This window comes from Acinonyx jubatus, chromosome A1 (genome assembly GCF_027475565.1).
Source record: "Acinonyx jubatus isolate Ajub_Pintada_27869175 chromosome A1, VMU_Ajub_asm_v1.0, whole genome shotgun sequence".
Lineage (NCBI taxonomy): Eukaryota > Metazoa > Chordata > Mammalia > Carnivora > Felidae > Acinonyx > Acinonyx jubatus.
In genome coordinates this window covers 118,069,147-118,213,325 of record NC_069380.1, presented here as the reverse complement: position 1 = coordinate 118,213,325, position 144,179 = coordinate 118,069,147, and positions in this window count along the sequence as shown.

The following is a 144,179-nucleotide window of genomic DNA, read 5'->3' as shown; positions in this document are numbered from 1 at the left end:
CATTCAGTCGGCCATGATTCAATCACACCCATTCCTGAACCAGTGACTTGCAAGGGGAGTGGAAAAGGTGTTACTGGCTTAGACTAATCTCTAAGCCTCTCTTCACCCAGTCTCTCCTAAAGCGCATGGTCACTTATGACTTGAACCAAGTTGGAATTTGCTCATAAGAAAGAAGGCCCGAAATAGCAGTTGGGCAGATGGCATTGTCTGCCATAAAAGTCAGATAAGTCTTAGTGACCAAGTGCATGTTAGGGCTGCCGAGTGAGAGATGACTCCCAGGCTCTGGCCCAGGCTTCTCAAATAATTCAAATAGTTAGCTATATAACCATTGTTCAGTAGGCTTAGAATCAGAAAAGGGACTGTATTACAGTGCATTCATACAATCCTAAGGGGTAAAGAAAGACATTAAAATGTGAGTTTATCTTAACTGCTCCATGGAACTGGGTCTGTTTCAAATGAAAGCTAAATATTCTCTAAATTGTTGCCCCAAATTGAACCATTTGGGAACAATATGTGCATATCCAGTGGTTTGATCTCATTTGTCAATAAGGTAAACATAACTTTGAATGCCAGAATTAATGCAAAATAAAATATCCTGCTTGGAAAGAAATTCTTCTTAAGGCAGAACAAATTTGAGTTTTCTCCTATATAAGGTCCCTCAATAAATGTTCCACATGTTATTCCCCCCTTATATTCTCACTAAAAATTCTTAAGCTTGAAAGTTTATTTACCATGACCATGGATCCAGAATTCTATTTCCAAAGCAGTCAATCTTTGTATTCTCATCAGAGCCACTGAAAAAATGAGCTGCAATAAGGGCATATTAGGTCTTTCCCTATAGTGGGAGGTCTGTCTATTTCTAGCAATACGTTGCTATGTTACAAATGCACTGTCTTCATACTATAGGCAGGAAGATAGTGGTTTGAAATTAGCCCATACAAAGCCAATAATGGGAAATAATAAATCTGAGAGTTCTAAAAGCATCAGTCTTTGTTCACATTTTTCTTCTCTTCCTTTTCCGATAAATATGATTTTTTTCTTTATCTTTCTTTTCATTCTCTTTTTTTTCAGAGAAAAAAATACTCAGTGTTCTTAAATAATTTGACATAAAGAGAACCTCAATTATAGGTTAAATTTCAGTTCATAAGCCTTCCTATCCTGTGAATTTTCTATCACATTTCACTTAAATAAAAATAAAAATTATGTCCAGCAACATGTTGATTTCAGTTTCTAGTGCAAGTAGTACAAGGGACATTCTGAATATTGATTCATGTTGGAGACAAACTCCAATTAGAGTAAACAGCATGGAGACATTTGACACTAATTTACAACAAGGGTGTTAAACCTTAGAGGAAATGCTGAGCCCCATAGAGTAAGATTTTACAGTGACAACCTAGAGAATAAGAGATGTGTTCAATATAATCCTAAAGTAGAGGGAAAGAAACTGGACTCTGCTCTATGTCTGACATAGAAAAAGTTTACAATTTTGTAACTTTCAAATTATATACCATTATAATCTACTTTGTAGAATATCAGGTAATCTTCCCAAAATATATTCATTGGGACATTTATATTTATGGCATAAAGATGCTTCCATCCCTCAACAGACATTTTCTAACTACCTGCTACGCAAATTTTTATCCCAACAGCATATAGCCCCATATCTATCTATGGCAACAGCCTCTTGTTGGTCTTCCTGATCACTTTGTGTCTCCCAACCCAGATCCATTCTATATGTTGCTATTATAGGGCAATACTGATCACATCACTCAGATGCTTTGTACCTTAGCAATGCCTGTCACCTGGCTGATAAAGTTCATACTCCTCAGCCTTGTGTTCATGGTCCTGTGATATATGGTCCCAGTCTAACTCTCTGCCCTATAGGCTGTGTGATTCAACTTTTATCAATCGTATCAATGCTGTCACTTGAAGAAGGGGTTAATTAGCCTACCCAAGTGTCTGCTTCTTTGAGGGTAACCTATAAATATGGGACCATTTTTCTTCTTTGACTACATTTATAGTCTTCCTGCCTCTGTGCATGTTCTTCCTTTTGTAAGGAGGAAATTCCCATCTCACTCTGCCTCAAATCTAAGTTTAAAGACTTAAGGAATCTCAGCTCTCAGATGTAACAATTCCTATGTCTTATTTCCCCAACAATAACATATAGAGTTTCCTTATTCGTGAGTTCCTTCCTCATGTTCATCTCTATGTGACATATATGGCTGGTACTTTGAGCAGAAAAGAACATTGAGAAATCACTGTGTCTTGAAGGTGAAAATGGTTCCATGTTACTCTTCTGTTCATTTGGTAACTGACAAACTATAGAATTCCAAAATATCTGCATGTACATATGCAGTTCACTGACCTTGCTGACCATTTTAGAGGAGAAGTATGATGTAGAGGTTCAGAGCTTGTTCTATGGAATGATGTAGACCTGAGTTAAACCTGACTCTACTACTTAGTACTTACACGATCTTGAACAAGTTTTTATGCATTATCAATCTCTATTTTCTCATAGAAGACTGGGAATTGAAATTATATGGTTGTGGGGTGCCTGGGTGGCTCAGTTGGTTGAGCATCCAACTCTTGATTTTGGCTCAAGTCATGATCCCAGGGTCATGGGATTGAACCCCCCATCAGTCTCCATGCTGAGTGTGGAGCCTGCTTAAGACTCTGTGTGTGTGTGTGTGTGTGTGTGTGTGTGTGTGTGTGTGTGTATGTGTCCCTCTGCCCTTCTCCCCTGCTTATGCATTCACTCTCTCTCTCTAAAGTGAAAAAAAGAAAGTATGTGCTTGTTACAAGATGGCAATGTGATTGAGGAACACATGTCAGAAAAAACACTTAAAGGATGTAAACTCTTATTTATGGAAAGAGAAATAGAAAATTATGGACATATTACATGATGAGATAAGGCAGTAGGCTTCCAATTGGATATATTGATTACTCAGGTCTTCAACACTTCATGAGGTCATAAAAATTGCCAAAAACTCTACCCTCCCACAGTGAGAAGATTCTGGAAAATATGAAGCTTGCTTTTATCATTTTCATAAGAATTATGAGAGAGTCTTCTTGACTTTTCTGTCCTGCATAGTACTTACGTATCGTTAGTACTAAGCAAGGTCAAGCTATTCCAAAGTGTTTATTGTAATATCAGGTGGGTCATTTTTCCCTTGGATATTCCTGAATTCTATTCCTGTTCTAATACTGCCTGTTTTATGTGGTAGTTGAAAGGATTAAACAAAACAATGCATGTAAAGCACTTACAAGTATGTCAGACACAGACTAAGTGTTGATTACATCCTAGCCAGGATTATTTTAGCTTTTGCACATTACTTTTATTTTTCCTTCAGTGGCAGAATCAAGCAGAATAATTTAGAATAGGTTATCTGAACCTTTTATCAAGTGGTGCTGCTTTGTATTTCTCCCATGTCTTACCGTGACCAATGGGGACAATAGGAAGTAGAATGGGAGAAATAATATTTTCCGTATTAGGAAGGGTATATTAATCAAGAGGAATGTGGAATCGGTGTCAGCCTCACTAACCTCTGGAATGAACATTCTTTTAATTAAAACGGATCCGGAAAGGGATGATGAAAGCAATAAAGGGAGAGGCAGTTGTGATATTGTGATGTATAGTAAGAAATGTGTATTTATTTTCATCCCCATTTCTGGCACAGGGCTCCTAAAGCTTGGGATTTCCTGTGATGACCACCACAAAAGTGTCTTTGTTATATTAATATTATGAATTTGGGGCCACACCTAAGAATGGGGGCTGGTTGCCAAGAGAAACTGCCATATGATTATCAGGTTACAACTTTAATTCCCACTTCCCTGAACTCTGGGAAGGAGAAAAGAGGTGGAGGTTGAACCAATCACCAATGGCCAGTGATTTAAGCAATCACACCTATGTAATGAAGCCTCCCTTGGGCTTTCTGCCAAAGGAAAAGGACTGGGTTCAAAGAGCTTCTGGGTTGATGAGCATGTGGAGATTTGGGGACAGTGGCATGTCAAAGACAGCATGGAAGCTCCATGCCCTTTCCCCACACCTTGTCCTATATATCTCTTCCTTGCGGCTGTTTCTGAGTTACACTCTTTTATAATACACTGCTAATATAGTGATTTAAAATGTTTCTCTAAGTTCTGTGAGCTGTTCTAGAAAATTAATCAGGCCCAAGGAGGGAGTTGTGGGAACATCTGATTTATAGCCAGTCAGTTAGAAGTACAGGTAATAACTTGGACCTATGACTGGTGTCTGAAGGAAGAGGGGGATAGTTTTGTGGGATTTAGCTTTTAACCCATGGGGTCTGTTGCTATTCTTGAGGTGGACAGTGTCAAAATTGAATTGCATGATACTCAGCTAGTGTCTGGGAATTGCTTGGTGATGTGACAGCACTGCCTCTCCCTATGCCCCACCCTGATACAGACACATACACATTGAAATAGATATCACAGTCCTTCACCAGTCATTTGAAATCTGTAGCTAATCTGTCTGGCCCTTGAAGAACTACTCATCTTTACCAGTTTAGCAGCTTCTCATCAAGCAGCATGTAGTATCAGGCATCTTCTGTGTGTTCAGTATTTTTCCTGTATTCTTTGAAGGAATCAGAAGGAAAGTAGATCATATGCTGCTTCCTTCTCTTCAGTCTGATCTCTTACTATTGGAACACTCAAAATTCAGCTTTTAGTCTTGTTTTCTTTCTTCTGTATCTATACACACCACTTTGTTGAGCTCATCCGATGTCATGACTTTAAATGCCAAATATATGCCAATGACTTTCAGACTTACCTCTCTATCTCAGCTTCTCCCCTGAGCCTTGTATTTATATGTCCAGCTATCTACTACATATGCTCATTATGAGATCTAAAAGGTTTCTCAAATATGGCAGGGAGTTTAGTCATAACTAAATTCCTCATCTCTCCCCATCCCAGCTAGCCTCGTCAGTCACAACAAAAACCTATCCCACTGACACCCTCTTAGTTAACAAGAACTACATTCTTCTGGTTACTGGGACCAAAAACCTGGGAGTTGTCACTCTTTCTTTGAGACTCCCAAAATAATTTGTTATAAATCCTATTGGGTTTACTTTAAAAATGTGTTCACAAGCTGATCACTTTACATTATGTCCACGGCTACTACTAAGATCTGAGCAGTTATCAACTGGATTACTGGGTTACTGCAGTGGCTCCTTAACTGGTCTTCCTGTTTGCAGCCTTGTTTCCACCTCCATAGTTTATTCTCAGTTCACGAGAGTGATGCTCTAAGAACGTAAGTCAGACCATGTCACCCCTCTGCCTCAAATCATGATGGCTTCCTATTCAGATGAAAAGCAGAATCTTTATAATGGCCTCTGGGACCCTACATAATCTGGCCCATTGCCTCTCTAATTCATCTATAACATTTCTGCTCCTTGCTCATGCTGAGGTACTCCACTGGTCCCTGCCCCCAACCCCCTGCTGCTTTTAATACGCATACAGTCCTAGTACAGGTCTTTACCTTGACCCGGAGTGCTCTGCGCCTAGATGTCCACCAGATGGCTACTCTATTGTCTCCTTTAAATTATCGTTCTGATGTTACCTTCTTGCTGAGACTCATACTGATCACTGATAACCTTAAAACCATGGTTTTAGACTAACATGGTTAGTCTAATCACAAACTTTATTTAAAGAGACAACTAACCTTCAGGTATTTTTTTTATGTTTACTTATTTTAGAAAGAGAGACAGAGCAGGAGCGAGGGAGAAGCAGAGAAAGAGAGAGACACAGAATCTGAAGCAGGCTTCAAGCTCTGAGCTGTCAGCCCAGAGCCCGATGTGGAGCTCAAACCCACAAACCGGGAGATCATGACCTGAGCTGGAGTCGGACATTCAACTGACTGAGCCACCCAGGTGCCCCATACATCAACACTTTTTAGAGAATCTTCTTGTTCTGTTCTCTCTCTCTCAATTACTCTCACAAGCATGATGGCTATTCCAGTCTTCCTCTCCACCTCATTGTGTCCTCCTCTCTGGAAAACAATAATATATATTATATATATTACATATTTTCCCCACTCTCATGTATACTCTCTCAACTGTTTCTGTCTCCTCGATCTCTGCTCTTTAATATATGAAGCTGTTTAACCTCTCTGGATTCCACAGTTTTGTATTTTTTTCTGCCAATTTTTTGACATCTTACCTCCAAAGGAAACCCCTAGTTCTAACCTAGTGAATGGGAATCTTCACTCTTGGAGAAGGAATATCACAAACATTCATAATTTATGAACCTTCCTTTTATACCTGTTGTGTGAATGTCAAATGATACAGTCTGAGGAATTTTTGTGGGTTATATGAGAACTGAGATGGACTTTGAAAGCTGGGAAGAAGCTCTATGGGCCAAAGGTAAGGGATTCAGGCAAAGAAAAAATGTAAACCTAAATGTGAAGGGATGGGGTAGACAAGGACAACATGATAAATGTGAAGGACAGGGAATCAGGTTGAGATATGATTGATATGGACGAGATAGAACTAAATTATCTGAATCTTAAAATTGCTGGAGAAGAGGTCCTAATAGGGAAGGCTGAAGGCATTTGAGTCATGCTTTACTTGTGTAAGAATATTGTCGGTCGAGTTGCTACTAAGGCAGTGGTAAGGGTGGTGCACTGATCATTTACAGAGTGTTTTTTTATAACCCCCAAACCTGTCGCTTCCCTGGTCTTCTTGATTTCAGCAAATGGCAACTTCTTCATTCTAGCTGCTAATGTCCAAAGCCTTGAAGTCATTCTTAACTCTTTCTCTTGTAATCCTTATTCAATTCATCAGAAAGTGCTGTCTTCTTTACCTTCAAAATATGTAAGAATTCACTCATTTCTTATATATTCTCAACTTGTACCTGATCCAAGCTGTCATCATCTTTCCCCTGAGATTATTGACATGAACTTCTGGATGGTTTCCTGGCCCATTCTTGCTCTTATTCAGTTCATTCTCATCATTAATAGATGCACTTTATATTTAAATGTAAGTCTGCTCATTTATTTCTCTGCTCGTACCCTTCTAGTGGCTCCCCATCATGTTCACATAAAAGCCCAAAATGCCATCCATGATCTGGCTCTCTGACTGAATTTTCTTTCACCCTCCCCTTACTCTACTCCAGCCATACTAACCTCCTTATCATTCCTTGAATATACTGAGTATGCTTCCTTCTCAGGGCCTTTGCATCTGCTGTTTCCTAGGCCTGAAAGGTTCTTCCTCTTGTTTAACACATGGCTCAATCTCTCACTTCCTATAGGCCTCCTCCAATCTAATGCTGCCTCCTTAGAGAGCTCTTTCCTGACTTTCCCATGTAAAACAGCCTAACAATGCCCTATCTGCCAAATGTCTCCCATCCCTATTACCCTGCTTTATTTTCCTCCATGGCACCTCCCACCATCTGAGACATTACATGTTAACTTCTCTGCTAGATTTTCTTTTTGTCTCTCCTGATTCACTCTCTACTCTTTGGACTCACTCTGTGTCTTGGGAGGCTCACCAGTATGGACTGTGTCACATGGGCATTCTGGCCCCTGGCCTTCTAGATTCTAGTTAGGTTTAGCCTGTGGTGGCCACTGGCAAGAGATGGGACTATGGGAGGAGGGCAAGTTTGGAGTGTTAACTCCCTGTCTCCCTTCCTGCCATGCTGCTGTTGTAGTGTTTCTTTTTCTTTTTCCTTGGCCACAGGAATACTGGACAGTGTTTTCCCATAGCTGCAGGTATCTCTCACTGGGTTCCTGTCTATGACTGCTCCCCTCCTCTAACCTTTGAGGCTTACGGAGGTAGCAGCTCTTTGCTATTGCTAGAGCCCCAGGGTACTTCACCATACCTTGTTGGTTTCCCATAATCCTGTAACACCTTTCTAATAAGTCTCTTTATTAAACTGTCTCCAATCAATTACCCTGCTGGACTGAGCCATCTGTTTCCTGTGAAGACCTCAATTAGTTTACTTGTTTATTCGTTGCGTCTTCTGCACACACGCACACACACACACACACACACACACAAATGTATAGTTAATTAAGAGTGGGGATTTTGTGACTAGCACACTACCTGAGACATAGTAGGCAATTCAAAATTTGTTGATGGATAGATAATGAATAAATAAATTTATTTTTTATTCTTATGAGAAATTATTGAGATAGGAATTATTGTCTCCATTTTTTAGAAGGAAGTTGAGTTTCAAAGAGGAGTAATTTGCCCAAGATCATGCAGCTAGTATAAGAAAACACTTATTGGCTGGGGCACCTGGGTGGCTCAGTTGGTTAAATGTCCAGCTCTCGATTTTGGCTTAGGTCATGATGTCATGGTTCATGAGATTGAGCCCTGTGTCAGACTCCAAGCTGGGCGTGGAGTCTGTTTAAGATTCTCCCTCTCCCTCTTCCTCCACTCCTCCCACCACACACAGCTGGTGCTCTTGCTCTCTCTTAAAAAAAAAGACCACCAATTGGAATCACTATGCCATATTTGCATTGCTAACTTGCATTATTTTTTCATTAAATCACATAATACCTTTCACGCTGTTATTACATGAAAGGTTGTTAATTTTATTGTCCTTATTCCGTGATACTGGATTATGTCACATAGTTTGTGAATTCTTTAGCTGCCATGGCAGTTAAGGAATAACCACAGAGAAAAGCCTTAGCTTTCAGCAAACAGTAGAAGGCTTAATGATCCATCAACCAGTAAAGAGAAGATATTTTAAATCTAGCACATATATTAAATCCAAACCACATGTAAATGGTCTTGGCTGATAAGGCTGTTTCTCAAGCATATTGCTAGAACTGCTTCAGCAAAGTTGCATTAAGTTTCCAGTCAGATGAGAGAATGGAATCTGGGCCAGAGGAATAGCTGATTCAGAGCCAGTTAACAGGAAGTGCTTTCAACCCCAGATAAGTTTGCTGATTTAAGATGGAGAGGGACCCAGGTCCCACAATGGAAAGTAAGGGTTCTAGTCTTTATTTTGTGTCAGTCTAGCAGACTCCAAAAGCCATGATCTGTGCTCCTCTGAAAATTGAACATTACACCTTCCTATGCCTCTAAAATCTACCAAAAAATACTCTTTTCTGCTCTTTTATCCTCCTTTATAACAGCCAGGCCTTTGAAGGTTTTGGGGTAGAATGAAAAAGGTTCTAGTAGGTTAAGTTCTTTTGAGGGAAATACATGGAGAAAATCACAACAAACAAAAACCAGGAAACTACTATGCATATAATTTCCATATGAAAATAAGCAAAAGATCCTTGTTTTAAAGGAATGTATCTTTTAGGTTCAGGTTGCTTTTGTAGGACTTGAGCATTCCAACCCCCTTAAAAAGTCTTCTCTCAGTTGTCCCATGGCAAGTGAAAGAGTCATAATCCCAGCATCCTCCCCAACATAAAAAAAAAAGCATGGGCACCTACGTGGCTCAGTAAGTTAAGCCTCCAACTTTAGTTCAGGTCATGATCTCACCGTTTGTGCGTTCGAGCCTCATATTGGGCTTGCTGTCAGCGCAAAGCCCACTTCAGATCCTCTCTCTCTCTCTCTCTCTCTCTCTCTCTCTCTCTCTCTGTCTTTCCCCCCGACTCCTCAAAAATAAATAAATAAATAAATAAATAAACATCAAAAAAAAAGGAGACTAGAGAGAAGCTACTGCCAGATGACCAACAAATGCCAATTGGGCATCTGTCATGCCTCAGGTGATACATGGGGTGCAGATGATTCAGCAGTGACCTAGACATGCATGGACCTTACCCTCATAGTACTTATCTCCTACCAGGGAAAACAGACATGCAATAATTAAGTTTCATCTGAGTATGCAAAGAGCTATGATGGAGAAGTAAAAAGTATTGTTAGGGCTTATTAGGAAGCTCATTTGAAAAGCAAAGTCAGGAAATACCTTGAAAGGGTTGAGCCTGGGAGATTGAGTAGATGTGGAAGGCTCTGGACCATGCATATTGTATTATGATTGTAAACCCAGAACTAGCACACGACCTGGAAGATGCTCAGTTTTGTTTATCATTGCTGTGTAACAATCCACCCCAAATATGGATTTACTACTGTTTATTAATTTTCATGATTCTACGTGTTGGTGGGACTCCACTGAGGATTTTTCTACTCCACACACCATCATCTTCAGTTGCCATCATCCAGAGGCTCAGATGGGCAGGAATGTCCACAGTGGCTCCCTCTGATCTCTGGTACCTGGGCAGGGCTGGCTGGAAGACTTGGACTCAGCAGCGATGCCTGAGACAGCTGGGCCTCTCTGTCCATGCCATTCCAGGGGCTCTTCTATTCCACATGGCCTCTCTGTGTGGTGTCTGCAGCAGAATGACTGGACTTCTTAAATGACAGCTAAGATATCTCAAAAGTGCAAAAATAGAAGCTGCCATGCCTTTGTAAGGCCTAGGTGGGACCCTGGAGTAGAGCCACTGTTGCTGTATACTATTGGTTAAAGCAACTCCAGTGCCAGCCCAGACTCAGTGAGGGAGAGGACCAAACAGGGGTATGACTGTCAGCGGTGTGGTTCCTTGGTGGGGTCCATCTTCAGAGACTACCTACCTCTCTAGGTGCTCAATCATTTTATTTTTAGTAATGGTGGGAGGAGAAGTGAGTAGGAATCAGTCACTGTGGGGGGAGAGGCATAAACAGCACCTTCGATGATTGGAAGGCAGGTACACATAAGTCATGTTGAAGGACCAGGGAGGCATTCACTTCAGAGGGAACACAGAGAGAGGAGAGATATGAATGAGACTGGGGAATGAGCTGGGAACAGGTTGAGCCTGGAACCTGACTCCCCCAAGCTTTTGAGTTATGTAAGCCAATCATTTTCCTTTCTCCTACGGTCAGTTCGAGCTGGTTTTCTATCTTTGAATCAAGAGGTCTGACTAATGGTAGGGAGGCATGCTGCCCAGGAGAGGAAGGCCCTGAAGGTGACCTCACCATTGAATGCAAAACCATTTGGAAACAACCTGTTCTGTACAAATGCTGAGCATTATGATTATCCCTGATGCGCAGCCTGCTCACTCACCTTGAGTAGGACAGAATCTGTCCCTGACATCAAAAAGAGAAAGGTCTGTGGGTGGATGTTCCTAATGGCTTCAGAAAGCCCTTTCCACATGCATAATTAACAATGACAGCCAACCACTGCTCAGTATTCCTGCAGAAACTGGTCAAACATTTTAAAGGCTCTTCTCAGACCTCCACAATGTAAATTTGCTTGTGTTGCTTTCCACTAGTCAGATTTCCAGCTTTCTGAATCCTCAGCCTACATTGCCTTGAGGATTCCTATATTACCAGTTTGCTGAGCAAATTCAATAAGATAATTCATGTAAAATGCTCAGCACAGTACCTAGTCACAATCTAATAAAGCTCTAGTTAGCATAAGGTTTTTTTTTTTTTTAATATTGTTTTCTTATCTTATTTCTGGAATCCCAGGTGCTTTGATAAATGTGGTTTAAAAAAAAATCTCTGCCTTTAGGCCCCCAAAAGATTTAAAAAAAGAAGGGAAGAGCTAAGTCAAATGGAAAAAAGAGCTTCTCCTAGGGTCCCCTTCCTGGGCCAGCCTGAAACTCAGAGATAGCCATCATCTTAGACATGAGGTTCTAGAGGACCTCAAAATAGGGGTATGTGCATGCTATCCCTCCCCACACTCTGTATTAAATCAAGGCTTATGTAGGGCTTTGGGAGCCATGGCAAAGGTCCTTAAGTAGGGCTGCAAGGCCCACCTAGGTAGCCTGATTCCCCTTCATTTCAGGTTACATGTTCCTTACATGTGCCTTGTTGCCTCCTGCCTTATGGCTTTTGCACATGCCATCCTTCTTGCATGGAGTATCTTACTTCTACCACAATCAGATCTCAGCTCAGCCTTCACTTCTTTAGTGAAACATTCCCCAATCCCATTCTAGGCCCATTTGCATTCCTTCATGGTTTCCTGTCACTTGAATCCTTGCCTTTAAGCTTTGCATTACCATTTGTTAATGTGTGTCTTTTAGTGTGATTCTTGGATAAATATGGAATCCCTCATTTGACTCTAAGTTTCAGGAGAGCATGATTCAAGGGATTCAGTTGCTTTCTTTTCCTTTGTCTTAAGCACCCAGTACAGCACCTGGCACATAGTATGTGCTCAGCAAATTCTGGTTGAGTTGAAAAGAGAGACCGATGGATGCTATCCATTGGAATTAGGGACTAAACTCATCAGTTTATTCAATCAAGCCAGGCCATCCCAGAGAAATCACTGAGTTCCCAGGGAGGTAGGTAATAATTAATTCTGGGACACCAGGGGGAAATGGCCCATTGTTTCTTGTGTAAACCTGAAACCAATTGTTGTCCTTTGGGAATTGATTTATTTTAAGTGTTTCTCTCCTTGAAAGATGGCCTCTCCTAGAGGAGCAGTTCTCATCTGCAGGAGAGATACATGCTGAGGCTAAGACTTTTTACTTTTTGCCACAGTTTGCAAAAACCAGGTCCACTGTACATTCCATACAACCTACGGCCCTTTCTAAAGCTTTTCTCTGAAAAAAAAATAGAGAAAGAGGCAATATATAAAGATTAATAGACACTAGTTTAAATATACCAGCATCTCAAAGGGTCACTCATTTGTAGTTGTTTGTACTTAACTGCCTACTTCAAGGTAGAGGCAATAAAGTGTAGTGGTTTAAGGAATGCACTTCAGGGCAGGTAAGGTTGAGTCAAACCGAGGAGCTGATTTTTACTATCTGTGTAAGGTTAGGCAGATGAACTTACAGTTTCTTCATTCAAAATGGAGATACTGACTTCATAGTGTTGTCGGGAGATCAAGTGAGGTGCTGGCTGTGAAGCACTGGGTGCCAGACATACAGTAATGGCTCAGTTAGTGAAAGTTACATCATTGGTCTCACAGGTGGTTCTCTTTTTTCATACCATTGCTGAAGAATGGTGAAGGGCTTGTGAAGGAAGTCAGAGTCAACTAATTCTCTTCTGAGCTGATAGAGACATTTCCTCTCAATCCAGGAAGCCCTTCTATGGATAGGCTGGAGCCAATTAACCAAGGTATTTGTACTCACCATATCCCGAGTCTTCTAATACAATCATAATTATACCTCTTGTTTTTCATACTTAGTGAAAAACTTATGTTCTATTAATGTCTGGTGATTCAAATCATGCTCTTTTGCAGCCAAGACTTTGAATTTTTTTCTTTTTTATTGAAAGCAGCATGTTATTACGGAAGGCTCCTATGTTGGAGTCATAAAACCCTGAGGCCAAATTCTAAGTCTACCACTGGGTATCTGTATGACCCAAGGCACATTGCTTTTCTTCTCTGATCATCAGTGCCCTACAGGGGATAAATAGAGTGAAGTGAAATGATGTAGATACAGTGCTTGCCTTACACTACAAAGGTGGTTGAACTGGAGGTGTTAGTGGGGGTATTAGAGGGGGTATCTCCCTCTCTGGGTACATTTTTCTCATAATAATGCTACCCTGGGCAGAATGATCTGCATGAAGTGTTAGGCCAAAACTTGTCTTATTCTCCCTTTTCCAATGATTTGATAGATGTGTATAACTAGAAAAACTCTGTAATTTCTTTGAGCTTTTGTTACTCCGTGTATAAAAGGAATTATTATGTTAATAAATATCTCATTGAGACTAATTTTTCTCTCATTTCTTGCTTCAGGATGGACCAGAAGGGGGAAAAGGTGATGGTTTTTTTATAAAGTCATACAGAGATCAAAGCCGTTCTCTCTTACCTAACGCCCAGGTATGAGGTTCTGTAAAATTTCTTTGCCTGCATATGGCCCAATCTCCAAAGGCGCCTTCTATCTATCATCCATTGATCAATCAAAGAATTCACTGCCACGTGCCCACTTAGAACTATGTGCCATACACCCTGGTAGAAACAAGGACAGAAAGAGGAAAGACATCGGCTAGTAGGGAACTACAAAGGAAACAGATGATTGCAGCATAGGATTATAACATACAGTGGTAGGGGTTGGGATGATTTCACAAGGGAGGGGAAGGAAGCTATGGGATTAAGTGGATAAAGGTACAGGAGATTGGATCTTGAGCTCAGACTCAAAAGATAAAAAGAAGAGGAAGGGAATGTGTGAAGCTGAGGCAAGACAGACCACAATAACTATATGGCTCAGTAGTAGTTTTGCAAAGTTCAAATGCAAGGTAGCCAAGGTGCAATCACCCTTTCTGAGGAATATTCCTAGTATTCAGCAATTGCCACTTTTTAAAACATTGCAGGAGGAATCAGATCTATAGAACAAGGGAAAAAGTAGATTTTGTTTTTATATCGCTAGTTTACTTATTCAGAGCAAACCAAGCTAGGTTATTTAGCAAAACCAAGTGGAAAATTTTAATGATTGGGTTATTTTATTGATTGAGATACAAATTCAGTTACATATTTGGAACAAAACATGTCTGACCTCCAAAATGCATGAAACTGTTTTCTTGGAAGTGTCCCTCAATTGGATATTTTTCTTAAACTTTAGGCATTAGGCTAGAAATATTGTGTGATCAGTAATTATTTGCTATTTGGTTCCTTTCAGTAGGCAGAAGTACAAAAGATATAAAACTCTAGACTTCTATAGTTTTTCCAAAAAAATGTAAAAATAAAGCCCAACTTATTCCCTGTATCCACAACTTCGTTTCAAGATTCAAGGGACAAAATGTTCTGATGACATTCCTGACAGAGTTCTGTGTGGGCCACATATTAAAATGCTTCATTAAACCATCAAAAGTAAGTGACCTTTTAGCAGGAAATAATATCTGGTACAGGAGGCAGACATTTTGCAATCCCTAAGTCTCAAATTAGTAAAAGAACATAATTCTGACACTCACTAATACAAGTTTATATGAATTTTATTCTAATTCCACCATGATGATGTGATAAATACATCTTGCAAGAGATGCTTAATTCTGTTTCTCAAAAAGTGATCTGTGGTCCTAACTCAACAAATTTAACAATTATTTAGTCCTTTATAGGTACTAATATAAGAGCATGAGATACATTAATGAATCACACTCCTGCCCTAATGGGGCCTACATTCTAGTGGGGAGTGTTAAACAATAAAGAGTAGACACAATGAATAAGCAAACAATAGTGTTTATTAGAAATGGATCTGTAAAAGGAGATTAACAGTGTCAGGGGCATGGAGTGAAGACCAGTTTTCAGACCCATTCACTGGGATGGGCTTTATTGAGAAGGTTGTGTTTAGACACAGGAAATGACAGAGATACGGGTGTCTGCAGGAAGAGCATTCTGCCAAAAGGGGACAGTCCTAAGGCAGGAGGAGTGTGCCTGATACAGAGAGCAAGGTGAGAGCAGAAGGAGATGATGTCAGGGAGGTAATGGCAGGAAGGGTGGATTGTTTAGGACTTGTAGATTTGTGGATTAATAGGGAGCTAATGTGGATTCTGAGCAAAGAGTTGAGAGATCTGATGTGTTTTAGTGTATGGTTCTGATTTCTGAGTTGAGAATAGAATATGAAGGGCAAGATGAAATCAGGAGACCAGTGAAGATGCTGTTGCAGTGAGGTAGTAATCCAGTTGACGATCAAGCCAGGGCAATAGATACATGATGAAAGATGATTGGACTCGTAGGATAGTTTGGAAATCCTATCAGTACCGACTGATACTCCATGGATTGTGATGGATTAAACATGGGATATGAAGCATGAAGAATGACTTCCACAGTTTTGTCCTGAAAGAGGGGAACTGAGATACCCTCAGTAAGATGGGAAGTCTGTGAGTAGAGAAGATTTTGGAGGGAGGGAAAGAGTACATTAGTAGTTTAGTTTGGGACAGGTCAAGCTTGAGATGTGTGTTAATTTACAGTTGGAGATGTAGAGAAGGCCATTAGATATGTGAGTCTAGAATTCAGGAGGGAAGTTTTGCAGAGTTTAAATTTAGGGATCTTTGGCATAAAGATGATACTTATAGCCATGAGATTGGAAGGCATTACAATGAGAAAGAGTATAGAGAGGAAAGAGGACAAAGGACTTTTACCATAACTTTATGTGTATTGGTCTTCTATTGCTGCAGTAACAAAATTACCACAAACTGAATGGCTTGAAACAACATACATTTATTATCTTACGGTTCTATAGGTCAGAAGTCTTAAATGAGTCTCACTGAGCTAATCAATGTGTTAGCAGTCTTGTGTTCCTTTTGGAGGCTTTAGGGGACAATTTGTTTTCTTGTCTTTTCCAGCTCCTGGTGGCTGTCTGCATTCCTTGGATTGTGGGCCCCTTCCAACTTCAAAGCCAGCAATGGCTGGTAGAGTCTTTGTTCTATTCTGTCACTTTTACCCTGACTTTTCTGCTTCCCCTTTCACATTTAAGGACCCTGTGATTACATCAGACCCGTCTAGACAGTATCCAAAATAATCTCCTCATCTCAAAATCCTTAATTTACACATCTGCTAAGTCCTTTTGCCTTGTAAATTCATATATTCACAAATCTCAAAGACTAATATATGGACCTCTTTTTTATTGGTGAGGAAGCATTATTCTACCTACAATATTAGAGAAGCCTATTAATCATGCAGAATCCTGGGCTCCACCTCAGATGCACTGATTCAGGATCTCTAGGGAATGGTGTCCAGGAATCTGTTTTATATCAAACTCCCTAGGGGATTCTTGCGTATTCATTGGCTTGGTGGTGAAAATAGATGATGATGGAAAGGCCTAAGTGAGAATCTGGTCCCACTCCTCACCGACACTGTAGTTCTGGTGGATTAGGGTGACCCTATGTGTCATCAGCCACCTCTCAAGCACATCATGTCTGGTCATCTTTGTTACATGGCAGTATGGGCAGTTCTCAGCCAAGGCAAGGCTACAGTTTAGAACGTTAGTAGTTACAGGATCAGGCTGGACTATAGCAGCATACTAGCTGATTCTTTTCCCAGTTAACCCAAAAGCAGAAGTTGTAGAGAGCTGCTCTGTTGGAGTTAACTCACAATGGAACCAGTTCTGGCTAGCTTGAAGAGAAGGGACATTCCATTGTAGAAACTTGCTTTAGGAGCAAAGAAATTAGTACGTGGGTGAATATTTCTCCTTACAAACATTAGAGAAATTTCCAAGTCATGTATCATAATTCAAAAAACTAAACTAAAAATAAAATTAAAAAAAAAAACATTGATATCCAGCATAGGTGTGAATGATGAATAACCTTGAGGCAGGAATACTTAAATCTCCAAATTTCTAGATTTTTCTCTCAAATTGACTTCCTGAACTTTTTGTAAGTTTCCAGGCTTTCAAATGAGAACTTTTCCTTATAAGAATTCAAACATTAAAATGTGTTCTCAAAATTTTTACTATACATGAAGTATAAGAATGCATTTTCATATAAAATTTTGATTCAGAAACACAGAGAACAAAATATGATTAATCTCCTCTATCCTGGTAGGTAACTAATTACTGTCAGAAGTTTAGAACACATCTTTCCTTATTCCTCTACACACATTTACCTGCATATGTATGTGTGTGCACACATTTATCTTATAGAGATGAGATCATACTGTTTTTTCCCCTGTAGTTATGTCTTAGAGACCTATTCATATCAGTATAAATGCTTTTACCTTATTCTTTTAAACTATGGCATCATAGTTCCCTAGTTTGGATAAACCATATTGATGAACATTTAGGATATTTCCTCCTGCATATTAAGTAAGTGACCTTAGGCATGTTACCTAACCTCTCTGGGCCTTAAAAATAGGAACAATAATTTTACATACCTTATGGGTTTGAGTATGGTTTAAGTAGGTAGAACCTATAAATAACTTAGAGCAATGACTGGTGTATAGTAAGCCTTTGAATAACGTTGACTGTTACTAATGTTACAAACAATGCCTAAGCAAACATTTCTATACATATTTTTGGTACAAATGTGATTGGTTTTGCAGACAGTTGCCTAGAATTGAAAGAGTTGGTCATAGTGGATGTGCATTTGAAGTTATCCTTGCTTTTCGGGGCTCCTGGGTGGTTCAGTCAGTTAAACGTCCGACTCTTAGGCTGAGGTCGTGATCTCACAGTTGGTGAGATGGAGCCTTGCATCAGGCTCTGTGCTGACAGTGTGGAGCCTGCTTGAGATTCTCTCTCTCCCTCTCCCTCTGCCCCTCCCCGCTCATGATCTCTTTTCTCTCACTCAAAGTAAATAAATTAAAAATAAATTAACAAAATTCTTTGCTTTTCAAAAATCCTTCCCCAGTTGATACTCCTGCCAGCATTATGTGAGGGTACTCAATTCCCAGTATCTTTATCAAAAAGGACATTAGTCATTAGGGGTTACTCAAAATTTTTGGACACCTTTACTATGTTTTGAAATTTCTACATATTTGAATCCCTTCATTACAAGGTAGAATTCAAAAACTACATTTCCCAGTTTTTCTTCAGCTAGGAAACTTCCAGTTCGAGTCAATCACATGATACTTTCTCAGAAAAGAATTACAAAATACAATGTTGTAAGGTAGCTAGGTACAGGGCATCGTGTTTTGCTGGTTCAGGAGGCAAATGTATAATGCCTCCTCTCCTTTTATCATTCCTTTAATATTTATTGTTTTTACCAGGGTATTCTGCATAAGTAGTTTAAAGCTAAGATGCTAATTATTAATCTGAGATTACAGAAATATTTTAATTTTCATCTTTATCGCAGTAATTTATATGGAAATTCTTCTTTTATCTGTGCTATTCTGACTGTCAGGTTTCAGGAGGGTATTTTTCAGATAATCGTTTATAAGGAACTCTAATGCTTTTCTCTGTTTGTGATACAAAATACAATGTTGTAATGAATACATTGGCATGGCATCATGTCATACCCATTGTTGAAGAACATGATTTGGTAAACCTTTTGGTTACCTGGCTAAAATCTCTCTACCAATATTATGGGTATTTACCATAATAAACATGCGAAACATTGAAGTATGTTAGCATGAAAAGAAGGAAACAGTGTTTAATGTTCAATGGGGCAGAAATCTGTCATTTTCAATGGTAAAATCAATCCATAACTTTCCATAAAACAAGAAGCAATGCTATGACATACAATGGGATGCTATTTTTCCCAGTTATAGGTGCAAATATTTTCAGAAAACCAAATAAAATCAATAGTTGCTACTTATAATTATTATTTTAAATTTGATTTTTAAAAGACAAGAAAAAATAAGTAAGTTAGTGTCTTAGCTTAAGTTACTATAACAAAATGCCATAGGCCGGGTGACTTAAAAACAACAGAAATTTATTTTCTCACAATTCTGGCTGCTGGGAAATTCTAGATCAAGGTGCTAACAGATTTTTTCCTGGTAAGGGCCCTCTTCTTGGCTTGCAGATGACTATCTTCTCACTGTGTCTTTAATTGTCAGAGAGAAATTGAGAGAGAAAGAGAGGGGGCCCTCTGGTCTCTTCCTCTTCTTATAAGAAAGCTAATTCCATGAGAGCTCTATGCTCTTGAGTTTATCTAAACCTAGTTACCTCCCAAAAGCCCTACCTCAAATACCATCACAGTGGGAGTTAGAGCTTCAACATATGAGTTTGAGTAGGGACACAAACATTCAGTCCCCAGGAGCTAGATTCTAAGATGCATCACCAGCTGACCAAAATAATTTAAGTCCCTTAATTTCACTCTGTATTAAATTAGAACCCATTGGGGCACCTGTGTGGCTCTGTTGAACATCCGGCTTCGGCTCAGGTCATGATCTCACGGTTTGTGGGTTCGAGCCCTGTGTCGGGCTCTGTGCTGACAGCTCAGAGCCTGGAGCCTGTTTCAGATTCTGTGTCTCCCTCTCTCTCTGCTCCTCCCCCACTCGTGCTCTGTCTCTCTCTCAAAAATAAATAAACATTAAAAATTTTTTTTTAAATAAACAAAAAATATATAAAAATAAATGAATTAGAGCCCATTGGTAAATGCACCTTAGTAAAAAATGTCTAATTCTTTATTCAACTTTCATATTTCCAAATGAAGTAAATGATCTATTTACATGCATCATTAAACCATCTGGTTCCATGAGAGGACCCAACACAGAATCAGCTAATTGTCATCCATGTTTATTCATCATTCTTAACTCATTTTCTAAAATAATGAAAATCTAGGACCTTTAGCAAACAGTCTTCACCATCAGCTGAAAGCTTCATCTCTTTATGTGAAAGAACATGACAAAAGAGCCCAACAAAATATATACCTAAGAAAATTAATTACTAGTTAGCTCCATTGTACCATTCGTGTTTTACTGAGATTGAAGAAGCAGGGCAGAGTTTGGATTTTAAAGAACATTGTGGAATTGAAAACAGTGGTCAGTATAGCAGAGATTCAGTTTGTTGCTTAAGCAATGAAGTTCAGTTTGTCAAGGGCATCCATGTAATTCTTTCTTCTGGGTTATTTCCCTCCCCACCTTAAAATCCAGGATCACCCTCAGCATTTGCATACCCCAAGATTTTCGAGCTCACATTTAAGCAACTAATATGCCAATGGGGAGGAAAACATACTAAAACCCCAAAACAATAAGTAATTTAAACCATATAAATTTTATTTGAATTAAAATTCTATGCAGAAAAAAACCAAAGCCCAATGCATTACAAAAACGTTATTACTTACCTTTTAGCAAAGACCAAGGTGAAAAATTATATGCTGTTTTTCTTAATCTAATGAACATAAGCCACACAGTATTCAAAGCTGCCTCTTACTCAATGTTTACCTTAACCATCACTTTTCCTAACCACCCCAGGCTGATTTGATTCTCCCTTCTAGACACAGCACCCGCCACTTCTTTGTGTAATTATTTCTAATTATGTGCTTTGTGATTTTATGGCGCATGCCAAGAGGAGCAGTGACTTCTCTTGTTTTCTCAACAGATAAATGGTTCTCAATAAATCTTTGCTAAATGAAAGAAAGGGCCAGACCTGGGCATTCTTCCTAGAGAACCAGTTTTACTCAAAGATTTGGGGTGTTTTTAAATTAAAACAAGAACAGTTGTATCATGCTATGGAGTGCAAAATTCATGTGGGTTTTCAAAATAAAATTGAAAACTTCTCCCAGTAAGTGGTCACTTTCCTCGGTCATTAATGCTACTTCAGAGGAAAATTACTGATGTATTGTGGTGGGTTTGAGTGTGAGGCTCCAGTGATCAGGTAATTGAAGCCACCCAAGCTCAGACATTTCGTTATGAAAGGAGAAGGGACTTCTTCCTTTTCATGGAGAAAACAAGAAGAGTCAGAGTAATGAAGTGCAAAGTGTGCCTTAGAAAGTTATTTTAATGCCTCAGATTTTCCAGCTGCAAAATGAAAGCATTAGACTGGATGTTCTCCAATAACCTCTGAATCTCTAAAATTCTGTTGTTCATACTCTTTTTTTTTTTTTTTGCCTACCATTATTCTTACTCCCACAAAGAGGATAAAAGTAGGGGGCAGGGGAAGTCATGATATTTATTTTTCCTTTCTTCAGCTTCTAAGTGTTGCATTTGTCTTTTGAATGACATGCTTAAACACTGTGTAGTTGGGTGTCTTTCCCTCTTTATGAACTTGTAATCCCATTCATATGTCTAAAGGTGAAAGAAAAGTAGATCAATATCAAACCACAGAAGTACATTTTTATGGATCAGCCACGCAGATATTATCAGCTGAGATGTTATATATTTCATCATCACAACCAGATGTAATGGAAAATATTGACTTCAAACGCTAGGTGTAAAGAGGGAGAGTCTATTTTGTAACATCCCTTTTGCTATCTCACCCGTTCACTCTTTCTTTCTTTCTTTCTTTCTTTCTTTCTTTCTTTCTTTCTTTCTTTCTTCCTTCCTTCCTTCCTTCTTCCCTCCCTCCCTCCCTCCCTCCCTCTCTCTCTCTCTTTCTCTCTCTCTTTCTTTCTTTCTTTCTTTCTTTCTTTCTTTCTTTTCTTCCTTCCTTCCTTCCTTCCTTTCTTTTTCTTTCTTTCTTTCTTTCTTTCTTTCTTTCTTTCTTTCTTTCTCTCTCTCTCTCTCTCTCTTTCTTTCTTTCTTTCTTTCTTTCTTTCTTTCTTTCTTTCTTTCTTTCTTTCATTCTTCTTGAGCCTGACATTGTATCTTTATATCAGAAAGTTTTGCAAGACTATGTGTGTAGTAATGACTATAACATTAATACAGTCTCTCAGGGATGGTTAGGTTAAACAGCTGCTATGCCTCTGTACCAAGCAAAGATTGTCTGAATACAAATAAGAGAGAACAAGTCATTGTCAGTGCGGTGCCAAATACTGATAAAAAAAAATAAGCGGCGGATGTTGCAAGCAAAGGAAACTAACATAAAACAACAATTATACTTTCCAAGCCTGTGCATATTGCCTAGTGATTGCTTGATTCAGTAAAGCTCTATGAAAAGAAATACTTGTTTTATTCTGTCATAACCAAATGCATTTAATATATATTGGCTACAAATGGCTTCAAGGTATCAGCATTGCATATGTTGTGTTTGTTGTTAATAATAATAAAAATGCCTGCCCGGTGCTACTATGATATACGCTGTACACAACCTAAAGGCTGGCAAAAATAAGAAATTAAAATCAGGACTCTGAAATTCAAAAATCAGACAACTTGAAGTGTTAGTAAGTCTGTTAGAAACAGGAACCCTGGTACACTGCTGGTGGGAGTGTAAAATGGCACAATCATTTTGGAGAGCAATTTGGCAATTATCTAGCAGAGTTGAAAATGCAAACGCCTACAAGCCAGCAATCTCACAACCAGGTATGTACCCTGGAAAAGCACAGGTACATGTACACAAGAAGCCATGTTCATAATAGAAAAAATAGGGCAGGGGGAAGCAGTAAACATCATTGATAAGGGAGTAAGAAACTCTGATGTCATTAAAAAATGGGATATGATATGGCAGTTAACATAAAAGATTTTTATGTATTAAGCTGGATGGATGCCACACTTAGCAAAAAAAAAAAAAAAAGGCAAATAACAGAATGTGCCATATATAATAGACCAGTTTTGTAAAATTTAAAATCAGAAACAGTAATATAATATTTGGTTTCTGGCTACCTAGTAATCTATACAAACACGGATTAGAAGGATGCCCACCAAATTCCAAAGAGAAGCCGTCTCTCAGGAGAGAGGGAAGGAGAGGGGGATATGGGCGAGGGGAGGGGTATAAAATCCTCCAGCTTTTTCTGTAACGTTTTATTCTCTCTTTATGAAAAACAATTTTAGGAGTACATATGGCTGAATGTTAATATTAGTTAATTCTTGGATTTTTTTATACCATGTACTTTTCTATATTATTTGCTTTTCCAGTATATGTATATATATAAAAAAAAAACTTTAGTCACTTTAGGTCTCTCAGTGCAGCTGGAATACTGTATTTCTTGAATTTAAGGAACCTCGATTCTATATTTAAATTGTTTAATCCACTGTATTTTACTCATTTACGGTGTTTATACTGGATGAGTAAACTAGGGGCTTTGGAAAGCTTTCCATGGAATTTCAGTTTAATTAGGTCCATTTATATCCTTGGTAAACGTAGGCAAAGTAAAGTTTCAAACATCTGTTTATACAAGGTACACAAAACAGAAAGCATTTTCTTTGCTTTGTCCATATTATCCTGTGCCAACATGAATATTAGCATCAGTTTACAGGATTTTTCCCACTGAGAGATTCAGGGTTAATGTTGCTGTGTACATGTCGCGTGAATCCCATTTTGGAACAATTTATATATCCACACAAAGTGCGGAAATGAGAGCCTTTTAGTCCAGAGGGTCTCATTTAAGCATAAACAATGGGAAAACCACATTTCATGCCGTGGAGCTTTAGCCCCCCTCTCTTGTTTTCTGCATGTACACATCATCTTGTCTGAGCCCTGGAGTTGATGTGGACAGTTACCTAAGACTCTATAAGCAGCTGGAAGGGGTCATGGGAAGGGAGGAAGGAGGAAATGAGCTTTAGCCTCACACGGAGTTGGGTTCAAATTCTGCCTTTGTCATTTACTCACTGTGGGACTCAGCCAACTCCTGAAGTCTAGCTGTACATCAGAGTTAGAAAAGCGATACCTCACAGACCACAATCCCGTGCATGCAGTTCGGCACGGTGTTGAGACATGGAACACACGGGAGTGCTTACCATTATATTTATCGCTATTGTAGCCATCACCACCACAGTCTAACAGGACTAAATCCCTTTTTCCATTTAGCAGGTGCAAAACCATTTCTACCTTGAATAGGATTCAAGAAGTCTGTGCTCCTTGGATGTACCTGCTGCTGCTCTATCAGCAGATAGAGCTAGAGCCTTTGCGGAGTGAGTCTTACCAGGGTTGGTTTTTACCTTCATATTTTTTTATTTGTTTAGTTTACTTTCCTTTTTCCCTTTACTTTTTGTTACTCTTTTAAAAAGGCCTTTTGTTTGTTGTTTTGGTGGGTGGGAGGACGGTCAGTTTTAGGCAGAAACACATCCTTATGGCCGTTCGATCTCTCTTTCATTTCTCTGTGCCCACTCCTAGTTGTATCCTCCTGGCTCGCACTTTTTCTTCCTACTGATTATTTCTGATATTTCAATACACAGGATCATTTTTGTCATTCACACTCAAGCTTGAAGAGCAATCTGATAGATTTGTGTCTCCTGAGATATTTGCTGATAATAACTTAAATCCATTATCTTTTCCAGAATAAGGGCAATAGTTGTAATATTTTAATAATGAGAGTTTTCCACAATTTGTTTCATCAGTGGAAGCCCTCAAAAAGTCTTTATAAATTGCTCATCCTGGAATTTCATTATTGAGACAGAATGGCAAAATAGCTACTTTTATGCAAAAAGCCTTAATTGCCCACCATTCCAATACCCTGCAGATGCCCAATTGACTGTTGACTTAAGGTTGTCCTTGATTGATTCCAGCTTCAACTCAGGATGACATATAAGTCACCATCTGTCCTTCTCAAGCCCACAGCAAACCTCACTAACTGACTACAGGCCCTGGTTGTGACCACCAGTCTTTCCTGACATAGCCTTCCAGGTAGCAACAAACAGTCTTAGTTGATGAGGAAATCGGTCTTCTTTAGTTTTATCTAGTAGCCCCAAACATTCAGGGCTATAGAAGGGACTTAAATATGAAATGAAATAATATAGTCACACACAAGTAATAATGACAGGAGAGTGAGAAGGATTGGCTTTGTTTTAAAAAATAACAGAAGGGTCTCCTGGGTGGCTCAGTCGGTTGGGCGTCTGACTTCGGCTCAGGTCATGATCTCAGGTCCCTGGGTTCAAGCCCCGTGTCGGGCTCTGTGCTGACAGCTCAGAGCCTGGAGCCTGCTTCGGATTCTGTGTCTCCCTCTCTCTCTCTGCCCCTCCCCCATACATGCTCTCTCGCGCTCTCTCTCGCTCTCTCAAAAATAAGTAAGCAATAGAAAAAATTTTTTAAAAATAATGGAAAATTATGAAACCACTTGCTCTCCCCAATGAGCTCCTCTAATTCCAAAGAAGGAATCCAAGATGATGAAGGTTGGAGTATAAGTATCTATACCAAGGAATCTTGGGAGAACAGTGGGTCCTATCAGACACAGGAAAGTCTGTAGGAGAAAACAGCTGTTCTGGGGGACAGAAAGAGTTTGAGTTCAGACTTGCTGAGTCTGAAGGATGTCAAAATGGAGAACATCTTGTGAATATTTGGCTTTACAGGCCCGGCCTTTGAAAGCCTGGGGATAAAGATTTCAAAACCATTGTCCTTGGGCCTATGGTGGAAAGGAACGTTGGCCCATTTCAACTTTATTTATTATCTGAAAGGTATTGTGAAGGCTGCCAGAGATTGAAGAAAGGCAGATCGGATTCTCCACTGAGTTACTGGGATTATGAAGAAATATGAGAGAGGCAGCTACAGAATTTCTGTATGGGGAAGGGGAGGCAGTGGGAATCCAGTGATGAGATGGGGTAATGAGCTTGTGTATATATAAGTTTGCAACAGATTGAAAAATATAGGTATTTCTTTTTAGAATGGGAGAGGGAAATGATGATTATGAGGGGACTCCTAAGGAGCTGGCACTATTCTGATTAGGTAGACAGGAAGTCCTTTTAGACAGTTCAGACCACTCGGGCTCTGCTAGAACTCTACACCATTTCTGTGCATGAACATAAATTCCACAAGTCACTGCAAGAAATGATCAGAGAGAGCATATAATTGGATATTAGATAATGTGTAAAGCATTTAATGAAGGCATTTCAGCCAGTTTAAAATTTGCTTGCATGTTCAGTTATGTTGACACTACTCCTAGCAGAGGAATAAAAATTGTGCTTATTTTAAAGGTAAGGTGACATACCTTGACCAATGTTCCTTGGAAACTCCAACGTTTACCAAGGACATTTAGCAAGCTGGCAAGGAAAACACATGTAGATCTGTGAGATTCATTCCAAATCTGGTTAGAATTGTCGGTAAATCTAAACCAGATGATTCCAGCACAATGCAAGTCATTGACCCTGTCAGGCTTTATGGGACTTGAATGTTGAGGAGGTGTTCCTTCTGTGGTGACTCATACTCAGTACAGACTATGTCAGCTGGACTTTCCTCTTTAATGTTTTAGATACTAGCTACAATTATACCAATGACAATAGTGATTTCACTTAACTCCATCTGTGGTAAAATATATTTTACCTTGTGACCCAGAGCATGTCCATGTATGTCCATGCCCACACATAAATTGTAACCAAAGTTTTATGAAACTATTCTTGATTTCACCATATGTGCTGCACTTTCATATTTTCTACACTATTACCTTTTTTTTCCTTCTTTTTTTTTTTTTAATGCTTATTTGTTTTGGGAGGAGGGGAGAGGGCAAGCACAAGCGAAGGAGGAGCAGAGAGAGAAGAGAGAGAGAATCCCAAGCAGGCTCCACACAGTCAGTGCAGAGCTCAAATTGGGGCTCCAGCTCACAAACCATGAGATCATGACCTGAGTAGAAATCAAGAGTTGGAAGCATAACCGACTGAGCCACCCAGGCGCCCTGTTTCTTTTCCTTAAATTTGTCATGATTCTCTAACTTGTGTGGCCCCCAAATAAATCATGACTCAAAGTTTGTAAATTGTTGAGATGTACAGTGATAGTCTCTTATTTTATTGTCTGCTTCGATCTCTTTTTTGTTAATGTCTTATGTACTCTTGAGAGCCAAAGCATAAGACTCTTAAAAACTGAGAACAAACTGAGGGTTGATGGGGGGTGGGAGGGAGGGGAGGGTGGGTGATGGGTATTGAGGAGGGCACCTTTTGGGATGAGCACTGGGTGTTGTATGGAAACCAATTTGACGATAAATTTCATATATTGAAAACAAAAACTAATAGCCAATTCTGATTCTTAGTCTCAGCATATGAAAAGTTATCTTATCCCCCCAACTATAATGATTTGTTGTCCTAAGTGGATATCAGCTTGACAATAGTGGTCTTATATTTATGTGCATCTTTTCTTTGTGTTTAAGATGCTATCCTTACCACAATGAAATCAGGGCAAAAGAAGAGAAAACAGAATTTATTTATAGGTGACTTAGTGATCACTAAAACATAACATAATAAACTATATTGGTAAAAGAGCTCTGATCCTATAGCCTCATCACCTGCCCTGATTTCATGTTCGTGACCCAGACCCGGCAAATGAAGACAATCTAACTATATGGTTAGTGATTAGTTCAGAAATAGCCCCTTTGCCCAGTCAAGTTAATTAGATCCTTTCTTTTCCCAGTCAAGTTAATTAGATCCATTCTGGGGACTGTGAGGAAGAAGTTCTTTTTCCATCTAGGATGGACTAAATATGAGACAGAACCCTGGACCCTGGCTGCCATGTTTGCCACCAAGAGGGAAAAACCTGCCGGAGAATGGAACCAAAACAAAAGCAAACAGAGCCAAGGGCTGGAAAGCCTGAGAATCAGTCCTAAGCAGATCATTTGAGCCTCTATTTCTGGTTGTATCTGAAGTGTGGCAGGTCTCAATGACTGCCACTTATAATCAAGTGTCCTGATTAAGAAGAGTGAGAGAAGTGAAATTGGTGTCTATATTTGAGTGGCAGCATTATAGGTGATTTTTATAGTTTGTTGTTGTTTTTTAAATAATGTGGATGTGTTAGTTTTACAGAGGGTCAGAATAAAAAGATAGCAGTCCTCCAAATCCTCTTTGGAAAGTTGGACAATTGAGTCAGTCTTGTTTGGGGATAATATTCAAGCTTCAGATTCTGTATTTATAAAATGCTAAAAGGATCTAATTTTATAGTTTGGTCATGCAGATTTTTCCTCCTTGGTTCCATTACCCTCACTGTTTCCATGAACTACAAATACTGGAGCTTCTGTTATCTCTTCAGCATGCTCTTTCCAGAAGGCACTCTCCTGAATGTTGTGGAGAAATGTAAATAAAAGCACTAAGTGGAATTACTAATGTCTCCAGGACACAGAAAATTAGGGGTAAATTTCTTAATTCAGACTAATTCCTGGGAATACAGAGGAAGAGCGCTCAGCAGTAACCAGGTTTTCCCCCAGTAGGGTTGCATGGGGTAGAGGAGAGGGTGCAGGGGTAGGGCAGGGACCAGTTGTTGTAGAGTCATTTTCATGTGTTTAAATCGCATATATTTTAAACTTTTTATTTTGAGATAATCATAGATTCACATGCACTTGCAAGAAATAGTATGGAGTGATCAAACGCCTATACCCTTGTGGAGTCTTACCCGGTAGTAACATCTTGGATAATTACATCTTGGATAAATATCACTACCTGGAAATTGACATCCTCCAACCTTATTTTGATTTCTCCAGTTTTACATGCACTTGTGTGTGTGTGTGTGTGTGTGTGTGTGTGTGTGTGTGTCTGTGTCTGTGTGTATTTAGTCCTATGTAGATTTATTATGTGTACATTGTTGTAGATTTATATTTACCACCACATCAAGATACAGAACAATTGTATCATGAGGATCCTTTTTATAAACACATCCATTTACCATGCATCCCCCAACCGATGGCAAGCACTAATCTGTTCTCTGTCTCCACAATTTTGTCATTTGAAACATATTTTATTTTTTTATTTTTATTTTTTAATATGAAATTTGTCAAATTGGTTTCCATATAATACCCAGTGCTCATTCCAACAGGTGCCCTCCTCAATGCCCATCACCCACTCACAACTCCCTCCCACTCCCCCCCCCCATCAACCCACAATTTATTCTCAGTTTTTAAAAGTCTCTTATGGTTTGGCTCTCTCCCTAACTTTTTTTTTCCTTCCCCTCCCCCATGGTTTTCTGTTAAGTTTCTCAGGATCCACATAAGAGGGAAAACACATGGTATCTGTCTTTCTCTGTATGACTTATTTCACATAGCATAACACTCTCCAGTTCCACCCATGTTGCAACAAAAGGCCATATTTCATTCTTTCTTATTGCCAAGTAGTATTCCATTGTGTATATAAACCACATCTTCTTTATCCATTCATCGATTTATGGACATTTAGGCTCTTTCCATAATTTGGCTATTGTTGAAAGCGCTGCTATAAACATTGGGGTACAAGTGCCACTATGCATCAACACTCCTGTATGCGTTGGGTAGATTCCTAGCAGTGCTCTTGCTGGGTCATAGGGTAGATCTATTTTTTATTTTTTGAGGAACCTCCACACTGCTTTCCAGAGCAGCTGCACCAGTTTGCATTCCCACCAACAGTGCAAGAGGGTTCCCGTTTCTCCAGATCCTCGCCAGCATCTATAGTCTCCTGATTTGTTCATTTTAGCCACTCTGACTAGCTTGAGGTGATATCTCAGTGTGGTTTTGATTTGTATTTCCCTGATGAGGAGTGACGTTGAGCATCTTTTCATGATTTAGTATGTGTTTTTCTTATTCTGGAAGTATCTAGAATACTTGAATGTGAAGGTTAGGAGGAATATAGCAGGGCTATAAGTTCTGCTCTCTTTCACTCTGTCTTTACTTAGAGAGATCTTTTCACAGCCATCTGTTCAGCCTTCCTGTTAATGGAGAGATGGTAGCGGTCACAGTGTGTGGTAAGTGATAAGGTGGCTCTGCAGTGTTCTAACGTCATGACCTCCAAACCTCGGCTGCCTCCTGTGTAAAACAGCGTTAATATTTACAGTTAACTCACAGAGTTTTTGAGGTTAAAATGAAATAATGCATGTCCAGGGCTTCATGCATTTAAGTAAAGAGAGAACCCAGTACCACACACACCACCTTAGACAGTTATATCACAATTATACAACCAGAATTTTTAGAGCCATTGCTCCTAGAGAGTTGGAATCCTTCTCTCCCTGACTTTAGTCACTGGCCTTAATTTTATTTTCCAAAGTCTCGCAGAATAAGTTGTATCCCTGTTCTACCTTCTACTGCATTTAGCTCACGTAAGCCAAATCCTGTGTCAACCTCTTCTCCAGGTCCCACTTTCTTTAAAGTGGTCGCCGTGTGATTCCTTGAGGACAGAACCTGGTCTTGTTCACCACGATGTCTTTATCTCCTCACAGAGTGCCTTGTTCAGTCTGTGCTCAAACATGTTTTAATGGAAGACGTTTTAGCGTTCCTTTATCTTCATGGCTGTCCCATTCTGAGCACTCTCCATTCAGCCAATTTTGTTAATAATGGTGCAAAAATGGCGCTTATTAACCTCCCTAAATAAAAGCCAAGGTTACGCAGTGCATCATGTCTGAGCTCCAGCAAACAAGTGGCAATGTATTATGCTATTTTGAACATGGGAAAAAGAAATAGACTTAAGTACAAACTTCTAGAGCTAAAGTTATTCAATACTAGTGGAAATTCTATATTTCTGAGTAGGTTTCTAACCATGCTTATTAAAGCACATCTAGGTTTTTTGCTGATGGGCTTGTCAGGTAAGCCACTAGATCTTTACATACAAGCAGTCACTATAGCATCAGTCATTTCTTCCATGGTTAGGATTAAATCCAAAGAAACAATGCTCCATCTTGCTTTCTTCTCCTTTTTGAGAAAAGGAATTGTTGTCAAACCAACTGCGAGACTATCTGATGTTCTACTTCTAAATAAGTAAGACTCCACCATGAGCTTGGGAATTGATTCCATTTCTTCCCCATCTCCATCACCATTATCCTAATTCAGGTCACCATCATCTCCCTTAAAAAACCGGCAGCAACCTCCTAGCTGGTCTCCAGGTCTCTGTTCATGCCCTACTCTCATACCTTTCTCCATGTTGCAGCTGGCATGATCTTGCAGATGCAAAAACCCCAAAGGATATTTCTTCCTGTGACTACAGCCTGAGCTGTCACATCCTCATCACCTCTTATTTACTGTGTTCTATCCCTTTCAAATGCCTTCTAATACATTAATGTATTTGTGTTCTATTTCATTCTCTGACTTAAAAAAATTTTTTTTGAGAAAGACAGTGGGGGAGAGGCAGGGAGAGAGGAAGAGAGAATGTCAAGCAGTCTCCACATTCAGGGTGGAGCCCGATGTGGGGTTTGATCTCACGACCATGGGATCATGATGTGAGCCAAAATCAAGAGTCGGATGCTCAACTGGCTGAGCCACCTGGGTGCTCCTCATTCCTTGATTTTTGAGGAGGTATCCTCTGCCTGAAATAATTTTCATCCAACTGTAACTTTTCCCTGAGATTAGATGTTACTGGTCCAGAAGATCTTTCCTCACCCCAAGTCCAGCCCAGGTACTTCTTCTCAGGACACTTGGACTTCCCCCATTACAACAATCATCATTCTGCATGATAATTTCTGTCTTCTCACTGTAAACTGGGGGTGGGTGTAAATTAACAAGGGATTATATTTGCATATATGCTACATAGCATAGCATGGGTTTATACGAAGGCTTCATCTTTGGAAACTGAAGGAATTAATTGTTAAAATATTATGATTCCTTATATATGGTGCATGAGGTATAAATTCTATAGTTTGGTGTAATTCTATAATGTTATAAAAAAATATTCCCGTTATAAGTATTTTTCATACTCATGCATTATGCTTCAGGTTTTAGTTTTCAAAGTAGTTTAAGAGTCCTTTCTGTTATACAGACATTTTGATTAGGATGTAAACAGTTTCTGCACACCTTGTGGGCTTTCCTTAAGTGGAATATGAACTATGCATTATGTGTGCTCTGACCAGTCCAATAACGGGTTTACAGACTTTCTGCAGTAGGCAGCTGGGTATTTGAACACATTCCTCCTGTATCATGAAGATCCACGGACATCTGAGTTTGTGATTAGCAAGAGGAATTGGGCCTTCAAACATACATCACTCCCAAATGGAACGGAAACATTAAATGTTTCATTTATTTTGTAGTAAACAATGTTTTTTTCTAACAAGGAACAGTTGCCATCCAACTCATTCTAAGGTTCTATTTACATTTCCTTGAACAGAAATCTTTTTTTTATGATTACTCTCCTTTGATGGCGTACGATTACAACAATTTTTGTACGATTACAAAAAATTAAAATTTTTTTAAAGTGTCATTTCAGTTTATGTTGTAGCAAAATTTTACATTGTATGTAGCAAAGTTTCACATCCTCTTAGAGATGAGTTGAAATGTCTCATCTCTTTATTGGGGATCTTATTTTGTCCTCGATAAAGAAACTCCTGTAACATGAAGAACTTCACTGAAAAGAAGTTTCAGCAATTTCTCATTTTTTGTTATCTCTGGCAGTGTATGGGGCAAACAATAAAAACTTCAGACACACACACACACACACACACACACACACACACACAAACACGGGTGTTTACTACAATATTGCTTGAAATGGCAAAGAACTGAAAACCAGAATGTCCATTAAGAAACAGTTGAATATATTATAGCACATCTGTACTATGGAAAATCAGTAACCATTAAAAAATCAAGTTAGTCTCATTTCTACAAATCATGATTTATTTGAGTGAGAAAATAAGGCTTTTAGAATAATGTGTATAATACAATTCCTTCTGAGAGCAATATGGCAAGTTGGGGCAAATCTTTTTTCTGGAAAGAGAGAGAGAGAGAGAGAGATTTGTACATAGTTTTGAGAACAATGATACAAGACTGGAAAATCCTAAATGTTAACACTGGTTATTCAGAAAGATGGGATTGGAAAAAGCATATTTCTTTACTTGTCTTTGCAGTATTTCATTTCTTACTAATAACATCAATTTGTTTGAAATAAAAGAAATCTAATGAAAATTTATGTTTTCTTAAGTGTTTAATTATTTATTTTGAGAGAAAGAGACAGATTGATAACAGGGGAAGGGCAGAAGGAGAGGGAGAGAGAAAATCCCAAATAGGTTCCCTGCTGTCAGCACAGCGCCCCAGGGGGCGCTCGATCTTAAAGAAACCTTAGATCATGATCTGAGATGAATGTTGAAGAACAACCAAGATTCTGTCAAGATTTGCAGGCTGCTGAGAATGCCAGCCATTCATTTAATTAACATGTGCTGAGCACATACTAGGTATAAAAGGCTATGAGGGCGCTGAGGATGGGACTGTGACCAAACACGTAGACACTGCTCAAGTCTGTAAATGATAGCTCAGAGGTAGGGTTCACATGAGGTGGGGCACAGGCACTGGTCCAGAGCATCATGGAGCAAGGAAGCACTCAAGAACAATTTCATTATGGACTCAAGGAATAAAGCAGGAAGAGAAATCACTATATTGTGTTAAATTGCCAAGTCTTTTCCTGTTTTTTTACTAGGATTTTTCATCTGAAGATTTATTGTCAATTCCCTTTCTAAACAGATGAAATGCTAAGGACTGAAAACAAACCAAGGGTAGGTGGGGGAGGGGCGGGGAGAGGGGAAAGTGGGTGATGGGCAGGGAGGAGGGCACTTGTTGGGATGAGCACTGGGTGTTGTATGGAAACCATTTTGATAATAAATTATATTAAAAATAAATAAACAAGCAAACAGATAAAATGCTTACCATAAATCAGATTGTAGCGATGCCACTTGAAGAAAAAGTTGGCGTATCTACATAGCAGTAAGTTTGAGAAACATACTGGTGAAAAGTGTATCTAGAGACTGCAATAATACATTGTAAAAACATAAAATTAGGCCATTTGGTGTCCTGGCAACATTCCAGTCTAACCTGGGTAGTGAGTACATGGTATCTCCTTTCATTATTATTTCTTAAATCACACATACACATTCCAGATAGTCTCTGTAACATCATATATATGAAAAGCAAAACAACAAGAAACAACTTTTTCTGTTTGAGAAAAACTTAATGTTTCCATAATGTACCAAATTTAATTTGTATATCAATCCTTCTTGATGACATCTAGCCATAGATGCTCATTTTTTTCTCTCCCTCCCCCCCCACTAAATTATACTGTTTCCACAACAATCATTTAGGCAAACAAAGCACGACTTTTAATAAATTTCATGGAAATTTTAAAGAAAGAACAAACATTTAACATTACATTGAACTGACATCATGAATCTTTTAATACTTAAATGCTGAGAATAATTTGCTTTCGCTTAGGCAATGATGAGATAAATGATCAATATTCTAACAATGTCAAAGAGTTTTGAATATTCAGCATATGAGCAAGTCCTAACTACTTCTGTTTTCTTTTGGAGTGGGGAAGGGATGTCAGAGAAACCCACATGGAAGAAGTGACTGAATTTCCCCTGAGAGGTGTTAAATGCTGGCCCTACAAAATATACAACATACCAAATGTTGACAAAGCCAAGTTCACTACTTGGTATGCTGAGGAGAACACCCCTCACCAAAACTGTAACAGGATCTCAGAGAGAAAGACTAAGTTGAGATACTGATTAAGATTTGAGGTCTGATTTAAGGTAGGCCTTTCCACACAGGGGGTCTAGCTAGGATTGGGTAAACACCATGACAAAATAATTTGGGATTCATAGAAAAAGCAAAGTGAGGATTTTGAGGCAACAGCTTCAGAGTCTTGGGATATAAACTGTTAGATGAGACTTCCTATTCAATAATTCATGAGTCTTTCAATTCCTGGAATGAATGACAAGGTTGGTTGCAACTCTGTTTTTCCTGGGCAAGAGTTTTCTGGAGTAGTAAAACTACATTGATGAAGATGCGGAGTAACGAAGTCATGTTAATGATTGCGGATCGTAAGCTGTGTGGAAGATTTCCACTCTCAGTGAGTAGAAAGTCAGAGACAACAGGAAGGATCCACCCGTCCTTGTTCCCACATGACTGGAGACTTGGCATCATTGAGCCCACTGCCTTAGTAGACTCAGTCACTAATGCTAAGAGAAGGTTGAGACTGCTCTGTCATTGGGTGTTTTGTAATCGGACCCTTTCTCTGGTCCCTGTTTCATTATTTCCAGGGCTATGCTAAATCCTGCTCTAAGTGCTTTTGCTCTCTGACTACAGGCAGGTGGGAAATGGTCATAGGTAAAGGCAAGTACTCCAGAATCAGGTGCTGTAGGTTCAAATGCCACATCTACCACTTAGTGGCTGTGTGATCTCATGCCAGATGCTTAACTTCTCAATGCTCCAGTGTTCTTATTTCAATAAGAGAAATAAGAACAAAATTGATCTTGTTGAGGGAGCTAAAAAAGCACATTAACTCAAGATAATTGCTGGTATTTTTGTGGTTGTTGTCGTTACTCTTCTTATTTTCACTCTATGGTGTCAGAGGGTAGACCACGTCAAATATTTTAGACGAAGAGAGAGTTTTAACCTACACATTAATTAACCCAGTATGTGTTCCTCTACATTTAAATCAAATAGAAAAACAGTCAAGCATATAACTGAGAACTCCTGATGTTTAATGTTATTAAGGTAAACATAGTGGAATAAAATATTAAAGTCACTAGTTCAGATTTTTTAAATGATATGAAACTAGCAAACAATTTTGAGAAAGATTTTTTAGTCTTTGTAACTTTCTCACAGGCGTTTCATTGCTGTGGGTTGAAAATGTGGTGAACGGATCTGGTTTTTCCTTTTTTTTGTCATGAAAATAAGGTTGATTCTGCCTGATTTTAACCAACCAGATTTGGGACAGTAGAATTTGGCCAGTTAGCCAAATTCCTTCCTCATTTTGCACCCACAACTCTGAGGTCCAGCTGGTGATTGCAACTTGGTTGACTTGTGGAATCTCTGAACCCTTCTTACTGCTCTAGAAGGGGCTGAGAGAGCAGCATGGGGCACTGTGCTATTGGCTAGGCATTACAGTGAAGCACCATGGCCGGGCTTGCTTTCTGAACTGCACAGGGTGGCAGTGGAAAATCATAAAGAGGATAAAATTTAAAAAGGAACCATATTTTGGGAAGAGTTGGCTCTCTTCAGTAGCTAAATTTCAAAGGATGCTTCTATCCATGTGGCATAGACATTCTAACCCCATATGTTTGTGGCTAGGTGTACAGGCTGGATTTCTGTTGTGAATTTGTCAAAGAACCAGTGTCACCATTAAGAATGGAAAACAGCTGATGGTTCTCTGAAAGAATTAACAAAATTGATAAACCCCTAGCCAGACTGATCACAAAGAAAAAGGAAAGAACCCAAATAAATAAAATCATGAATGAAAGAGGAGAGATTACAACCAACACCGCAAAAATACAAGCAATAATAAGAGAATATTATGAGCAATTATATGCCAACAAATTGGGCAATGTGGAAGAAATGGACAAATTCCTAGAAGCATATAAACTACCAAAACTGAAACAGGAAGAAATAGAAAATTTGAACAGACCCATAACCAGTAAAGAAATTGAGTCAGTAATAAAAAATCTCCCAACAAATGAGTCCAGGACTTGATGGACCTCCAGGGAAATTCTACCAAACGTTTAAAGAAGAGGTAGCACCTACTCTTTTGAAGCTGTTCCAAAGATTATAGATGGAAGGAAAACTTCCAAACTCATTCTAAAAGGCCAACGTTACCTTGATTCCAAAACCAGACAAAGACTCCACTACAAAGGAGAACTACAGACCAATTTCCCTGATGAACATGGATGCAAAAATTCCCAGAAAGATACTAGCAAATTGGATCCAACAATCCATTAAAAGAAGTATTCACCAATAATCAAGGGGGATTTATTTCTGGGATGCAAGGCTAGTTCAATATCTGCAAATGAATCAGTGTGATGCTTCACATTAATAAAAGAAAGGATAAGAGCACATGATCCTCTCAGTAGATGCAGAGACAGCATTTGACAACATACAGCATCCTTTCTTGATTAAAACCCTGAAGAAAGTAGGAATAGAAGGGTCAAACCTCAAGATCATAAAAGCCATATATGAAAGACCCACCGCTAATATGATTCTCAAAGGGGAAAACCTGAGAGCTTTCCCCCTACGGTCAGGAACACAACAGGAATGTCCACTCTCATCACTGTTATTCAACATAGTATTGGAAGTCCTAGCCTCACAAACAGACAACGCAAAGAAATAAAAGTCATCCAAATTGGCAAGGAAGAAGTTAAACTTTCATTCTTTGCAGACAACATGATATTCTATGTGGAAAACCTGAAAGTGTCCACCAAAAAACTGCTAGAGCTCATCCATGAATTCAGCAAAGTTGCAGGATATAAAATCAATGTACAGAAATCGGTTGCATTTCTATACGCCAATAATGAAACAGCAGAAACAGAAATAAAGGAATTGATCCCATTTCCAACTGCACCAAAACCCATAAAATACCTAGGAATAACCTAACCAAAGAGGTGAACAATCTATGCACTGAAAACTATAGAAAGCTTATTAAAGAATTGAAAGAAGACACAAAAAAATAGAAAAACATCCCATGCTAATGGATTGGAAGAACAAATGTTGTTAAAATGTCGATACTACCCAAAGCAAGCTACATATTCAATGCAATCCGTATCAAAATAATACCACCATTCTTCACAGAGCTAGAACAAACAATCCTAAAATGTGTATGGAATCAGAAAAGACACCGAATAGCCAAAGCAGTCCTGAAAAAGAAAACCAAAGCTAGAGGCATCACAATTCCAGACTTCAAGCTGTATTACAAAGCTGTAATCATCAAGACACTATGGTACTGGCACAAAAACAGACATTCAGATCAATGGAACAGAATAGAGAACCCAGAAATCGACGCACAAATGTATGACCAACTAATCTTTGACAAAATGGAAAAAGACTGTCTCTTCAGCACATGGTGTTAGGAAAACTGGACAGTGACATGCAAAAGAATGAACCTGGACCACTTTCTTACACCATATGCAAAAATAAAATGGTTGAAAGACATAAACATAAGACAGGAAGCCATCAAAATCCTAGAGGAGAAAGCAGGCAAAAACCTCTTTAACCTCAGCCACAGCAACTTCTTACTTGACGAGTCTCCAGACGCCAGGGAAAGAAAAGCACAAATGAACTTTTAGGACTTCATCAAGATAAAAAGCTTCTGCACGGTGAAGGCAAAAATCAGCAAAACTAAAAGGCAACTGACGGAATGGGAGAAGATATTTACAAATGACATATCAGATAAAGGGTTAGTATCTAAAATCTGTAAAGAACTTATTAAACTCAACACCCAAACTCATGCAGCCACTCTGGAAAATGGTGTGGAGGTTCCTCAGAAAATTAAAAATTGAACTACCCCATGACCTAGCAATTGTACTACTAGGTATTTATCCAAAGGATACAGGAGTGTTGTTTTGAAGGGGCACAATGTTTGTAGCAGTGCTATCAACAATAGCCAAATTATAGAAAGAGCCCCAATGTCTATAGACTGATGAATGGATAAAGAAGATGTGAGATATATATATGTATATATATATATATATCTATATATGTATATATAGATATCTATATGTATATATATACATACACACATATTATGTACATATATACATATATACACATATATATGTGTATACATAAAAATGCAATGAAATGTTACTTGGTGTTCAAAAAGAATGAAATCTTGCCATTTGCAACAACGTGGATGGAACTAGGGAGTATTATGCTCAGAAAAATAAGTTAGAGAAAGAAAAATATCATATGATTTCACTTTTATGTGGAATTTAAGATACAAAAGAGATGAACATAAGGGAAGGGAAGCAAACATAATATAAAAACAGAGAGGGAGACAGAGCATAAAAGACTTAAATACAGAGAAAAACTGAAGGTTGCTGATGGGGTGTTGGGTGGGGGGGGATGGGCTAAATGGGTGATAGGTGTTCAGGAGGACACTTGCTGGGATGAACCCTGTAAGTGATGAATCACTAAGTTCTATTCCTGAAATCTTTATTACCCTATATGTTAACTAACTTGGATTTAAATTTAAAAAACAAATAAAATGAAATGAATCTGGAAAAAAAAAAAAAGAAAACCAGCTGAAACATGAGCCAAGCGTCCAAGTCATGGATCCTTATGTAGGTGATCAGGCTTTATTCTCATAGGTATATTAAAGATAAGTTGAAACAAATGTACGGATTTGTTTTCTTATAAGCCATCAAGATAATTGATGTAAAACTTGTCAAGTAAGTCAATTATGCTTTTATAGAATATTGGCAATTATTTCTATCCAAAGCAGAAATTACCTCTATATGATAATCCAGCATTTAGTTGAACATTTACTTTTAACAAGCTCCACATTTTATAAGCAGCTTTCACTCTTCTGGGCCATTGTTGGAAAATTCTACTTACATTAAGATAGAATTTATGGCTAAATGACTGCCACCCTTACTTATATCTCTGCTTCTTTGAGCTGCAGAAAAGATATGTAATTCCTCTCTAACTTGATTTCCCCTTCAAAACCCATTCCAAAGATAATTACTGAATATGTATTTTATGCCAGGATGCAAGGAGCTGAGAGGGTAAAATAGAAGTGGTCTCTGACCTCACACGGTTTTGAAGACACTACCTTATTTTCATCAAGCCTCTTATTTTGCATGCTTATCATTACTGATCCCTTTTAATTTCCCCCATATGACATATTTCTTATCCCCAGGTCAAACACGTAAGGCAAGAAACCGAAAACTATATATATTTTTCCAGATGTGATTAAACTAATGCAGAGCACAGTGGCATTATTAGCCAAGTTATCTTCACATCACCATTAGCATTGAAAGCAGGCTTCATGCATGGCTGAGTGCTCAATACATATTTATGAAAAGCAGCGGACATTCTGCTCTTTCTCATGTGGTTTCACTGGTCTTAGTTCTTCTATTAACTTCTCATGGTGGATGCAGCCATAGATTATGCATGATTAAAACAAATGCTTGGGGAATAAATAGTGAACCAATATGACTTAGAAGTCTCTTAAGAAGTTTCTTAAAGAAGAAAGTAAATCCACCTTACGAAATTCCTATGAAAATAATTGCATTCAAGTGTATCTCCAGCCACAGTAAAGTGAGGTTTTTAATCTAAATGATGAATAATATTTTCAACTAAAATGACGAAGACATCTCTGCATTGGGTGATTCAGGGTAGATTTGTCTACTATCTGTTGATTGCATGCACATGGTTGTACTGAACTAAGGTGCTCAGGTCCAAACATTTTTTAAAAAACATTCATCTTCTCACTTTGGATCTAGGTTTTAAGAATTGCTATGTTAACATACTTTCTCAACCTTTAGAACCTACTCTCTGAGACCACACACACACACACACACACACACACACTGTGTTGGATATTAAGTTGTTTCCATCCATTATTTACCATGCCCAATTATGCCTCAAAGAGTTATCTTTAAAGAGGACACAGACTCTCAATATAAAAGCAGTTGCAAATGCCTCTTTTGAGTGTGACCAGCAATTAAAGGCTGACAAGTGTGAAAAGGATTTCTGCTATGGTAATGTGATTCTCTTTTATCGATCTCATCGAAAGACTCTTCTGTACTTCTCTATTTTCCATCCTGGTGCATCGACCACCTATTTTTAATTCAGTCCTTCTTATATTTCCTACACAAAAGTACTTATGCTAGTGAATCTTAGCTTTTCCAAACAATAATCTTTATGCTTGTGATTCTTACCAATAAGCTTATAAGCTTTTATTTTTTTTTCCTATGGTGTATCTTACTTAGTTTCAATAGTACTTTTAACCTCTTTAGAAGCTCCAAATAACTTTTTAATTTATTCTAACTCAGTTGTATTCATGACATCTTGCAATACAATGTCTATAGACTTTTTGAACAGCATGTTGATTCTTCTCTACCAATCATTTATAACATTGGCAGAATCAGACATAGCTCACCCACCAGGATCTGCTAAATGTGTCTCAGTCAGTCGAATTGATGGTCTGTTCTTATCCAGGGACATGTGAACTAACTTTAACATCAATTAACCAATCCATCCATTACTGAATCTATCAAAGTCTGTGATCCCCAGTGACTATTAAGATGCACTCAATTAAATGGGCTGGCCAAATCAAAGTCCACTCATGTAGTGCCTACAGATATGTTCTGTGCTGAAATGACACATTTTCAAAACCCAGAAACAAGTGCTAGGCAAGATGGGGAATAAAATGAGCTTTTGCATTGGGAGTCTGTTCCCTCTGCAGACTATGTTCCCTCTGCAGATTAGGTCTTTGAGACATGATTAAAGCATGGGAAATACTGCACGGAAGGAATTCTAGATATAATGGCGTGACAAAAGAGCCTGACCAGCAGTGAACCTCCACCTGTTAGATATTAATGGTCAACATATCATTTTAGGAAATAATTTGTCAAGAAGACAAAGTGTTTATAATTCTTCTGAGTTATAAAAAAGATATCTCAGTGACAAGAGGCTGTTTTAACATTCGTTTTTAAATTGTTGAACAGCTTTTTTTTTCGTTCACTGTAAACTCAGTTATTATGAACCAAGGTAAGTCAAAAGACTTAGTCCGCTTTTGATTCTCCACACACTCACTCCCCATTCTTTCACAGTCATATTTTAAATGAGCTTATGTTATACTACCTCTAAAATATCACTTTTATTTGAGAGATAATACACAATAGTTTCTGTCATTTTACCTTTCTCATTCCTAGTTCGATCCTCATTTTAGATTCACTTTCTATTTGCAGTTGCTGATTGTAATAGAGAATCACTCTTATCATGTAAAGATGAGGCTAAATGGAGGCACCTGGGTAGCTCAGTCAGTTGATTTCAGCTCAGGTCACGATCTCGTGGTTCGTGAGTTTGAGTCCCGTGTCCGCCTCTGCGCTGACAGCTCAGATTCTCTGTCTCCCGCTCTCTCTGCTCCTCCCCTGTTCATGCTCTGTCTGTCTCTCTCAAAAATAGATAAGCATTTAAAAAATGAGGATAAACATCATTTCTGATAAACTTGAATTTAGACAAATATACTTTGCTTTTAAAGCAGGGTGTCCATGTAACTGAGAGCTTCTGGCAAGTCATGCTCACATCAGTAGTGATGCTGACAGTAACTGGTGGTACCCTTGGGCAGGAGGGAAAAACTAGGAGATTCAGGCTATGTGCAGATTTTCCCTATTAACTCCCTGCATGGCTCCAGATTTGTCTCAGGTCCCACAGCTGTGTAGAGACAGATTGGGACAAAGACCCAAGTCTCTACTCTCCAGCCCAATCCATTTTCCACTTCCTCGTTCCTGGTAAGGACAATTTCCCTTACGTCAAACACAGAGCAGAGTTTTTCTTTCCTAAAGTTCTGGTACCCATAAAGGCCTATTGAAATGGGCCAGCACATTAGATCATCTTTATGATATAAAAATAAGATATCAAGGGGTGCCTGGGCGGCTCAGTCGGTTAAGCTGCCGTCTTCGGCTCGGGTCATGATCTCGCAGTCCATGAGTTCGAGCCCCTCGTCGGGGTCTGTGCTAACAGCTCAGAGCCTGGAGCCTGTTTCAGATTCTGTGTCTCCCTCTCTCTGCCCCTCCCCCGTTCATGCTCTGTCTCTCTCTGTCTCAAAAATAAACATTAAAAAAAATTAAAAAAAAAAAAAAAAGAAAACAATGTTTTTCTAATACCACTGTAGTCAATGGGATGAGACCTAAGCAGAGGATATATATTGCATGCAAATTTCTTTAAGGCAAGAAAAAATGTATATTGCATGCAAATTTCTTTAAGGCAAGGCACAAACATTCAGGCCTTCCCTTTGGGTTATACCAAGAGGTCCTAGTATCATATGATATATAAATGACTGACACTCATTCCATGCTTTGTGAGCACTAGATGTTGGCCAGATTTTTCAACATTGTATGTTCCTTTATAATCAGATATTCTGAAGCGACTTCCTCAGGCTTAGAAAAGCCAGAACGGTTTTCTTGCCCTGACAGTTCTGGGACTACATACTGCCAAACCACTTTGTGGAGTTGAAGGCTGATGAGGTAACTAAAGAATTTCAATAAAAACCACCAGCATGGCTACAATATGGCTTCTCTGACCTGCCCCTATGACATATGTCCTGGAGGACAGAATGGCACAGCTCTAAAATCACACTGATCTGGACTCAGAGCTCGGGCCCATCACCTACCACGGTGACCTCAGGCAAATGACTTCAGTTTCCTAGCTTCAAAACTGATTTATCGGCGAAATGGGGATGCTAATGCTAATGCCCATCGCATCAAAAAGTTGTTTCAAGTAATAACGTGCACAGAGTGGTCAGCACAGACCTCATACGAAGGGTCTGTTAGATGGCAGCTCTCACTGTGACACTGAAGCAGTTCGTCACACACTATGGAGAAACGCGGCTTGGGCACTCAGAAGAGATGCAGGGGAATGACCCTAGGCGAATAACAGCTCTCTAAGCCTCAGTTCACCCATCTATAAAATGGGGACAGTGGTGTTTTATGGTTTCTCTTTTTGTTTTATGACTGATGCAAGTAATGACTGGCACAGAATAAAATATCGCCAAATAGTGATAATGGTATTTCTCTTTCAGTAAGTCTTCACATGAGTCCTGTTAAGTTTTCTCATTTTATGCATGAGAAAATTAAACCTCGGAGAGTGTAAGGAACTTGCCCAAGGTCAAAGTCCTTAAGTAGCTGGGGTGAGAGTTGTTCTGGGACAACCCTCCAAACTCAATGCTTTTGACAACATGCCAACTCCTCCTTCCTCCACTTCCCTCTCACTTGTGTCCAGGGACCCTGTTAATTCACTTCCTCTTTCTTTTGCTCCTGTCAGATTTTTTTTCCAGGCATAACAGAAACATTTGGAGGAAAATCATAATATAAAGTAAAACCTTGGTTTGCGAGCACAATTCATTCCAGAAACATGCTTGTAATCCAAAGCACCTGTATATCAAAGCAAGTTTCAAGAACCATTGGCTCAGTTGTGATCATGTGACATTTGGCATCACCCACTACTCGTTTTGCAAGACATTGCTCCTTTATCAAGTTAAAATTTATTAGAAATGTTTGTTGATCTTATAGAACACTGGCAGAACAAGTTACTAGGCAATCCAAGGTTTTGCTGTATTACAATACATTAGGGGAAATTTGAGCTTTTCAGATTATCATCTAAACTGACATATTTCTCCAGAATTCCTAAATTCTCCCCATTTCTTCAACTAATAGTACAATGACACAAGTTCAGGGTTGTCAAAGTCTCTGGGATTGCTTAAGCTTATCCCTAAGCTTTCTTCTGTTTCTCTCATAATGTAAAAATAATAATGGCTATAAGAATAGTTCGGTCCTGGGGCACCTGGGTGGCTCAGTTGGTTAAGTGGCCAACTTTGGCTCAGGTCATGATTTCACAGTTCGTGAATTCAAGCCCCACATCGGGCTCTGTGCTGGCAGCTCAGAGCTTAGAGCCTGCTGCAGATTCTGTGCTTCCCTCTCTCCCTACCCCTCCCCCACTTGTGCTCTGTTTCTCTCTCTCAAAAATAAGTAAACATTAAAAAAATCCTAGTTAACCTAACCTAAGCTATCCAAACTAAAAAAAAAAAAACCAAAATGAAAAACAAAAAGCAAATTAGTATGTAAGATTAAATTCACTGGTATAATAAAAAGCAATACATACATACATACATACATAAAATCAGTTGCTTACTACAATTGGCCCCTTTTACTGATCAGGAAAATTTCTGATGGTAGCAGAAAGGAATGATTTGTGAGATTTCATTTGATCTTTCACAGAAGCACAGGGCAAAGGTAGTGGTTTAGATGCAGACTCTGCACTTAGACCTGAGGCCAAATGGTGACCCTGTCAATGATTAGCTGTGATCTTGAACAAATTAATTGTTCTTGGTAAGCCTTATTTTGTCTTGATAAAATTAGTGTAATAAAAGCATTTAAAATATAAGTTTTATATAAAGGTTAAATAAGTTGGTCCTGGTAAAGTAGAAAGCGCAGTGCCTGTACTCAATGCACAGCAGCTATTATTTCTATTATCTCCTGTACTCCAAATATTCCCAAATCTCCTTAGTTATAGAGTATGGAATGCAATTCTATGATCTAAAGGCACATTCACAGGTCACCAAACCAGTCAATTAGTCATTTACCAGGGTATTCCCCTTCTATTCCATACCATTTTGAATGGTGTCTTTGGCAGTTTAAACAAAGAAAAACTCACGACCCATTAGAAGTGTTTGAGAACTGGTATCAATATATCACCAAAACAGCTACTTAAACTGATGAACTTGAACATCCAAATGGTAAGTTTGTTTTGACACCAAATTAGGAACTATACTGAACTTGAACTGTGGACTTGGTCTGAGCAGTCCTCTGGCTGGTTAGATTGAGAAAGACCACATGATTTTATATTTTGTCTGATGACCTGCAAAGTGGAAACTCATCTTTCCCGCTTCTCTTTTTGATAGAACAGTCTGGGTATGTACAACATGCTGGCTTTCTATTCCACTCTCAAATTCTGTGTGATACATCAAACCACCATCAAATGCACCCACACCTAAGGACATCATGGATTACAATCATGCTGTGTGATGAACAAACTTACTCCCGTCTCTCTGCTCAGGATCCGTGAAGAGGTCAGCTTAATGGCTGGGTCACGCAGTGCTTGGAAACATGGGTAACCTTAACCCCAGCCTCTACCTCTCTGACACTGCTCCAGGGAGCTCGAACCCTCCTCACGGAGTGGACAACTGCTGTTTGCCATGCCTGCCTCCCTAGGGCTGATGGTTCCAGAAGGCAGCACAGGAACTGTGTCCAAAAGGGGGAGAATGGAAGGGATTGTTCCAGACCAGAGGTGGTTCCCCCTTAGCAATCTGTACCTCTTTGAAGCTCTTATTACAAGTACAATGAATGAGGTAGGTGACAATTGCTAAATATCCATTTCCCCACCAGAATGTAGGCACCACAACTGCCTCTGCTTCATCTTCTGTCCTCAGCTCCTGGCACAGCTCCTGGCACAGCACCCAGGACACGACTTCTCACCTTGCTCCACGAGAATTTGCTAAGTGGGTGAAGCAAGTACTGAAGGGTTGGAGGGATGGCCAGCGCACGCCCAGAGGAGCCCTCCACCTGCTCTCCCAGATCCAGACTCTGCAGCGAGGGCTCTCTAACACAGGCTTGCTTACTGGGGTGAGTTTGCATCATGATGCAGCAGTTACAATGCAGAGCCTGGGAGCTGGGTAATTTCACATTCAGACCTCCCACGGAACTTTCCTCCCAGATCCCACTCACACCCCTCAGCTATGATCTGGTATGTCTGGGAACCCTTCTCTCTCCCTGCGAGAACCTCATCTCCCTTGAGACCACAGACCAAACAAGAGTCAGAGCTTTTTTTTTTTCCTCCACTGCACCTAGCACAGAGATAGGCACATAATAGGTACACAAAACAGGCTTAATAAGTACATTAAAAGTGACACAGATAGTTGTTTTCTCTGTACCCTTGTTAGGATAGAATAGCAATTCACCCTCTTGTTCCTATATTATTCATGTTTTGTTTTCCCCATTACTATAACCTATTAACCTTTTTCCTTTTAAGTCAGGCATTTAATGCAACCCACGCCCTGCCTTCTACTGATTCAGCTATGGTGTTTCTGAAGCACTTTAGTGCTTGGGAAGAAAGAGACAATATGTCAAAGTATAATTATTATGAATATTAGAATCTTTTTTTTCAAATCTCTTTGAATGTAGATTCTTAGAACAAATCCTATAAGCATATTTAAAATAAATTTCAAAATTTATTACAATTTCAAGACAACTCCTTATCCATCTCTAACCATTCAATTTTGTATTAATATTTATTTTTTGACTCAGTCAGAGGCATTCTTACTCAACAAAGCGAACTAATTACCTGAAAGAATCATAAAACCAGAAGCTCAAATATTAAGAAAGGAATTCAGGTTAAAACACATTTGTTGGCTACCTATTGAAACACCATAATAACTGTGCTGATGGGCTGTGGTACAGGGGATTGTATAAATCAAGAGAAAAATGTGCTGTCTTAACAAATCCTTGTGAAAAATCATGACTGAAAAAGAAAAAAACCCAGTGCATTTTAGACGTCATTTACCATCCAGAATTTGACATAAAAAAAAAAAAAGTAAGGTCTCAAGTGGGCAAAACTGCTGTACAGTTATTTTCCAAAGTGAAGAATAAAAAATGAACAAAACTTGGAGGAGAAAAAATGCAAAATTTAATAAAAGTGTAGAAAGTGATTCAGTGTGAGTTCACACACACGCACACCTACTCTCACTGTGGGTGGGATCTGATCCCCAACCACTGACACAGCAAATTCACCAAAGAGTGTGCTAAATGTATTCTGCTGCTTTCTGCTGAAATCCAGAAGAAACTCCACTTCTTTTCTGTTTTGTTCATTTAAACTATGGCAGACCTCAAAAGGAGCCCAGGAAACTGTGAGACCCTGAACTTGAACTGAAAGAGGCAGGATGAAAAAAAACCTTTTTTCCACAAAGATCAAGGAAACTGAAAGAACTGTTTACATAATCGGGTTCAAACTCTGCTTTATTCTCGAGTTCCCCCCTGCTATCTCGGCTTGTATTCAGCATGCAGGCTTTCATCACGGGCCACATCTCATTAATGTGAGTGGCTGAGGGAGGAGGGTGGGACATGGACTTTTGACATCAAGGAGACCACTAAGCTGCTCAAGGTGACTCCATGATGGCAATTCCTGGCATAGCAGTTGATAGCAGTTCATGGCTAGACAAGCCTTCTGCAGCAGTGTGCACAGTGCAGGGATATATGCAGGGATCACAAAGCTTTTATTGGGAAAAGCAGGGTCATCATTGTCAGAGAAGCTCTGTCACTGCCCTTTATTTTATTTTATTTTATTTTATTTTATTTTATTTTATTTTAAAGTTTATTTATTTGCTTTGAGAGAGAGAAAGTGAGTGAGCATGCATAAGAGGAGGGGAGAGAGGAAGAGAGAGAGAGAGAGAGAGAGAGAGAATCCTAAGCAGGTCTGCACTGTCAGCACAGAGTCCAAAGCAGGGCTCAAACCCTGATGCAGCGCTCGAATCCATGAAACATAAGATCATGACCTAAGCCAAAATTAAGAGCTGAACGCTTAACCTACTGGGCTACCCCTGTGACCTTTGTTATTGTCTTTTATATAGAGGAATAACACACCTGTCAAACGGAGCCCAGGACCATTAATTAACACCCACCCCTCCCTCTGGGTGTCTCTGCTGTCTCTTTCAGCTCAAGAAATGATTATCAGGGAGGGGGTAGGAAAAGGGAAAAGGATGGAGTGCTTACTAGGCATGAACTAGTGAACATTTCTCATTTTCTTATTTAATTCCAACATTATCCCATGCAGTAGATTTATAGTATCCCTGCTTTACAAATGAGTACACTGAGGCTCTGTTAGATAACTTGCCCTAATTCATCCCTAGAATGGTGCCTGGTATACATAAGCAACTCTCATATTTGTAGAAGGGAGGAAAAGAGAGAGGGAGATTGGGAGGAGAAATCAGATAAGGAGACCGTTGTTGTAAACACGCGAGTGGAGAAATCAAGTTTAAATCAATGGTAGTAGGATCAGAGCGGAGCAGAGATTTATAAGCTATTTGAAGAACTAAGATTATACCATTATAAAAGCAGATACTTGTTCAGCATTTGCTATGTGCAGGTACTGTTCTGTGTTACTTATATTAACATACATTTAATTATTTAGTTAAATCAATGTGTGCTTTACTTATATTAACATACATTAAATTATTTGCTTAGTGATGTGAACTGATTGTTACTTATTTGTTACTTTTGTTAACAACCCCCATTTTACCAGTAAGGTCAAGCGTCCTAGGTCAGGCTCCCTACAAGCAGAGTCTGAGTTAGATTTTCTTGCGCAAGTTGTTTATTGAGGGAGTGAGAAGCAGGGGATCTTGCAAGAATGCGGGAGCATGAATATGACCACCAGTTGAACTGATTCGAGGAATGGGGGCTGGACATTTATACTGTTCATCAATCAGTCAGTGGTAATCGGTGGTTCAGGCAATTCTCTGGAAGAAGCACTTATCATCTGTATCGACATCATCGTCATCAGATCCCCGGGGGTACATTTGCACCTGCCTATAATGGGAATGAGGCACCACCAGGGTCCATTGCATTGAGTGACGTGCCTACGTTACCTAGTGAGTACCAGTGCCCTTCAGCTTGATGGGTATGCTGCCTTCTCTAACTTAGCCTCTGATTAAATCTCAGAATTGTTTCAGAAACTCATTGCTCACATTTTGCACTTTCTGTTTGCATGGGATGAGATGCCGAGGACAGAGAACGGAGGCAATAAATTTAAGCCGGGAGGCCAGGAAAGCCATCCTCCAGGAATAATCACTGGACACGGAGAAGGAGCCAGGGTTTTCTTCTTAAAATACAGATCTGATCATACTAATTCTGTTGTAAAGAAACACCAGCAGCTCCCCACTGCCTGTAGAATAATGGCTTTACTTCTTAGAATGGTTACCAGAGGTCGCCAAAATCTGACTCTAGCCAGCTGACTACCTGTTCCAGGTATATATCCACACACTTGAGGTCCTGCCACGTTCAACGTTGAACTGCTCACCAATCCTGGAACGTGTCACGGCTTTTCTTATTGTGTCCTTTCTGAGAATTATGCCCTGCCTCAATAGTAGCTCCTTCCATGCAAACCTCCTATCCACCATTGGAAATTGTGTTTATTCTACCATGCTCAACTCCAGTGATACCTCCTCCTTCACTGCAGTTTTCCCCGTGTGTTCAATCGGAATTAACCGTCTTTGTTTTATGCCCCCTGAGTGATGTCTGCAGGTCCTTCCCATGCACATATCACAGTCTGATTTCTACTACAATTATATATTTCCTCACTAGATGGCAAAATTCTAGAAAACAGTAAAAGAATCTGGGTTTTTTTAGTTGCAACTAACAAAAACTCAATTCAAACTTACTTAAGCTAAAAAGATAATTTGTTGGTACCAAGAACATGGCAGTCTAAGATGAGAGGCTGGCTTCAGGGATGATGGACTTCAAGAACTAAAATAAAGGGAGGTTTCCTCTCAGCGTTGTTTCTGTCCATGTGCCAGGAAATATGGTCACAGAAACTTTGGCTTTATCATTTTCACAGCTAGAGTTTCTGTGAAAGAGGTGAGCCGTTTCCCTAGCAACCACATGAATCTTTGTAACTAGTGATTCCAAATAAAGAGAGTGAAACTCTCTAGGGCCCTACTGGTCATACATTCATTGGTGTCCACTCCCAGACATGCCGTTCAGTCCAAGGCATGAGTATTGACTAGTTTGGATCATGTGTCTGCTTCCAAAATCGCATGAAGCGTTTACCAAATGGAAAAGAGAGGTTCTGGTACCAAATCACAGAATAGAGATGAAAGAGAAGAATAGTCAACTATATAAGAATAGTCAACAGGTTTCCACTCCAGCTGACAATAGTATTACCCCTTAAAGATGAAAGGGATCAAGAAGTTACCAAGAGAAAGGAGACGGGCAAGAATGAGAGAGCAGTGAGTGGAGAATGTGGGGGAGGAGACACTGTAAAGGGATCCCATGGTAAGCTTGACCAATCGGCAACTTGCAGGAAAGAATGAAGCCTAAGGTCTGTAGGGCAGTGTCTTTGGGAGTTCTTGTCCTGCAGATGAGCAATAAAAGCTCAGTTCTGTTTTAAGTCAAATATTCATACTTCACAGGGCCTCAAGATAAGGGATGTCATAAAACTTTGCAGATATGGGAAGAAAAGTCAGAGGGACTTTGGCTTTAACAAGCACTTAAAATATATTCTCTTCAAAATTTTAGGAACTTAATAAAAAGTACAGGAGCTCACAAAAGCAGAAGAGCATGTTATATGTGTTCCCTTTGTTAAGCTTTGGCGTATCTGTATATCTATCTATCTATCTATCTATCTATATATATATGCACACACAAATACACACACACACATTAAAAGCAATCAGTTCATGAAATAGCAGAGTACTGGTTATTTTGTGTACAAAGGTTACTTTTTCCCTTGTTGAGTTTTGCTTTTCTCTTTTTCCAAAGAACCATTTTTTTCCAATGCTGAGACAGCTTTATCTTTGTGTTAATACAGTGTTTGCATTTAAACAATGCTCTTAGTCATACTGGGACGTGGTCACAGGAAAGGAAAAGCTGAGCCTTTGTACACAAAGCTGACACTAGTGACTCACCAGCCTCAAGGTCCAGAGGCTCAGAGCTGTTTTCTGAGGCACAGAGAAAGAGCCCACCCAGCGTCCTCTGGACTAAGGGGAGTCTTCCATGACACAGATCACCTGGAGGAGGATGTTTGCATCACAGGCTTAATTGGGTGTATAGGGAATCACACTTCCAATTTGGCCCTTGTCACCTTTAGTAACCAAATTTATAAATGTCGGCCTTTTCACTGCCATTGTATGGTACGGGAAAGTCACCATATGATTATGAGTTGACAACAGTCATGGCACAAGAGGTGTCTTAGGGGTGTCCTTTTAATCTTTATCAAGTTCCTCAAAGCCAAGGTAAATAATCAGGTGTCTAAGACACCCCCCTCCTACCGCATCGCTGCCCCACAAATCCCCTTCATTTGCATATTCTAGGGTTGGAACCATGTTTTTTTTTCAAAATTCTGCAAAATTACATAGTACTCCCCTTCCTGCAACTGTATTTTGAAATTATATTCCTTGTAACTAGAGCTTTGTACAGAAGTAGGGTTTAAGTACAATTTATTTACATAACATTTCTTTAGATTAACCAAGAGTATCTTTCACAACTGATTCTTAACAGTGTGGGCCATGACCCAGCTTCTTTCCAGAAAGTTCACCTTCACTTTGAAGAATGCTTTTGCGTCTCAGCCTCAGTTTCTCAGATTGTTATCCAAACACCCTTGTCAGTGGCTGTCATACTTAAGCACAGAAATTCCCCAGAGAATTTGTCAAAACTGCAAATGTAGACTCAGCAGATCTATGGCATATCACCAGTATGTAGTTTTAGCAAACAGCCTCAGTGATTCTAATGCAGATCATGGAGGAGTCAGCACCCCATGTTGAGAAGCACCGGTACAGGTACAGTCGTTCAGAACTAGGGCGTGGCAATCAGACCAAGTTAACTTTTGGCTTAGCCTCTAGCTAAGTTCATGAAATTAATTACTTATTAACCTTGATATGCCTCAGCTTTCCCTGCTATAAAATAGGGACAGTACCCGTTCCTGTGTCACAAGGTTGTGGGGTGGAATCAATGAGATTATGTATCACTTAAGCATAGTGCCGCGTGACATTTAGGGCTCGTTACAGTTTACTGTTAGGACAGAGATTGGTACATAGTAGGCACTCAACAAATGTTTGTAGAATGTTGAATGAAAGAAAATTGTACCAACACAGATAGCTTTGCAGGTGGATAAAATGCTATCCTAGGCCTTGATTAGTACAAGGGGTCAGAGAGAGAGAGAGAGAGAGAGAGAGAGAGAGAGAGAGAGAGGCTGTATCTGTAGGTTTTAGAAATGAGCTGCTCAAGAGAAAAGAAGCTGGACTGAGAAGCACACTAGTAACTTGAGGAACCAAGAAACGTTCACTCCAAGTAATTTCAAAACTGACTGTTTTGAATATAATGTACAAACCTAATTTGTAACTCTCAGTTTTAATCCGCTAAGACTAGCCTGAAGTAGCGAAGAGGGCTAAAATAGTATTTTTATATGCGAATTAAAAAAGGAACCACAATACCATTCATATTAAGAAAAGACCATGCATCGTAAATTTAAAGTACAAATCAAAGAACCAAAACCCCCTGGAGCATTCCCAGAAATGTCACTGGAAGTGATGAAGCATTAATGGAAATAGTGATCAGAAAATAATGATAATTATAATGGGTTCAAAAAGTGCATGACCCTAACTTGAAGTTGTGTGTATCCGACTTTACAACAGTTCACTGACTGATTTTTTTCAAACTCATGGGGATTATTAAGATTTTGACTATTTTCAGTCGATGATCTATTATCATTTACTCTGGTTCTCATTTATAATTACCATGTATTCACGCTTATTGTGTGCTATGCATTTAAGTGCTCATTATTTTAATTAACATTCACAACAAACCCATAAGATAGTTTGTCAGCATCTCTATTTTACAAATTATGAAACTCTGCACTCAGAGGAGTTGTATGACCAAACCTAGAGGTGATGGAGATGTGATTTGAACTCAGATGTCTCACAGCCGTGATGTCCTTCTCTGATACTGCATGGTCCTAGGTGGTGCTCAGTGGGTGCCTTTCCCTAATTATCCAGATATGGTTACAAACCTCTGTACCACACCTGCCCTGCCCCACCCCATGTCATTTCTCCATGAAACCCTTAGTTTTCATCTGTGTCTCCTTATGATAGTTAATTGAAATAGGCAGTCACCCAGTTTGTTCATGGCTTTGGGCAAATTACATAATCTAATTCTTCCAAAGTACATCTAGTGACCCAAAAGATCTGGGCAATAGGAAGCTTTTATCTGTGGCATTATTTTCATATTTCCTCATTTATACTAAAAAGAAAAGTGATAAAAGGGATTTGGACAAGCTTATTCAGTGATAAGAACATTAATGATAATAATGGTTAACATACATTAAGTACTTAACTTGCCAGGCTTGGGCTAAGCACTTTATGTGGAATGTCTCATTTAACTCACCCAACACTGTGTCAAGGTCTTATCTCCATTATAAAGATAAGTAGATAAAGATTCAAAACTTTAAAGGACGTGACCAAGGATTCAAAAGTATAAGTGGCCAAGCCAGGACTGCAACCCAGGACCAAGGGGTTCATAGTGTTGTAGGCAAGGATGAAATGCCAATGAGTAAAACAGGCCAGGAAGGGGCCGTGGCAAATGTCAGAGCACTTGCATGTTTGCAGAGGTGGTTATGCGACTCCAGTATTGTGAGGCTGTGCTGGAATGTGGTCTTTTGATTTTATTTAAGTCAGGAATCTGAATATTTTTGATGTGAGCTCTCTTAATTGTAGAATGTCAGCATCTATTTGATTCATTTGTGTTTCTGTAAACATTTTGAATGCCCAAAAAGCACATCTGGGGGCAGAGGTTGGTCCTGGGCTTCCTGGATGAGAACTTGTGCTCTCAGCCTTCAGTCTACAGTAACTCCAGTGCCTCCTTATGTCGTCTCTGTGAGTAGCTATTTCCAGGCCTATCATTTCCTAGATCCATAGCTTCCCCTTCCTTCAATAAATGAGACACCATTCCCAGAACTCTCTGTGACCAGGAGCAGACTTCTGCTCTGGCCCCAAGATTGATAAATGCTTGCATCTATGAAGGAATAAGAGCCAATGTTTTATTAAAGAAATATATGGTGCCCTTTGGAGGTTACTTGCCTTTTTTGCTTGGGAGAGATTAAACAGATATACGTTCAGGGGAAGAATTCTTCAAAGTTTGGAAAACATGACCATATGCATAGTGTCTGTGAATTTTTCACTTGCCTGAAGGCATTCTGCCTCCTGTTATCCTGATGCACCCAGTCATGACAGCAGTGCTGCAGCATGGAAATTGGCTTCATCTAGGTTTCCATATTGGCATCCAAAACCTTGCTTTTATTGACAGACTTTCCCTTTGGGGATTTTTCCTAAGACAGCTGGGTTCCCAGTGTGCCTAATCTTCACCCCATCTTCAACCAACGCAGAAGAGGGACATTCTGCAGGCTTAAAAAGGCTGAGCAGCAGCGCTTCATGCATTTATTCCCCTTCCCACTCATGTTTATTAATATCCGGGCAGAAATGTGACAGTGAGAAGCTTTGATGTGCACTGGGAGGACAGCTACAGCAGATGAGCATTTTCCGTTTAATATAGTATCAACCAAGTAGGCTGTGCTGAAGAAAAAGGAAGAAAAATAGATCCTACATCTATTTTTAGGCAAAGATGTAGATCCTAAATCTATTTGGCAGAAAATAACTACATGTTGGCAAATAAGCTACAAAATAATGTAGAAAGGTAAGGGTTATGGCAGAACCTTGCTCTAAGCCTGGCCTATAGATTTATAATGCCATTTGTCTCTGGAAAGTGAGAGTTTTTTGGTGACTGATAAATGAATGCTATTTGAGAAACAGGATTTCAGTGGATCCTTAAAACTTTTGCAGAATTGGGAAAAATATCTCAGTGATGCAGAACACTCATTTTAGGACTAACAGGACAAAAAGTAATAGTCTGTGAGTATCTACAGCCTTTCTTCTCCTCTCTACCTGGAAAAGAGTTTGGGTTTTGCCCACTCTTTCTCTTTCCCATCCTCTACAGAGGGTTCTTCCAGTGGTTGTGTTGAGTTGGGAGACTAGATGAAGGAAAAAAAACCCACAAAGCACAGAGGGACTCTTCCTTTCTCGAGAGCCCTAAGAGTTCGGGGAATAGTCTACCAAGAGCCCTTTGTATGGGAAGGCAGAGCATGAAGTTGAGGAGTAGGTGGTCATCAGCAGAATGGCAGAAGCTGAATAGAGTAACTGAGGAGAGAGATGATTCTAGTTTGGAGGATGAGACTTTCTAGAGACATCTGAGTCGATAGGAGAGAATGGATGATTTTTAATAATAGTCCCATATAAGTTGCTTGAGAGATGCCACAACACATTAGATTTCCTATATGAATGATATCACTTTGAATTTCAAGTTTCTTTTTTTATTATTATTGGGCTTTTCAAATATATATATATATTTTAACATGAAATTTATTGTCAGATTGGTTTCCTTACAACACCCAGTGCTCATCCCAACAGGTGCCCTCCTCAATGCCTATCACCCACCCTCCCCTCCCTCCCACCCCCCATCAACCCACAGTTTATTCTCAGTTTTTAAGAGTCTCTTATGGTTTGGCTGTCTCCCTCTCTAACTTTTTTTTCCCTTCCCCTCCCCCATGGTCTTCTGTTAAGTTTCTCAGGATCCACATAAGAGTGAATTTCAAATTTCTAATGGACTCAACCACATGGCTCATGGCTTTAACAGGGTTACAACTATGAATGACATTGCCACCTTTTGTCTCTGCCTAACCTTCTAATTATTTCCAAAGAGACATAGATACTTAACCCAGAAGCAAAAACACATGTGACTTTGTTTTCTCAGACAAAGGTAAGGGACCCTTTCAATAATGCTATTCCCAGATTTCAGAATAATCTGGCTCTGGGAAGTTAGGGGTCAGTATCTAATGGTGACTTTGAGGAGTTTATTGTGATCTTGCCAGGGAGACAGGCAACTAGGTGACTCTTTAAATCTCTCATTCATCCATTTAATCAATACTTACTAACCACTTAGGTTGTATCAGGCACACGTTCTTGGTTCTTGGGGTATAATAGTTGGCAAAAACAATTACCCCTCCCTCACAGAGACTGCATTTCTTTTTACATATATTTCTTTTTCTACAGAAAATGTTCCCTTTGGGGTACCTGGGTGGCTCAGTCAGTTGAGCATCCAACTCTCCATGACAACTTAGGTCATGATTCCAGGGTTGTGGGATTGAGCCCCATGTTGGGCTCCACACTGATTGGGGTCCTGCTTAAGATTCTCTCTCTCTCTCTCTCTCTCTCTCTCTCTCTGCCCCTCTCCCCCACTCACACTGTCTCTAATTTTTTTTTAAAAGAAAGAAAATTCTCACATTAAGTAGGCAAAGAAGTGTGAAATACAGGTTATGAACTTGATGTTTAAGTTATTCAGAAAATTAAATCCTATCTTGGAATCCTCCTACAAGAATTATAGGGAAATCAGGATTGTTCTAAATACTTCTTCCTTTAGCCATCCAAAAATAATTAAACTCAATGGTAATTAAAAACATTTAGCCTCAACTTAACAGAGCTTGGCACAATTTCAAGACTTGCAGGGAGACAGGGAGCTGCAGGGTCCGTGATGCCAGCTCAGGTCCGCCAGCTCACAGCTGGGACCCCGCTGAGTCACTGTGTGCTTCGGGTAAGTTGTATAACCTATAATATGGGGTTAATAATAGTACTACCTCATTAGGGTTTTTGTGCAGATTAAATGAGCTAATTCATGTGAAGTTCTTAGCTCAGTGTATGCCAGAGAGTGTGTGCTTAATTATTATTATTATCTGTTCTTATTCTTTTGTTTCCTTGCCTTTAAACAGTGGGCTGGAGGAGTTCAGCTTCTCTTAAGGCAAAACTCTTTTTGGAAAAGAAATGGGAAAAACATATATGGGTGAGAAAGACTCCCCAACAAGTGAAGAGATACATCGAGTAAGTCAAATAACGATAGGTAGGGGGGTGGCCGGTCTGTGCGACGGTTAGCACAGGTAGAGCGCCCTCAGAATAAGAGCAGAGGCTGTGGCTTCTCCACATAGCACATGCGTCTGTCCGTGTCTGTGTGTATCTGTATAACCAGTGAAATGACTTTCTATTAACCACGCCTAGCTCTGTGACTGCAGATAACAGTTTTGACAAGCCTGCCTCGCCAAGGAGGCAGTAAGACTCCACCACTACTGGTTGCATGGCCCAGGAGCTGTTTGGGGCTCTCTGACTCTGAGCAGTTCCCCTGATGGAACCTACTGTGATCTGAGTGACCTGGGCAGACAATGCAAAATGCCAGCATTGAGCCAGCACGATGATTTCCTAGGCAGAGGCCTCATTTAATGAAGAAGCCTGTGACGTCTTTATACTCGAGAGTCTTTCCAGTGCTTGGCTCAGCATCTAGATTTTCAAGCCAAATTTTTCTCTAGTTGTGTTTTCTTAGGGGTTTGTGGGGAGCAGGCGTCAGTCGTTCTAATTCCCAAATTTGTCTCCAACCTAATATTTAGTGGGAATGTTTCCAGAGGTTAAATCATGAAGCGAGAGGTTTTGTTGAGTGATTTCTCAGATGGTCTCATTCTGATATTTTCTGCTGAACTGTAGTTTTACCTTAATGTGTTTTCTGTTTTGAGACAGAATTTATCCTCATGTTCTGTGCCACTCTGCTTATCACCGGAAAGCCGGACGGTGCAGTAAAAGGAAGGTCAAGTCGGTCTGGATTCAAATGCGGATTCTTCCATATCCTGGTCATTTGATGGTAAACTGCTTCCAGTCTCAGGTTCCTTACATGTAGAATAATGTTCATCCTGCCATGAGGCTCTGAGGATTCAAGACAATCTCTGTACGTGCATTAAATGCCGACACTTGCTCTCATTTATTGCTTAGAGTCTTCTCCCTTCTATGCATCAGCTTCTATCTTATTTCATCTGGAAACATTCTTTTCATGGCAGCATTATCAAAGAGACAGTGAGCAGCAGTGATTGTGACCAGATGCTTTGAAGCCAGACCGCCTGGTTCTCCTACTGATGAGCATTTTACTCTGGGCTCATTTTTTAACTTCTTGTGCCTCAGTTTCCTTCTGTAGAAAATGAAGACACTAACAAAGTCTACCTCAAAGAGTGGACCCAGGGATGGCATGAGTATCACATGCAGAGCTTCTAGAAGTGTGAACTCATACTATTTTCCGTTTGTATCTTAAAATTGTCTAACATTGGACCAGCATAAAGTCATGAACCAGTGAAATAGGAGGGAAAGATGAGACCTGGTGGGTAAAACAGCAGAGAAGGGAGAAAAGTAACCCTCTGTCCGCTCCACATCTGGCACAGCTTTCTTGGCAATAGCAGAGGAAGATCTCTGTCAGAGTTCTTAGGGCCTCAACTCACTCCTTGTGGAAAAGGATCATTCCTACCTTGTGTGTCCATACTGACCAGCATGCACATGCGCGCGCGCACGCACACACACACACACACACACACACCCCTCAGGAAAATAATATTGGAACAAATCCAAGGCAGAAAAGAAATGTAGAGCTTTGAGTTACTGCCAGGCTATCAAGCCCTCTGACTTCTTTTGTGACCTTAACAATTACAAATGATAACAAACTAACCTAAAGCCCTTAACAATTTGTGAATAGGGGACTCACTACCAAGTCTGCTTGCTGCAGGTGATTTATTTCCGGGACGCCCTTCAAGACCATTAAAATACCTGGTGAGGACTCCTCACTAAACAGGACATCTGGTCAACTTAATAAAGCATATGCTCCTGGGCGCTGTTCAACACAAGTAACCCAATCCCCTCGCTGCAGCAAGAATTCTTTTGAATCATTTTTCTGGCAGCAGGGCGTCCTCCCCAAAGGTGGGACTATTATCCATGTGACCTCTCAGATCCATTTCTCTCCTGTGATGCATTCAGTGACCTCCTCCAGTGTGAAAAATGGTATCCTTGTGGCTTGAAAGGGTCCTCCCCCCTCCTCCTTCTTCAACATGAGTCATCCATTTTTTCTTGCCAGTGGGATACTGCCCTTGTTCATTCCCAAAACACCCCTGTGAAGAAGGCAGTAAAGGTATAAAAATAAACTCTTCAAAAGCAGAAATGCCTCATTGGGTAGCTGCCTGCCTGGTCCAAAGCCCTGTTCTAATGCTACCCCACCAGCACGGCCACAGGGAAGAGAGTTGTTTCAAATGTCAATTCTGAAGTCAGACTGCCTCAGTGCACGCCCTTGCTCTACACTCGCCAGCTGTGTTACCTTGGGCCGATGACTTAACCTCTCAACCTTTCCATTTTCTCTCTGTAAAATGGGATTAACAATGGCACCTACCTCATAGCATTCAGTGAGGACTGAATACAAGCACAGCACTTCAAACAGTGGCTGGTATGTAGTAAGAGCTTAATAAATTAATAGGATTAATAGGATTTTTATTCCACTATACATTTCAGCATTGAAAATATGCATGAATAAATGAAAACTGGAGTCAAATTACTTGTAGCACTGAGAGTAAAAATGTATGTTGGCCATGGTGCTCATCCCATTCTCTTCTTTCCTTCCTTCTTGTCTAGTGAGTCACTGATGTCAGTAGTCAATTTGGGGGAGGCAATTCTTCATCTGTTTTGCTAAAGAACATGTCATCCCTCTAAACCACTCTGAAATGAACTAAAATATTCCATTTTCATTCGCCTTTAACTCTGAATTATTGTCTATTTCCCCAGTTGTGAGAGGTTGATCCTTTGAGTTAGGATGTAGACAGAGAGAGAAGGTAAGTTCTGTGACAATTTAATTCTTGTTTTTGTTTTTTTTTTTTTAATATAATTTACTGTTGGGACGCCTGGGTGCCTCAGTCGGTTGAATGACCGACTTCAGCTCAGGCCATGACCTCATGGTTTGTGAGTTCGAGCCCCATGTCAGACTCTGTGCTGACAGCTCAGAGTCTGGAGCCTGCTTCGGATTCTGTGTCTCCCTCTCTCTCTGCCCCTCCCCCACTCATGCTCTGTCTCTTTCTGTCTCAGAAATAAACATTAAAAATATTTAAATATAATGTACTGTCCCATTGGCTTACATACAACACCGAATGCTCATCCCAACAACTGCCCTCCTCAGTGCCCATCACCCACTTTGCCCCCTGCCGCATCCCCCCATCAACCTTTAGTCTGTTCTCAGTATTTAAGAGTCTCTTATTGTTTGCCTTCCTCCCTCTCTGTAAATTTTTTCCCCCTTCCCCTACCCCATGGTCTTCTGTTAAGTTTCTCAGGGTCCACATATGAGCGAAAACATGGTATCTGTATTTCACTTAACATAATACTCCCTAGTTCCATCCACGTTGCTACAAATGGCAGGATTTCATTCTTTCTCATTGCCAAGTAGTATTCCATCGTATATATAAACCACATCTTCTTTATCCATTCGTCAGTGGATGGACATTTAGGCTCTTTCCATAATTTGGCTATTGTTGAAAGTACTGCTGTAAACATTGGGGTACAAGTGCCCCTCTGCAGCAGCACCCCTGTATCCCTTGGGTAAATTCCTAGCAGTGCTATTGTTGGGTCATAGGGTAGATCTACTTTTAATCTTTTGAGGAACCTCCACACTGTTTTCCAGAGCAGATGCACCACTTTGCATTCCCACCAACAGTGCAGGAGGGTTCCCGTTTCTCCAGATCCTCGCCAGCATGTATAGTCTCCTGATTTGTTCCTTTTAGCCACTCTGGCAGGTGTGAGGTGTTATCTCAGTGTGGCTTTGATTTGTATTTGCCTGATGATGAGTGATGTTGAGCACCTTTTCATGTGCCTGTTGGCCATCTGGATGTCTTCTTTAGAAAAGTGTCTATTTTGTCTTCTGCCCATTTCTTCATTGGCTAATTCTTGTTTTAAAATGTGTCCTTAAATAATGCGCCCTTGCCTTCTTGCCTTGGCACCCAGGCATCGATTGGCACAGATCCATATTCCTAATGCTGTGCTGTCAGCACGCCAGTGTGGTTTCTGCTGCCTTCCCTTTGTGCTTTGAGCTGCAGATAAAGTAAGTATCTGGCAACTGCTCACCAAGTATTGACATCTGTGAATGGAGAGAAAAAATAAATAAAAGTATAATCATCACCTACGGAGTACAGTACAGTGATCTGAGATTTTGTAGGTGAGACAATTACGTTTTATAACTTTGTCTAGGTCCCTCAGATTGTATGTTCTTCCTTCTTAGAAGGGAACTTGGCAGGAGTGTTTGACAATGCAAAAGCGCCTGGCACCCACTGTCACATGTGTTTCTTAAGCACGTAGGTGGCAAAGGTGAGCCATCTGCATTGTCTTGGGTTTCTGCTAGCATGGGCACCAAGGAACAAGGATAAGAAGTGGATGGCTGTGAGTTCCCAGCAGCAGGGCTGCAGAGAAGAGCACAGAGATTCCTGTCACTGTTTCCCACAAGGGCGATCTGACACTTTGCCTTTGCTCAAGCCACAGGGAGGTGCAGGGGAGATGACACGGACTCCTCTGCAGGTCTGTGCCCTTGCGAAGAAGCCCACCGTCAAGGAATACAGTAGGCCTCCTTCCCCCAAACGGATTGGCAGCCACATTTTAAATGAGTTATGGTGCCCGCAGTTTGTAGCAGCCCCCGCCACAGCAAATCCACTGTGATATTAAAAAGAAAAACAGCCTGGCGATGTGGAAATTAGCCCATCCAGCAGTATTTCCCAAAACAAGAGGCTTGATTTTGCTGCCCAAATGAGAGTGACAGAACTGATTAATCCTTTATTCCAAATGCCATCACATTTTGGTTGTTTATTTTTTAATCTTTTATATAAAAAGGCAACATTGTGGCTATTTAAATAGCCCAAGTGAAGGGAAGATTTGGCAATTGCATAGTAAATTTCAGTGAGCCAAACTAAGAAGAGAAGACATGGGGTCGTGCAAGGTAAAGAAATCTATTATCCCTGAACTTTCTGGATCGGCTCACTCCATGGTGAAACCACTTTTTTTTTTTTTTTTTCTGGTATAGTAACTCATGCAGCCATCTGGATTATTTAATCTATACAGACAGCTGGTCCAGACACTTTTAGACTCAACATGGAGTTTTTTTGCAATCTGAATAATCTACAAGGCAGAAATTAACAAGAAAATTTCCAGTTCTTTCCTGGTTTGGTGCCAGTTCACCCCGGTGAGGAGCATCAGGAAGAGTGGGGATGGGAAGAGGTTTGTACCTTTCACTGTTGAGCACTTCAGCTGGCCAGGTGCATAGTGGTTCAAATGGAATTGCTTCCTGTGTCCAGCCCTTGGTGCTCAAATGCAATAGGGGTGCAATACACCTGTGTTTTCTTTCTCCTTTTAGCAGCTCCTCCTCCCCCCACTTGACTCCCCAGAGTTGTAGCTGTAGATGTTCACGCTCTTCATCTAGAAAGCTGAGGACCATGAGGCTAAGGGACTACCAAAAGGCCAGGAGCAAGCTGAACCCCAAAAGAGGCCAGTCCATCTGGAGATAGTTGGGCTCTCTGATGTCTTTACCAAAACTTTCCAAGTAAGAAAGACAGTGGAATCCAGGACCACAGTTATGCCAACAAACAATTAGCTAATTGTTCAGTCTTGGGCTCTGTGGTTTTTGTCAAGTTACTTAACTTTTCTGAGCCTCAGTTTCCACATCTATAAAATGCGCCTGCTATTGGTACCCATCTCATGAGGCTGATGTGAGTCTTCCGTGAGATAATATATGTAAAGTACTTACGACAATGCCTGGCATAAGAAGCCCTCAGTAAACATTAATGATCAGTACAATTCATTGAGCACTTACTATATGCCAGACGTTCTTGGAACTTCTTCAACTGAAGCACTTATGACAACCCCATGAAGTAGTTATTATTATGCCTATAAACAGGAAGAAGAACAACAAATAGTAATTAAAGGGCAGATGACCCTTCTGATACAAATCACCCATCAATGAATAGACAACTGTTTGACACAACGGTTGATGAGTCAAGGTTCTGGGTTCAAACATCCTAGAATTTAATCTCAGTTCTTGTTGGTATCCAGTGGTGTTGGGCAAATGACAACCTCCCTGAGTCTCAATTTTCTTATCTGGAAAATGGGACTAAGAATTGTACATAACACGGTGGTTGTGAGGGTAATTGTACAATATAAATGAAGCATGTTTAGCCCCCAAGGAACCGATAATACTTGAGTTACTAGCCAGGTGACCTTGGGCAAGCCACTTAACTTCTCAGGCCTGACCTCGTCTGTAAGATGGAGAAGCTGCTCTGAGGACTGACTGGGCTAAAGCACATCATGTGCTTCCTTGGGAAATGTTCAATAAATACATAAGCACACTTATAGTGATGGGTTTCGTAAGGGACAAGGTCAAGTAGGAAGCACTAAGTAGCTGGCTGAAGTCAGAGGCAAGAAAGTCTCTGAGAGTTCCAAGGAGGCAGAGGCTGGGTGTTGAGCAGGGTCAGAGTGAGTCTGAGTTGAGGCACTAATTCAATTCACTGCAACATTTGGGGTGGCAGGCCCCAGACTAGTCTCCAGGAATATATCCATGGACATCGGCAGTCTCCGCTGGGTGGGACAGCTGTCAGTCTGGAGGGGTACGTGGGGTAGGAAGCATCTAACTGTGACACTTCACTGATTGTTACACTAGAGAAAGGCAGACAACAGGGAGAAGCCAAGGAAGAATGATGAGAGCAGTGGCATGTACCTGGGGGTATGGCATGAGGCTCAGAGGAGGCAAAAGAAAAAACTAGGTAAAGATGCTGTGTATTGATCCACTAAGCCACCACGCTGTATTAAAAGAAGCCAGATGCCAGCAGATAGGAGAGATGACATTGAAACAATTTGAGGGTTGTCTGGCCTGGGCTCCAATAAAATCATACATATTATGTTCTTTCCTTTAGTCAACTGTAACTGCGGGGTCCTAGGTAATCCTTGTTTTCTCGAATTTAACTTAGCTAAAGTTGTCTGGGTTCCAAGCTAAAAACTTCCAGCACTGCTCTGCATTTCTCTGTTAGGCAAGACTTTTTTTTTTTTTTTTTTTTTTGGCAAGTGACAGAAACCTACTCAACTGCCTTACATAAAACAAGGGGGAATTTATTGGCTTACTTAACTGCAAATCCATGGAGGTTTCTAGCTTAAGGCACATCTCAGGCCTCAAACTGGACAACCATGTGCTCATTCCCCCTCCTTATCTTTCAGTTTATCTTTTCTCCCTTTTGGCTTCTTTTCTCAGACAGGCTCTTTGGATTAGCAATCCCCAAAGAGAGTCCCTTTTTGCCAGTAGCTCCTGCAGAAGTTGCCAGTGTATTTTCATTGCCACAGGTACATGATCATCCCTAAAGCAATCATCAAGACCAAGGAAATGGAGTATTCTTGTCGGTCATGCCTAGATGTGCATAGGCCATTGGGTGAGTTCAATGATACTCCAACTGAGTGAACTGAGAGTTGGAGTAAGGTGGCTCCACAAAAGAATGATGAGCCCAAAAAACTTGTATTCATTGCAGTGCCCTCTAAAGGAGGAAGAAGGCAGGGAGAAGACGGTAAGGAGATGGAAGGGAAAAAGCATGATATGTGCAAACCCATTATTTCCAGACCAATCAACTTGGTCTTGGATCTACAGTCGCCCTCATCGTGGATTGAACTCTTTTGAAATGTAAAGGTATTTTCCTCCATTTTTCTTTTTTCCAACCTTTTAATAAATACTTACATTTCTTGTTCTTGATTTTCATAGATAGTTTCATAGTCATACAATGCAAAAGTATATTTGGTCAAAAAAAGTTCATAAAGAAGTTCCCTCTGTACCTAGAATAGCAGAGGTCATCTGTGCTTAGAGGTCTTAAGCATATTGCTTTTGATTCTCCAGGCTGTATCATTTTGGACCTCTTAGGATATTTCTATTGAAGGGTGATTTCAGGGGATTATTCACATGTTGAGGGCTGGGGCTCTGACCTGGAGTTTGATAACATCTTTCTCTTTCTCCCTCCCTCCCTCTGTGTGTGTGTGTGTGTGTGTGTGTGTGTGTGCCTTTAACAAAAGTGTGTTTACACAGAAGCAAATATTGAGGGATACATGACTTCTTTTTGTCCTTTTGAAACAGAATATTTGGACATGTTTTCAGCTTTTCTTTATGTGCCCAAACTTTTCTTCTTTTTATTTTATATTTTAAAAGTTGACTTTGATTCTTCAAACAGCGCACCTGTTCCAAAGAAGGGCACTGGACACTGTGGAAAGCTTCAAAAAGTGGAACTGTAGAGCACAGAATAACTCTTTATTCCCACTTACCCTTCTCTTGTCATTGTTATTTAAAAAAGCTTCATCCCCAAGACTAGAGCCCCTTAGGTGTCACCATAGCTGCCTCCACTATCCTAGTGTGTTTGACAGTATATGAATATCATGTGTCATCAAGTCCCAAAGCTCCATTTTTGTTCCTGTTCAAGACCCTCTCCCTCACAATCCTTAACCTCAGATGGTTTATACTGCAAAACCGAAGGGGCTGATCATCCTTCCCATGTGAATCCACAAAGGAAGTGACCTCACAATGTCAGTCATATGCTTAGCCAGTAGAGTTGCCCCTAGAAATCCCCTGCAGATGTCTCATGCCCTGTGTAAACTTTACAGCTCCTTTCAGCTTTTTGGGAAGATTTCTGAAGTCTATCCTATGGTGGTCCTGGCAGACTTATGCATGTGAATTCAGCTGCTCTATGAGCACTGTATTGAATACGCACTCTAGGCCATTGTGCCCCAAATTTATTTCTCCTGAATTGCATCATTGCAGTTTGCCACTGAGTAAGGTAGTTGCAGCATAAAGAGAAACTAAAGTAAGGGAATGACTCCAGGACATTCTTCACAAGACAGTGTTTAGACGGCTTAAGAGCTGTGCACAGGGTTTGTCATGTGGTCAGGCTTCTAATGGGTAGTCTAGACACCTGGACATCCAGGCTGCCATTTGCCCCCGATTCATGGTGGATTCTGAAGGGCTTTATTTATAACACAAAGAAACTTGTGTGCACAGACACACACATACATGCACACGCACACACACACACACACACACATGCACATGCTCACACACAAACACCTCAGAAAGAAAAGGGAAACCTTTAGAGGGATTTCTATAAATGATGTTCTTTAATGGACATGGTGCTTCCCATGGTTCTCCAGGCTCTGTCTAAATGGTTTAATGTTTTCATCTGGTCATCAAATTTCCTGCATAGAGGAGAGCTCAAACATCTTGTTTGAGAAAGACTCTTGCAGCTGTGCAAATACACTCTTCTCGAACATTAATCCATCTGTCAGGTGAGATTTCCTTTTTCAAATAGCAAGAACTCCAAGTGGGGAGGATTAGTGTCCATGCTATAAAAATTCTCAGCTATTTAAAGCTAAGTTGTAGTAATATCCATTAAGATCCTCTGGGAATTTAGATTCTGGGTTTTTATGGGAAACAATGGACAGTCCTCTCTAAGCCCGTTGGCCAAAGAATTTCAGCATCATATTTGATCTTGACCCACTCACTGAAGGGTCCCCTAATGATTCTAGGTACCTGTCATTTACTCAAAAACATTAAGTTCTTCTTGTGTGCCAGCCACGGTGCTAAGAGCTCAGGAAACAAAGAAGAATAAAAATGTCTAGCTTCAAGGGACTTGCAGTCCAAGTGAAGAGCAGAAGCTTTGTGATGCAAGATAGAGTAATGCCCTGAAAGGGGAATGGGATCAATTTTGGACAGGAGGTATGTTTCAGGAAGGCTTTTCGGAAGAGAAGATACCTGAGCCTGGGGATTAAGGAGCAAGTAGGGAGTGGTGAGGGCCAGAAATTCCGCACAGAGAGACCACTGTGTGCAAAGATTTCACCATGGGAAGGAAATTTGAAAAGGAAACTCTTGAGTAGGGTCTGGTGGGTACTTGGTAACTTGGGTAACTCTGGAGGGCCTAGTAAAGGGAGCATGTGACAAGCTTAATAGGAGTCAAATCATACAGGGCTTCTGGATCATTCTAAGGTGCAGAGCCCTTGAAGGTTTTCCATCAGAGGAGTAATGGAACAGGTCTGCCTTTCTGAACACTTACCTCTGGCTGTAGCATGGAGGATGGAAAATCATGTTCTACTTACTTTCTATGTCAAATAATTAGTAATTTATTTAGCTTCTCCTCTTTATTAGTGAGAGATGGCAAATACAGGCTACTATTCCTTCTCTTCCTACAGCCCTGAGACATGTTGCGAACCATTTGTAACATCTTTCTCGCTAAATCCATATGCCAAGTAAGACTGTTTTTAACCCTGATATTCAAGTGCTCCCTGTCAAGCAACTGGAGCTGGAACTGAGTTGACTTGTGTTCTCCATCTCTGGCCTGTTGCTGGCAGGGCCTCATTGTTCTGTCATGCCGTTTTGATCGCCGGTGCCCTCAGCATAGGGCACCTCGCTCCCCGGGCAGCAGGGTCCCTCCCCTTCTCTCATTTTCTCTCTCTCAGCTTTGCTGCCTCTGGTTCTTAGCTTTCCCTGGCATGGAGGACCGGAGTCCATTGTGTTTCCCAAACGCAACAGACACAGAGTAAGCTCTCCCGGGGTCCTCTGGACACCCACTGGCTTGGCCTAAGGTAAGAGGAAAGCAGCCCCCACTCCTGGCATGGGCTACATTTCCTGGAAGCTGACCTGAGACTGAACGTATACTCACCAGAATAAATTCTCTCTTTCTACCGATGTCATACCGTGTAATTTCAAATAAATCTCAGTCTTATACTTTATTAAGCGCTCTGGTAAACACTGCCAGATGAGGCACACATTGCGTGCCCTGTCCTCAGTGCCTTGGTTTGCTACAGCTGGATTGGAAAGAAGCATGTAGCTGATGTTTTTTTGTTTTTTTCCTGCGAGGGAAGCCCTTATTTCTTTTAAGTATAAAAAAATATTTTGTGGGTTTTTTTTTTAACACAGAAGTTTAATGCTGGTAGTCTAAATGCATCTAAGGATATGAGAAGGGGCTCAATTGACTTCTGAATAGCGCTGAGCATATCAGCATGAAAATTCACTTATTCACTTTACCATGCACCTCAGGGTATAGGGACTGCACTGTACTAGAAACTGTATAACAATTTAAATACAAATTTAAATAACATTACTTAAATGCTATTATAATATAATTGTAATAATACTCTTTAAATACAAATTTACATAATAAAAATAAAATTCGCCACAACTGCTGAGATGAAGCACAGCCGTGTTATGCTTAGCACATTGCCCGTTCTAAGGGGAAGCTTGTGAGCACCTCAGTGGGTAGAAAAAGCAAGACATAAGTATATAGTTCTCAGTGAGTCCTGATGAAGGCATTTTTGCCTTCAGCTTTTTTGAAAATTTAGTATAAGCTAAATGCTAATCAGAAAATATTTTGTATTTTTTAAAAATTTCTTTCATACCTGGTAAAGAATTACTTGATTATTTCCTCCTAACAGTGGCTTAAGCATTATAAACAATTACATTTCAATAGCATCTGTATGCTTTATACTTTTTGTATGAAAAAAGCATTTTTTGTATAAAGCATTTTGTATGAAAAATGTCAGGAAATTTGTTCTACACCTGTGGTTATACTTTTTTTTTTTAACCACATTTATAAACGAAAGGGTAGCGTCACCATAAACAGCTGAAGCTAGACTGTCTGCAGACAAAATTAGCCACAAATCTGATGCACTGTCAATTCCAGTCCTCAGGACAACAAAAGTGATTAAGCAAGACCTCAAGTAACAATGTTAATGCCATCTACAAAGGGAAAAACTGGTACAAAAGCATTCAAAGCCTGAACATTGCTTGGCAGTGAGAGGGGAAAAAGATCACCTTAGCTGGAAGGTTCACAAACACAAAGTCTTATTTACATTACACAAAGCTCAGGTGTTAGGCTTGAACGTAAGTTTGAAAATACTTTCACATACAACCCGCTCAGATCGCTTTTGCTGCCTCAGTACAAATCATGCGCGACATCTTTTGTCCCCAAGACAAAACAACTCTTGAAACAATACTGCAAGTATATCACTAAACACCATGAGCTGTATCTGAAGGGATTTCTTTGGGAAAAACAGATTTTTTTTCTCCCATTGTGTAGGATGCTTCTTAGGAGTGCCTGTGGGATCAATACCTATGGAAGGGAAGAGCCGGAAGCAGGTAGGTGCACAATGGAACAGAACATAGCAGAACATAGCATAACAGCTAGCTATGGGGTCTGGTGACAGCCTCAGCCAAGCCTGCAGGGAGCCTGAGAGCCCCAGCAACTCTCAGAGTCAAGTCAAGATGACTCTTCCTGCATATTCCTGCATCAGCTGGTCACTGGATATGGGCTGGCCCAGGGAGGGATGTGACCTTGGCTGAGGTAGTTACCTACAGGAGAGACAAACTCAAAGAAATTCTCTTTCCTTCCCCAGCCTCTCCAACCTCAACTGCTTTCTGAGCCAGAGGGGGCAATCACTAATGCTGATAGAGTTAGTTTTAGAATTCCTTAGCCTGCCCCAAAGAAGGGCTTTAATTCTAACTTTGCTCATTTATAATTTTTGTTTTCAGATTTCAGGCCCTCAGCTAAACACTAATACCCAGAATTTCATTTTACCATCCTGCTGCAGTCAGGCACTTGTTATACTAAATAGATTACAATATCTAGGTGGTAAAGATCATGACTTGTGTTCCTGTAACACTCCCTGGCTTAGCAGTTATGAATCAACCCAAATGTCAAATGATTTATTTCTGTGATTATATGATATGCCCTAGTTTGGGTTGGAAAACACAGACACTGTGTGCAAAGAACTTAACATAAGGCTGGGCACATAAGTGCTACCCCCCACAACTTTGGTGCTGGCTGTTTATCTTAGAAGCTGTTACTGAGCTAATCAGTCAGTTTGACTTATGGCTGCTCCCAGTGGCTATGGCTTTCTAAATGCTTCCGGAAGGAGCCTCCTCACAGGTAGCTTCAGCTCTCTGTGCCGATGATCATTTATCACAATCTTTGGGGAGCCTATTACCCCTTTTTGTGTTCTCAAGAAAATTAAATCAAATTAAATGGTTCTCTTTAGTTCTTTCTGTTGACTTCCCCAGATGAATTCCTACCGAGCATATTATGGCCATCACTGAGGTTATAAAAAGCCATCTTTCAGAATTAGGTTTACCTAGCAATTCTGCTATTACCAAGACAAAAGGGAAAAAGAAAGTAAGAGTAAATAAAAGAAATATACCAGGAAATTGGTAGATTGCTGGCCTTTATCCGTATCTGGACTTGATTTGAAGTCAGTTTTTGTTTTAGGTTCCGGCTCTGAAATGACCTCAGATACGTTGCTTCTTTACTGTGAATGCCTTGGTTCCATCATCAACACATATGAGGAGATTGGATGAATTCTTACTTTGTCCAGAAGTTCTGTGCAGGGAGTTTCCTGAGATGTGGTGACCCTGCATAGGATGGGACACTGAGGTTGACAGGCAGGCAGAGGAATACCAGAGAGGTAGGGGAGAGACCAAAAAAGCGTCAGGTCATGAAAAGCAAGAAAAGAGAGGATCTTAAGGAGGAAAGCTTAATTAACAGTGTCCAATATTCTTTGGAGGTCAAATAATATAAGGAATGAAAATAAATGGATATTTGATTTAGTGACCAATAAGCAGGCTGAAGAGTAATTCAATGTGAGGAAAGACATAGAAGGAAATACCCCAAAATACCATTACTGGTTCCCCTGGGGGAGAACAAGAGAGCTAGAGAAGAAGGCAGAAGAGAACATTAACTTTAAAAAAATGTTTTATTTGACCCTTATTACTTTTGTAGTTTGAAAAAATCCCAATACAAGAATGAATGAGAAGCAGAAAAGTAGAAACAGCAGTTATAAGCCATACTTCCAAGAAGGTTGTCTAATATGTACATGTGTTTTACACAAGTTTTCGTGGCCAGAAAAAGGAACTGAAGAGAAAAAAATTTATTTTTTTTTTACATTTGACTCAAATTTTACCATTTCACCACCATAGACTTTCTCCACCTTTTTTTCCCCCCCACTGGCAGGAAAAAGGAAGAGCAGGCTAGAAAGAGAAAATGGGATCTGATAAACAAGAAATTTCTCAATTGATAGAAATCATTCTGGAGGCTTAATTTGCATTACTAACAGACTTCTCCAGACAGACTTGGAATTTCAAGTATGGTTTTGGGAACTCCAATCTAGGTTGGCTTTGCATTATTGTGGCAGCCCTCAAGTATAATCTCAACGAGGTGAGCCTCAGAAGAGCATGGTGCAGAGGTAAGCCCGCAGCCTGCCCTTAACCAGTCCTTCTAACCGCCATGTATAAGTCAGGAAGTTCTGCAGCTGTAACTCTGGATGACGTGGGATCTCTCACTCAGGCCTAAATATTGGACAGCATCCATAAAGCCACCTGGGGAAAGATGTCAAGATAAGCAGACCGTGTTTTTAATAGGATCTTGTGCATAGACAAAAAGGAGTTGGTATTTTGTCAATCTCCTAGGACAACTTGGAAAAAGCATTTTGCTCTATAAGTGTGTTTGGAGAGGGGGAAAAAAGGAAAAAAAAACAAAAGAAACCTTTTAGAGATCAGGAATGAAAGGCAGTACTGTAAACTTGGCAACTGCTAGAGCATTGGAAAGAATGAGACAAAAAAGGGGGGAGACAAGGGGGCAGGAGGAAGCCACTCAGGAGAATTTCCTCATGTTATTTTAGTGAAATCCTTGAAAATCTTTTCTCTAAAACTGTATTCTGTGCAGTATGAGGTAAAATGTCACTCTGGTCACAACAGAGCATCATACCATCTAAGATACCTCTTCTAGGGGAAACTTTCCTCTAATCACCAACCAGCCCCCATACTTTGGGCTGCAATTTGTAGTGTTCCAAGTGAGGAAGAAGTTTTTAGGACACATTAGAATAATGATCAATACAACCAATGAGAATCAGTGTAATGAAGAATTAGAGTGTAGAGTTGGCATAGTGAATGGCTAAAATGAGGTTATCCTCTTCAGCTCATTATCCCACTGCCTACTTCATAGAAACGGTAAAAGCTATCAAGGATGAACACTACCTAAGCTTTTCTGACTGCTACACCTCAATTCATGCAGCACCCAGACTTTGTTCTTTCCCCTCAGCCCTGTGGGAAGAGGATGGCCCCATGGGAAGAGTTGTCATCCTCTAGTCAAGGCTAGATCTTCCATCCATTCTATCTGCCTACTTCAAGGACTTGGCCCTATCCCTGACTCCTCCACTGTTTTGTATCCTGACCTTTCTCTTTTTCTCTATTCAACGTCAGCGTATTCAATTTCTCGCCAATGCTTTCTCCCTAGTCCAGCCATGAAATGGTCCAACCATGCTGTACCTCCAAGATTTCTCCCTTTCCTTCCTTTTCATGACTAGACTCTTACTTCTCCAGTTCCCTTCTGCCCATTCACTTGCTTCTGAAGCCTACCCCTAATGTCCATGGACAGTACTATTTGCTCATGCCCCCAGTAACCTCCTAATTGCCAAATATGATGAGTATTTTTCAGTGCTTATTAATATTTCTGTGACTTGAGTCTCCAGTCATAATTCCCTCTTCAAGGTCTGCCCTTTTTCTTTTTTTGCACCATCAAAACCCTGGTTTAACTCTTATCTTTATGACAACTCTTAATGCCTAGACATACCTCTTCTTCCATGTACTACCCTTGTGGGTAATCTCATCTATTCCAGTGTCTCCAAACCTAGGTGTTCCTGTCTACTGAACGTATCCCGTGAAATATCTCAGGCTGTTAAGACCCAGGATGACCAAACTGAGCTCCAACTGAACACTCTTCTGTTATAGAATTGCGTCCATCTCTCTTTAAATGGCAACCTCCTTTCCCCCAAATTGCTTATCCAGAAGCCTGGGAATCATCCTTGAAACCTCCCTCAACACTGACCCTAATTCTTCCTCCTTAATAGATGTCCATGGAACCCAGGTGCCCCTACCTTCTAAGTGAACTTTCATATCCAATTACATTTCTCTGCACGACCATCATCATAGTTTTGTTTCCTTATTTCAACAGTCTCCCTGCTTCTATAGTCTCTTGCTTCTCACTAATTCATCACACTTTAACCCACAGTGTCACCTTAAAAGCCCTTTAATATATGTGATCTGTCCAGATACCCATTCTTACATATGCCACTGTATCCTATTCAACAGTTACCTGATGTTGAGTTCTCCCTGTTACGGGATTCTCCAAGTTCTCTATAGCTTTTTTTTCTACCTTTTTACCTCTTATCGGTCCTTAGGATCCCTTCCCTCGGGACACCTCCCTGGACCCTCTAGGAAGTCAAATTGTGGTAAAGGGGGATATTCCTTTCGCCTGACTCACCTCCGTGTATTCCCTTTGTCTCCCACATTTATTGTCATTTAATTGTCTCATCGTCTCTGCTAGAGTGCAAGCTCAGAAAGGGCAAGACTTACATCTAACTTGTTTTCCACAATGTCTCCTGGGACTGGAACAGTGTTTTATTCATTGAAGTTGCTCACTTTGTTTCATACTGGGGTAAATGAATGAAAACATGAATTTCCTGAAATCCATTTGCTCATGGAACAATGGTTTTTGGTCCAAGTCTTTCTGCTACTGAAATAAAATAATGGAAATATTTTCTCATTGTTAAGAAAAACTAGAGAATTATCCTAAGGTCAAATACACATGCCATGAGCCTTTCACAGCTGCTACCAGCCATGCACATTCTAGGCTCTGCAAAGGCCCTCGAGGTCTAAAGCAAGCATGAACATCCCAGCTTGTGCTCCTTTCCTTATCTTCCTCTCCTCCCTGAGTATCTTCTCTCCTTGCTCAGGCCCACCCCTGCCCCCAGCTCCCACACATAGCATTGCATACTCCACTCCACACAAAGGCATCCAGCCAGCAGGGCCGCTGAGGGTGGAAACCTAGCCCCAAGCCCCAGCTCTGGTGCAGGGCTGCAGAGAACCCAGAGGAAGGGATGCCTTTTAGCAGTTTGTGTGCGCAGAGCAGGTACCGTCTTGCAGTTCACACCAGGGCTGCCCCAAGTGCCAGCAGATGGCCATGTGCCACCGCGCCCCAGATTTCTTGACCTCCCCGTTCAAACTCACCTCGATTTGCAGATAATAGCCAAAATGGTCATCTCCAAACTGGTTTCTCTCTCTCAGTTTCTAATGCAGATGAGCCAAAAGGTTGATGCAGTTGGCCACAAAGAAGCCGCACTGTTTCAACACATTTAAATCAGTCCCAGTTACGTGTTTTGGATGTGGATTAAAGTGTTACCTCCTTCTCAGCATTTTTCCCCCAGGGGCACTTTATTAAAGAAACCATGTCTGCCTCAGCAAAGGCAGCCAACAATTTGCCTCTTGCTTTGTGGGGTCATTTACAATTTTTGTATAATTTCAGGGGTGGAATAAAGGGAGAAGCAGTGACCACAGCCCTAAGAATTTAGCTCTGTGACCCTGTAAATTGGGAATGTGCCCAGCCCGCTTTAAGAAAGCATCTAACTGTGACTGTATTTTTCAGTTCACTAAATGCAGTGTAAATTATTCAGTTATTTTTCTTGATCGTGTAGACTTTTGTTTTTGTTTTCTGATTGTTTAAATGCATTTTGCAAATTGTACTTCTTGGGATGTTAATATGCATTGCATGGTGGGGGTGGAATGGTGAATATTGGAGTTGAGAAATGCTAGATGAAAAACAGTCAAGCATGTTCCTTTACAGGACTTATTGAATACTTTATTATACAGAAATAAATTATGAATCTCCAGGTGTGGGGGGCTACTACACATCATGTTCCTAAACATACTTGGCCAGGAAATCCCCCTCAAAGTTCAACTCTTCAAGGACTGTGTTCCACAAAACATACCCGGGAAGACATTGGTCAAAGTGTTACCTTCCAGAACTGCTTCTGCAGCATTTCCCCCAAGTTCCTGGAGAATCAGCAAACCAGATATAAGATTTTCCTTTTCAATCACCACAGTATTAAATGAAACCAAATGACATTTTGAAAGTTTAATTTTATTAAAAACTAGTAATTAGTCCTCTCCAATTGATGGACCGATATGGTAGTATTCAGGCATGAAGGAATTTAACGTTTAGATGGATCTAGAATGGTTACGAAAAAAAGCACTGCATTTGAAGACCTCAGTTAGGTACGACGTTCTTTTTGTTTGCTTGTTTGTTTTCAGTTTTAGGATTTTGTTTTGTTTCGCCCTGAAATTCACCAGTTTGACTATGATTGCCTTTCCTTTCCCTCTCCTGATTTGAAAATCTAATTTTAGGATCCCTTCCAGACTTCTGGTCTATAGTTTTCACTATTCACTAGTGAACACTAGTCCAGGTGTGGTTGTGAAGGTATTTTTTTTAGATGTGATTAACATTTAAATGAGTAGACTTTGAGTAAGATTACTCTCCATAATGCAGGTGGGCCTCACCCAATCAGGTGAAGAACTTAAGAGGAAAGACTGAGGTCTCTCAAGGAAGAATGCCTTTGGACAGTCTTCTGACTTGAGTTGCAAAAGCAGCTCTTGCCTGAACCTGCAGCCTGCTGGCCTACCCTGCAGAATTCAGACTTGCCAGCACCTTTAATTGTATGAGCCAATTCCTTAAAATAAATCAATCTCCCTCTCTCTCCACATACACACATACCCATACACACACTTGTCCTTTGCTCCTATTTTTCTAGAGAATCTTGAGTAAGAATTCAGTCTCATAATCAAGTATCTTACCTATTTTCACCAGAATTATGACTTCTCTAACTTTCAATGGCATCTGTCCTTTCCATTACAACCCAAGAGTAGAGTAACTGTTTTTATAAAGTAACATACTGAATTCACCCAACAGGATCCTGTATATTCAGGCAATGAGAATAATACATCTTTACTTGACCAAATTAGTTTCTAAATTGGCTTTTCTCTTGTAGTTAAATGTATCATGTTGATCTTGAACACTTTTAATAAGTAGATTTATATTAGCGACCAAGTGTTAAAATTGTTTAAACTTGAAAGGCCCCGTTTGCAATGAAATGAAACAGATTCTGGTGAATGTTACAGAGCTGGCAATAAGGATTAATTGAAACTCAAATGTTCTTTATTATTCTTTAATTATGTAATTGTTATTCAACCACCCTTCTTGATTTTCCATGTCAAATAATCATGCTTGTATATCACCCTAGCCTTTCTGTTTAGTTAAGCCTTTCTGTTTGATTAATTAAGTACGGGGATATTCTGCATTTATTAGCATTTTAATGGGCAGATTGATTCCCTGTAGCCCAAATATCTACATATGTTCAGTTTTTGAGCTCAGCTTTATCTCCTTTTAAGTGATTATCATTTTTAATTGCAGATACTAGAAATTAAAAACCATGCTCTTAAATAACCAGTCCAATCCAGCTCATTAAAACTGCCCCCTTGAAGATGAAGTGCAAGTGTGAGTACAAGCAATCAAAAGAAACGCTACATGGCCACTGCCGGATGCATACCATCACCAGCTAAGGATCCCTGTGCTCTAGTGATTCCTGTCCTGGAGGTCCCAGGGGCCAGAAACTTTGTAGGAGCATCCGCTGGTCAGAGGGGCATGCAGATCTAATTCTTCTTTTCCAAAAGGTTTGGAATCTAAAACCATCATCAATTGTGAAGTTGAATTACATCATATATTAAAAATTAGGACGTTGTCTTTGAGCCAAAGACACATCAACCATGTTCTAAGGAGCCTCTGGAAAAAGGTCTATGAGGTCCTGCATTGTATTCAATTAGCCACAGGAAATCAAATGCTGGCAAAAGAGGGTCCTCTGCTTCCCCACTGGGAGAAAACCACTTTATCCAGGAGAGCGGGTAGCTAGAAGAGTGGTTGATTCCTAGTGATGCATTAAAGCCTACCTTTTGTTTGAGGAGAGGGCCAGACTGCTTCACAATTTGCGAGGGTCCAGTGCAGACAGAAGGGCGGCCATGTGTACTGCACTCACCTCCTTTGCTCACAGGAACACTTTAGAGCACATCAGTCTTCAGTCACAAAACATAGATGTGAAGATTAAATTGTTAAGACTTTCAAGATAAGGATAGCAGACTATTTTTTTTAATTTAATTTAATTTTTTATTTTTTAAAATTTACATCCAAATTAGTTAGTATATAGTGAAGCAATGATTTCTGTAGATTCCTTAATGCCCCTTAACCATTTAGCCCATCCCCCCTCCCAAAACCCCTCCAGCAACCCTCAGTTTGTTCTCCGTATTTATGAGTCTCTTTTGTTTTGTCTCCCTCCCTGTCTTTATATTATTTTTGTTTCCCTTCCCTTATGTTCATCTGTTTTGTCTCTTAAAGTCCTCATATGAGTGAAGTCATATGACTTTTGTCTTTCTCTGACTGACTAATTTCACTTAGCATAATACCTTCCATCCATGTAGTTGCAAATGGCAAGATTTCATTCTTTTTGATTGCCAAGTAATACTCCACTGTATATATATATATATACCACTTTTTCTTTATCCACTCATCCATTGACAGACATTTGGGTTCTTTCCATACTTTGGCTATTGTTGATGGTGCTGCTATAAACATGGGGGTGCATGTGTCCCTTCGAAACAGCACACCTGTATCCTGTGGATAAATGCCTAGCAGTGTAATTGCTGGGTCGTAGGGTAATTCTATTTTTAGTTTTTTGAGAAACCTCCATATTGTTTTCCAGAGTGGCTGCACCAGCCTGTATTGCCACCAACAATGCAAAAGAGATCCTCTTTCTCCGCATCCTCGCCAACATTTGTTGTTACCTTAGTTGTTAATGTTAGCCATTTTGACAGGTGTCAGGTGGTATCTCATTGTGGTTTTGATTTGTATTTCCCTGATGGTGAGCGATGTTGAGCATTTTTTCATGTGTCGGTTGGCCATCTGGATGTCTTCTTTGGAGAAGTGTCTATTCATGTCTTTTGCCCATTTCTTCACTGGATTATTTGTTTTTTGGTTGTTGAGTTTGATAAGTTCTTTGTAGATTTTGGACGCTAACCCTTTATCTGATATGTCAGTTGCAAATATTTTCTCCCATTCTGTCGGTTGCCTTTTAGTTTTGCTGATTGTTTCCTTCACTGTGCAGAAGATTTTTATTTTGATGAGGTCCCAGTCGTTCATTTTTGCTTTTGTTTCCCCTGCCTCCAGAGACGTGTTGAGTAAGAAATTGCTGTGGGCAAGATCAAAGAGGTTTTTGGCTGCTTTCTCCTCAAGGATTTTGAAGGCTTCCTGTCTTACATTGAGGTCTGTCATCCACTTTGAGTTTATTTTTGTGTATAGAGTAAGAAAGTGGTCCAGGTTCATTCTTCTGCATGTCGCTGTCCAGTTTTCCCAGCACCACTTGCTGAAGAGACTGTCTTTATTCCATTGGATATTCTTTCCTGCTTTGTCAAAGATTAGTTGCCCAAACGTCTGTGGGTCCATTTCTGGGTTCTGTATTCTATTCCATTGATCTGAGTGTCTGTTCTTGTGCCAGTACCATACTGTCTTGATGATTACAGCTTTGTAGTATAGCTTGAAGTCTGGGATTGTGATGCCTCCTGCTTTGGTTTTCTTTTTCAAGATTGCTGTGGCTATTCGGGGTCTTTTCTGGTTCCACACAAATTTTAGGATTATTTGTTCTGGGTCTGTGAAGAATGCCGGTGTTACTTTGATAGGGATCACATTGAATATGTAGATTGCTTTGGGTAGTATCGACATTTTAACAATATTTGTTCTTCCTATCCAGGAGTATGGAATCTTTTTCCATTTCTTTGTGTCTTCTTCAATTTCTTTCATCAGCTTTCTATAGTTTTCACTGTATAGATTTTTCATGTCTTTGGTCAGATTCCTAGGTATTTTATGGTTTTGGTGCAACTGTAAATGGGACCAATTCCTTGATTTCTCTTTCTGTCACTTCATTGTTGGTGTACAGGAATGCAACCGATTTCTGTGCATTGATTTTATATCCTGCAACTTTGCTGAATTCATGAATCAGTTCTAGCAGTTTTTTGGTAGAGTCTTTAGGGTTTTCCATAAAGAGTATCATGTCATCTGTGAAGAGTGAAAGTTTGACGTCCTCCTGGCCGATTTGGATGCCTTTTATTTCTTTGTGTTATCTGATTGGAGTTTCTGTTGGTGTTCTCTGGTCCTTTCTAATCTTTTGTTGCTTTTCATATATATATATATATTTTCATCTTTTATCCCCTCAGAGAGTCCCCCTTAATATTTCTTGCAGGGCTGGAATAGTGGTCACAAAGTCCTTTAATTTTTGTTTGTCTGAGAAAATTTTATCTCTCCTATTTTGAATGACAGCCTTGCTGGATAAAGAATTCTTGGCTGCCTATTTTTCTGATTCAGCACACTGAATATATCCCACCACTCCTTTCTGGCCTGCCAGGTTTCTGTGGATAGGTCTGCTGCAAACCTGATCTGTCTTCCCTTGTAGGTGAGGGACTTTTTTTCCCTTGCTGCTTTCATGATTCTCTCCTTGCCTGAGTATTTTGTGAATTTGATTATGATAGGACTATGATGGTCGGTTTTTGTTGAATCTAATGGGAGTCCTCTGTGCTTCCTGGATTTTGATGTCTGTGACTTTCCCCAGGTTAGGAAAGTTTTCTGCTATGATTTGCTCATATAACACTTCTACCCCTATTTCTCTCTCTTCCTCCTCTGGGACCCCTATGATTCTGATGTTGTTCCTTTTTAATGAGTCACTTATTTCTCTAATTCTTAAATCATGTTCTTTTGCCTTAATCTCTCTCTTTTTTTCTGCTTCGTTACTCTCTATAAGTTTGTCCTCTATATCGCTGATTCTCTGTTCTGCCTTGTCCATCCTTGCTGCCACTGCATCCATCCGTGATTGCAGCTCAGTTAGAGCATTTTTCATTTCATTCTGGCTATTTTTTACTTCTTTTATCCCTGCAGAAAGGGATTCTGATCTATTTTCGACTCCAGCTAGTAATCTTATTATTGTGATTCTAAATTCTGGTTCAGACATCTTGCTTGTGTCTGTGTTGGTTAAATGCCTGGCTGTCATTTCTTCGTGCTCTTTCTTTTGGGGTGAATTCCTTCGTTTTGTCATTTTGAAGGGAGAAAAGGAATTAATGAGATAGAAAAATTGAAATTAAAAAATTAAAATTAAAAAAATATTAAAATTAAAAATTAAAAACACACCCACACAAAAATCAAATAGATGATGCTAGATCCTAGGTGTGTTTTGGTCTGGGTGTAGAAAGTAGTTTGACAGATTAGAGAAACAAACAAACAAACAAACAAAATAAAAGGGGTGGGAGAAAAAAAGGAAATCATTTGAGAATTTGAAAAAACAAATACACTAAAGTAGACTAAAATACACAAAAGTAAAGAATATAGTAGAAAAAATTATATAAAAATATTTTAATAAAAATTAAAAGGAAACATGAATTTTTTCATTTTTGTATTTAAGAAAAAAAAAGAAATGAAAAATAGAAAAAAGACAGAAAAAGAAAAAAGGAAAAGACAAAAAAAAAGAAATCGTTTGAAAGTTTGAAAAAGTGAATACACTGTAGTAGACTGAAATAAAATGATGGGAGTAAGAGAGAATTTGAAAAAATTTACATAAAAGCAAAAAATATAGTAATAAAAATTAAATAAAAATATTTTTAAAGAAATTGAAAATAAAAATGAAGTTTTTCTCTTTCTGCATTGAAGAAAAAGAAAAGAAATGAAAAAGAAAAAAGAAAAAGATAAAAATGAAATTGTTTGAAAATTTGAAAAGGTAAGTACACTGAAGTAGACTAAAATAAAATGAAGTAGAATTTGAAAACATTTACACCAAAGTAAAAAATATAGTGATAAAAATTAAAGACAGATATTTTTAATAAAAATTGAAAATAAAAATGTGTTTTTTCTCTTTCTGTATTCAAGAAAAAGAAAAGAATTGTAAAAGACAAAAAGGAGAAAGAGAGAGAAAAAAAAATTGAATAGATGAACCTAACAGATTGAAGTAGGACTGAAATTGCTTTGTTTTCCCCTAGAGGTCAGTCCATCTAGCTCTTTATAGTCCATAGATTAAGCTGGGGGTGAGGTTTGTGTTCCTGAATACGGAAGTTGGCCCAGTGGGCAGGGCTCAGTGTAACAGCTCCACTCTCCCCTAGATGGCGCTGCTAGCCTACTGGGGTGGATTGTTGCGGGGCTCCTCGGTGCGCATGTGTATGCGCTGGAGCATTGAAAAATGACGCCACCCAGGTACCCACTCTATTCTCCCAGATCAGCAGTAGCGCACCGGTCCTCCGTCTTCAGCTCTCGTCCACTCCCCGCTTTTCCACTCTCCGTGACCAGGCCCCAGGCAGTACCTCTCTCCCAAGTTCTGTCTCAGATGCGGCTATTTTCTCCGGCCCCTTACTTCCGAAGGACTGCGGCTTTGATCTGCTCCGCCCCTCTGCGGGAGGGCCTCACGGAGCTATGGCCAAATGAGCAATGGCCGAATGTCGGCTGCACTCAGGAATGCCCGCTGGACCCTGCTGTTGCCCCGAGACTGTGGCCAGGCGCCAGCCCATCCCAGAAAATGTTCGGGAGACAGTGTAGCAGTAGTGTCTCTGGGATTATGGAAAATCACAACACACGTCTGGCACCGGGCTTCACCCTCAACAAACTTGCCCCAGCACCAGCGAATGTGGCAGCCTTCCGGGGTCTGCTGGGACGAGGTGGCTTCAACAGTCTCTACCAAATGTCCTTCCAGCAGTGGAACCGCTTTTCCCCGTGTGGCCTGAGAACCTCCCGGACCCCACTGTGTTCCTGGGGATACACCTTTCCCACCAGAGCACCGCCAGGTATCGAGCTGCGGAGTTGCAGCCTTTGCGCTCCCCTTGTTGACAGTCTTAATGGAATTTAAACCCTCTCCTTTCTCCCTTTTTAGTTTAGTCCCTGCGGCTGTTTCCAATTTTCCACTTTCTCTCCAGCTGCTTTTGGGGAGCGGTGCTTTCCCCGTAGGCTCTCCCCCTCCCCAGTCTCCATCCTCTCTCTGCCCACAAGAGCGGTTCCCTACATTTCAGGGCTTCTTGCTCCCCAAGTTCAGCTCTTTGTGTCCCGTACCTGCCGAATTGTGTGGTTCGGGTTGTGCAGATTGTTGTGTTAATCTCCCAATCGGTTTTCTAGGTGTGTAAGATGGTTTAGTGGTGGTCTGGCTGTATTTCACGGACGCGAGGCACACAAAAAGCTTCCATGCTGTTCTGCCATCTTTAAGGACAGCAGACTGTTAAGCCAAGTATGGTCCATGAGGCTGGTGGAGCCCAAGACCAAGTAATCTGCACAGCTAGTGATGGTAGAGTTCCATTTCAAATCTACATCTATTGGATTTGTGCTTTAAACACTCCCTAGGCCAATGTAGTGCTCTGGAGTGTTCCCTCTTTATGTGGATTGACAGCAGGGTTGCATTCACTCCCACCTTCACCCATACCAGCATCCCGTCTTTTCCCTGTGCTTCCCACCTGTAACATTTAGTGCTACAGTCTCATGCCCAGGGCACATACCAAAGAGTCAGAACAATGAATGAGGTAGGGAAGAAGAAAGAGAAATAAAACAAAACCAGTACTTAAGAATCTTAGTGTATGAGTTAGGGGAGAAATGAATAATATGAGATTTTAAGTATATTGGAGAGTATGTTAGTTTATTTTAGTAAGTCTATTTGAAAATCATCTATATATTTAAATTTATATATATTGAATAAGGTTAAAAAGGGAAAGGTGCAACACTACTGGAGAAAAGAAAATGGTATGAGTTCTTTCTTTGGTTTTCAGAGATGTGCAGCAGGAAGTGAGACCCAACCTCAAATCCTGTAGCATTTTCATGTTACACAAAGTAACTGCTGTATCTCAGCGAACATAGTTTGCACCATGATTTAATCCCTTATGTGCATGTGCTAAGATATTCATTAGATTTAGGATATCTTTGGGATTTAATCTATCTTCTCAAAAGAGCTCAGATTCATCATTCTAGAAGAAGTGAATTAAATATAACACTTATAGCCTGCAACTTCCACTTTCTTGACTTGATTGCCCCACCCTTTATTCATCCATTCATCTATGCCAGGCACTATTCTAGGCTCTAAGGATACAGGTCAAGTGATGAGGTGTTTTTTCTTATAGAGTACATTTTCCACTACAGGGTGACAAACAGAAATACTCGAATCCCCAATAACAGAAGAACATAGTGACGTAAAGAAAACAGAACAAGGCTAGGGCTATGCAGGGCCCGGGGGGCTACTTTAAACTACAGCCAAGGATACTGCTCTGAGGAAACAATTTTTAGGCAGAGATCTATCTAAAAGATAAGAAAAGGCCAGGGACCTAAGGAAGAACACTGCAGACGGGCAACAGCATGAATCATGAGATGAAGGATGTAAACTGGAAGTTTTGGAGCTTTTTGTCTCCTACATATAATTTCTCCCCTGAAACCTCATGATGTCATCAGACCTGGGAGGGCATCTGAAGTCTTGGTGGCCACAATTGAGGAGTATGGCTTGACACCTATTCAAAGCTTCCTATCACTCTGTTAGGTCTTCAAAGCACCAATGGGCCAAATACTAAATTATAATAAAAGACAATAAATGTGGTAACAAATGTTAAAAAGTTATCACAGTTGTCTTCCTATTTCTGTAGTTCTCAAGAAAATTTATGTGATTAACGGAGTTCGAGGGGCATCTGGGTGGCTTGGCTATTAAGCATCTGACTCTTGATTTTGGCTGAAGTCATGATTCCAGGATCCTGGGATCAAGTCCTGTGTGGGGCTCTGTGCTGCGTGTGGAGGCTGCTTGAGATTGTCTTTCTGCCTCTGCTCCTCTCCCCTGCTGTCCCTCTCCCTAAAACAAACAAACAAATAAATAAGATGGATGGCTTATTTAAAAATAAATTTGAGTATATGTGCAACACATAGAAGCTTTACTCCCCCAAGTGTATATGTGAAACCAGCACATCAGGCGAACACAAGTGTGTGTACACAGGTGTGCCAAATATTAAGGTTTCCATTCCATTAAAACGTAATATAAAGATTGGGTGTTTATCTCTTTTCCCCACTCGCCCTCACCTCTGTCTCTCTTGCTCTAGTTATCTCTTTATTTAGCACTGTATAAATAAGGACTAGGGATATTGGAGGCTAACGATGATGACAGTGGATGACGGGGGAATAAATAGAATTGTCACTGGAAAAAGTGATTAGGGTCAATTATAGTGCATCTCATGACTTCTTAACAAGAACTGGCAAGATGTTATAATTCCATGTGCTTTTCTAGATAAAGTCAGTGGAAATGTACTGTACAAAGAAAACTCAGGAACCTGGTTAGAGAAGGAAAAAAATATCACTATTTCCAGTATCCCTGTAGTCTAGTTATATTCAGTCTTACTCAGAAAATCCACATATTTTGGACCTTCGTCACTAGCAGGACAGCCACCAGACACAGCAGCTGATTGCCTGTAGGTTCCTGCAGTAAACTTCACATAAAGTCATGAGCAATCATCCCTAGAATTCACAGAGTGATGGGATTTTGGGGTTGGAAATGTCCTTCAAGAATATCTTCAGACAATGCCCTATTTTACTGATCACAAGCCTAGCCGTGGTCTACTTGGGTGGAATTGAGAACTTACCAGTTGTTACTACACACAACAATCCAACAGCATGGTTTCATGAGATATTTCAAAATTTCAAGTTCTTGTGTTTCGTTGCTTATTAATAAAACTACAGTAGTGATAAATTGAGATACTAGTAGGGGTTGAATCACTTTGGTCACCATTGGAAAAGTTCATATATGCCAGTGTGATGTAATCAGAGTTTATTTCTCCTCTTTCTTTAAACCATGAAGACAGACTTAACCCATATTCTGGATACTCTCTGCTTGCCCCTCCACATCCCCGGTCCCCACACCACTCTGTGCCCCAGGAAATGGACCCCTGTTCACGGTAACAGCCAGACTTCCCTGCCCTCAATTTCAGGCCAGTTTTGGCTAATCTAGTGGATATTCACTGAAGATAAGAGAGTTGGAAGACCGAGAACAGTTAGGATATTTACGCCCCTGCTTCTTTTCCTGCCTGGGCCACAACTCTGGAGAGAAACATCTCTTACAACTCTAGTTATCTGTCTCTCTGTGCTGCTCAGCTGCCTCCTCCCTTTATCCCTTCTGGCCGGAAGGGAGTAGGAGCACCTGCTTCTGCACAACTGGGGCACTTGCCATCCCTTCTAGGTTTCCCTTAAACTCTGTCATACCTTAATGAACAGTCCTTGTGTTAAATGCTCTTCAGTTATCCCATCCATTTCCTACTAGAATTCTTACTGACATATTATCTCCTGCTATTATGTTAACTTGGATATTCCTGGCCCATAGGAGGCAGATAGTTCAGTGAGGACAGACACCCTTCTGGGTATTTCCAACTGGAAGGGATTGAACACCTTGATGTACAGAATCTTTGGAAGAACTTGGGAAGGAAGGTCAGACAAAACCTTGTTGGCTTTCCGAAGACCATGAAGCTATAGACATTTCTCCAAACAGTAGCCAAAGCTCCCAGAAGCGTCTAAGCGGATGAGTCACATTGAAATGCCCCAAACCTCAGATCAACCAACTTCCTGCATCTGTGCCTGCTGATGTTGGAGGAAACAATAGTTTCACTGTCTCATCCACCTTCCAAATCTTGCACGGTGACTTTCTTTAGCAGAATCTCACCTAAAATCCTCCCTTTCAAGGGATTTGGGACAATATCATTCCTTGGCTTTGTGGGTGCTGGGAATACAAACAGGAAAAGAGTGATGCTGAGCTGTCAATACAGAAGCCAGCTCTGTACATACACGATGAGCGCTTAATAAATACTGTACTTACCTTGGAAAACTTCCTTACTAGCCTGGTGCCTCAGTTTCCTCATTCTTAAAATGAGGAATGATAACAGGAATAACTAATTCCCATCTTAAAGTGGTCAAATGCAGATTAAATAAGTAATACGTTTAAAATACTTCTGAATGAGTGAGGAGGAACAGGAGTCCTTAACTTCTTTTGTGCCATGCATCCCTCTTGGCCATCTGGTGAAGCTCATAGATGTCTTTCCACAGAAAATAATGTTTTTGAAATTAAAATTAATAAGATTCAAAGGAGATCCATTATATTTAAATACAATAGTCAAAAATTTTTTTACTGTGATATAGCAGCATACACATTAAGTAACAAAATCGACTGGCAGGTCCAGTGGCTGCCGTAGTTTCAAAGAAGTGTTCGGCATAAATGATATTCCATACTATCTACAGCATCTGACCTGTGGTATGAGAATGTCTGAACTCTGTTGATGACAAAATCATAGGGATGACCTAACACTACTCTGATTCATTTCCTGCATCTGTAACTGAATGAAATACTACATTTCAGTGAGGGTAGTGAAAACATCGTGTAATTTTTTTTTCCCATTCACATCCACGAGATTCCAGAATCACAGGCCTCCTAGAGAGCTGGGAACATGGAACCATCCCCCCTTGAAGCTCATCTTTTCCTTTGGGCACACAAGTGCACTTGTTCTCCCAAAGACAAAGAGTGGAAATCAGTGTTTTCTCTTTTCTAACTTCCACTACCTTTCTTACCCCTCAGAGCACACTTCCCACAGAGAGGAGAACCTCTTGAAATACTTGATTGCCCAACTACCAGCTGACAAAACTTTGGGCTGCGTCAACATCATAGGAAAAAATTTGGAGACAAATGGGAATAATGTGATACAATGTTAACCACTGAAGCAAAACAGTGAACCATCCAGAGCAGAAGAGGATCCAGAAACCTCCACACAAGGCTCTGGGCCAGCCTCGGTTAAGATCAAGGTGACAGTAGGAACTCATGGGAATAACCCGGGCTTGCATGTTGGATGCATTTGGATTGAGTTCTGGCTCTGTCGCTGACTACTTCTGCCTTGGGGCACATGACTTCATGTCTCCAAGCTTCAGTCCCCACCTGCAAAGTGGAGGAAATAATAGTACCAACCACATAGGGTTAACTGTGAGGGTTCAATCAAGTAAGCCTTATGCAAGGACTTAGCACAGTGATGGACACAGCGTAAGTGTTCAGTTAATGTTAGCTGTCAGAAATAGCACTACTATGTAAATTCTTTTCTGTGTTGTTTCTCAGGTTGTGTGGGCAAAGCATCTCTGTAGCCTATCACCTGCAAAAACATGCTGCTTAGTAACAATCCTGACTCTGCTGATGGGAATCAAGCAGTGGACTCACACTAAATGCCTTGTGCATGATATGAAAGGACAGCCAGTGGGTGTCCTTCCATAAAAGCCAAGTGTCTAACAAAGGTAATGGCCCTGATGCAATACTTCAGTCACTGGGCTGGGGGACTACATTTCTGCTTGGTGTCGCACCTGTAAAATCCTGTCATGGCTGTCTGCTTTGCAAATAAGAGTTCGGTCCACTGCCAAACTCTGAAATCAGATGCTCGGTAACTTTATCCCAGCTGTTCACTTCAGTTAGCACATGTCAATGCAAGTGAGGTCTATTATGGTTCGGTGATTTTCCATCTTTTGTCAGACAGCACAGCCTTCTCCTGGTTCCCTCCCTTGTGGCACCCAGACTTCTTAAAGAATTTCTTAACACGTTGCTCTGTTTCTGTTTCCCTAGTACCTTCCTTCTCTTTTTATTCCTTTTGAATGTTTTATGGAAAACTGGTAACAAGTCTGAACACAGTCCAGAAGATGAAAGGAATACACATACTTAGGAACAGAAAAATACACATGGTCCTCCCAAAACACAGAGTTTTGAGCCTACAACTTTAATCCCTAAGAAACTATGGTTTACTTTCCCAGCATTAATGAAGCTAATAAATTTCTCAGCTTCTCAGCTAACAATTTGTAGTCTAAGACACATTCCAAAACACGTTCCCAGATGAGGCAAGAAATTTGCAAAGTAAGGCCTGAGACCCATTGCCTGGGTGATATCAAGCAATATCTGAGAGCCTCTGTCATGTGCGCACTGAAGCTTAGAGCCACTTTAAAATGACACAGGTGACCCCTGGGGGCAGACAAGGGGCTACGTGGTAGCACACCAAAGTTGCAAAAAGGAAAAGCTAAGAAAATTTAGGACACACAGGAAGAGAGTGTCATACAGCAGCCCTCAAAGAACGGTGCGTTTGTATAGCATAGTTATATCGATTTTGATTATATCTTTTTATTTGTTTCCTTAATGACTCATGCACTCAATTGAACTTATTTGAGTCGGTTTAGAGTGGAGAGAACTGAAGCTGATCTGTCCAAAGTCACATGTTAAAAATTGTGGAGCCATGTTGATTTCTTTACTATTGCCCCAAGGAGAAAGTGAAAAATCCTATTGATTTAATTAGCCTGGGTGGTTGCATAATTCAGTTAAACCACTTTCCCAGATCTCCTATCTACAGCACTCTGCTGCTTTTTTTTTTTTGTTTGTTTTTTTGGTTTTTTTTTTTGTTTTTTATGTAGAAGGCAATCCATCAGAATAGGAAAGCCTTAGAACTCATCATCACCCACATAGCCACTTCCCAAACAGTAGAGCATACGTTGTGAATTTGGATTTATTCTTGGAGTACCTTTACCTTAGTCCTCCAGACAGTTCTCATCTATCAATTCAAATTGGTCCACATGGAATAAATCTATTTGCTGTTTTGAACTACACCAATGCTCTTTCTGCCACACATCATAGATACATCCAAATGTAAAGGGGCAACAAATCTTCAAAAGAGGAACTACTTCAAGGTCTGCCTACAATTTTTCTATCATTTTTAAAACAACACTGGTATTAAAGGCCATAGGTAACTGTCTAAATATCTTGTCTTTCTGTCAGCCATGTTTTGGAGGCCATCATATTTACAGAATCTTATTTATGAACCAGATGGCCATTTTCTCTCTTCCTCGGTGATTTAGCCTCTCTAGGTATAAGTCACTGAGTGCGGTGTGTGTGTGTGTGTGTGTGTGTGTGTGTGTGTGTAATAAATGACTATTCATTGAATATCTACTCTATTCCAGGTACCCTTGTAGGAGTTGGGAATATAAGAGTGCACAGAATGAGAATGAGATCTCTCTTCTCATAGAGCTTACATTCTAGAGGAGCAAGATAGCCATCAACCAAATAAAAAAATAAATCTACAAGATAACGTCAGTTACTGAAACGGGCTGTAAAGTAAAATACTACCAGCTGTTTGTTACTTCTCATGGATTGCCTTCAGCTGTTAGCAATAAATGGCTTCACCTGACAGACTTTTTAACTTCTATTGGCAAAATACAGTGAGAGCCAAAGCCACGTCAGCTTCAAGGTGGTGTTCAGGTTGCTCCTCAGGGACCACCGTTAGCCATTGGCAAGAGGTGGTTTATCTGACACACTTTAACTTCCACTGTGTTTGAAGTATGTTTGTTCAGAATCCTCAACAAATAAATGTAAATTGTCCTTGGGAAAAAAGGAAGAAAGAAAAAGAAGGTGGATGTAACAGACTGGCTCTGAGGACCTCAGAGCAGATGTTTGAACTGACCCCCTAATGGTGAGACGGACTCATTATTTGAAGATCTGGGAGCAAAGTGTTGCGGGCGTGGAATGTATGTCGGACAGGAACAGCAGACACGGCACTGAGCGCGCTTGGCAAGTTCAAGGACGAGGCAGATGGCCTTGGTGACCGGAGCCAAGTGAGTAAGGGGGAAACCGTATATGCTTAGGCCGAAGGGGTAGCAGGGCTGGATTATTTTAGGGCCTTGTAGGCTGTGATGACGCGCTTGTATTGAAGTTCATTTTCAAGTCTTTGGAGGGTTTTCAGCAGAAGAGAGGCCTGAAGTGATTTAAGAGTTTAGGAAGTCACTAAGAATAAAGCACAGTTGCTTCCTTCTAGTAGCTGATAAACTACATCACTAATTACAATTCAAGGCAGTAATTGAAGGATGAGTTTTAAGTGCTGGGATAGATCATGTACTGAGCTCCCGCCGCCTCAGGGACACGTGTGCCTGGAAAACGGGGTTCCCATTGCTACCGCAGGGATCATCCAAAACCAGTTTAGCATTAAAGGGGGAAAAGTATCTAGAGTCTTTGAATTCAAAGGGGGAAACAGTCATTTTTTTTTAACGCAATCGGTAACTTTCAGGGAGTACAATGAAATCTTTCAGTCCCTTCAGAAAGGGCTGGTGTGGTACAAGTCCTGACATCCAATCTTTTATCTCTTTGATTTGTGGTAAAGGAGAAGCATAATACCTGAGCATTTTAGACTCAAAGAAATCCCTTTACTTTTGTGTTTGCTGATGGGGGCTTTAGAAAAGGAATATTTGAATGGTTATTAGAAAGTAAAGTCAGCCATCCTTGATGCAGTGTCCTCGATTCAGGAGCTTGTAATGTCCACAAGGAGCACCTTCTGGGGTCAGAATCTGTGATTTGCTGTTGCTCTGTGACCTTGAGAGGAAACATTTTCACTTGAGGAGTTGGTGTTGGTTACTCAAAGCCAAATGAAGGAGTTGATTTATACCATCCCTAAGTTCCTCACCACTACCTTTTACTTCTAATGAACGCTAACCCCTTTGCATTTGGGTCGATTTTTAAAGTCCACCATGTTGGCAATGATTCTCTGTGTTGGAAAACAGAATAGTAGGCAACTGAATTTGGGAACTTGGGATATCCAGGGATTTAGAGAAAGATCTATGTGATACCTCCAGGGGGGGCTTTGGGACCCTCATAAAGGGGAAGCCGGCCATGAGAACTATTTGTGGTCTCCATGAACATTGTCGTTAAGTTGCTTTTTGAGTGTTTGAATACTGAGAGATTTATAAAAGAACATAAGAGCTGCTTCAGAAAACTCACAATCCATCTTGGAAGATAAGACATAAACAGATGACAAGTGAAATAATACAGTGCAAGGTGAGTAATGTTCTATGCCACAATGAGTTACATGATAAACTTTTTAGTGAAAAAAAAATATGGAACAAAATCAATGCTCAGAAAAAACTGAGGCGTTAACTTCTGAGAGGTGTGTTCATTTATATATTCAACTTATTAAATCATTCAACAAATGGTTATTGTGTGCTCACTGTGTGCTAGGAGCTCTTCTAGGTGCTGGAGAGAAGGGAGCCAACATGGACATGCTAGATACACAAATCAGTAATTGCAGTCTTTGGGAGGGACTCACAGCTGCTGTCTCTTCCCTTCCAACTGCCAACTTAGCCTATCAGAATTTTCTGCAACTTCTCCCAAGATTTGCAGAATTAGAGAACTATCAAATTACCAGCTACCTTTCTCCTGTTCCCTATAGATATTGCCTACGTTCCATTTGAATGCCCCTGAGGACAAGGAGCTCCTTACTTTCTCAGATGTCCATTCTCACCATTATGTGGCAATAGCAGTTATCCATACTTTGCTCATGATGAATCCCTCTGCTTTTCCTCTTTCATACAGTTCTGTGCCTGTTACTAGGCTCACACCCCAAAGGCAATCTTGCAGACTATCTTCTCTGTTGGGACCAAAGAAACTTTTTTTTTTTTATCAGTACATGTGGCTGGCTCAGTCGGTAGAGCATGCGACTCTTGATCTCAAGGTCCTGAGTTCCAGTCCCACATTGGGCAGGGAGCCTACTTAAAAAAATTTTTTTTGTTTTTAATTTTTTAAATGTTTATTTATTTTTGACAGAGAGACAGAGCATGAGCGGGAGAGGGGCAGAGAGAGGGAGACACAGAATCCGAAGCAGGCTCCAGGCCCTGAGCTGTCAGCACAGAGCTGGACACGGGGCTCAAACTCACAGACCGCGAGATCGTGACCTGAGCCGAAGTCAGACGCTCAACTGACTGAGCCACCCAGGCACGCCCAAAAGTTTTTTTTTTTTTAATTTTTTTTTCAACGTTTTTTTTTAATTTATTTTTGGGACAGAGAGAGACAGAGCATGAACGGGGGGGGGGGGGGGGGGCGCAGAGAGAGAGAGAGAGACACAGAATCGGAAACAGGCTCCAGACTCCGAGCCATCAGCCCAGAGCCTGACGCGGGGCTCGAACTCACGGACCGCGAGATCGTGACCTGGCTGAAGTCGGACGCTTAACCAACTGCACCACCCAGGCGCCCCAACACGCCCAAAAGTTTTTTAATTGAAGTATGATTGACACACGATGTTACATTAGTTTTAGGTGTATAACACAACGATATGACCGCTCTATTTGTTATGCTATGCTCACCTGCAGTGTAGCTCCCATCTGTCACCATACAACACTGTTAAAATACTGTTGGCTATATCCTCTCTCCTGTAGTTTTCATCCCCATGACTTACTTATTCCATAACTGGAAGCTTGTATCTTCCACTACCCTTCACCCATTTTTTTTTTACCCAGCACCTTCCCTTCTGCCAACCATCACTATGTTCTCTGTATTTATGAGTCTTTTTCTGCCTTTTTATTTGTTTCTTCCTTTGTTTTTCCTGCTTCTTAGAGTCCATATAAATAAGTGAAATCACGGGGTTTTTGTCTTTCTGACTAATTTCACTTAGTATAATGCCCTCTAGGTCCATCCATGTTGTCACAAATGGCAAGATCTCTTTTTTATGGCTCAGTAGTATTCCATTATGTGTATTTACCATATCTTCTTTGTCCATTTATCAATGGGTAGACACGGTCTATTTCCACTTGGCTATTGTAAATAATCCTGCAGGAAACATAGGGATGCATATCTTATATCTTCTTGAAATAGTATTTTTGTTTCAAAGAAATGTTTTTAACAGTGTAATATAAAAGGAATAATAGTATTTTAAAGATAATATTTAATCTACTTCATTATCTTTCAACATACATGATTACACATAGGTGGGGTATAGGTGAACGGTTCTCATTATATATGTGTCACACCAGGGTGTGTTTAATTTAGTAAACAGAACATATTCTCATATTAAAGTCAAATTCCCAGGTATAAAAGGTGACTTTGAATTTCAGAAGCTATTTTTTCTTAGAAATTGTCTTAGATCCTACTTTCATTAGCTCAAAATAGGATGGATTTGGCAGTCATTTAAAGTGATTTTTTGCATAGTGATTTTTTAGTAAGCCACGTGTCTTATGACCTCTGGAGCCCTGGAATATATCTATAAAAATCATTTGTATATTTTCAGAAATTCCTTATCTTGAGCTGGTTAAATTTGCATCTTGTAATGACTTCGATGGCAAAGCCCTCTTTCATTCACTAATTCAGTATCTATGATGTGGCAGCACTATGCTGTGCACTTGTGGTGAATAATCCCCATTATTACAAGGGATACACATCCAAATCAGTAGGCTCTGGGCCTTGATTGGCTGCAGGGACCATTGATCATCCAGAGGCTCAGGGACTCACACTGTGTCCTCAGGACTTGGTTTCACTCTCTTCATCTCTCAAGGCCTCTTCTTCTGGAATGACTCCATATTCAGGCAGGTTTCCTTTCATGGAGTCAGAGGGATCATGAGCATCTCCAGGCCTACCGCGTCCTCTGAGCAGTGCCAGAGGAGATAACCACCACCCCACAGTCCATGGAGGTCCTATAATTTAATCCCCTTGGCCTAGATTGTGCCAAATTCCTGTTTCTGGGCCAGTTTGAGATGATTCCAAGGGGGTAAACCATGCTCAGCCTGAGCCACAAGGTGACCCTGGAGCAGAGTTTGGGGGCAAGTGGGGTCACTCTCTTGAACTTTGTAATCAGTTGGACAGAGAGTAAGAACAGTTCTGGAAGAAAATTGGGGAGAAGATATGTGGCAAGCAAAAACAGTAGATGTCCTCTACTGAAACTTTTGCTGATGCAAGTTTGCATAATTTTTCATTATTTATTTATTTACTTCCTTCCTTCCTCACTTATTTATTGGAGAAAGAGAGCAAGTTGGGGAGGGGCAGGGAGAGAGGGAGAATCCTAAGCAGTCTCCATTCACAGCATGGAGCCATATGTGGGACTCACTCTCACGAACAGTGAGATCATGACCTAAGCTGAAACCAAGAGTCAGATGCTTAACTGACTAAGCCACCCATTTGTCCCAAGGTTGCATAATTTTTGAATTAGAAGAGAGGATATTTCAGATAAGGAGATAAATGAGCACTGACTTTTGTATTCAGTTAGGTGTTGGCAGAATCTGGGGCAGAACCAAGGTCTTCTGGACTTCTAGTCCAATTGACCCTTCATAAATGTTTCTTTTTAAAAAGCCAGTCACATAATTTGTGGAGTCCAGGAAAAAATGAAAATGTGAGATCCTGTGTTTAAGAAATTCAAGACTAGTGCACGGGAAGCCAGCCCTGGTCAGCCATCACCATTCTTTGTATGCAGGATATGGTGTCTGTTATAATACAGGCATATAAAGAGCTAGGAGACATTACTTTCAACTCCTCCACCCTCCCGGCTTTCAACCTAGTGTGGAGACAGATAAGTTACAGACACCTACAAAGATACAATGGTTTTAGAGAAATACATAAATGTGGGCCACCTTTTGTCAATAGATGTGCTACAAAGGTGAATATATTGAGCTAAATAAGTAGGGTGATAAATTCCATAAAGGGAGAGCAGATAGTCTCTCAACATGTTGCTCAGGTCTCATGTCAGTACTGGATTTAGTTATAGCTGCTATATCTAGTAAAAATATTTTAAGAGATTTGAAACCGTGTCTAATGTCTATAGTACCATGGTTTTGTTTTATTTTCTACTGTTTTTGTATAAGCACCTATTAGGGAGTGAATTCTCCCCAAATTCAGGTTGAAGCCCTAATCCCCAGTGTGAGTGGATTTGGAGATAGGGTCTTTAAGGAAGTAATTAAAGAAAAATGAGGTCACAAGGGTGGGGCCTTAACCCAGTAGGGGCTGATGTCCTTACAAGAAGAGGAAAACACACCAGGAGTATGAATGCACAAAGGGAGGCTGTGTGATGACAGACTGGGTTGGTTGTGTGCAAGTCAAGAAGAGAAGCTTCAGGAGAAAGTACCCCCCCCACCCCCACCTACCGCCAGCACCTTCATCTGAGGCTTCCAGACTCCAGGACTGTGAGAAAATGAATTCTGTTTTTTAACGCACTCTGTGGTGTTTTGTTACGGCAGTCTGAGCTGACTCATACAGCATCTGATAAATATTTGTTTAATGAATAAGAGACTACCTAGAGAAACTGGATAACCCAGAGAAGAGAAGAGTTAGAAGTATTAGAATTTTCTGTGGAAGAAGGAGTGTGTTCTATATATCCCTAGAGGGAAGACTGAAGGCCATTTATTGACATTGGCTCAGCATAAGGAAGAATTTAACAACTGGACTTTATTAGAATTCCTCCAGGAGGAACATTATCATTAGCTTCTAGAATTTAACAGCAGCACCGAGGGATTCCAACTGCAGGGAAAAGCTCAGTGCGAGGTTCTTTCAGAAAGGTAATAGAGGGTCAGATTTGCCTCCCCAGGATGGTTACTCAAGATGTTGTAGAGAGAGGATCCTTTATGAAAATCAGGATGGGGGGAGTGAAGGTTGTGCATTTCTTTAACAAAGTAGCAGGTAATAAACAAATTCAAATGAATTCGCAAAGGAAATCATCAGAGCTGAAACTGGTCTATTGTGACTTATTATAGACTAATTATAAGGCAAGCTTTTGAAAAGTGTACCTCAAATACTTGGCAGAATTTACCTAATTTCTCTGTATTTGGTACAGTTTTACTAATAGTTAATAAAGAGAACTCTCTATACTGCATTGATGGGAGTACATTTCCACAAACAGATACATGCTTTTGAGATATTTCCCTGAGGGTACTTAGCTGTTAATTCTAAAATCCATGTGTAAATTGCTGTGCTGTCAGAGGAAGTACTATCAGTTCATCTGATGATGGCAAATAGAGCAGAGAGTACAGTCCAGAGGGGAAATCAGTTCATCTTCTTAGAACCTGCTTCAACCATTAATGATACTGAAATATCACACTAACCACTACTGATGAGTGAGGGGAAAAATTAGCTACAAGAGCATGAAACATGGCAAATCATTTCAGATGAGGCCAGGATTTACCTACAAGTCACTTAGGTTAATCTCATTGTTGCTTAGTCCAGAAAGCACAGCTAACCAGCCTTCTGTTTTTTCTAGCACTGTCAGACCTTCTAGGGCAGTGCTATGCAATAGAGTGTGAACCACATATGTAATTTTAATTATTTTCATAGCCCCATTCAAGCAAGTAAAAGCAACAGCTGTAATGAATTTTGATAATTTATTTCACCTCATGTACCCCAAATATTATCATTTTAACACATAATTAATAAAAAAATTCAAATAGGATAATTTACTTTTTTTTCTGAGCCTTAGAAATCTTGGGTGTATTTTACCTACAGCATAACTCATTTTGGACTAACTTCATTTCCAGTGCTAGGTAGCCACATGTGGTTATTGGATGCTTAGAAGTGCAGAGTAAGAACAGTGGGTTCCAAACTTGTTTATGGTATATGCCTATTAGGGAAAACAGGGGCAAGTGAATCGTGTTATAAATTTGTTACATACATTCTAAAATATATAAATACCAATTCAATGAGATACAAATAAAAAATATAAGTATGTGTTTTATGTATGTATAATATAATCATGTATACAATTTCTAAAGAAATAAATATGCATATATTGGGATACCTGTTCACTTTTTTCCTAATAGGCACATGTTTAAATTTTTTATTGAGCGGTAATTCCCAAATTTTATCTCACTAACCTAACTAGTATTACTAAAGATGATGTGACAAAGTAAGCTTCATTACTTTTGAAAATCTTGATTTGACATTTGTAAGACTTGTAACTTAGCAATTCAAAGTTCTATCATGAGAGCAGTTTATTTTGACTATTTTTTAATTTTTAAATTTTTTTAATGTTTATTTTTGAGAGAGAGAGCATGAATGGGGAGGGACAGAAAGAGAGATAGAGAGAGAGAAAGAGAGGATCCAAAGCGGGCTCTGTTCTGACAGTAGAGAGCCCAATGTGGGGCTGGAACTCTCAAACTGTGACCTGAGCCAAAGTTGGACACTTAACTGACTGAGCCACTGAGGTGCCCCTATTTTTTAAAAGTTTTTGAAAATGTTTATTTTTGAGGTGGGGTTGCAGAGAGTGAGGGAAACAGAGAATCTTATGCAAGCTCTGCGCTGTCTGCACAGAGCCTGATGTAGGACTCAAATTCACGAACTGTGAGATCATGACCTGAGCCAAAATCAAGAGTTGGACAGTCAACCAACTGCACTACTCAGGTGCCCTTTGAATCTTGGTTTTAATGACTGTCAAAGCTGAAAAACGTGATCTCTCCCAAAGATAAACTGAAGATGTACATTATGGGTTGCAATTGAAAGCATACTTATTTTTCAGTCCCATCTACCATTTATGTAAAATGTTTTGCAATAATTTAACATGTAAACTTCTACTTCTCTGAAGTCACTCAGTAGTTTTTTTAGTTGCATTCTCCTATTTTCAACAAATAGATTCAAATCCCACTGAAATTCTTTATTGTGACAATTTGCAAAATGATTGGAAAACTCTGTCTGATAGTTCCTAAGATGAACTTAATAGTTTGCTCCTGAAGTTTATGCCTTTGGATAATGCCCCTCCTTTGAGTATGGGTATGATATAGAACTTACTTCCAGCCAATAGAATATTACAAAAGAGATAGGATGTCAGTCTCATGATTCTGTTTGGTTATATAAGATTCTGTCTTAGCAGACTTGTATGAAAGACTCCCCTTGAGGTCTGCAGGAAATGAGTGGCCATGTTAGAGAAGCCCACATAGGAACGACCTATCTGCAGTTTCGGGGACTGCAGGCAGTCTCCAACCACTAGCCAGTGAAAATTTTGGGTCCTTAGTCATACAGTCATAAGGAAATTAATCCTGCCAACAACCTGAAGGAACTTGGAAGCAGGTTATTCCCCATTCGAGCCTCCACATGAAAACGTGTCCAGGGAGACACTAACTGCAGCCTTGGGAGACCCTGGGCAGTAGACCCTAAATCTTGCCCTCATACCTCATCCAGGGAAACTGTGGGATAAGAAATGTATGGGTTTTGTTTTAAATTTCTGGTAATTTTCTGGTAATTTATTATATACCAATAGAAAATGAATGCATTCAGTTTCTGTTTAAAAAAAATGGAGATATGAGAGTTTTTTTAGGTGGCACATAAACATGTTGAGCTACAGAGTCAGAAAACAATGGGGGCATTTCCAAATACTGTTTTCTAAATTGTCTATTCAAAATAAGAATTTCTTCTATAATATAAAATAGTCTCCTCCATGCACCTTATTAAAATGTCAGTTTTATGAAGGGGCACCTGGGTGGCTCAGTCTGTTGAGCATCTGATTCTTGATTTTGACTCAGGTCATGATCTCACAGTTCACAGGATTGAGCCCCACATCAGCCTCAGTGCTTATAGCACAGAGCCTCCTTGGGATTCTGTCTCCCTCTCTCTCTGCTCCTCCCCTGCTTTCACTCTCTCACTCAAAATAAGTACATAAATAAAGGATTAGCAAACTTCGCACTCTTCTGTTTTTGTAAGAGAAAAATGTATACCTTACCTTTAAGTTCCACAACTCCTAGTGAACCTCTAAGGGGTTTAAAAAAAGGTTGTCATGATCTCTATCTACAAAATGATATGAAGTATAGTATAAAAGTCTTCACTTCAAAAATTTTGAGTTTTTAAAATTAATCACATCAGCGTAGCCTTATGTGCTTTTGTGGATTTGACTTCTTGTCTGTTAGCTTACCTATGAGGATGTGATGAATGAATTTCAAGTTTGGCATTATCTATGTAAAGTTATCCCAAAAACTATTTTAAAAATTCTAATCAGAGGTGCCACTCTGTATTTAAATATTAAAGTGTATTTAAAAAATATAATCCATATACTTACATGTTTTCTTCATGAAACATTCTTTTAATTATGGAAGTTATTTACTCTCAAAAACACATCTTCTCTAGTTACCCATAATTTAGGATTAATTTAGTCTAATTAATTTAGACACACCAGAAAAAGGTAATTTCTTCATGTTGCTTATTATCAAAACCTAATCTAGCAAATAACATGCATCAAGACATGCCAGAAACATTTATACTTTGTAGCTGTAGAAAAAAAGTCCTATCATGAATCATCTGTTCTAGAAGTTGTTTCTTATAACCTTTAGCAATCTATTCAATGTCTATTCCAAAAGTCTTTTACTACTGTGGTATGATAAAATTACACATTTTTGGTCTTTGTGCCTGGTTCCTGGCACCAATTTCCTAAAACCCTTGGAATTTTCTGAGTGATATGAGTATATTTTGTTATTCATAACAACTGCCTTTCTGACTATAACTGAGTTTATGCTAAGGAAGTGAAAAAGCCCCCCCCGCCACCATCCCGTGGGTAACTTCAAGAGGGAGGTGGTTACCAGAAATCCCAAGCATGTGATTAGATGGTTGAAACTTTCAACCCCACCCCTCAACTTCTGGAGAAGTGAGCAGGGGGCCAGAGATTCAGTCCAATCACCAGCGACCAATGACTTGATCAGTAGTGTGTATGTAATGAAACTTCAGCAATAACTCTTGGATGGTGAGGTTCAGGAAGCTTCTAGACTGGTGAACACAATGGCATTCTCAGAGAATGGCACGCCCTGAGAGGACTTGGAAGCTTTGTACCTTCCCTGCTCCCATCTCTGCCAGTTGACTGTATCTTCCTGCCTCGTACCTTGCTTTGGGCATCTCTTCCGCGGGGCTGTTTCTGAGTTATATCATTCATAATAAAATGGTAAATGTAAGTAAAGTATTTGTGTGAGTTCTAATGAGTCATTCTATTGAATTATCAAACCCAAGAGGGAATCATAAGAATCCCCAAATTTGTAGTCAGCAAGACACAAGTTTAGGTAGCATGGTCACCCTATTTGTGGCTGGAGTCTGAAGCAGTGTTGTGGATGGAGGCCTTAACCTGTGGGCTTTGTGCTAACTTTTGAATAGTTAGTGTCAGAATTGACTTGTAGGACTACACAATAGCCATAAATGAGTGAACATATTTCTCAGTAGCACTGTCAACCAATACTGAGAGATATGTTGGAAACTAGACATTTTTCTTAAGTGGATTTTAGGGGAATAGTCAGGGCTGCTTATGTATTGATTACAGCATGCTGGATGTGAGGAAATACGACGGGAAACCTCTGTTGCTACTGGTGACACTGCATGAGTTAGGTTCTTGAAAAGCTTCCTCATTCATTTCAAAAATATATTATTAGGCAGTTGTTTTGTTCTTGGCTTTCTGCTAGATGCTGACCATACAGCAATTAACAGGACGAATACACTCCCTGTTGTCAGGGGGCTTTCTTTCCCTTCCTCAGTCACATCAAGGAAACAGACGAGGGACTAAACAGAGACAATGGCTTTGAAGGGCTTCTTTGGGAAAATAGCACTTAAATTGAGACATAAAACAGGAAAATGACCAAGTGATGCCTAAGTTCAAGGAATGGCATGGACAAAACTCTATGTTTGGAATGAGTTTGGTGCATTTGAAGTACATGTGCCAGGGCGCCTGGGTGGCTTGGTTGGTTAAAGCGTCCGACTGTGGCTCAGGTCATGATCTCACGGTCTGCGAGTTCGAGCCCCGTGTCGGGCTCTGTGCTAACTGCTCAGAGCCTGGAGCCTGTTTCAGATTCTGTGTCTCCCTCTCTCTGCCCCTCCCCTGTTCATGCTCTGTCTCTCTCTGTCTCAAAAATAAATAAACGTTAAAAAAAAAATTAAAAAAAAAAAAAGAAGTACATGTGCCAGTGTGGCTATGGTGTACTAGGCGAGAAGAGCATCTGTTAAGATATAAGTGAAGTAATCAGTCAGGGACTACATTATTCAGGGACTTGCAGTTTATTTTATGTGTACGACTGATTTCTTTTCAAAACGGAATCTCTTTAGATACTGCATGGCGAATGACTGAGAGAAGGACATGAATGGATGAAGTCATCCAAGTGGGAACAGTGACTCAGGCTAAGGTGGTGCCAGTGGAGATTGTGACAGGATTCTTAGAGTTGGAGTTGACAGGACTTGCTGCTGAGTTGACATGAAAAGTGAAGGAAAAGCAAGAATGAAAGATGAACATCCGGGTTCTTGATTGAACAACAGGGTAGATGGCAGTACGATCCACTGATGTGGGGATGACTGAGCAAGTACAAACAGACTGGGGATGGAAAAATCAAGAGTTCCATCTTGCTCATATTAATTATGAGATGCCTGTGAGACATACAGGTGGAGAAGAACAGCAACATCAAATTGAATATGTGAATGAAGGTTAGAAGAAAGGTTTGGACTGGAGATAGAAATTGGGAAGTTTCTAGCATAAACATGGAGAATTTAAATCTTTAGAAATTGCTAATGGTACTACACTCTTTGTACTGCAAGAGGCCAGGACTGAGCCCTGAGGACCACAAGGCATAGAGATCTATTAGGGCATGCAGGGACAGGCTGTCCTACTGAGAATGAGTAGCTTGTGAAGTAGAAGGCAAGCTAGGAGACAATATTATCATGAAAGCTCAAAGGGCAGAGTATGTGCAAAAGGAGAGACTGTTAGGCTGAAGGCTGCTGTGGATGTCACTAAGATGAGGACACGGCTTCAGGAAAAGGGAAGTCACTGGAGACCTTGACAAGAGCAGTTTCAGTCGAGCCATGAGAAGATGCTAGAGTGGTAATAAATAAGACTGAGACGAAGGTTAGAAAGTGGGGTCAGCACGTGTAAACAACTCTAGTGAAAAGTTGTTTCACATAATATAATATATATAATTATATAATATATAAATATTTATATAAATATAATTATTATAAATAATTATAATAATATAAAAGTGAGTGGAGAAACGGGTCCAGGTATAGAAGAATATGAGAAGTCGAGGGAAGGTTTTTGGTTTTGCTCTGTGTTGATTTTACGACAGGATACGTCAAAGCATGTTTGTTTGCTGAGGAAAATGAGCCAGTACAGAAGAAAGGGAGAGACTGTGTAGGGAGAGGGATGAAATACGCAGCACGAGGGGAGGGGCTGGCTCTAAGAGGAGGAGGGACTGACCCCTACAGTGACTACAGGCTAGTAGGAGAGGCTTCCAGACAGTAAGGATGAATCAGTTTGGTCCCTTGGCTGTTAAAGATGGGGAAGTTTTCCCAAGTGACTTCTGACTTCTCAAAGCAGCAGGAGGGGGTGCTGCTCACCAATGGAAGAAAAAAATGTGGAAACTGCGAGAAGATGGGAAAAGGCATGAAGTAGTATTCTTAGAAAATGGGAAATGCAACCTGTGGGAGAAACTGTAGGATTACTGTATTGTGCTGAGTGCCTTGTGGAGATGTAATAGGAATTACAATGAAAACAGCTCCATTGGTGAGGTTATCTGGTAACATTATCTGGTTATCTGCTCAGCTGTAAATGTGGAGAAGGCGGATGATGTTCATCTGGGCTGATGTTTTTCCGGCAGAAGATGGAGAAGGGAATGATGGACACTGGGGCTAAGTGGATTTGTAAGGGAGTTATTATAGTGATGGATGACAGAATCAAGACTAAATAAGATGGTAAATGAAGCCAGAAGTACCTTTTTTAAGGTGGAGGAGGGGAATGGGAGCATTATGTTATTTTCTGTAAATTTTCTGCAATATAAAGGGGCTGACCTTAAGCAGTTGACAAGCGAAAAGTTTAAATAATAAGTTTGCATATTCAGGGCCTTGCACCTACCTGGTTTGGGTTTTTATTTTTGCTTTTTTTTCCCCCTGCAGTGATTGGCTTGAATGTTGATTTATCATCTTATTTAATCCTACAGGTACTTGTTAGACTAACAGTTTGGCATTGGTTTTCTTCCCTCACTTCAAGGTGCAGCCTTCACTTTTGTTATTTAAGTAATGCCTCTGAAGTAAGATTCCTTTCTTTGCTTACAAAGAGCATTTAATTCAAGATCATCTCAAAGTCAGTTGTTTTCACCATTTCCACTTAGTATTTAATGGGAAGGACCAACAGAGCCTGGTGGAGGAAGGCAGACCAGCCACAGTGCTCTTACACAGCCTTGGTATCAACCCGGGAATCTTACCTCACTAGCTCATTTATAGTCTCTGACAGCAAATAAAATGCTTGAGGCATGCCATTGAAAACACACACCTGTGACTAGCATCTGAATTAAACCCTCCAATGCCATATGGCTTGCTTCTTAGCATAAATCGTGTCTAACCACTCGTATGGTTTGATGGTCAACAAGTTTAGATGCTGGTTGTTCTGCAGAGGCAAATGAAAATAAAAAATTCTTGGTGAGTAATTATTTTTTAAAACTTCTGTTTTTACAGTCTCTAAGACCTGAGCTTTGACCACATTTAAGAAATGAGAAGAAAAGTATAACTATTATTTTGAGTCTGGTCCTATTCAATCACTTGAAGTCAAAGGACCCACTCCAGTACAGGGCTGCCAGTGTCACATAAAAGCCATCCACAAATATCCACATTGACCACGGCCTTCATTCTGACCTGACATAGCATGTGTTTTATTCCCTATATATCCTTACTTTTCATTTCTATCTTTTGAATGACATGTGACATATTTACCTGGCTTCATCTTTTTGCTTTTTTGGTCATCTTGTGTAGTAAGCATCTTCTTCTGGTTTGAAGTGGGCTCTAGAAACTTAGATATTAAGGGAGCCAAATCATAAGAGACTCTTAAAAACTGAGAATAAACTGAGGGTTGATGGGGGGTGCGAGGCAGGGGAAAGTGTGTTATGGGCATTGAGGAGGGCACCTGTTGGGATGAGCCCTGGGTATTGTATGGAAACCAATTTGGCAATAAATTTCATAAAAAAAGAAACTTAGATATTGTTATGGAACTTTCAGAAGCAGACACCATGTGCTAGTCAATACTTTTAATCACTTGCTAGGATGACAGCTGGCAAGTCTTGGATATGTGACAGGAGTTAGACTTCTGTGCCCTTCTGTCCTAAAGAAGCCCCAAGAATAGTACTTGCCACATAGAAACCACTCAACAAATACTTGAAGACATGATAATAGATGATACATAAACACCATTTACTATATGACAGTATTGCATATACCTAGTATTGTTGTGTGATTTATATATTTAACATTCAAAGTAGCTCCAAAATAGCCTCGTGAGGGAGATACTATCATATCCTCTAGTATTACGTTAATACAGTGAGTATAGGAGGTTTGACTCAACCTTCTCCTGCACCCTGTTTTTGGTTAATGAGGAGACTGACTTTTCTGATGGCTCTGAGTCTCATGACTGTAACCATAGACTTGACTGCACCCCTCCCATTCCTAGCCCTAAGCAGTGGGGCAAGTGCAAGACTCTGAAGTCAGATCAAGACTGAGACCGAACAAAATCAGACCCAACTGACCCCCAGATCAAGATTGGGAAACTGAGACCCAACATAGATAGCTAATATGCATGGAACATTTTCTGTAAGCCAGGCCCTGTGTGGGTACTTCTCATGCATTGTCTCATTAAATCCTCACTGCTTCTTCTAGGTTTTGTCCTTCTAATTTTTAAATGAGTCATGTAAGGCTCTAAGAGGTAAATAACTGGTCCCAAATTTACCTAGTTAGTAAGCAGTGGAGCTAGACTCAAACCCAGGTCAGTCTGCCTCTGAAGCCAGTGTTCTTAACTATTGTACTGTACCAAGGGAGTGAAACTTTACATTGCAAAGTCATGTATCAAGACAGCCTCATCTTGAATTTTTACAAGAGTTCAGTTGACCAAATGTTTATCTAGGATACTGCCTTACAACTTCTTATAGTTGGGTCAAAGTTGAGGAATTGATTTAGACATTTCCTCAACAGTTAGCAATTCCCTTTGCTCTCCTAAATGTTGCCAATTCTGAGAAAAAGGAGGAATGGAGTTTTTCACACACACAAGGGAATCCTTCTCTGGAGTGGAAATGGGCCATTGTTTGATCCTACTCATTGATTGCTGTGAACTTTCCTTCCACTCTTAATGTGAGTTATGGCTGGGAACTGAGATGTCTGAAACTCTGTTAAAGAAAAGCAAATCTGACCATTGAGGTCCTGCATCTTGGATATAAGGGCTTCCTTTGGAGTGAATGGGCCCTCCTATGTTAATGAATCAGGCTTTTTGACTTGGTTTTCATGGCCACCAGAACCTGCCTCTTGGTAGTCTGTCCAATTCCAGCCCAACAAGTTCAAAAAGTCCAACTTTTTGATGATCCAGTGGGTCAGTCCAAACTTCTCTGCCTCTACTCATGTTGTTGCCTTCTTGTCTCCCTCCCACCAACTTATACAAATTTGCCTGCCAACTTCTTTAGCCTTAACCGTGGGTCTCACCTTCCCCATAAACCGTAACCTGATTTGTGTACTGACTAGAGGCATAAACTTTGGGGCTCAGGTGAGCCATTGAGTAAATTGTTTAACTTTTCGGGCACCTGAGTGGCTCAGTCAGTTAAGCGTCCAACTTTGGCTTGGGTCATGGTCTCACAGTTCATGGGTTTGAGCCCTGCATCAGGCTCTGTGCTGACAGCTCAGAGCCTGGAGCCTGGTTCGGGTTCTGTGTCTCCCTCTCTCTCTTCCTTCCCCGTACATACTCTGTCTCTCACTCTCTCAAAAGTTAATTAAGATTTAAAAAAGTGCTTAACTTTTAAGCATCATTTTCTTTATCTAAAATATTGTGAACAATCAGACCTACCTCAGGAGTTACAAGAATTAAATGAAATAATGCATGTAGAGCACTTAGCTCAGGGCCTGGCATTATTAATAAGCAATTATTAAATGTTACTTACATTGATGCTTTCCTCTAGCCTTTATCCTAAGCTGTACTGTAAAAGAAAAGTGAAAGATTCATCATCATTTGGATGTATGCTGATAGCAGAGAATGGTATTAGGAGACTGTCTAGGATAGCTTGTCTTCAAGAGGGTCATCGTGTAACCCATCTAACCATTTAAAAGAGAAATTCATTACTCCCCCCAACTCTTTGAACCTAGCTTTATAGCTGTATAGCATGGTGACTCTGCTTAGTTATAGTCTCTTGTATATTTGAAAGTTGCTAAGAGAATAGATCTAAGGTGTTTTTTACAACACAAATGTGTACACACACATACACACACCCACACACACACAGTATGTGAGGTGATAGATGTGTTAGCTTGATTGTGGTAATCATTTTACCACATATTATATATTTTAAATATATACAATTTTGTATATTGTATATTTGTATATTTTAAATATATACAATTTTTATTTGTCAATTTTACCTCATTCAAATGGGAAAACACATTTAGAAAATTTTAAATTCTTTTTCAATTTTAGAGAAGAAATAAGTCACTGAACCAAACTCTTCTCAAATTCCTGATCCACAAAGTTTATTAGCAAAAACAAAAAAAGGTTGTTTTAACTCACTGTGTATGGAGGTACTGTTTATGAAGCAATAGGCAATTGAACATGGTCTTAGCTTTTTGTGGTTGGCACAATGGAGACAGTTGTTAGAGTGACCTCTCTCTTGGTCTCTGGTGTGGGAAACAAAACAGGACTAGGTACTCCCTGGAGACAGTCTAGCTTTTCTTCTGTTCTTAGCACTGGCCTGGGAGCTGTCTCTTTGTTATATAAATAGATTTTAATATACTGGGTGGTAGAATGTAAAACGGTTAAAAGCGAGGCTTTAGAGTCCTAAAAATGTAGCTTTACAATTTGATTTTGCCACTTACCAGTTGTGTGACCTTGGACAAACTGCTTACATTTCAGAGTTCCTATTCCCTCATTTGTAAAATGGGATAATACTCCCCTCTCAGGGTTTGGGGAAACTTATATGAACTAGAAAAGATATAAAGAGTAGGTCTTCATATATATATATGACAGTTTTGTGTGTGTGTGTGTGTGTGTGTGTGTATACGTATATATATATATACATATATATATATATATGTATATATATATATATAGAGCCCAGGCCTCATCAAGGAGCTCTTAACCTGAAGACTCTATGACTTAGAAGTCTAGAAATGTATCGGTGAGAACTCGTGGAAGTTTATTCAAAACTGTATATGAGCTTCCGTGTGTGTGCAAGTTTCAGGGAAGTGGCTGACAGTCCGCTTCAGCCTCGTAAAGAAATCCAAAATGCCCTAACTATTATAACCAGTGGAGCAATGAGAGGTGTCTGGGCACTCTAGGATTTCTTGAAACTCAGAGCCACCATGATTCCCAGACAACCCCTGCTCATGAATCTGACTACCTCTGGAGAAAGAGGATGGGTAAGGAAACATTTGAACTTTGATTGGAATTCAAATTACATGTTCTTCATGCTTACATATGGATTCTAAATATTTAGGAAAGCTATGTGTCAGTCCAGTGGAGAATGTATCTATCTTTCTTCTAAAGCCCTAAATTTCTCAGCAGCTAAGAAAGGCTGTCACCAATTACTTTTCTCACTGTTAATAAAGAAACCATTATGGGAAAGAGAAGGGGGGGGGGCCACATAAAACATTCAAGGCATCTATTTCACTTAAGAAAATAACTTAGTTTGCTCACACAAAAAAGTCTTAAAATAACATTTGGAGTTCCTTTTGCTGATCGTATTTACCTCCATACCTTTGTTGGTTTCCTAAGGTGGGGGGCTGCTTTGGAGTTGTTCTTCGTTTTGTCTAAAAGTAAGAGAGGGAATGTGAGGGCAATTTGGCTGCAACATGTGTCACCCCATTGATCACCAGAGTGGTTTTGGCTGATCTGGCTGGCTAGGCGGATGTCCCCTTCCTCCCTCACTGCTCCATGTATGCCCTTCCCCAAGCTGTGTGCTCATGCTTCATGGCAGAGAATGACCTTCCCCAATAGATGAAGCCTGTTCTTTAGCCAAGGATATACGTGTAGCTGTGCTCCCCTACTAGAACCTCCAAACTGGTTCTCCAGGTCCATTTGTAGAAGAACGTAGGGTAGTCAGGCTTTCAAGGCTCCAGACACATCCAAAAGGATGCTGCATGTGGCAGTCTGCCTTTCTTAAAATAAATAAATAAATAAATAAATAAATAAATAAATAAATAAATAAATAAATAAAATAAAATAAGTAAAAGAGTTATTTTATAAAATTAAGGGATTATGAGATTGTTCCAAAGAGCTAAAGTGGCTTTGGAGTTTCAGAATCAGATTATTCTACATAGATGCTAATACATTATGGTTATATGTAAGGATAGTGGGGGAGAGTTTTTCTTGGTTTATATGTTACAAGAAAGAATGATGTCATCACAACTGACAGTAGATTTTCCAGATACCCAAAGAGAAACATTGTTATAACCACTTTTTTAGTCTGTCCACTACCATAATTTATGAAGCAGGCACTCAGGATAGAGTTAATATTTATTGAGTGTTTATTATGTGCCAACCCTGTACTAAGCCTTTTACACATGTTGCATTCCTATTTCACCAATGAGAAAAGTCAAGTTCCAAGATTTTGGGTAATCTAGATGGTAAGGGGTACAGTGGGTATTCGAACTCCTATCTAATTGACTCCAGAGTCATTGCTCTCAATCTCCATAAGGATATACAGAAGACAGAGGCCCCTCTTTTAAAAAGACAGACTCATGCAAAGAGTGGTATGCAAGCATAAATTCATACAGTGCTCACACTGTACATGAGCACCCAAGGGACAGGAAATGGGCTGATTAGTACCAGATGGGGCTCATAAGAGACAGTTTCATGCGTAGTCCTGCAGGAGGTGGGCGCCAGAGTTTCAGCCTGATTGCACACCCTTGCTTCTTACTGCTCTGTCCTGTCTTAAGTCTCCTTTGGGAAGCATTTGCCCAGAGCATGTTTTCAGGTAGGGATGAGGTTAGTGTTTCTTTTCTGTTCAGGCATAACAGGAAGCAGTGGCTCCTTGTATTCTCATGAATTTACTATGATCTCCAGACGCGCCTAGCTGACAGGCGACCATTCTTAAGAAAGATGAACTGGAAATTATCAGGTTGCAAGAAACCTATTATGACAACGTTTAACAACCTTTTACTCCAGCAGCCTAAAAAGAAAGGCATCCAATGACTGTGGTAATAATGATGACTGGCATTCGTTGACCTTGATGCCAAGTTGTTTTCCATGCTTTGTATGCATCTGCTTGGAGAATCTGCACAATCCCAGGAGGTGGCTACTGGTATCCCCATCTGACAGATAAGGACCTGAAGCTAAGGCGGTTAAGTGGCTGCTCACCCTAGGTCACATGCTAGAAAGTGGCAGAGCTGAGACTGGAAGTCAAATCACTTTAATTTTTAGAGCTGCAGGCTAGAGCACAAGCTGCCTCAGAATGTCTTTTGTGAAACCAGCAATTTCTCTTTCCTGATGGACTTAGGAGGCAGGGTCACCACTTTGGAAAATGGAAGCATAGGACATCACAGGCCTGTTTATCACTACATTTCACCAGTTTCCTTTTTGAGTTTTGCCCCAGATATACAGAGAAAATGAATAAGTCCCTAAACTATGGATCGATTTTCATGGAGGCTGAGGTGTGAAGGAAATATTTAATGGAATTGGGGAAGTCCTAGGTATCAACATGGACCAGTAGGTCTTGGTTTTATGTGAGTATAACATAAAGGGCTATCACCGGTGGTAAAGCAACAGCCTGACGCCAGCATACAATGTCATCCTTCACAGAAGATACGACAGAACACGAGAAGCGAAGATGTCCCCACCTGCCCCTCTACTCCCATCCCTTACATGTCTTCCCATTGACATTCCTCTTGGACATATGCAAGAGAAATCTCAGCCCAGAATCTTGGTGCATTCGATGTATCAGCCACTCACTGAAGAAGTAATTCTGTGCCCAGCCCTGGGCCAGGCACTTTGGGGACTTACAAAAAGCATTTACATGCTTTTCATGAATTTCCCACTTACTAGGGTTCAGTCCTCACAACAGTCTTTGAAGTGGTTACTACTGTGCAACCCCTTTTCCAGAGGAGGAAACTGAGGTACACAGAAGCTGAATAATAAGTTAAGGGGGAGATCCTAGTAAGTGGCAGATGTGAGAATAGAAATCGAGTCTGGTGCCTTCATCACTCCTACCAACTACACTCTGTGGCTTACTATGTGCCCTTCACATACCTGAATGTATTTAGGTATCACTACTCCGTAAGAATGGGACTCCAAGATAAGGAAAATGAGACTCAGGTCACCCAGTGACTGTGCCCTAACCCCAGATGGGTCTGGCATTAAAGCCCTTCTCACCCTGAATGTTCCCTTTCTTGGGCATTAGTGGCTATCTCTGAGTTCTGTGCAAAGGAAATTGTGTGCTTTGATATACCCAGTCAATCTAGAGCTTGGTTTCTCCAGAAAATGTGAAGAGTGGTTGGTCTGCATGGTGGCTCTTTACCTGAAGAGCAGTTGAACAGGAATGGTTCAAGTTATAATTTGATTTTAAATCTGAGGATAATAAACATGTTAATTGATTCCTACTGAAAGCCTAAGAAGTATCAAGCTGGGTCGTAGTGGCTTCAGCTCCGTTCTGTATGTGGCAAAAATATCAATCATGTTGAACACTCCAAGTAAATAACTAAAGACAAACATATTTGCTTGAGTTTTTGCAACACAGAATCAAGAAAGCATTGGGAAATCTCCAGCGTTGATAGCATATCATCAATCTTAATCTCTTTGAGACAAAACTCATCACATCTGATTAGATGCTCCCAGTCAGGAATTCTACCTGCTTTCCATCATGTACAGGATCCAACACAGTGTTTATAACCAAACACTATTTATTATCATCACTCTTCTGTATTTCTGTCAACATCAATGTACTTATGTTCATTCTTCAGGACGAGGCCTCCAACATCAAGCAGAGCTGAGTCTAAGAAGACAGACACTGTTGTTATAAAGATACTCTTCAGTAGAGCTCAGTGAAAGCAATTTCTGGGACTTTATGAAAGGACCAGAAGTTCCCACTCTGGGAAAACTTTTGATAATAGGAACTGAATAATGTGCTGTGGAGAGACGTTGCATAAAGGCTAATGCAAAAGGTTGCGCTGGATGCCCTGTAAAATCTCTTCCAACTCTAGAGCCTCTGCTCTGTTTCCCATTTCACTTAAAATGTGTCTTTTTAAAAAAAATATTTATTTTGGGGGAGGTTGCAAGTGGGGGAGGGGCAGAGAGAGAGAGAGAGGGACAGAGAATCCAAAGCAGGCTTTGCACTGGCAGGCTGACAGCAGCGAGCCCCATGCGGGGCTTGAACTCAAGAACCACGAGATCATGACCTGAGCCCAAGTCTCAAGCTCAACTGACTAAGCCACCCAGTTGCCCTTTAAAGTTTGTCTTCTATTCAGTGTTCCCTACATTCACAATGCATTGTTGAAATGCCCCATGAATGAACCACATTCGAGATCTCAGCATTAAAAATTGGGTTTAAATGTGCCAGTTGCTTATAGCAAATACTGTAATTTTACATAATTGAGGCTAATGGAAAGTGATGACATGGTGTGACAGCCTATCAGCACAATGGTGTACTCCAGTTCCTAGAAAATATATTATTTGAAAACGTGTCCAATACTCTTGACTCCATCAGAAGCTTACAGCCTTCCTTAAATAGATCCCAAATGTTTCTCATTAATATTTGCTAAATATCCTCTCTTAAGTTAAGTGACATTTGCATCCTTTTTGTCTGGCAATTATAAGCTCCCATTTCTACCATAAATTGGGCACTGGAGAACAATGAAAAATATTTAAAAGCAAAATAAAAGAAATTCTACCCATTTGAAATAATCAAACCTCATGGGGGAAACATTTGCTTAGAAGGCATGGCTATAATATATGTACCTATTGTACCTCCAGTTCCATTTTGTAAAAGGTACCTAAGAGAGCAGGTATTCTGTTTCACTGGTCCCAGCCAGTATTTGCTGTATTAGGCATTCCACAATCCACATTCATGGGCACTTAACCAGAGTCTTGCAATGTCTGCCTATTATCTAGGAAGAAGGAAAGAACCAATAGCAGTATTACGCATGGAGTAAACGTTCAACAAATACTATCAACTGATAGCTTAATTGGACTGGAAACCACTTCCATTCTTTCTGAAAATGAGGGTACCAGCTTGCACAATGAGCCAGTGAATTACTCAACATTAGTAACCTGAAATTCACTTTATATAGGCTTTCATGACGACTTCCATATCTGCTAGAGGGGCGCTTGGGCAAAACATGGTCTGGCTTAGTCAGTATTGTCAAGTCCTCAAGTAGAGGTTTGGGTGCGTTACTGTTGCTCTGTGTGCGTGCGTATGTATGTGTATAAGTATTATCATCACCACGTCTTTAATTTTGTTGTTGAGGATCCAGGATATCCAGAATGATTGTGAGGAGCCAAGAATGAAAAGGAGGAAAGGAGAGTACCAGGTTGAGTTAGACCATGTCTGCTTATTTCTAATTTTGAGTCTCTGTGCATATTGCCCACCTCCCCCGACTTGCATGCCTTTTCTGTGCCAGTCTGTACACATGGAATTTGCTAAGGTCCATCTGACAGTCTTCCACCTCAAGAAGAGATAACATCTTTTGAGTGTTTACTGTGTACCAGGATTTACATATATTATTACATTTGATCTTCAAAAGAGCCCTTGGTGAACATGCACCCCGCATCTGTATTATAGATGAGGACGTGAGACATAAAAAGGTGGCGGAGCACCATTTGAACCCATGACTCCCTGGTTCTGAAGCCTGTGCCCCTCATTGCTACAGAGCTTTCTAGGACCTGTCTTGTACCACTTGACCACACCTTATACCGCATCCCTTCATAACTGTGTTAAAAACCACAACCACAGTTATGCACACACAACTTTGAAAATACCTTTTACTTATGTTGTGTTAGTAAATGTTGGCTGCCCATATAAACATTAAGGTCTTGTAGAACAGGAACTTGGCTTTCTCTCTTTTCTGTACTACAATTAGACTCTGTGGTGGGCTGTAGAACCACACCGCCCACATTCAAATCCTAGACCCACAACTCACTGTTAGTGTGGCCTTGGGCACCTTACTGTGCCACATTTCCTCATCAGCAAAGTGGATATCAAGAACATACCTACCCTATAGGTGGATATTTTCCCAGAGGATTAAATACTTTGATACATGTGAAGACTACAGCATAAGATACAGTAAGTGCATAATGGTTGTTAGCTACTGTTTTCCCTTATCTAAACACAAATACAGTGCTGAGCACAGAACAGGAGTTCAGTTGTTGTCTGCCAAATAACTGAGTGACCGTAGAAGTAAATATGGATTTCATCCCTAGGTGGGGGGTCATTTTTATTTGGGTCAGCCTTTGGCTGCCTATCACATACAAGCACCTGGTTCAGTGCCTGGCATACGGTGCTCAATAAGTAAATGTTAAAAAAATAATTTAGTGAATTAACCAACCAACCACCCAGTTAGCTAGTTTTCTTATCTAGCAACCAATCGTAGTGTTCAGCAGAGTTTGTTTTTTTAATGGAGACTTCATCTTCACATGGTAGCTCTTTGGTGCCTAGTAGCTAACTTATTTTTCAGTGTTGTGACTATACCTTGACTAACATAAATTTCCTCGCAGCAAAGCAGGTATTATCCATCATCTGTGGCCAATGGACAGTTGCCCTTCCTATACCCACAAATAAAAAGAGGGAGTTTTGGCCAATGCAGTTTGAAAATTAAACATTAGCCAGCTGAAAATATGGCTGAGTGTGAGGGATGTTGAATGTATAATTTCTGTGTACCAGTATGTATTTAAAGTCAGGCTTTTTTTTTTTTCTGGGGTAATACAAAGAGGACAAGTGGTATTTACAGTAAGACACTATACAGAGTAGTATTACTCTGTGGAACTTGATTAAATATTAGCACTGTGCTCCCAAGATTGCTGTGTTTATCTGTAAAAACTTCCAAAATGACATGATTTATTTTCAAATTATGTGAAGTATGTAAGTGTAACATCCATGATAGTGAGAAACCTTAATGGGTATGTTGATCCTGGATCTGATGAGATGGGCTGAATGTTTCCATTTGGTGCACAGGAATGATGTAGATCAGTCAGTTTGCCATGTTTCTTGTGAGTTTACAGGATCAGAGGGATGTCTTACCAGGAAGATTTCTATCACTGTAAACAGAATTAGATACATGTCTGAGGCAAATACTCAGAAAAAGCAGTTTGTGCTATTAGTCTTTGCAGGAAATTGGTTTCAAACACCATGGTTGCCTATGTGTAATGAGTTGGTTTTGCTGGAAAACTGTTTATTTTCAACAGCTAACACAGTTTCTTAATTGTTTTGCTGTTAATTAGCTAAGGACGTAGTTTAACTGAAATCAAAGTATTCAAGATGCAAGGCATAGTGAAAAGAGGAAAATGTCTAATTAGCTTCCTCTAGTACATAACTCCCATTTCTTTCTGGCCAATGGGGATAACAAAAACAGAAATCGCAAGTGTTTACTTTCTGCCTGATTGAATCAGAAGCAGGAGACTGAAGAGCCTCTTTGTGTTATTAGATGACCATTACGGAGGCTAATGAATGTGTGTGTGAACCCAGTGATGCAGGTATGGGAAGTTTGGATGATGCAGAATGAGCGAGGAGTTTTGAATAAGGGGACTTCCTTAAGCTACCTAATGTGAGACTTAAAAATAATTTCCCCCAGATGGTAAGATATTCACTCAATACTTCCCCCCCCCCCATTTTTTGAGAGTTGAAGACATGATAAAAGTCAAAGTCATTAATTACATTTAGGGATTATGGTTAGTAGGTGTGTGTGTGTGTGTGTGTGTGTGTGTGTGTGTGTGTGTGTGTATTAGTGAATCATTCTGCATATTTGAATGGGTAAAGAAACAGCAATCACATCCTGGAGCTACAAGAGCTCTGAAGACCACCTGTATCCATTTCTGCTTGGTCCCCTCAACAGCCCTTACAGAGTTAGCTCTTGCCTCTTTCATATTTCTTACATACTTGGAAATCACAAACCAATCGTTACAGGTATGAAAATGAGCACAGATCTACTTTGTCACTCTCTGGACACAGTTTCTTTAAAAGATTTTATAAATCAGGTGTATAACCTGTATGAGTCAAAGTCTTCATAGCGCATTAGGTTTGGACATGTAGAGTAAATTGGTCGGAATGTTCATTCATCTAATTCTCCGATGTTTTTTTTTTTTTAATTTATTTTTGAGAGACAGAGACAGAGTATGAGCAGGAAAGGGGCAGAGAGAGGAGACACAGAATCCGAAGCTGTCAACACAGAGCCCGACTTGGGGCTAAAACCCAACGAACTGCGAGATCATGACCTGAGCCAAAGTCGGATGCTTAACCGACTGAGCCACCAGGTGCCCCAAATAATTTATTCTTGAGGGAAGGATCATATCTTCCCTATTTGTTGTATCTTTACCTCCTAGAAAAATTCCTGGATTATAGTTTAAAAGCTATCAATTCTGTAAATGGATAAATATTTTATGAATGAACGAATAAAATAATTAGGGGGTCAAGTAAAATATTTAAATCTGACTTTTTAATGATTAAAAATAGTAGTTAAGGCTAATACTTGCTGAACACATACCATGCTCTGTTCTCTGTGCTAAGAGCTTAACCCACATCATCTCCCAAGTGGGCATGTTAAGGTCTTGGCATAATTTGACCCAGAACTCCTTAATAGTAAGGTTCCAAACCCCATAGGACAAAAACAAAACAAAACAAAACAAACAAAAAACATGTACACAATGGAAAGAGATTTGGAGGGTGGGTGAGAAGTAGCAAAGTAAACCCAGTGTAACTCACTGATAGCCATCTCTCACATCTCCTGAGAGCCCTCCGTATTTACTCAGCTCTCTCCTTGAAATTCCCAATGGCTTGACAGACCCATGGAAGCAAAATCACTGATTCAGATGTGTGATTCAGCCAGTCATGAAGGTTCATTTTTTAATTCACTTGACAAAAGAATTTATTCAGCGTTTGCCACGTGCCACACAGTAGTAAATCAGAAGGACTCAACCTCTGCCCATATTCCTATCCTTGCAGAACTTCTACTTTGTAGGGGAGATTCATAAGTTTGTAAATTGCTCAGTAACCGTGAAGCTACCGCAGTAATCAAGATATTGTGGGATTGGCGCAGGAATAGGGACACAGATCAGTAGAACAGAATGGAGAGTCTAGGAATAGGTCCACACAAATGTGGCCAATTCATTTTTTTAAATTTTTTTATTTGGGAATAGTTTCAGATTTATAGAAAAGTTCCAAAGATAATACAGAATTCCTATATACCTTCCTCCAGTTTCTCCTCCTGTTAACACCTTACATTTCCATGGTATATTTTGCAAAAATAAGAAATTAACGTTGACACGATACTGTTAACTGGACTTTAGACGTGATTAGATTTTATAGCAGTTTTCCCACTAGTATCCTTTTATGTGTCCCAGGATACCACATTTCAATTGGCCAGTTCATTTTTGCCACAGCAATGAAGGCAATTAAATGGAACAGTCTGTTAAACAGCATGAGTTCGAATAAACCATTTGAAGTTTATATAAACTTAAGAATAAATCCTTAACCTAAGCCTTACACTGTATACAAAACATTTAAAAGGGTCATATCCATTTGCATAGATACAAATACAAAATATAGAGCTTCAAAATGCTGAGAAGAAAACATGGGAGAAAATCTTCATGAGGCAAAGAGATCCTAGAAAAAAACACCAGAAGCAAAATCCATAAAAGAAAACATTTGGAGTTCCTCAGAGTTAGAAAATTTCCTCTACAAAAGACACTATTAGAAGATTGAAAAGAATAAAACACAGACTGAAAGCAAATAGTTGCAAATAATATATTCAAAAATATAAATATATAATATAAAAATATAAATAATATATTTATATAATATAATAATATATTAATAAAAATATAATTAAAAATTAGTTCAGAATATATAAAGAAATATCAAAGTTCAACAGTAAGAGAACTACCTATCCAGTTAAAAAGTAGGCAAAAGACTTGATCAAACATGATAGGAGAGACTATAAAGATGGCCAATAAGAATGAAAAGATGTTGAACATTATTAGCCATTAGGAAAATGCAGATTAATGCTGCCATGAAATATCCCTGCACATCTGTTAGAATGCTAAGATTAAAGACACTGACGATACCAAGTGCTGGTGAGGATGGGGAACAAGTGGAGTATTTATGCATTGCTGGTGGTAATGCAAAATAACATAGCCACTCTGAAAAACAATGTGGCATTTTATTAGAGAGTTAAAAATATGCCTATCATATGAGCCAGCTATCCCTGGGTATGTACAACACAGCAGGAATTGATGAACTATGGCCAGCAGACCAAGTCCTGCACACAGCCACACTAATTCTTTACATATTATTGGTTCCTGCTTTCACACTGGTTGACACAGGACTATATGGTCCACAAAGCTAAAATATGTATTATGTGGCCCTAACATATGAAAAAGGTAACTAACCTTTCATCCTATAGAGAAATGAAAACATATGTCCACCCAAAAACCTGTACATAAATGTTTTTACAGCACCTCTATTCATCACCTCCCAAAACTTGAAACTACCCAAATGCCCTTCAACAAATAAATGGATAAACAGATTGTGGTACATCCATACAATGGTAGTATTTAAAAGGAACAGCATTTAAAAGGAACAAGCTGTTAACATAGGCACCAGCTTAGAGACTTTCAAAGGCATTATGCTGAGTGAAATAAACAAGTTTCAAAAGGTTACTACTATCTGATTGTAATTCCATGACCTTTTTTAAAAGACAAAATTCTGGTAGTGGAGAACCAGCTCAGTGATCACCATGGATTCTGGGTGGCAGGAGGATGTAATGACAAAGGGAAAGCCTGTGTGGGGCACTTGGGTGGCTCAGTTGGTTAAGTGTCTGACTTCGGCTCAGGTCATGGTCTTGCGGTTTGTGAGTTTGAGCCTGTGTTGGGCTCTTGCTGACAGCTCAGAGCCTGGAGCCTGCTTCAGATTCTGTCTCCTTCTCTCTCTTCTCCTCTACTCATGTTCTCTCTCTCTCTCACTCTCTCAAAAATAAAATTAAACATTAAAAAAATTAAAAACAACAAAACAAAGGAAAAGCCGGTGGAAGTTTTAGGGAATGATAGAATTGTTTGATAACCTAATTGTAGTGTTGGCTTCAAGAATCTATGTATGTGTCAAAATTTCAAAGACCTGGACACCGAAACAAAGTCAATTTCACTATCTGTTAATTTAAAAAGTAAAAAAAAGATTAGTGGCCACCTGGGTGGCTGGCTCAGTGGGTTGAGCATTCGACTTCAGCTCAGGTCATCATCTCTTGGTTCATGAGTTCAAGGTCCACATTGGGCTCACTGCTGTCTGCAGAGCCCACTTCAGATCCTCCGCCCCCACCCTCTGGCCCTTCCTCACTTACACTCTCTCAAAAATAAATAAAACATAAAACAAAATAAAATTAAATCAAAAAGTTAAAAGTCACACATGAAGCTACCTGTCAAAGATGACCCAACTAGCTGGGAGTAGACTTGAGATTCTAACCCAAGCTTGTGTCACTACATTGCCTTTTAACCCAATGTATTCAGAAGGGCTGTCATTTTAGTAGTGACACATTCTGGACAATCCATGGTGCTGCGTTGAAACCTGGATGATTCTTGTTTCCTTGGGTTTGGGTACCTACTAAGAATTACACCTGTGGCTGAAGCCGCTTGCCTGTTCTCCAGTGTCACAAAGTATCTGGCTCCCTCAGATCATTGCTTTTAGTGGTTTTGGGCAGAGACCTGAGTAGCCATACCCTTGGGTACCCAAACAGCAGCCAGGTTACCATCAACACCATCATCACCACATTCATCACTGTATCAGATTTTTTTAATCCTTTATCATTTTCAAATAGCTTTCATTTTACTTGAACTTCACAACCACTTAAGTGAGAGATACGGGTCGGTCAGGAAGTTTTCATCCACATTTTGTCACCAAGAAATTGGAGGCTTAGCCATAAGAAAGAAATTCCCCAAATTTATGAGGTAACATGTGACAGAGGTGTGTTTAGTTGGTAAGAAGTCTGACTCATAGCACACGCTGTTTTTTCCACTACTTAGCCTTTTATACAGATCATTCTTGACTTTTGCTGAAAACTTTTTCTGGTCCAGATTGTTAGACTGTGGGATGAAGGCATTTTGCAAAGCTGTTGTGTGAAATGTAGCTTGGAAGGAAACCTCATTGATAAATAGGTATTTTTCCGATTGTATCAATCCATCTGCCTATTCTCTGAACTCTGCTGGGGCCAGAGTTTGTGAGCTTTGCCCCTCAACCGAAGTCATTTTAGAGCTTTGTCATCTGAAACTGAACCCCATCTTACTTGTTAGATTCTCCTCTTCAATAAACACAGACCACAGCAAATAAACTTTCTATGACCCATCATTTTTGAAAAGGAAAGTTAGGTCATCTGAATAAAAGTCCCTGACTGATGTGTCTTTTGATAAAAACCCCTTTTCGAAGTCTTGTATACAGTCAACATGTTAGGCCATGTGATCATTAACTTTGACGTTTCCTTGTGATTAGCCACCCCCTTCCCCAAAGAGTCTTTGAAACAGGTTTTCCTAAAACATTCAAATCTTGCATAAGAAAGTATATGTTTCTCACATATCAAACAGCAGACATTTAAATGAAAAGTTAAAAAAGAATGGAGGCAAAAAGAAGGATTTGGCTCTCGTCGAAGCCAACATACGTGCTTTTTACTCCAAATAGAAGCCCCTGGAGATGAAATCCTAGTGTAACCAATAGGCTAACCAATAGGGTAATTCGAAGCGATGAACAAATCTAGGAGAATGTCATTCATTCTCATTCCCTCCCCTGCCAGTTGACCTTCTGTCCACTGGGCATATGCCACCCAGAAGGATGAACAGATAGAAGCGAGATGGTGCAGAGAGAGTGAATGGTGTGCATTTGAGAAAGCGGGTCTGCTCTCGAGAGAGCCAGGCAAATCAGCTGTTGAGTGCTTAGTGAACCAGACTTTAATTCTGCTAGGTTGCTGCTGCCTTTGAAAATGCCAAATGTCTACAGCTTCCCCCAGGCAGGTGACTCAGCACCATGGACCAGATCAGACCGAAATTTCACTCTGGTGGGACCAGATTTTTGTTGCTGAGTCAAAAGTAAGACATGACGCTGGGTGTACACTTTATGATGGGCCTGAGTATTTCATTACTGGGACGTTTATTTCTTCACATGTGCGTGTTTTCACACTCAGCCTTCTTGCTGTTGGTGGCTGCGTTTCTGAGATATTGGTTCATTATTTCTGACTCTTGTGACATGCATTCCTATTACTCACCCTTAAGGGCCTGTTTCCAGTCATGGCTGGAGGTGGAACCAGAGAAGAATAACACACACAAAATGATTTCTGGTTTTAATTTTAATGGCAACTGCTGTCTCTTTCCCTATTCGATTATTTTTCTTGGAAATAATTCCTGAATGCCTCCTTTTGGGGAGAAACCATCACCAAATAAACATATCAAGTTTGTATTAATGTAACAGGATGACATTTACTACTGTTAAATTTTGTTACCATGGCTCACAGTGATGAATAAGAGAAGGAATACAAATTCAGTGACTGTTGTAAATTACATGGAAGAAGGTATGTGATTTTGTATAAATATACAAAATTTGGTCTATGTATGTATAAACACGCACGCAGAGAATGCTATGGGGAAAATGAGATCCCTTAGACGTGCTCATTTACTCATTCAAGCAACACAAGAGCCCATCCTGATGAGGATGATTCCATGTGGTTGGACACAGCAGGGAAGCAGCTGCAAGTTGTGGAAAGTTAGCCAATGCCGTAAGATATAAAGTGCTGTTCTCCTCACAACAAGCACTGTTTTTGAGCATCCACTATGTATGAGACACTCAGAATACAGCAGTGGGAAAGCAAGTACTCTGCTGTCCTGGAAGTTACTGCTAATGGAGAGCGTTCCTTAAACAAATAAAGAAGACAATTTCAAGTAGTGATCACCGCTATGAAGGAAGTTAGGAGAGACATGACCAAGAATAATGAGAGAAGGAGAACAGTGGGGAGAAAGGCAGCTTTAGGTAGGGTGATTACTGCAGGCCTCGGAGGTGACATCTAAGCTGAGAGGAAGGAAGAGAAAGAGCCAGCCACGAGAGCAGTACAGGGAAGAGTGTTCCAGGCAGAGAGACCAGCAAGGACAAAGGCGACCTTGGAGGCGCTGAAGAGGGATCAGGTTGGTAGGAATGTGCACAACCGAGAAGGTGCAGGTATGTGATGAGACTGGAGTCCCACAGAGATGTGTAGACCTTGGTGAAGCGCTGCTTTACTGCAAATGCAACGAGAAGGGTCTTAAGCAGGGCTCCTCTGTGAGCTGACTGCCGCTCGTTTCAGTTGATGGGAAGAGAGAGAAAGCAGAAAGCCATTAGCAGACAGCTGTAGTGGTCTAGGCCACAGATGGTGAATGGTGCTGTGCAGTACCAGATGATGTGCAGAATAGCATACATAATATGGAAAACCAAAGGGTCTGCTTATGTATTGGACATGAAGATGAAGGAAAGGGAAGAAATGAATATGGCTTTTGGGTCTCCTGTGGCCATTTAGATGAATTACAACTGAGGCAATGCTGAAGGCTTCCTAGAAGAAGTTACATTTTATGGTGAGCACCTTGACTTTTTCATTACAAGCAAAAGTGATCTGGCAGGTGGCCGTCATGTTAAGACTTAAGAAGGCCAAAGTTATAGTTTAGCTATGTGGTCTTATGAGAGACAGTGTCACTCTCACAGTCTCTGAATCACCTCAAGTGAGCCTCAAGATCGTAGAACTCTTGAGGATATTAAGTTCTCCTTGGGGCGGATTGTACCTCTTTATCACCATCCCCTGAGTGGAGGTGGGCACACGGCAATAAGAGGAACTAGGAAACACTGAGCAGTCAGTGCATTGCACCCCCTCACGCTACTTGTAATCTCAGGGAATCTCCTTAAGGGTGTCTCTTTCTATAGTTTATTGGTACCTTAGTATCAGTGTAGTACTGGCAAAGTGCAAAGTAGGAAAGGGGCAGCCCACAGTCCTGCCGCCAGAGGGCAGCATGGGGCCGTGCACCCAGGTCAGCCCCTGCCATCATGAGCCCCCCTGAGAGAGCAGGCAGACCAGCTGCCTTTGAGGAAGAATAGCCCTGGGGTCAAGAATCCCTGCTGCTGAAGCAAACCAGGAAAGAGAATGTTCCTATTAGCAATGGTTCCAAGAAGAGCATGAGAGTGTCACTGTTGGAAACAATGGCAAACTCTAAATGCATCTGCAGCTTATACAGTCCAAACAACAGATAGGTTTTTTTTAATCTTTAGCTACCATTTATGGAGTGCAAAGTGCATGGCACCGATAAAAGTTTTATGCATTATCACATTTAAGCTGTACATCAACCCTACAAACTATATGCTGGTTTTTGTCCTTATTTTGCAGATGAGAAAACCGAGTAAGAACAAAGATCACTGATAGAGGCATGTCTGCGTGACCACAAAAGTCTGTTTAACTAGAAACCTCCTCTCAAGGCTGCTAACTATCTACTTATTATTTTTCCAGCGTTATGTTGGATACCCTGAGGATAGAAATGAAGTATTATATAGGACTTGGCTCTTGCTCTTGAAGTACACACACTTTCAGAGTGGAGAGAATAAATTAAACAACTAAAGAAAAATACAAACAACTGTACATAATCTAGAGTTTAACAGCTTGCTAAAACTCTGTTTTCACAGCTATGTCCCTCCACTATCCAGGGTTTTTACGCCCATACCACACAACTACTATAAGCAAGGTCACCTTCAAATTGAAAAGGATAGTGGAGAAGAAGTGATGTGCAGGTAGGCATTCATTCATTCAATCATTCACTTATTCTCCAAATATTTATTGAATATCTCTGACTGTGACAGACACTAGGTATTACACTGAAACATACCTGGTCCCTGCCCTGGGAGATTATGATCTAGTTTGTTGTGGTAGAAATTAAACAATAGCACGTAGCCACCAGAAAATGCGGGATTACAATTAAACATATCATTAAAAGGATACAGTGATGAGCTATCATCCTTGGTGATCTCAACTGTTGGTCCAACAATTTATTGACCTTGATTCCTATGACTTCCTTCTCCAACGTGTCCACATGGCAGTCCAGCCTCAAGCAGGTCTTCTCTCCTGTGATGATGATTTTCCGAATCCCTCTTCACTCACAATCTCATGAACATGTGTCTCTCACACTCCCTTGGATCCCGGTCAGCCTTCGCTGTGCTCTGAGGCTATATCCACCTTCTGACCCCTCTTGCCCAATCTGAACTCCATGGAAGGTCAGTTTAGTGATGCCCCTGTTCCTGCTCTAAAGCCCCCCCCCCCCACTTTCCTCAGGATCCTTCTCTATCTGTGCCCATTTGTCTTTTGCTCTCCAGGAAGAATGGGTACTCTCTTGCCCCTCTAGGATTTCCATAAGGGATTAATTATACTTGAGATGAATCTTGTAGAGGCAGTTGATTCATTCATTCATTCATGCATTACCTACTTTATTCTATATCTATGTATTGACCACTTGCTCTTTTTCCAGGATTGTAATTGTCACAGAGATACTGCAGAGTAGTCTGGGATCAAGAGGAGTAGTTCAGGTGGACTGAAGCATTATGGGAGAGATGGGGTGCCTTTGTACAAGATGAGGCCAGAGAGTCAGAGTCTCTACCCTGCATGGCCTTGAGGTCATGTTAACATTTTGAACTTCCTTTAAGAGAGAGGGAAAGAAAGGAAAGATTCTGGGCAGAAATGTGACACAATTTGATTTGCAGTCTCCAAAAGACCACTCTTGGTATGTGGGGGAAGGATAAGAGGAGGTCAGAGCAGGACTGGAAAGAAAAGTTAAAAACTGGTGCCATAACCTGGGGGAGAGGTGATGGCTTGCTGTAGATGAAAACTCTGCTAGTAGATCACTAAGTTCCCTCCAACTTCTGCAGCCCCTGGACTCAGTGATTCCTCACAAGTGCCTCAAGGTTCTGGCCCCAGTCTCCTTCCCCTAATTTATCTCCTGCAGAGAGTCTTGTCCTCTCTACTACATGCTGTGCTCCAGATGAAATGAACCACTCTCGGTTCCCTGAACACTCTGGCACATTCCCTGCTCCAGGCCTTTGCTCAAGCTGTTCTCACAACCTAAATATCCCACCCGCCACCCCATTCTTTTTCCATGTTCACCTCTTTTATGTGTGATCACCACAGATTGAATTCAGTCCCCCTTCACAATTTATGTTGGTAAGTTTATTATATCATTGTTACAGCATGACCTGCATTTTGGTTAGTTCTTTCTTGCTGGCTCTTCAGTTGTGAATCTTGGAGGAGAGAGAGCAAGTTTTATTAACATTTGATTCTCCTTTTCAAATCGTCACTACCTTGCTCAGTGGGGTATTTTAGCAGGTGTTAAATGTGTGTTGTATCAAACCAGAAAGTATCCAATTCAGTCTAAATCAATCTAATACAACTCAACCCAATTCTGTTCAGTTCAACTGGGAATCCAGTCCACTCCTTTGTGCATTAGTTATTTCCTCTAAAGGTGTAAGCACCTTAAACTTAGGCACTTGCATTGTACTGCAATGCACCACATACTTCTTTGTATGCCTTCCTAGTTCATACAGTAGGCACTCAATAAATGTTTATTGACTGAGTCACTTAAAATTAAAGATGCTCTTTGATAATGTAAGTATAAACTTGCCTTGGACTCTTATTTATTTCCATCTTATAATAATGGTAACCGATTCGTGTCAAATGTGGCATATGCAGGCTTGAAAGTTACAATTTCATACAATTAAATGGTTGCAAATGTAATGTAGCCTCTTAAGGCATTCTGACACAGGTCTAGTAAGATAAATGTTTAGGCAGCTGTATACAAAGGCATTAACATATTACATTATTCTCATCACACTCCGCTTGAAGAGAAAAAGTCATTACTGATGTGGGGAAGGGGGTGTGGTCATGATGATATGACTTAAGAAATATTAAGAAGTGCCTCCCCCTAAATATCTACTTTACCAGAGGGAACCCTCCCACGATTCTCACAACTAAAGGTAACCTATGTCCTATCCTAATTGCTGGAGGACATCATCTGTTGCTCTAGAGACCCTATCCCTTCCAATTTATTGGCACTATATCCAGGGTGCTTTACAAACAGGTTCAGGGTCACTTACCACCCTTGTTTTTAAGGCCACACAACTGCCTACTTCTTATGTAATGGAGATGCCCTTAAGAAGTCTACCATATTACTTTTTTTAATTTTTTTTTTAAATTTCCATCCAAGTTAGTCAGCATAGTGTGCAGTAATGATTTCAGGAGTAGATTCTTTAATGCCCATTACCCATTTAGCTCATCCCACCTCCCACGTCCCCTTCGGCAACCCTCTGTTTGTTCTTTATATTTAACAGTTTATGTTTTGTCCCTCTACCTGTTTTTATATTATTTTTGCTTCCCTTCCCTTATGTTCATCTTAAAACTTAAGCTGATATAAAAAAATATGTTTTGTATCTTAAAGTCCTCATAGGAGTGAAATCATATGATATTTGTCTTTCTCTGACTAATTTTGCTTAGCATAATACACTCTAGTTCCATCCACGTAATTGCACATGGCAAGATTTCATTCTTTTTGATTGCCGAGTAATACTCCATTGTATATATGTACATCACATCTTCTTTACCCATTCATCCATCGATGGACATTTGGGCTCTTTCCATACTTTGGCTATTGTTGATAGTGCTGCTATAAACATTGGGGCGCATGTGCCCCTTCTAAACAGCACACCTGTATCTGTTGGATAAATACCTAGTAGTGCAATTGCTGGGTCATAGAGTAGTTCTATTTTTAATTTTTTGAGGAACCTCCATGCTGTTTTCCAGAATGGCTGCACCAGTTTGCATTCCCCCCAGCAGTGCAAAAGAGATCCTCTTTCTCCGCATCCTTGCCAACATCTGTTGTTGTCTGAGTTGTTAATGTTAGCCATTATGACAGGTGTGAACACCATATTATTTTTATTGTAGTAAGATATACTTAACATATGTTTACCATCTCAACCATTTTTAAGTGTGTTATTCAATGGCATTAACACATTCACATTGTCATGCACACATCAGTACCATCAATCTCCAGAACTTTTTAATCATTCCAAACTGAAATTCTGTACCTAACCATGTTTATTTTTTTAATTATAAAACAATGTCTTCTAATGGTAGGAAATTCAAACGATATCGGAGTATATGAAGTAAAAAGTTTTATTACCATCCGTAGTAGACTTACCACTTTTTGCTGTTAAGTTTGTTGCATAACCTTTTTGGATTTTATGTGTAATATTAGTCCACAGAAATATATTGTTTTTTTTTAATTACATAGTATGTGTACTGTTTTTGCTTTTTTTATTTATGAAAAGTGTTGTGGACATATCCCATGTTCTAACACATAGTTGTACTGCATTCTTTTTACTGACCACTTAAAACTCCATCATATTGATGTATTATAATTTATTTAGCTATTGCCCTAATTATGGACTCCTAACTTTGTTCTTAAGTTTTTATCTCCTTTTAAAAACAGTGTTACAGTAAAAACTCTGATACACTCAAGCAAACATTCTCAAGTCAAATTCCTAAAGATAAAGGTTTGCACATTAGGGAAAAAGAGTTGATGTATATACAGCCTACCAGATCCCTCTGCACAAGCCTTTAACTGTTCATCTCCCAATAGTATGTTGGGAAGAAGGGCTGTGTGCTCAGCAGCCACTATAAATTCACATCTTAGAGTGGATTTGCTTGAAATCACTTCTCTCTTTGATAGGACTGTAGATGCTCTCCAAGGAGGAGCTAACAGAAAAGAAAGGAAGCAGTGAATTCATAGAGTCTGCTGGGTTGATCCAGTCTGGAAAAATGGGGAACACGCACAATCTCTTATGTGGGCTTTTCACTTCACTATGCAAAGCAAAAGCAAGGGGCATGGATCCTGCTTCTTTTATGTAACTCTCTTCACATCCAGCCCTGCATCCTCACACATCCCCATGACAATGTGAGGCTTCGAGCTTGACCTCAACAGTGTCCGTATTTCTAAGTTGGCAACAATCTGTACCTTAGATACACATCCTTTGCAATTTCAACCAATTCAGGTTTTTCCTAACATGCGAGAGCCTATGGATAAGAATGGCCTAGTTAAGAAGTGAGCTTAAAACTTCTGAGCAGTATTTTTCTGCTTACTGTTAATAAATCTCCAAAACAGAACTGCCATCATTTGGGATAAAGGAGACTTGTGTTAAGTGTTTTGTTTTGTTGTGTTGTGTTTTACCGGTGATGAACCGAGGAAGTACTTGAAGTAATGCATGACTCTTGGGTATTTGCATAGCCTAAGCTTACATCTATTATAAAAATGTGTGGTTTATTTAATTTTCCACTAAAATCAGTGGTTTTAATTAAGGAGAAAATGAATGAAATCTAAAACTTGGAGAGGTGATTGGTTTTGCCAGTAAAGGACCATGCTAAATCCTGCAAAAAAAAAAAATTGGTTTTCTATAATTAGCTTATATGTAATTCATTCATTAGAATGCAGTCATGTATATAAGCAGAAAACCAGAGTGCTGAGCTGGAGAGTTTCTAAAAACTGGACTCTGAGAATAGCTATTGAATAACATAAAAATATTAAGCAAATATTTTTCTTGATATAGTACATTTCATGGCAGCTTTTCATAGCAACTCCATCAAAGAGACTCTTATTTTAGAGCCAGTCCTGTGCTGAAATGAGCTGATTCTCTTGAGAGGTTTTTCCATAAGCCTAGGTTTTCAGGGCAAGAGTATCTGATCTCACCTTTCTCATGACTAAGTCAAGGAAAGTCTTGAGAAAATGTGTTCTATGGCCATGGCTCTGGATATTTAAAAAATCAACAGGGAGTTTTAGAAATGGATAAAGTCTAAATCTTCAGTGTACCAACACTCATACACAGGACATTGCCATTGTGGCAATACCTCTCTAAGCTATATGTTAAGATGGAAGTCTTTCAAATAGGGACAAGGATTCTTCTCACATATCTACCAAAAGGTTACTAGCATATTGTAGTAGAGTTTTAGGAGTCTCTGCCAAACCTAACATAACCCCTATAACTGTTCTTTTCACCATGAGTGGTGGGGCCCTGACAGCCATTTTGTACTACATTGACTCTACTGGCCTACCCTACCGCTAGCCAAACAAATCCTTTTTTCCAGGAATCTGGAGTTGGGACTAAGATAATATGATTGAGTCTGGGCTGGTAAATGGAAGAAGTCAATTGTAGAATTTCCATCTTCTGTTACCATATTTATTAAGAAGCAGAAGAGAGGGGCGGAGGGAGCAGATGCAGAAACCAGCAGATAAGAGATATGAAAAAGAAAGGTGGTTTTGTTTTGTTTTGTTTCTAAGTGTAGTTGACCCACAATGTTACATTAGTTTCAGGTTTATGGCTTCTGGTTCAGGTGGTTTCCCCAAGCCTGACTAAGTTACTGACTTTGTGGTCTTCCTGATACTCTTGTATCTTTTTAACAGGTTATCTCCCTTTCCTTGGGTTAACCTGAACAGAATAGAATTCTGTATACAACAAAAGTTTTAAGTGATGCACACGTTGGAGTACATATTTAAGGAGAGGTCAGCTCAGTATAGAGGGCAGAGAGGGAAAGAAAAAAGAGAAACAATTATTGAGTGTCCTCTATGTCAAACAATTTGCTGGGCACTTTACAAGTATCTTATTAATCCTCAAAGTATCTCTAAAAAATTGATGTCATTTTCCTCCATGGTTTCAGGTAAGGGATTTGGATTTCAGAGGTTCTCCCTCAAGTTACATGGCTGGTTGGTGGCAGATCTGGGATCTGTATTCAAACTTAGGCATTTAGGCCTGGCTGGTCGAACTTTGATAAATAATAGTTTACCTTGATATTTGTGTGATCTCGAGCAAGCCACTTCGCCCCATTTGGGCCTCTCTTTTCCTTTTTGAAACACGATGAGCTTGGGTAAATGTAGTATTCTCCACAGTCTCTTACAACCACTTAAGTGAGAGATACGGGTCGGTCAAACCTGTTTGCTGTTACAAACCTAACAGCATAGCATGACTTGAAGGATTCACTTAAAACACTGCTTTCCTATCTAGGTGGTTGATGAGGGATGGGGTCAGTGGAGAGTTGTACTCAAGCTTCCATGAATTCCTTTTCAAACTATCCACATGCTTTCTCCCCAGAAGATTCTGATAAGCTGCTGAGAATGGGGAAGTATATATAAAAGAGCTGGGGTTTGAACCCAAAGCTGGCTTATTTCGTTATGCAAACACTTTCTCTTTTTTACTCCACTTACTGGAACATAGAAGAAGCTCATAATTTTTTTTTCAACTGAACTGCTTTACGATTGACCGTAAATGACAAATAGGTCCTATTGTGAATGTTTTGCACATTTTAGAATTAGACCCATTAGAAATTTGCCAATTTCTAATAAACGTCTTGTTGACATTTTTATTGCAACTAGATTGAATCAGTAGATCAGTTTAGGGATATTGCTATCTTAACAATACTGAGTCTTATAATCCATGAACACAGTACAGTTCTCCATGTTTTCAAAGGTCTTCTTTATCTTCTCTCGGTACTGTTTTATAGTTTTCAGTGATTTTAGCATGCCGTTTGTTAATTTATTCCTAGGTGTTTGATATTTTTGCATGCTATCGCAAATGGTATTAAGTTCATTTTTCAATTGTGTGTTACTAGTATACAGGAATACAAATTATTTTTAGGTCACTTTATTTCCTGTGACCTTAGTATACTAGATATTTGTTAATTAATGACCGGAGACACTTTGGACATGAAAAGTCTTTCTTTGGGGTTCAAGTGACAAAGTACACTTGGTAGACAGAATAATAGGTCTTCCCCCAAAGATGTCCATGTGATAATTCTCAGGACCTGCAACTATGTCAGATTGCATGGCACAGCAGAATTTAGTTTGCATATGGAATTAAGATTGTTCATCAACTGACTCTAAGATGGGGAAATTGTCTTGGGTTATGTGGGTGGGCCTCAGGTAATCAAGAGTCCTTAAAACCGAAAGAGGAAAATTAGAGGGATCCATGATTGTAGAAGGAGGAATAAAGAAATTCAGTATTATTGGCTTTAAAGATGAAGTGCTTTTAAGTATAGTGAGGGAAGATTGAAAGTTGCCTGTATAATGAGACCATCCTTGCATATTTTTGCCCCAATATGTTGAATGGGAGAAAAGGAGGTAGAATTTAAAGGGTGGGTTGGCAATTGCACACAGCCCTCGGACTGCCCCCGCTTTGCTGGCTGAGTCCAAGTGAGCTCCCACTCGGGGTGAACGGTTGACGGATGTAGTGGTCATGGATTATCGTCATGTGTCTAAGTTGTGATTTCGGCGTGCTTGCTGCCATTTCCGGTTTTATTTTTTCCCATGTCTCTATTTCTAGTAAAGAACAAGGCAAGGATAGATGAGGAAAAGAGAGTGCGTTTTCATCTTCAGTGCGTGTCAGTGAAAATGGTGCTATCTCTGAAGTTTCAGTTCAAAGTGAAATGTCAGAACTCAAGTGAATTTACAATAATACTACATATAGTAACATGTGAAAGTGTGTCAGTGTCATGTGCCGTATAACATTTACCACAAAAACTAGTTATAGCTGTGCTAATTCTTTGTGTTATAATCGGTCACTTTATTTCTATTGCCTGTGGAGCAAAAACCTGAAATAAAAAGTATTCAAAGTAAAAAAGCATACATATACATATATGTATACACATACGTATGTTGTTTTTTTTTTCCTTACAGAATGGCAGTTTGGAATAAGAAAGGGTCAATTTTATCACTAATGTCCTTATAAAATACTTGTATTAGTTACTCTCCCAAAAAGAAATGCATATGCTACCTGCTTTAATCTTCCACCCGATGGAAAAAATAGGGCGGTGCTCATGGAAATGACAGTAGCTTCCCCCATTTAAGTTAAAGAAACATGGTGGGAAACAGCCGATTTATAGTGGCCCCAAGAGATGTCCTTGCCACTTTTTGCTTTTCAGCTTAGTTAATGTTTATCAACCGCTTCCATCATGCCAGGCACCGTGCTCAGTGCCAAGGATAGAGAAACGATTAAAATATAATTCCTCTTCTCAAGAAACCCATCGTATGATGGAGGCACACAGGTGCTTCAGACCAAACTGCAAGAATATGAGGGCACCAAGGAGGAGGTGATTTACTTTGCCTGGAGAGAAGTAAAACCTTCATAGGAGTGACATTTGAAAGGGGGTTGAAGGAAAAGGAGAAGGCCAGTAGTTGTACATTTTAAGGGATGAAACAGGGCGAAAAACCCTAAGGGAAAGCTCTGTTAGCATTCTGTAAGCTGCCTGTGGAGCTGTGGAGCTGAGCATCATTCTGAGGAGAGGACACCAGAGGGGACCGGATGGGAGGTTGGAGGAGCAAAGGCTCACCTAGCCCCAATCAGCTCTGTCTTCCTAGGGCAGGCGGCCTCCATGTGTGGGAGGCGAGGAGGCCCAGTCCGCTTCTGTGCATGCCACCACCTCTTGCAAAGTCTAGGCAGGGTCCTAGACTTCAGTCCTAGACTGTTTCCTTAAGCCAGAGAAAATGACAGGAAAGGCTCACTGCCACTTCCTGGCCCTGAGATGGTTTTACGCAAGGTATTTGAGCTTTGTTTCTTTATCTGCAAACCTGGGGAAGTAGTAGCTCCCTCCCTCCAAGGTTTTTGTGAGAATGAAAGAGACGTATGTGAAGCGCCCAGCACTCTGCCTGCCCCAGAGGAATGGGAACATGAGGACAACAGTGACTGATGATGATGATGGTGATAGTGATGAGAAAAAAACAGTTCTGTTCTCTGGGCTGCCTCGGGAAGACTCGGCATCCCAAGAGGAGGGCAAGAACGCCGTGATCTGGGCTGATCTGGCTCTGACCCAGGGCGACTTCCTGCCCATCTGCGCTTCCTTGCCGTTGTTCCTGTGGCTCAGGTGGTGTGGGCAGCTGCCCCCAACTGCTGCTGCTGGTGCCTGACAGCTGCAGTGAGCCAGGCAATGGTCTAGTAACCCAAACCTCAACTGGAAACCATCAGCCCTAAATACTCCCAGCAACAAGGTCCTGGTCCTCCCCTGCACTCCCCTCCCTGCCCTGCTCCCAGCCTTTAGTTCACCTGCTGTCATTTTCTTCCCATTCCATTGGGACAGCCCTCATTTTCTTTGGCCCTCAACTGCCCCTCTGTCTTTTCTCCCTCTTCCTCCTTCCCTCATGTTTCTGTGCTTTTTCTTCCCTGCCTGCTTGTACCTCCCCCAGTTGTGGTTTTCCAGCATGGTGGATAGAAGAAGTTGTCCTGGATGGGAGGTCAGGAGGCTCAGCGGCTGGGCGCGTTGCTGAGACAATGGCAATCCACCTTACTCTCCTCGGATGGCGTTTCCTCATCTGCACAAATGAAGGGTTTGGGCCAGAATGACCTTGGAGTGTTCTTTCCGATCTAAGTTCCCCTTCTGTTGCCTTTTGTTATATCTGCCTTTGTGCCTGCTTTTCCTCTTCGAGCTGACTCATCTGCCCACCTGCCTCTCTCCTCCGCATCCTCACCACCTTGGTCCAGGCCATCATCATGTCTCCCTGGGCCCACTACAGTAGCCTCCTGCTGCTAGAGGCCCCCCTGCTTCTCTTCTCGTCTCTGCCCAGTACACTATCCGTGCAGAAGCTAAAGAAAAATATGCAAAAGATGGCTCACTCGTCCACTCGAATTCCTGCAAAGCCCTTTTATGGTCCTGGTCTGTCCCACTGCCCTGCTTACTCTCTTCAGATTATTTTTAGTGTGTGCAGTGATCTTTATCTCTTCACTAATTGCTGAGTGTTTATGTACTTGTGTATTGTTTGTCTTCCCCACAAGCGTGCAGGCTCCGGGAGGGAGAGAACTTGCCAGTCTGGTTCATTCTGTATCCTCCCTGCATGTAGTATTCTCAGTAAATACTGAATAAAGGAACCTCCTTTAGCCATAGAACCCACCTCTCCCTTTTGTGAGACTGTTATCTCCTAACTACACAATTTTCTTTATTTGTTTATTTTGAGAGAGAGAGAGAGAGAATGAGCACGCACATGTGCAGGGGAGGGGCAAAAAGAGAGGGAGAGAATCCCAAGCACGCTCCGTGCTGTCCAAGCTCAATCCCACAAACCATAAGATCATGAGCTGAGCTGACATCAAGAGTCAGACGCTCAACTGACTGAGCTACCCAGGCACCCCTACACAACTTTTCACTTAGAAATATCTCTGCCTGCCAGAAATTCTACCTGTCTTTCTACGTAAGCTCTGAGACAATTTCCCTCATTCCTGTTCTCAGTCCTCCAGATGCTATTTTCTCATAAGATATAGGAAACAGTGGTAATTGTGAAGGTCATTTTCTTCTCGCTTCCCATTTTAATCTGTGTTATTGGGTGATTTAGAATAAAAACTAAAGAACAACTTACAGACTCTAATCCAGATCCCTGTTTTTTACAACACCAAGATAGAAATTTCTTTAAGAACACTTAGTAAAACTTTCAAAATTCTGTGCTTGATTCTAAGGGAGATGTTAGGAGTGGACAGTTTTTTTTTTTTTTTAACAACTGTTTGAGATTGGTAATATTAATATGCCCATTTTACAGATGACAAAAATAGGGAATTAGATTTTGTAGCTTTATCAAGGTCAGGAAGCCAGTGGGGCATGAAGCCAGGATTTGAACTGAAGGAATAACAATGCCACAACCAAGTACTTACTCACCATATTATTCCTACTCACCCTACTGGGGCACCTGGATGGCTCAGTCATTTAAGCATCTGAATCCAGCTCACGTCATAGTTTCACGGTTCATGAGTTCGAGCCCCGCATCAGGCTCTATGTCGACAGCTCTGAGCCAGGAGCCTGCTTCAGATTCTATGTCTCCCTCCCCCTCTGCCCCTCCCCTGCTCACGCTATGCCTCTTTCTCTCAAAAATAGTCACTAAAAAAAAGAGAAAGAATATCGCCCTCCTTTATTTTCATCATAACACAAATATCTGATGTTGTCCAATTTATTTCTTTCTTAACATTTTTGTGGGTGATTGCTTCCATTACAACAACAGCTCCACTATGGAAGGTACCATGTATATCCTGCTCATTGCAATTTACTCAGTGCTTACTACAGTGCCTGGGACATATGGACCTTTGATATATATTTGCTAAATGAGATAGTAAATGATTTCCATGTTAAAAGATGAGGGATAATAGAAGCCCTGATAATTCTGTGTATAAAACTGAATCTTTGTTGATAAAGTTTCTCAAAATTATTCTGAATGATAGCATATCTTCAAGAGTGTATTTGATTTTTGCAATTAGCCAAAACTGTTTAATTTTTTTCTTCAAACAGAACACATGGTCATAGAGTATTATGGTTATTTTCTTGCCGTGCAGTTAGACCTTCTTGTGGGGGCACCTAAATTTCTATGTTGTGGGACTCCTTGCCTGTGGCACTGTAGAGAAGCCTCTGGCCTCCATCCCAGAATGTTTTTAAGAGCATAAAATTAGAATTTATAGGATTGCAAAGAAACCAGTTATATTGAATACAGTTATTCAAATATAAAAATTGTACTATAGTAATATATTTGCTTCTTTATTAACACATTAAATAACAAGATCTAAAACAAGGTCTAATATCTAATTTTTATTGGCAACGAAAGCGTAGGACTTACTAATGCGTTCATAATTAAAGAAAACATTAAATTTCATAAACACATTAATAAAAGGTAGAGTTTCTCACCATACAAGTGCAGAGGCCTACTGGATTTATCCCCAGACCCTTCCATGGACCCCCAACTTTAAAACCCTGTATTAGAGGAATCTAAAATAGACTCAACGATAGCAGGCCACAGTTCAGTGAGTGTATTATTTCCAAAGGTAACCATGAGAGGGATTAGTCTTCATCTGGTGTAAAGGTACTGACATACAGTGTATGGTTTTCTACACTCAGACCCGCATTTTTCATTTTCATCCCCTTTGTAATTTTGTGGCTATTGATAAATGGTACAATGTAATCATTTTCATACATTTACTTAGTAACTGTCTATACATACGTGAAGTGATCTTTTGAAAACGTAATCCTTGACTATTATAAAATTACCATTTTATGTACCATTTTAAATGTTAATTTGGGGGCGCCAGGGTGGCTCAGTCACTTAAGTGTCTGACTCTTGATTTCGGTTCAGGTCATGATCTCACTGCAGTGGGATCGAGCCCCATTGGGCTCTGGGCTGACAGCACGGCACCTGCTCTGGGTTCCTTCTCCCTCCCTCTCTTCCTGCCCCTCCCCAGCTCCTGTGTGCTTGCGTGCACATGTGCTCTCCCTCAAAATAAATAAACATTTTTCTTAAACGGGAGAATGAGCAAGGAAGGGGCATAGAGAGGGAGACACAGAATCCCAGGCAGGCTGTGCTGACAGCACGGAGCCTGACGCAGGGCTTGAACTCACGAACTGTGAGATCATGACCTGAACTGAAGTCGGGCGCTCCACTGACTGAGTCACCCAGGTGCCCCTAGAAGATAATTCTATATTAGAACCTTTAGGACTCCTTTGTTTCTTTTTCTGGCTGCATAGCCAGTCTGTTGTAAGGATGTACCAAAATTATTTAACGGGCCTTTATGGATGGACATTTTGGTCTTTTCTAAATAATTTATACTTATGAAAAAAAAAAAAGAGGGGCCTTTTGTCATGGACACCTACACATGTGAGACTTAGAATTACACAACCCAAGTATAAGTAGGTGGTAAAAGATTCACCAACAGGACTGAGGCAAAAGGTCAAGATGTCTCAACTCTTTTCTAGCAGTCTGGCACAAGCCTGGTGTTTTCCAGGACTGAAGAGGTGATCACGGAGGACAGGGAGGCTGTCCCTGGTTGAGGGCCTGCTTTGGAGAAAGCTTGAGAATCAGCTAAGCACATTTGTTTTGTTTTTCTTTACTGTGACTTTCAGAAAGAGGCTCACGTTAATAACACTCTTTGGGGTGCCTGGGTGGCTCAATTGGTTAAGCATCTGACTCTTGATTTTGGCTCAGGTCATGATCTCATGGGTTCCTGAGTTTGAGCCCAGAGGCGGGCTTTGTGCTGGCAGCAATGAATCTGCTGGCGATTCCCCTGTTCCCTCTCTCTGCCCCTCACCCACTTGCACCCATGTCGTCTCCCTCTCTCTCCTTCTTTCTCTCTCTCTCTCTCTCAACATAAATAAACTTTAGGGGTGCCTGGGTGGCTCAGTTGGCTGAGTGTCCGACTTCAGCTCAGGTCATTATCTTGCAGTTTGTGGATTCGAGCCCCGTGTCGGGCTCTGTGCTGACTGCTCAGAGCCTGGAACCTGCTTCGGATTGTGTGTCTCCCTCTCTTTCTCTGCCCCTCCCCAACTACTGCTCTGTCTCTCTCTCTCTCTCTCAAAATTAAATAAATGTTAAAAAAATGTTTTTAAAAAAGAGATAAGTAAACCTTAAAAGAAGAATACTCTTTAATTTGTGGCACACTTTTATCATTGGTCCAGGGAAGGGCTCCTTTCTTGTTATTTAATTTAATTTAATTTAATTTAATTTAATTTAATTTAATTATGCTCATTCATCTCCATTTCCCACTACCATCCCCCCAAATGCATTTACAGTGTCTGTTTTTCTTTATATACAAAATGGATATGATGATTTTCTGTTTGTATGTGCTTTCGGTGTATGTAAATAGTACTGGGTAAATAGTACTGGTAAATACTACCCATTCCATTTCCTCTTGCACACTCACTGTGTGTCATGTTCCCACATGTTGCTTCATGCACATCTAATCCCTTGTTTCTAACTGCCACATGTGCTCACCCATCACATTGTAGCCACCTGCCTGCCCAGCGATGGGCAGCCCAGTTGCCTCCAGCTCCTTGCCCCCCGTCATTGGTGTGAGACTTTATTTGGTGCGTACACCTGGAGAGGAATTGCTGGGTCACAGAATTACATGTACTTAGTTTGACACAGAAGTACCAAATGACTCCCCCAACTGCCTCCCCAGTCAGCAATACCAGAACAGCTAAGGGTTTCCCAACACTCCGCCCTGCCAGCTCTTGACCTTATCCTTTTACCCAACCTTCACCAGTCAAGTGATCTAGCATTATTATGTCAGTTGGCATCTATCTGTTTACAGATGATTTTGGACATCTCAGTGTCCGTGGGCCTTTCTGGTGTGCTCTTCTATGATTGCCTGTTCGTATCCATTCACTCTCCTACTGAGGTTCTGTCTTCTGCTTGATGGTGTGTGTTTGTTACATAAGGTCAAGAAACATCCCTCATCAGTTTTAGATGTGACAGATATCATTTCCAATTTTGTCATCTGCCTTTTAACTTTGCCCTTCATGGAGCGTAAGTTCTTACTTTTGAAGTAATCATATTAATCAATATTTTCGCTTTATGGTTATGTTTTTAATGTTTCATACTTTGCTTAATAAAACCCTGTCCCATCCTAGGTCACAAAGATACTCTCTCACATTTTCCTCTGTTACATTTATCATGTTGTCTTTTACATTTACATATATCTGGAATCTGCCTCTATATGTGGTGTTAGAAAAGGATCCAGCTTCATTTGGCTCCTGAGCTAGTGAGAGCTTTGGGCCATTGTGCCTGAAAGAAGCAGAAGATGAAGGCTAGGAGAAAGGGAGGAGGGGAGAGAAATTGGGTACTGGAGACCCCTACAGAAAGGATGGAAAAGTAAAAGTAGAATCCACAGGTTCTGTCTGACCTACCCTAGGAGGACCCCCGCTATCTGTGGTGTGTAATGAAATCCTGAGAAAGCCAGCCTGCAATGCACTTCTCTTACAAATAAAGCTGTTGGCAGCAGGATTTCCCCAGCAGCACTGAGGTTCCGGTACATGGCTTTAAAAATACACTTTGTGCACAACAGAAGGACTTTCCCAAATGGGTGGGGTAGTTGGGAGAGAGGAAGCTACCAGAGGGAGAGAAGCCCGTGCTACTGAAGCACATAGGTGAGAATTGGTTGTGCTGAAAGATGGATTCCACGTTGGAAAAGTCCAACAAGTATTTCTAGCTCTAAAAATGAAAAGTCACCCATTTAGGAAAGGTAATTGGTTCCTGTCCAGTGTCCGAGTCTTTCACATTGTCCGATTTCAGTTCATTGTCAAGTGCATATGGTGGATCCAAGTGCCTGACAAACAAGGAAAAACCTGTGGAAGACAAAGTAGCCAAATTATAGGCACCCGGTTGGTATTTTCAGGCTTATGATCTACATATGTTCTAGGAAACACAGTGTGGTTTTTTAAAGTTTATTTATTTTGAGAGTGAAAGAGAGAGAGAGAGAGAGAGTGCAGGAGGAGCACAGAGAGAGGGAGAGAGAGAGAGATACAAGCAGGCTCTGCACCGTCAGCACAGATACAGACATAGGGTTTGATCCTACAAACTGTGAGATTGTGACCCCAGCTGAAATCAATAGTCGGTCGCCTAACAGACTGAGCCACCCAGGCACCCCCACAATGTGGTGGTTTTTTTTTTAACTTTCTTCTTTGTAAATGGACTCAGTGGTCAGCCTTTCATTCTTCCCATTGACCCATATTGAGGATTCCCATCATTGCTACAGGGAGGCAGTGAGACTCCTGAGATCATGGTTCAACAGAGATAAGAAAAGAGAAAAATATGGGAGAAGAAAAGGAGGGTCAATTTTTTTTTCTCTTTTCAGATCTTTAAAAATGGCTCTTAAACAGCTGGCATTTTTCTTGCCCAGCAAAAAGCAACAATTACTGTGTGGGAGGAAAGAGCAGGACGAAAGTAAAAGGTCAAAGAAAGCATTTTGCTTTTTTTGTGTGTTTTTGCCCTGAATCCTTTTTTTTTTTTTCATGCAAGAGAAAATTCACGTCACTGCCTTTAATCTGTCTGCTTGGCCCTCTCTTATGGCCTCCCCCAAAGAAACAATATTTCTGATAGAAGGCATCCCCTAGCTTCTTCACAAAACTCATGGTTGTATGAAATATCCCTCCTTTGAAAAACATCAACCAGGTGTATTAAAACATCATGACTTGTGAACAAGTCACATGTGAAAACACACGTCTTGTAAATACCTTGCTTCTGTACCACAATGTGGAAGCTTTCTGGGGCCACCTCTTGTCTCTGAAACTTAAAAAATGTGAAGTCTGCCAGGATTTACTTAGTCTCTCCAAGCCTTGGTTTCCTCACTCACAGGACCTACTTTATACTGCCATTGGAAGATTAGGCACCACGTACCTAGTGAGTGACTAAAACTAAAACTACTGACATTGTCAAGTGCTGATGAGGATGTGGAGCAACCAGAACTCTCCTTTGTGGCTGTTTGGAGGGCGAAATGATACAGCTGCTCTGGAAGGTAACTTGGTATAGTGTCTTACAAGTCCGTTTACCGTGTGACTCAACAGCCTGACTCTTGGATACGTTTACCGCTGTCAAGTGAACACTTAGGTTTACATAAAAAATATGCAGGTGTTCAGAGCATTTTATTTACCATCACGGAAAAACTAGAAACAACTGAAAAAAGAGTGGGCAAATGAATATATAAGCTGTGGTATTTCCATACAATAGAATACATAGGAATGAAGTATGGATACATGCCATAATTTGAATGAATTTCAAAGACATTAACCTGGGTGGAAAAAAAAGTCTTGCAGGTTATATGTTTATTGTGTGATTTCATTTATGTGACATGCTCAGAAAGATAAAGCTATTGTGACAGAGAACAGACCTGTGGTTACCATGCGTCTGTTTAGAGTTGGGGGTAAGGGAAATGGGAGACTAGAGGGAGATAGCTGGGAGTTTTATGGGGAGTTGGAGCTGTTTTGTGTGTTGCTTGTGGTGTTGTTTTATGAATTTATACCTGTATTAAAATTCAGAGAACGGTGTACCTAAGAAGTCAATTTTACCTTATGATTTTAGAAACAAAACTCTAAATCAGATTATACAAAATAATGAATGTTTAATCTAGTCCCTAACACACAGTAGATCTTAGCCATTAGTAGTTTTAGAGTCTGTGTCATGGAGTACATCTTATGTGTCTGATTTAATAGAGCCAACTGATACAGTCCATGTGACGCACCCAGGCCAGAGATGAGAGTAGAGAAAATACTGTGAATCTGGTGCATAGTGCAGGTGGTTTTGCCTGACCTCCTCCCTCAGTTAGGGTGCTCTTGGAATGCAGGAGGGGTGGGAAAGTGAATCCGATCCTCTTTTATTTGGCATTGGTTCCCACATCTGCCCCTTAGAGTATGCGCATCTCTCTACACTGAATGTGCTGCTAGGGTTTAAGTCTTGCCCAAAATACAACCCTAAAGTATAAGCCACCTACTTCATCTGGTAGTAATCCAAAGAAACAGGAGTGGGCATGGACAGTGAAGGAAAGCAGGCTGTGTTGGGCTTATTGGTACCCAGTTTTGGTATCTTCCAAAGGGAGTGTCCAGGGTAATTTGCATTATATATAACTTTTAGCATACACACTGATAGAGATTTAACAGCTGCTCTGTTGCTTAAAGATCAAAAAATCAGTTGATGTTTAATCCAGGTTGTCAAATACGATTGGATTAACTATTTCGAATTGCTTATAGCTGTTACGCAATATTCCAGTAACAAGTACCAGTCATTATAATAGTTCAATATCTGAAAAGCAGCGACATTTAGATCCAATAACAAATGCAGAGTCTATTCATATGGCCTCCATATCTCCCATAGCTTCAAGTGAATGGAGAACAGATAGTCTAATGTGTTACCCTCCTGCAAACTAGTGACTCTTGACCTAATGAGGACTCCTCTTGGAGAATGGCACTTGTAATCTAGAACATACTCTTTTGCTTGTTCTCTAAGAGTCCACAAGTCTTCAGCTTTTAAAGTTGGATATGATCTCTGGAAAATCAAATGTCATTTTTAGCTAAATCTTTTGTTTAAGCAAGATAATTCTGTTGAAGACACCAATTTTGGTTTAAAAAAATAAAAAAAGATGCAGGGGGCACCTAGGTGGCTCAGTGGGTTGAGCGTCTGACTTTGGCTCAGGTCATGATCTTGAGGTTCATGGGTTTCAGCCCCACATGGGTCTCTCTGCCATCAGCTCGGCAGGTGGATCCTCAATCTCCCTCTCTTTCTCCCCCTCCCCTGGTGGATTTCTTTCTCTCTCTCAAAAATAAACAAACATTAAAAAATGATGTGGGTAAGACATCCAGATGGCCAACAGGTGCATGAAAAGATGCTCAACATCACTCCTCATCAGGGAAATACAAATCAAAACCACACTCAGATACCACCTCACACCAGTCAGAGTGACTAAAACGAACAAATCAGGAGGCTATAGATGCTGGAGAGGATGTGGAGAAACGGGAACCCTCTTGCACTGTTGGTAGGAATGCAGCTGCTCTGGAAAACAGTGTGGAGGTTCCTCAAAAAATTAAAAATAGATCTACCCTATGACCCAGCAATAGCACTGCTAGGAATTTACCCAAGGGATACAGGAGTGCAGATGCAGAGGGGCACTTGTACCCCAATGTTCATAGAAGCACTTTCAACAATAGCCAAATTATGGAAAGAGCCTAAATGTCCATCAACTGATGAATGGGTAAAGAAATTTCGGTTTATATACACAATGGAATACTACGTGGCAATGAGAAAGAATGAAATATGGCCTTTTGTAGCAGTGTGGATGGAACTGGAGAGTGTTATGCTAAGTTAAATAAGTCATAGAGAGAAAGATACCATATGTTTTCCCTCTTATGTGGATCCTGAGAAACTTAACAGAAGACCATGGGGGAGGGGAAGACAATAAAAAAAGAGGTTAGAGAGGGAGGGAGCCAAAACATCAGAGACTCTTAAAAACTGAGAACAAACTGAGGGTTAATGGGGGGTGGGAGGGAGGGCAGGGTGGGTGATGGGTATTGAGGGGGACACCTGTTGGGATGAGCACTGGGTTTGGATGGAAACCTATTTGACAATAAATTTCATATTTAAAAAAAATTAAAATTAAAAACAAAAAAACAAAAAAAATGATGTGGGTAGGAAGCAATGAGCTGGTTTGGGGGCTCCAAAATTGTTGGGGCACCTGGGTGGCTCAGTCATTTGAGTGTCTGGCTCTTCATTTTGGCTCAGGTCATGATCCCAGGGTCGTGGGATTGAACCCTGTGTTGGATTCTGCACTGAGTGTGCAGCCTGCTTGAGATTCTCTCTCCCTCTCCCTCTCTCTTCCTGTCCCTCTCCCTTTCTCTTTATCTAAAATAAAAGCTGAAAAAAACAACACCACCACCAAGAAAAAAACCAAATTGTTAAGTAACTTGCTAGTGGTCAAGCAGGTGACAAGTTGCAAATTGTGGCCCCCTGGCCAGGACAGCCTGACTGCTTCTTTCCAGCTGTTCTGCTAAGTTGCCTTCCTGGACATGCCTGGGAAAAGATCAGAATGATGGTACAACAACCTAAGACAGGAAATGAGAACCCACAGTAATACAGGACGTGATTGAGGACTCACAATAAGTTAGGGAGAAGAGACACAGAGACATAACTATGATGTGCTAAACTTTGAATTAGCTAATCACACGGAATTGAATCTAACAAGGTCTCTGATTTCAAGGAACTTTTGTTATGTGGTCTATAATTTATTTTAAATAACTACTTAAATTAATATGTAAGTACTTAATCACTCCAGCCACACCCAACACCTACAAGGATTTTAGCTCTCTTATCTCTGATCAATAATAGCTTCTACATATTAGCATTATGGATGATAGAAAGGCATTTTCATTAATGAAATTAGGGTGTTCAGATGTAGATTGGCTAAAGATAGTCTAGAGACACACACCATTTTTGCGTGACAGGGAACGAGAATCTTCTGACGTCACTGGTCTTTGCATTTCAGTTCAGTGCTGGATGTCGTGTATGGAAATGTCTGGAGTCTAATACCATTTGTACTAAACACTGCTGTAATGAGGATCTGGGAAAGAGAGTCTATTGGTGCACTCTGGATAATGTTATCTTTCACCAAAGGCTCAAACCCCTGCTGGCTGAGAGACTGGGACTGGGGCAAGCCCCTTACCCCCGCCTGTGCCTAGACTGGGTCTCCATCTTTGTTTACTGTTCCCAGGATGAGGCCCTTCTTTCCAGTGGCAGCCTGATGTGTGAACCAGGACTCAACCCCCCAAGTCCACCCTTGACTTCACTTCTCAGTGCTAACAAACTACAGAAAATTCCACTCTGCTTCTCAGAGGTTTTTTAACTTTAAAACCTCTGTTCCATGAAGCTTTAGCAATCCGCACATTTCTTCAGGGGAAACCAGCTGTGTGTTTGAGGTCCCTCAGATCTGCAGTTTTGTCATTGCAACCTCACATAGATGCCGACACTTCTGGTTTTTTGTGCCCTAGCCAGTGGCCCTGTGTTGGGCCAAGCAGGTGTCTCCGCTCTGGCCATTCACAGAACTGGCACACGGCGCAGGGGTGAAGGCGGCTGCAGGCAGGCCAGCTCACTGCTGCCCCTGTGGCCCTGTTAACAAGAGTTCCTCCCTGAGCAGGTCAGTGCCTCCTCAGAACTTAAGGAAAATTCTGCTCTGCTTTTCAGAGATGTTTAAAAATTAGCTTCTGAACCTGTCCCTCTAACCAGCGTAAACGTCTTGAAGAGGAAACCAGCTGGGTGTTAAAGCTGTCCAGGTCACCAGTTGGGTCACCAGCTGCAAGGCCTCACAGACTCTGCCATTTTCTCCATCTCAGCAGGGGCCCTTGGCAGGAACCCTCTTAAGCTTCTCAGCCTCTTGGCTCCACCCAGAACTGACAAAAGCCCCTGGGGAAATTCACTGGGGAGCCTTGGATCACCCTCTGGGAGTCTCTTATCTGGAATGTCAGCACATCTGGGCCTCGCTGCTTGTGTAGCTCTCTGATACCTTAAAGCAGATTTTTAATATATTTTGCTCAGGCTTTTCTAGTTGTGCTCAGGTGGGATCGTCAAAGTGCTGTAGACCATTCCATTCTCAGTGGACGTCCCTATGTGCACCTTGAGAGATGGCAGCCGAAGCTGGGTCACGTAG